The sequence below is a fragment of the Cherax quadricarinatus genome, chromosome 54, assembly GCF_038502225.1.
Source record: "Cherax quadricarinatus isolate ZL_2023a chromosome 54, ASM3850222v1, whole genome shotgun sequence".
Lineage (NCBI taxonomy): Eukaryota > Metazoa > Arthropoda > Malacostraca > Decapoda > Parastacidae > Cherax > Cherax quadricarinatus.
The window spans coordinates 1,017,978-1,162,156 of NC_091345.1; the positions used below are offsets into that span (position 1 = coordinate 1,017,978).

General features: G+C 40.7%; 1 protein-coding gene across 1 annotated transcript; it reads left to right on the top strand.

Annotated features, from left to right (window-relative positions):
• Positions 1–4,299: 4,299 nt before the first annotated feature.
• Positions 4,300–88,468, top strand: yata (N-terminal kinase-like protein yata). The gene is made up of 17 exons (XM_070096532.1): positions 4,300–4,524; positions 6,269–6,409; positions 11,326–11,448; positions 18,481–18,698; positions 30,267–30,357; positions 35,099–35,280; positions 36,427–36,559; positions 46,957–47,178; positions 49,574–49,666; positions 51,298–51,491; positions 57,406–57,539; positions 61,654–61,799; positions 62,075–62,242; positions 68,183–68,323; positions 75,080–75,208; positions 83,814–83,919; positions 87,767–88,468. Exons 1-17 carry the CDS (start codon positions 4,411–4,413, stop codon positions 87,901–87,903), a joined length of 2,472 nt encoding a protein of 823 aa, XP_069952633.1. The 5' UTR covers positions 4,300–4,410; the 3' UTR covers positions 87,904–88,468.
• The last annotated feature ends 55,711 nt before the right edge of the window (positions 88,469–144,179 follow it).

A 144,179-nucleotide genomic window follows, 5' to 3' on the forward strand; every position in this document is an offset into this window, starting at 1 on the left:
CCAAGTAGTGGAACCTCAAGGCCTAGACACCTGTATCTGCTTACATATTCTAGAAGAGACCCATCATGCAATTGGATCTGACGAACTGTGCCTCTCTATCGAGGAGGGCGCCTATTGAGTATCTTTGTTCTATCAGTAGAAATTATCAACCCCAGGTCCTGACATGAGGCTAGTACATGATTAAGAATGTTTTGGGTGTTGGAGAATCCGGTGGTGTGAATCATTATATCATCAGCAAAACTAATCATATAATGATGGGGCTGACTAGGCATAGCATTAAGTAATGCATTAATTAGAATATTGAACAGTGTGGGACTGAGCACACCTCCCTGTGGGGTTCCTAATTCAAAGTCTTTAGTTACACTTCTATGTCCCTGGAACAACACAGACGATTTTCTGTTGGACAGGTAGCCTTTAATCCAGCGGAGAAGCCATCCTACAACATCCATTCTGGCAAGTTCACTAATGATTACATGTCGGTTGGCTACATCAAAAGCGGATTTAAAGTCAAGGAAGGTAGTGTATGAGCTGTCAGTGTGCAGGGTGAGAAAGGTGGCTATGCAATGATGCACGCTCCTTCCATGCATGAAACCATGTAACCGGGGAGACAAAAATTGTTTGATTCTGTACATGAGACGATTAAGAATCATTCTCTCAAATGTTTTACACAAACAGCTAGTAAGAGATATTGGGCGAAATGCATTTTGTTGATTGGGCTTAGGAACTGGAATGATGAGGCTGTTGGTCCAAGATTGAGGGAGCTCCCCAGCTACATAGCTCATGTTATATAATTCAAGTAATGGATTACCTGGTACTCGACACAGCAATCTGAGTATGTTGTAAGTAATACCATCCTCACCAGGCGACGTGGAGTTGCCCTTAGTGCTGCATCAAGTTCATAATTAGTGAATGGAATGTTGCAGTCATCTTCCTTGCTGAGCATAAAGCAAACAAGTCTCTCCCTTGCATCATATTTGTCATTTAATTTTTCCTGTGTGGTACTGGGAAGATTGTCATAGCTAGATGTAGCAGCCCAAGCACTGACTAACTCATTCGCCCTGTGTAAGGGATGAGGGTGCGCGATCTGCCCAGTTCTGTTACCCTTAATTCTATTTATGTCCCTCCATGCCCCGCTAAGTAGGGTGTGAGCATTAAGACCGTTGACAAATTTTTCCCAGTCTGTTTGCCGCAGCTCTGTCATACGCTCTCTGGCAGCAGCAAGGGCAGTTTGGAAGAGCCTCAGCATTCCAGGGGTACGATGTTTTCTATAGGCTAGGCCTAGTCTGCGCGCAGTACGTTTCAGTGTACGAAGTTTAGAATCATTGTAATAAGTATGGTTTTTGAAGGAGGTATGATTATTATGGAAGTTTGTTGGGTTTAGAGTACCAAGAGGTTTCAGTGGCGGCTCTAAGTAGTTCTGAATACTGTTCACAAGGTCATTGTTAAAGGTCTCTACAGAGGAACACTCATAGGAATTATACCAGTCAGTCACATGTGCAACAAAGTCATCATGCTGATCAGTGGGAACATTAAAACGTTTCCGTTTGAATATCCCACCAAGAAGGATAGTATTACCAATATCTAGTGAGGTAAGCCTAGGGAAATGATCAGACGCTATATCTGTTACAATGGAAGACTCACAGATGGCAGAAGTAATGTTGAAGCCCAGACACAGGTCAAGGACGCCTCCATAGATATGTGTGGGTTCAAGGTCAACTACAATTTGCACATTACCTGGAGTTTACCTGGAGAGAGTTCCGGGGGTCAACGCCCCCGCGGCCCGGTCTGTGATCAGGCCTCCTGGTGGATCAGAGCCTGATCAACCAGGCTGTTGCTGCTGGCTGCACGCAAACCAACGTACGAGCCGCAAACCAACGTACGAGCATTATCATGACTGTTTAAGAGTGACAACAGTTGACTGCCATTACGATTACCAAACTGTGAGTTTCCAATGCTTTTGTGTCTCGCATTGTAATCGCCAATAATGAGAGTAGGTTCAGAATGAGCACAAGTTGGGAGCTCCAAGTAATTAAACTTATCAGCAGGAGCGTACAAGTTAAATATGTTGAGAGCAGAGTTCCCTATATAAATCCTAACACCGTGATATTGTAGCCCCTCTGTTTTCTTATGTGCAAGAAGTTGATGGGGAAGTGATTTTTTAATATATAGAACACAAGAGTTAGTAGATTTGAGGTTATATGCAACAAATGATGGTAATTTAGGGGGTTGGGATTTTTCAGGGACTCTGCACTCTTGTAGACACACAACATCAATGGGTTCAGTGGTTACTTTATGATGAAGGTTAGGAAGTCTTTTTCTAAGTGATGCAATATTCCAGCATAATATAGAAAGTTTATACGAGTTTTGATCCATTATAAAAGTCCTGGGATTTTGTTGAGTTTCTCAGCATAATGAAAAAATTGTTCATATAAATAGCAGACCTTATCAATGTCAACAGTGTTGCCCTGGTCCATGAGTTTTCTAAGTGCACTTCCAGTTGTAAGGCCTCGTGGGAGTCTTTGTATAATCAGAGCACGACGCTGTTCATGTATGAATGTATGATAGGTGACACCACCACTCACATTCCCTCCTCCACTAACATTACACGCAACACTACAACTGTCATCACCAACACCACTACCAACATTGTGTTCATTACATTTATCAACAGTATTGTATTCAACATTAATGTCAAAGTGGTTAACCTCATCACAGTGCTCTGTTAGTGTCAGGTAAAGACCCACAAGATATTGCTAATGTTTTAACACTGGAACTGGAGTCCTGCAGCAAATGGTTAGTAGACAACAAACTATCATTACACCTAGGGAAAACTGAAGCCATTCTCTTTGGCACGAAACATAAACTGAGAAGGGTAAATAATTTTAATGTTCAATGTAATGGGGAGCCCATCACTTTGGTTTCATCAGTAAAATATTTGGGAATCCCCTTTGACCCATGCATGTCAGGAGAATTGATAGGGAACAGTGTAGTAAAGAAAGCGAATGCCAGACTGAAGTTCCTGTATAGACAAGCACAGAGTCTACCTACTGAGGCTCGCAGGACCCTATGTCTAGCCCTTATACAATGCCATATGGATTACGCTTGCTCTTCTTGGTACTCTGCCTTGACAAAAAAACTGAAAGATAGACTGCAAATCGCCCAGAACAAAATCGTAAGATTCATCCTGGGGCTGGGACCAAGAGAACATGTAGGCCAGGATGAATTACAGCAGTTGGATTTGCTGAATGTTGAAGACAGAGTAAAACAACTGAAGCTAAATCATGTTTATAAAATTGCTCACAAACAATGTCCAGAATATCTTGCTGTCAATTTTGTCAAGGTTGGGAACCAAAGCAATCAGGTAAACTCCAGGTAAACTCCAGTACTAGGGGGAGAGAGCACAACTTTGTAGTACCCACAGTCAGTGGCCAGGCTTCAAACACCTTTTATTGTACAGCAATAAAGGAATGGAACAGACTGCCCGCACATGTCAAAGCCAGTCATAGCATGAACCAGTTCAAGAAGAGTGCCAAAAGGTGTCTGATGAATGTAGCTACAGAAAGGGAGGGGAATGATTTTCTATTTTTTTTAGCTAACTTACGTGTAAATTTTACCTTCTTCCTAGTAATGACCCTCGTATTGTAGATAGTCTTAATGACCTTGGTGTAGTAGATAGTCTTTTTAGTATGATAATAAGATGTTATCTTCATTGTAGAATAATAAGAAAATATTATAACCTTTATATTATAATAAGGTAAAAGGACCCCAATGGAAATAAGTCACTCTGTCTGACTTTTTTGGGTTATCCTAGGTTCTCTACACATATGCTGCTATGTATGATAATTCTATGTAACTGTATTTGTGTATACCTGAATAAACTTACTTAATCACACTCTTCACCACCACTTACATTACGCTCATCACTATTACTGCCATTATAGACACCATTGCCCTCATCACACTCTTCACCACCACTTATATTACGGTCATCACTATTACTAACATCATAGACACCATTGCCTTCATTATGATGCTCACTACAGTTATCAACACAATATAAGATATAGAGGAAAGGAAAGAAAAAGATGTGTACAATAACTTGTGAACATTGTTAGATGTCAACCATTGTGACAATCTTATGAAGACTCGCTTTACAACAACAAGATATATTGATATGTAAAATAAAACATTGTTTTTCATCTTTATTTACAAATATGTCAATGGCAGTTATTTTTAAAGGATATCATTGAAGACCATTTGCAATACATTGCAGTTTAGAAGTAAAGTGAGTGATAATTATAGGAGGATGGCTAGTAGCTGAACTTACAAACTTTGCGGTGTGTTGGCACAGCTGCTTCACTCTGCTGTCAACTTCAAAGTTTAACTTCACTGACTTCACATACACACAATATGTGGTCACTGTTTTCCCGCGACCCAGCCAGTTCACTTCCTTATGAGATTGGTGAAGAAGTGAGGTGTGAAGACAATCGCACGGTATGGAAGCTGCACCGAGGCAAGAAAAGGGTAAGTTAATATACGTTTAAATTTATATATATATCTTATTTTTACTTTTAATTTCTCATGTTAAACCATTTATCCATAACACAGATTATTGGTGAAGAATGTCATCACACACACTATACTCATAATGCGGGGAAAAATTTATCCATTGATAAATTTTCACAGGTAAAATTTGTCGTGAATCTCAGTGGAAATAATCAACATTAACATTTTATGTTAAATATACACATTAACTTTTGTTTGTTAAATATACATAATATATATGTATACCTGTAACATGTACCCGCTAGACCAGTTAAGATACCTGTTTTTAACCTTTAAATATAAATAATTATCACAAGGACCCCAATGGAAATAAGTCACTTTGACTGACTTTTTTGTGTTATCCCAGGTTCTCTACACATATACTGCTATGTATGATAATCTGTATAACTGTATTTGTGTATTCGTGAATAAGCTTACCAGCATTTCCCAGCTGGGGTTTCCCAGAACCCTAGGGTTCTGCGAGAGGTCACTACGGGTTCCGACAGAAATCGTCTCCTTTCAGTTGAAAATGAATTCTGTTTATCTAAAGTTTGACACTGAATTATGTATTTGTGTACCAAAAGACTACAACAGGTTTCACATTAGTGAAGCAAATTTCATTATCTAAATTGCTTTAAAAATAACATTTCCTTGTCCCATATATTTGTTCATATGACACTTGCCTTGATTTATCTTATGTCTTTTCAATACTGTTAATAAATGATTAAATTGTAGTAGTTATTATCTGCTTTCACTCTGTTTTATATATGATATTTGTTATGTTTATTTTTTTGTTTATAGATATGTGTAGGTTGCCATTGGCGCTGCTGTTCAGGGACTGTAGTTCGTGTACGTGACGGTGAATGTTTTTCTTCTCTGGGTTACCATTCCTTTTTAGTTAATGGCTGATGAATAAAAATCTGCCATGTTTTATGTACAGGCTGCATCACTGTACAGCATTTTGCTTTATGGCATTTTGCCAGTGCAGCGGTTTTCAGTTATACAAATTCTTCACATATTCAGACTTCTTGCAATAAAAATATTCGCCACTCATTTCAAGCTAAGGACGAAAATATTTTAAGGTAAGTAATGTGTGTACTGCATATGTATTTTTTAGGCCTAGCTCTATTCCTCACTTAATATATGATAGTGTAAACATGTTATTAAGCTTTTAAATGTATTTGAAAGTGAGAAAAGGCTGTTTCATTTTACAGCAATTTTTGCTTTACAGCTCTAACCTGGACCTAACCTGCTGTGTAAGTGGGACCTGCCTGTTTACCTGGAGTTTACCTGGAGAGAGTTTCGGGGGTCAACGCCCCCGCGGCCCGGTCTGTGACCAGGCCTCCTGGTGGATCAGCGCCTGATCAACCAGGCTGTTGCTGCTGGCTGCACGCAAACCAACGTACGAGCCACAGCCCGGCTGATCAGGAACTGACTTTAGGTGCTTGTCCAGTGCCAGCTTGAAGACTGCCAGGGGTCTGTTGGTAATCCCCCTTATGTGTGCTGGGAGGCAGTTGAACAGTCTCGGGCCCCTGACACTTATTGTATGGTCTCTTAACGTGTACCAGTAATTTTTTTATAACATTTTTAGTTTGGTTCAAATTTATTGTAGTAGGTCAGTTAAGAAAACTTTTTTGTAATTTGCTTGATCTAATTATTTCAGATATTTTGTAATTTGCATGGTCTTAGTATCTCAGTTATATTCATTTTTGTCTTTCTGCAGCAAAATGGAGAAGAGGTCAGTTTATTCGTATGTGACGTAAGAGATGGAAACACATCCTATTTGGATGTAGCCAAGGCGGCTATCAAGAAGCTTAAAACTCTGCGCCATCCCTGCATCCTCACCTACATTGATAGTTTGGAGGTAAGTTTTTTTTATTTTAATGAATAAGTGACTGTAAGAAGTTTCCTCTCAGTGATGGTAACATCCTAAGCCCCCTTCTTCAGCTCATCTATATCAGTGATCTACCAAATGTTGCTATAAACCTTTACTAATGACATCACCTTACTTTTATTTGACATTGACCCTCTGATATTAAATAACTGTGTTAATGGTAAACTAAAAAGAGCTACAACTGAATGATGAGAAACAAACTACATCATTTTAGGAATAAACTTTCATGTCAAAGTGGACAGAAATGAAAAGGGAAATTTCTTATGCCTGGTCACAGACCGGGCCGTGGGGGCGTTGACCCCTGGAACTCTCTCCAGGTAAACTCTCTCCAGGTAAACTCTTGTAGAATTGAAATTTAATGTTCATATAATGTAAATACAAAATATATAATACAGTAGGTATGCGTTCCAAATTTTGTTGCTATGCCCTCCATAATTTGCTGATAAGCCTGAACTCTTCACTCATTTATCTATTATCTTACTTAATATAAAATCTGTGACTAGAATCTACAACAGCAGCCTACTCTGTTCCAATTATCAGTTGCTAAAATGAAGCTGTTAGGACCTGTAGATGACCCTCAAGGCCATTATTGAGGTCTCTAGATTTTGCAAAATCTAAACTCCATTCATATATCATTCTGTTCACTGAACATCTTAAAGTCCCTGAACTGTAACACTGACCCAACTTTAAGACCTTGTGAGCTGTAACAGAACATCCACCAGACTAGAAAGAAATCCCTCATTGATATTCATTGTTTGGTTGAATCTCTATAGAAATTATGCAAATACAAGAACCAAATACAGTGGACCCTCAACCAATGATGGCATCGTATAACTTTAAATCTGACTAGCGATACATTTTAACGCAAAAATTTTGCCTCGACTAGCGCTAAAAAATTCAACCAACGTGATTCGTTCAATTTGAGACGCGTCCACATGTGGCCTGCGCAGTGTTTATAAGCCAGCCACCACGGTCGCATCCAAACATACAATCGGAACACTTCATATTATCACAGCGTTATTAGTGATTGCACCTGCAAAATAAGTCACCATGGGCCCCAAGAAAGCTTCTAATGCCATCCCTGTGATAAAAAGGGTGAGAATTAGTATGGAAATTAAGAAAGATTTTGAAGGGTTTGGGGCTAACCCTGAGATGCCTATGCCAGTTGTGGAATCCATTGTGCCTACTTCAAAGATTAAGGAAATGTGTGCAAAGTGGGTTGAACTGCAAACATTTATGGATGAAAAATCACTCTAACACAGCTATTGCAAGCTGTGCTGGTGACTATTACAATGACAATGTTGTGGCTCATTTTAGACAAATCGTAAAGGAACGGGAGGTACAGAGCTCTATGGACAGATATGTTGTGCGACAGAGGTCCAGTGACTCTCAAGCTGGTCCTAGTGGCATTAAAAGAAGGGAAGTAACCCTGGAAAAGGACTTGACACCTCAAGTCCTAATGGAATGGGATTCCCCTTCTAAACACTAACACCATCCACACACACACTCCCCTCCTCCCATCCCATCAATCATCACCAGATCTTCAATAAAGGTAAGTGTCATGTAATTGTACATGTCTTCTTCAGTTTGTGTGTATTAAAATTAATATTTCATGTGGTAAAATTTTTTTTTTCAATACTTTGGGGTGTCAGGAACTGATTAATTTGATTTCCATTATTCCTTATGGGGAGAATTAACTCGACTAACGATAATTTTGGCTAACGATGAGCACTCAAAAACTGATTAATATCGTTGGTTGAGGGTCCGCTGAATCAGGAATTGCTCATGAAACAAAGCAAAAAGTTGTGTACTGTATTAATTAAGGAATTCAAATAAAATTGTCCAGTGCGGATATCATACAATTCAGATTTCGACCACTTTTTTGGGCGAAATTTTACCCCAGGTTTCTTACTTCCCCTTGGAAATCGTTCGTATCAGACACGTCCGTCCGCATTCATCCGAAGCATTGGTGGTAGAGGGTGGTAGTGACTGTGGTAGAGGGTGGTAGTGACTGTGGTAGAGGGTGGTAGTGACTGTGGTAGAGGGTGGTAGTGACTGTGGTAGAGGGTGGTAGTGACTGTGGTAGAGGGTGGTAGTGACTGTGGTAGAGGGTGGTAGTGATGGTGGTAGAGGGTGGTAGTGATAGTGTTAGAGGGTGGTAGTAATGGCAAAAAATCGAAAATGCTAAGAAGTTGTTGTTGGTGTGGATCAAAGAAAAACAGTTAAGAGATAGTGTTGTGGAGGTAATAATTTGCGAAAAGGCAAGGCAGTTGCATGCGGATTTTTGTAAAGAATATGCCAACAAGAGTCTTCAATAAAGGTAAAGGTGATTTAAATGTTCATTTATCCATTAAAATTAGTGCTTTATATTTATTTCTCATTGTTTTCTGTATGTAAAACTATAGTTATTCTCTCTAAAATGTATTTTTTATTAATATTTTTGGGTGTCTGGAATGGATTAATTGGATTTACATTATTTCGGATTTCGACCGAATTTCTGGAACGGATTAAGAAGGAAAACCGGGGTTCCACTGTACCCAGTTGTTTAAGCATTTGAGAAAACGTTAAAATATGCAGTGTCTGTTTTTTAACTGTACAATAAAACATGTTTTAGATTACATATTATTACATACACCTTTTAGATTTGTTTTGGTATTATTCACACTTTTAATTATTTTTTTCTAGCTTGAATTATATTACATAAATCAGTATTACATTCATTAATGCTGTATCTTTATCTTCACTGTTATTCATGGCTTTTGCTAATGATTCCAATAATTGTACTTATATTAATTTGTTATTAATATGTTTTTCTACTATTCCATATTGTATTGCTAATGATTCTGATGATTGTTTATATATTAACTTGCTAATATATTTTTCTTCTGTTGCATATTGTAGTTTGTCATACACTATTTATAATTACTGTCACAAAAGTTATGCATGCTTTATACCATTACTTTTGCCTATTTTAAATTTTCCAAAATTAGCCACATATCTGCCTAGGTCTTCAAATCATAAGCTAAACATTTTGCATATTTTTTTATTATTTGAGCTTAGTTCTAGTTAAGTTTGCCTGAAGTGTTGTGTATAACTTCTGGATTTTTTCATCTGTACACAGAAATCTTTTAAGATATTCATTGTAATATCTATGTACAGGTAATTTAACATTTCAACCCTTTCAGGATCGTTGCCGTAATGTTATGTCTTGAACTCAGGGTTTGTGACATATTACATCCTGAGCTCAGCTCACTCAGATAAGCTGTGAGTGGTAAATTTTGGCCTAGACATGAGAGACTGGGTCTGTGCAGTGAGTGTGAACCATATAAAAACAATCCTGCCCCATGTGGTACATGATTGGAAAAACATAACTGTCTGTGTGTGTGGTTTAAAATAATGACCTTGTGGTGCATTTCTGGAATTTTTTGTTGTTTTATTGGCAGTTTCTTGATATCATTTAATAGAATAGAAGACATTTTACTCAAATAGAGGTGATTTAAATTGGTTTCTGGGCTGAAGTAGCTTGAAATTGAGCTCAAAGTAGCAGAAATATTTGATTTTTGTCAATATTCCAGAGGATGGGTAAGGCCTCCCTACAATTCCCAGTCTGTTTTATAGGTTTTTATTAGGTCTGATTCATTTATTGGAACACTGTGAACCATGAACAGTCTTTCCTGGTTATATATTATTGTCCAAGAAATAGAGTAAATTGTCTATATTTTGTTTAGGAAATTAAAATGGAAACCAAGTGTAATAAAGAAGAGGGCTGGAGATGTGACTAATGAACAGAGGGAATGTTGTTTTAATGCCAGGAAAGTCTAAATTGTTTATGATGGATTATTTTGAAATTGGCATTTTTTAAATTTTTTGTATGAAATTGGCCAAATTAGCGAATTCTGATCACTATATTGGGTAGTTGACACAATTGAATGGGTGGCTTCTTGTGCTCATTTGATATGATGGAAGGCATACCACGAAATAGCTAAGAATTTGGTCGACTGGAACAATGGAATTGGTTTAAAATTGGACTCAATGTTGGCAAAATCACTGGTGTTTACATTGCGGGAGACTGCTAGCTTTGTATCAGCACAATTCCATAAGTTTCCCATCAGATTTTGTATTTTTGGTATCATTATCTTCAGAAAAAGATTCTCTACCATTTCATGACAAAACCTAATTTTTTTTTTTTTTGGTGGGGGGGGGGGGATTTTTGGACACTGAGAAGAAGTTTCTGATTGGTAGTCTATATCCTGAAGGAGGGGGGGGGGTTAATGAACAAGACTGAAGGGGCCGTGTTTGAATATGGTAAGCTAGTGCTTAAACTAGCAGGCCAGTGATCAAACTAGCAGGCCAATGATCAAACTAGCAGGCCAGTGCCTAAACTAGCAGGCCAGTGCCCAAACTAGCAGGCCAGTGCCCAAACTAGCAGGCCAGTGCCCAAACTAGCAGGCCAGTGCTCAAACTAGCAAGCCAGTGCTTAAACTAGCAGGCCAGTGCTAAAACTAGCAAGCCAGTGCCCAAACTAGCAGGCCAGTGATCAAACTAGTAGGCCACTTCTCAAATTAGTAGGCCAGTGATCAAATTAGCATGGCAGTCCTCAAACTAGCAGGCCAGTACTCTCACACTAACCTGCTAGTTTTGAGACATACTTGACATGGGTTCAGACTTTACATGTACTACTCAATTATTTACAACAGTGTTATTACAATTTTTGTAAATAAAGATAAACTATTGTTATTTATTATTTTTTATTAATTTTAATATTAAATGGTAAAATCTTGTGGCAAGGAATATGAAGTGTGGTATTTAATGTTTCTGGAGTTTATAAATTACACATTAATAATTTTTTTGATATCAGTTAACATTTGTTTAATGTTTTTGTTTAGAGCGATAAGTTGGTGTACTTGGTAACGGAGCCCATAACTCCACTCTTGACGTGGCTGAGTGACGACTCTCTGACTGCTGCACATCGCACTACTGCTGTGTCATGGGGGCTGCTTCAAGTCACTGTGAGTCAGCACTTCTCTATTTTCTTCAGTTCTACTTGATAATTTTTAACTCTTGAAAGAATTGTCATTGCAAAGTAACAATGTATATGCAGTACAGTATATGAGGCATTGTATGGCAGAAAGGAATAAGTGCCACTATGGCCAATATTCGGGTTAGTGAAGGAATAGTCATTAACCCTTGAACTGTCCAAATGTAGATCTACGTTCATGTACATAGCGCTCCAACCTTTATTTTCTCCATTTGAAAGCATGTAAAAAAAGTAGATCTACATTTGGAGCACTATGCATGTCAGCGTAGATCTACATTTGGATAGTTTAAGGGTTAATGTGTAGTCTGAGGGAATGTGTAGATAGTGCCTTGTGTTGAGAAATGGTTTACCAGCTAACGTTAAAGATTAAATATAGGGAGTACTTAGCTGATAAGACAGCTATCGTCCACACAGCCGCCCCTGCAGACGAGGTCTCGAGAAGCTGTCTCATTCACTTCTTAACGGGCTGAAATAAAGTATATTAGGTATGATTGTAAATTACCCCTAGGGGGTGTTATGTCAGCATTTCATTCACTGATTGCTGACATACTTACTTGTGTGGACTCAAAAGTCCGCACCTCACTGCTGACTATAGGTTGATAACAAGCTCCTTGTGACACAAGAACTGCGCAGTCCCCTGTACTACAAGAAATCTGAAACCCACCTTGCTATTGTAGCATGAGCTACGGTGTTCTTCACACCCTCGACAGGTATCGGTGACTTGATAGAAGCTGAAGTCTTCCATAGTCTAGGAATACATACACTGGTACACTGTTCCACAAGGTTTGTCTTTATTGTTCACAATCTTATCACTAAAGAAGCTGATCACACTTCTCTGTAAGTGTTTATCGTGTTTTGTAAGACACTTTGTTCACACTAATGCACGGATCAGTGTTCTTTGTTGGTTATCCTGGCGTCAGTGTGACTCCCAGTAGGGTGAAAAGTAATCTCACCTCACAGCATCCTACGCCGCTGCAGTGCCCCCAGAACATAAAGAAAAAGCTGACCTAATACTTTTTGCTTCCTTGCCAAACTTCCTCCATGAAGCAAAGCAGAATGCTTGATTCCTGGTGTCTTAAGCATAGACAACAATGTATACTATCTTTACCATGGTAATAAAGTGAGAGCAGGATTTTCCTTAATTATCCTGCTAAGGTAAGAGATGGACTGTCTCTTATTAAACTACACTTTGCAACACTGGACTCTTGCAAGGAGCGGTGGTCGCTTGACCACGTCGTATACTCGTACTGCATCTGGGATCAATTACTTGCTGCAGCAGTAAACAAGATGTTTGCCCCCTTCTGAGAGGGCTGGGCCCCTCAGGGCTGAAAGGGGCTGAAGGGGACTGATACCCCCCTCCTGGAGAAAATTTCTCCACACCTTGTGTGCCTGCAAGTTAGGATCAGAACTCCATAGCAAAGTATGGTAACTTAAACTTTATTGCTTTGATCTCCCCCAGGACTATTATTCTTCATTATTTAACCCTTTGACTGTCTCGACCCCAAATCCTAAAGTGTGTCTCTGTGTCACAAAATTTTTGAAAAAAAAAAAAAATTCCTTTGAAATCATAGAGAATCTTTTCCCGATGTTAATGTCACCGAAAGTACGAAATTTGTTGGAAAACTTATGGAATTACGCTCTCGCGAAGTTAGCATTCTCGGTGATGTTTACGCATCGGTGATTTTGCCCACTTTGAGCCCTATTTTCGGCCAATTCTATTGTTCCAGTCGACTAAACTCATAGCTATTTCTTTAGAACTCTATCTGGTCTATAGACTGATTACAAGAAACTGCCCATTTACCAATTTCAACTACCCAATAAAGTGGTCAGAAATTGGTAATTTGGCCAATTTCACACAAATTAAAAAAGATGCCAGTTTCAAAATGGAGTCCAGAATGAACAGTGCAGACATTCCTGGCACTAAAATAATATTTTCTTTGTTCATCATCATGCCTCCAGGCCCCTCTTATATTACTCTTGCTTTCTATTTTGAATTTTTATTCATACAAAAAGTAGAAGATCTACTGTATACAGGCTACTGCATTATTGTAATAATTGTATAAAAAATGTCAATCCATTCATGACTGAGTATTAGAATGGCTAACTGGACACTTATTGGGCAATGACATCATTTGTTTACTCTTGAACATGGGCAAAAATCGAAATTTGAGCTCAGTTTCAAGGTTCTTTTCGTTGCGAAACCAATAAAAATCGTCAATATTTCTGTAATATTTCTTCCATTCTATCAAATAAGACCAAGGAAATGAGAATACAACCATAAATACCTTATGAAAATATACACCTCAAAATCAGTGTTAATCCAAAAACACGGTCGGAGTTTTTTTTTCTCATGCACAGCGTGCTGCACGATTTTTTTTATACTGCGCACACTGACCACATGGACCCATTCTCTCGCATGTGGGCCTACCAACTTTCTCCTGCTTGATTTGAAGCCGCTAGAATTTTGGCATATTAATACGTCAAAAACACTGGCTCGTAAGACATATATATACAACCGAAACAGTCAAAGGGTTAAATGTGATGTGGTATTTGCTACCATCAACATGAAAACACCTGTTAAAATGAGCTGTGTTTCCTTATGAAATTGTGCCTAACGTATAGGGACTTGCCACACCCCTACCAAAAAAAACATATGCTAAAAGTTAAATACATTTGAGAAAGAAATGTTGAAAAAAATCCTATAGTATTATATAATGATGTAAAATGTTTTTAAGGGGTAAGACTCCTGGAACTGTAAGAGTGCTACTCCCAGAGGTGTGGTGGGCTGGTACAGCTCAGCTCGGTGTATCCTTTGGTGGTTCTATCAACCCTCAAATAAAAATATTTTTCAGAATTGCTCTGAATCCTAGATCATACATTCACTATACAACTTTCTTGTTAAATAACTTTTTTTTCACACTTTTATCAATCACCAACAAATTTAACAAACTGTAAAGATATGGCTAAATTAGGTATATGACTGCTGAAGACAGTGTAATATGTAATCACAAGATAATGGGTTACCAGGCTTCAGGTACCACCTTCATGCTTATTTTTTAAACTAAGGCACAGAGGATCATTTGGTTTTCCTGAGCAATTAGGTCATTGATACAGTTTCTCATTAATATATTGTTAAAAATGCAATTTCTCTGGATGGGTGGTGAATGGGATTCTGCAATGTATTTGAAGGACTATTTAATTGTCAAATATTTTTTAAAATTTTGTTTATTTTTGTTAACCTGTACGTATAACTAGTGTTTTAAGGCTTTTTTTTTTATAGTTAAGATGTTGAGTTTTGCTGTTACTGCCCACAACACCTTTAATTTTAATCGTATTTTTTTTTTCATTTTTAATCTCCATGAGGAAGTGGAGAAGAATCTTTCCTCTGTAAGCCATACATTTGTAAGTGGCGACTAAAATGCCGGGGGCAAGGGGTTAGTAACCCCTTCTCTTATATAAATTACTAAATTTAAAAAGAGAAACTTTCGTTTTTCTTTTTTGGCCACCCTGCCTTTGTGGGATACGGCCAGTTTGTTGAAAAAAAAAAAAATGAGTTTTGCTATTACTGCCCACAGCACCTTTAATTTTAATTGTATTTTGTTTTTTCATTTTTCATAATTTTGATATACTATATGTATGTACATTGATCTCTATGAGGAAGTGGAGAAGAATCTTTCCTCTGTAAACCATGCGTTTGTAAGAGGCGACTAAAATGCCGGGAACAAGGGGCTAGTAACCCCTTCTCCTATATGCATTACTAAATTTAAAAAGAGAAACTTTTGTTATTCTTTTTAGGTTACCCTGTCTTGGTGGGATACGGCTGGTATGTTGAAAGAAAAGATTTTTTCAACACGTCGGCCATCTCCAACCGAGGCAGGGTGATCCAAAAAAAGAATGAAGCACTTTCATCATCATTCATATGTAATCACTGTCTTTTCAGAGGTGCTCAGGTACGACAATTTAGATGTTACTCCAAACAGCCAATATCCCAGACCCCTCCTTTAAAGTGCAGGCTCACTTTGAGGTCACTGGTAAATTTGATCATGAGACTAAAGCTGTATTGCAGTGGCTGGAGAGGCAAAAGCTTTTTAGCAACTGATTCCCTAGTTAACTTGACAAGTGCTCAGATTTTTATAGTTTCACTGTTAGTGGTGTAATTATTTTTTCAGAATGTTTTAGAAGTACAGCCTCTCCTCACTTAGCGATGTACTCATTTACCGATGACTTGGACTTATGACGGGCTCTTTGACCAGTATGCATACTTAAATGCTAATGTATATTAGAGCTGAGTTCCTCTATTCTGTTTATTACAATATACAGTACACTATAAACATTTAAAAATATACCAGAAATATTATAAATGGTGCAGAGGTGATTTTAAAACAATATCAAAGATGGTTGACACAAACCCACTACCATTATAGTATGCTCCTCACTTAGCGATGAATTTGTTTACTGACGTGGTCTTACGAACGAAACTCCATTAAGTGAGGAGAGGCTGTACTGCCTTTAGTTTGGCACTCTAAGCAGGCAGTGTGATATAAAGAAGACATTCTCTTGCACTGTATCTAGGTATTCGCCCTACTTTTAAAAATTCATGTCCAACTAGCAGGTTTCCTAGTCTCTTCACTGGTATTCTCTCTCACTCTGACAGCACCTAGATTTTTGTTCAAGTGGGCCCACATTATTATTTTTTTTTTTTTAATTTTTTTTAGAGGGGCTGTACTTCAAACACACACCAAAATGTGGTTTTTTTTTTTTCAACATGTCAGTTCAGGGTGACTCAAAAAAAGTAAGAAACACTTTAACCATCACTCACACAAAATCACTGACTTTGCATAGGTGCCCAGACATGATTATATAGATGTCACTCCAAACAGCCAGTATCCCAACCCCCTCCTTTAAAGTGCAGGCATTATACTTACCATTTCTAGGACTCAAGTCTGGCTAACCGGTTTACCTGAATCCCTTCACACAGTATTACCCTGCTCACACTCCAACGGCTCATCAGGTCCCAAAAACCATTCGTCTCCATTCACTCCTATCTAACATGCTCACAGATGCCTGCTGCATGTCCAGACCCCTTGCACACTAAACCTCTTTTACCCCCTCCCTCTATCCTTTCCTAGGACTACCCCTACCATGTCTTTTTTTCCCCCACAGACTTATATGCTCTCCAGGTCATTCTTTCCTTGTTCCATTCTCTCTAAATGTCCAAACCATATCAATAACCCCTCTTCAGCCCTCAGAATAATACTTTTTGTAACTCCACACCACCTAATTTCCACACTACGAATTCTAGAGCTGCATAATATTTACACCACACATTACCCTTAGACATGACATCTCCACTGCCTCCAGTCTCCTCCTCGCTGCAGCATTCACAATCCATGCTTCACAGCCATATAAGAGTGTTGGTACCACTATACTCTCATACATTCCCTTCTTTGCCTGTATGGATAACATTTTTTGTCTCCACTGACACCTCAGTGCACCACTCCCCTTTTTTCCTTCATCAGTTTAACCTCATCCTTCATAAACCCATCTGCTGACAAATCTACTGCAAACTATGTGAACACATTTTCTTCTTCCATACTCCCTCCCTCCAATGTAATATCCAATTTTTCTTTACCTAACTCGTTTGATACCCTCATCACCATACTCTTTTTTTTTTTTTTGCCAACACGTCGGTCGTCTCCCACCGAGGCAGGGTGACCCGAAAAGAAAGAAAATCCCCAAAAAGAAAATACTTTCATCATCATTCAACACTTTCACCTCACTCATGCATAATCACTGTCTTTGCAGAGGCGCTCAGGTACGACAGTTTAGAGGTCCCTCCAAACTGCCAGTATCCCAAACCCCTCTTTATCTATGTTCACTTTAAGCTTTCATTACACACCCTCCCAAACTCATCCACTAACCTTTGCAGCTTCTCTTTAGAATCTCCCAAAAGCACACTATCATCAGCAAACAGTAACTGTCAACTCCCATTTTGTATTTGATTCCCCATAATTTAATTCACCCCTCTCCCCAACACCCTGGCATTTACTTCTTTTACAACTCCATCTATAAATATGTTAAACAACCATGGTGACATTACACATCCCTGTCTAAGGCCTACTTTTACTGGAAAGTAATCTCCCACGTACCCTAACCTGAACCTCACTATCCTCATACAAATTCTTTACAGCATTTAGTAACTTACTACCTATTCCATACATTTGCAACATCTGCCACATTGCTCCCCTATCCACTCTTATCATATTCTTTCAACAAACTGGCCACATCCCACCTAGGCAGGGTGGCCTAAAAAGAAAAATGAAAGTTTCTCTTTTTAACTTTAGTAATGTATGTGGCCAGACAGGTGGCCGACAGACATTTCACTGATGGGCATTTGGCCAAATGGACATTTCACCGATGGACACATGGCAGAGTGGACATTTCACTGAACAGACATTTGGCCAAAAGGACATTTTACTGAATGGACATTTCTCCGATAGACATTTCATTAACCGAAATGACATTTGATCGAAAAACTAGAGAACAGACAATTGTCAAATTTGTTCATATCCCTTGTAGCCCTGAGCTTTCCTGCAGTGCTCCTTTTTCTTGGTCTTTGACCAGACTCCATAACTACTACTACTACCACCTCTCTAGTTCCTACTACCTCTCTTGTCCTGTCCCTGTGTGCTGGCCTATGTGTACTGCCTCCTTCTCTCCTCCTGATATTTTAGTCAAATATGAAGTGAAAATCATGTCTAATGTTAATATGATTAGTAAATGAATAAACCTTGACATAAAATCTTTAGTGACTTGTGATCAGCACATTGACCTGGATTCAAAATTAGCCTTGCTGTATAGTCTGCAGATTGGTAAAATTAGTTCAAAGGTTGCAAGCATCACTGGAGTGTTTGTTTATGACACCTGCTATAGATCATTCAGTTGCTCTCTTATAATTTTTAATTGCATATTATAATGTATATTAATTTATATTTATCCACAGAAAGGTCTGAGCTTCTTAAACAATGATGGGAATTTGATTCACTATAATGTTTGCGCCAGCAGTGTATTTGTTACACGTGCTGGAGAGTGGAAGCTAGGTGGGGTAGAATATTCCAGCAGCGACTCCTCGATGTTCCCTGTCAAAATTATTCCCAAACTGGAGGTGTACAACCCACCGGAAAAGATTGAGCCTTCGAAAATGTGCACTACAACTAAATGGTAAGGGCTTGCTCAGGTTCTTAGGTATGATGATCTTTTCCCTGACTCAGCTTCCATGAGCTTGAAAAGCAGAGACTCCTTTCCAGAGTCCCATCCCAAATCTACTTCACATTGTTTTCATTTGTTCATAATGTAATCTTGTTTAACCTCTTAAATTTTGGTTATGTATGGCTTGTACTTGTATTCTCCAGTTTTTCTGGTGGTTCATAATATAGAAGTGCAGCTTATGAATTTGCTTAGGTACATGAAGTGGTAGATCATGGTAATGAATATGATATTGTGTATATGATCTTCCGTAAGGCTTTTGATAGAGTTCCACATCAGAGCTATTGAGGAAACTTAAGGCACACTGAATAGGAGGAGGAATTTTTTCCTGTGTAGCTGCATGGTTGACAAATAGGCAGCTGAGAATTTGCATAAATGGGGAGAAATCAAAGTGGGGGAATGTCACAAGCAGTGTTCCACAGGGGTCAGTGTTGGGTCCTTTGTTGTTCACAGTTTACATAAATGACATAGATGAGGGAATAGCAACATAAGCAGATTTGCAGATGACACCAAACTAGGCCGTCTAATTCATTCTAATGAGGACAGAGGACTCCAGGAAGATATGAATAGACTGATGCAGTGGTTAGAAAGGTGGCAAATGCAGTTTAATATAGACAAATGCAAAGTTCTAAATGTTGGACAGGAAAATAACCATGCCACATATAAACTAAATAATGTAAATCTTAACCCTTTCACTGAAGAATTGAGACACTTATGCAACACATGGGAATCTTTATTGAAGAAATGTTTCACCACACAGTGGCTTCATCAGTCCAATACAAAGTAGAAATGGGTAAGGAGAGTAGAAGTATGAGGTAATCAGTCCCTCAACCTGGATTCGATGTGTTCAGTCCATCACTCTTGTGATGGACTGAACACATCGAATCCAGGTTGAGGGACTGATTACCTCATACTTCTACTCTCCTTACCCATTTCTACTTTGTATTGGACTGATGAAGCCACTGTGTGGCGAAACGTTTCTTCAATAAAGATTCCCATGTGTTGCATAAGTGTCTCAATTCTTCAACTTGTCGGTTTTCAAAACCATTCATCACAAACCCTTTCACTGTTGAGATCCCTGCTCACAAACTTGCTTTCAGTGTCAAAAAATTAAAAAAAAAAAAATTTTTTTCTTATGAAATGATAGAGAATCTTTTTTTGATTGTAATGGCACCAAAAGTATGAAACTTTATGGAAAACTTACAGAATTACACTCTCGCAAAGTTAGCGATCTTAGCGATATTTACCCGCTTTGAGCCCTACTTTTTTTACCAATTCCATTGTTCTAGTTGACCAAACTCATAGCTATTTTGCTAGAACTCCTTTTGGTCTATTGACTGAGTACAAGAAACCACCCATTTACCAATTTCAACTTCCCAAAAAATTGATCAGAAATTGGTAATTTGGCCAATTTTATACACAAGGAAGGCCATTTTCAAAATAGGGTCCATAATTAACAATACAAACATTCTGAGCACTAAAATAACCTTTTCTCTGTTCATTAGTCACATCTCCAGGCCCCTCTTATATATTGCTTGCTTTCCATTTTGAATTTTTATTGACACAAAATTAGATATTATTTATACCATGTACTGATATAAATAATATCAGCACATTTATGAAAGCATATTAGACCCACCAGTTGACGTATATTGGAGGTGTGATGTAATTTGTTTACTCTTCAACATTGACAAAAATCAAACATATCCGCTACTTTGAGCTCAATTTCAAGGTACTTTTAGTCTGTAAATCATTCAAAATCATCTGTAATATATCTTCCATTCTATCAAACGAGACCAAGAAAACAAGAATACAACCATAAATACCATACGAAAATACACTGCAAAGTCACTGTTTTAAACGAAAAACAGTTTTTTTTTTTTTCTCATGCACTGCGTTCTGCAGGACTTTTTTTGTCTACTGCTGATACTGACCATTCAAACCCATTGTCTTATGTAGGCCTACCAGCTTTCTCCCGCAAGATTGGAAGCCACTAGAATTTTGGCATACTATTATGGGACCGACATTGGCTTGCAGGTTGTAATATTACGGGACCGACAGTGAAAGGGTTAATATTACTGATTGCGAAAAGGATTTAGGAGTTCTGGTGAACAGTAATCTGAAACCAAGACATTAGTGCATAAGTGTTTGCAATAAAGCGAACAGAATCCTTGGCTTCATATTAAGGAGCATAAATAATAGGAGTCCTCAGGTTGCACTCTGAAGGAGGGGTGTTAATGTTGCAGTTCTATAACTGTAGTGTAAGCTCGCCTCTGGCAAGACAGTGATGGAGTGAATGATGGTGAAAGTTTTCCTTTTTCGGGCCGCCCTACCTTGGTGGGAAACAGCTAATGTGTTCATAATAATAATAAAACTATGACTTCAATATTTTTTTTTCTTTAGCACACTGGCCATCTCCCACCAAGAAAAACTTTCACCATCATTCACACTATCACCATCTTTGTATAGGCATGCAGATACAACAGTTTAGATGTCATTCTAAACAGCAAATATCCCAAACCCCTCCTTTAGAGTGCAGGCACTGTTCTTCCCAACTCCAGGACTCAATTCCTGCTAACCGGTTTTAATGTAGTTATTCAAGCTTATTCCTTTTTGTTATGATTACTAATACACCTACCATCCGATGACCTGCTCGACTTACGACCACTCGACTTACGACCGTGTTTTTTATGCCAAATTTCTGGGAAATAAACAACTATTTGTGTTGTACACAGTGTTTATCCTAAACCTTACAGTATAAAATACAGTACTAACAACATAAAAAGTAAAGTAAAACATGAAACACCAAAATAAAACAATAAAATAAAGTCATTACAAATATGTTTTGTTGATATTCAGTAGTAAAGTTCGACTTACGACCATTTCAACTTACGACCGGTTTCTTGGAACCAAACTCGGTCGTAAGTCGGATGGTAGGTGTATTTTTTTACAAATGAATGTTGTTTTCAGTAATGCTTCCCAAAGATATTGATGACCATTCTGAATCACTTGCTAGAAAAGTGAATATAAAGTTCTGGGCCTAAACCTGGACGATAAATAAAAATACAATACTCTTCTTGTCCCTCTTAATGCCACCCAGAAGACACATTTTAGGGTAAAGTTTTAGATTCAGATCCACTACTGGCCTTGAAATTAAGACTTTTTTATATAATTTCACTTGTTTCTATGGAATATAATGTATCTATTTTTTAACACTCCGGCCATTTCTCACCGAGGCAGGGTGGCCCAAAAAGAAAGAAAAAACCCAAAAGGAAAGAAAAAACTCATCATTCAACACTTTCACCATCACTCATACATAATCACTGTCTTTGCAGAGGCGCTCAGATACAGCTTACATGTCCCTCCAAACTGCCAATATCTCATACCCCTCCTTTATCCCCTTAACTGTCCAAGCATAGATCTACGTTTTCTCGCCCAGCACTCTGAATATTTTGACCCTCGGATCACCAGGTATTGGTATGTCAAATAAAACATGAATGGATACACAAATAACCCGCACATAAAAGAGAGTAGCTTACGACGACGTTTCGGTCCGACTTGGACAATTGACAAAGTCACACTGTGTGACTTTGTCAATGGTCCAAGTCGGACCGAAATGTCACCGTAAGCTTCTCTCTTTTATGTGCGGGTTATCTGTGTATCGTTCCAGTCACGGTATTGTGCCTTTTTGTTATTAACCTGAATGGATATCTGCTTTGCAGCCGCCCTACCTCTATCATATATATCAGATGCACCTGGGTATTTGTAGCTGACCAGTAGTTGCACCTGGTTATCCGTTGTCTTGATTGAAGCAGACGTGTTCTTTGAAGAGTGTTGTACTTACTACACTCTGTTAAGATCGCAACATTCATTGTTACACACTGTTCATCAAGTATTGTTTATTATTCACAATCTTATCTCTAAAGAAGCTGATCACACTACTCTGTAAGTGTTTTGATGTATTCTTTGAGATTCTTTTATGTACACATATGCACAGATCAGCGTTCTTTGTTCATTATCCCATTGTCTGTGTCCCTTGGCAAGGTTAAAATCAATCTAAGCTAAAATGCCTCTCGCCCCCAGCACATAAAGGAAAAACTGACATAGCATATTTCCCTTCCTTGCCAAACTTCCACCATGAAGCAATACAAAATGCTTGATTCTTGCTGTCTGGGCATAGACAACAATGTATACTATCTTTAACATGGTAATAAAGTGGGTGCAGGATTTTCCTTAATTGTCCTGCTAAGGTAAGAGATTGATTGTCTCTCATTAAACTACACTATTTGCAACACTGATCTCTTGCAAAAAAGTCACATGACCTATGGCACACGCTCATACTGCATCTGGAATCAATTAAAGTGTTGATGTAGAGATGCAGAAGCAAGATGCCATCAGCCCCTCTGGAGGGCTGAGTCCCTCAGAGGGCTGAAGGGGCTGGAAAGGGCTGAAGGGGGCTGATACCCCCCTCCTGGAGAAAATTTCTCCACATCACTATGTGCCTGAAAAAAAGTGTTGTGGTACCTTGACTTACGAGTGCCCCAACTTAAGAGTTTTCCGATTTACGAGGCATTGCTTGGTTGATTTTTTCCCTTGAGTTGCAAGCCAAAATCTGGGTTACAAGCGAAGAATTTTTTTTTTAACAAGTCGGCCGTCTCCCACCGAGGCAGGGTGACCCAAAAAGAAAGAAAATCCCCAAAAAGAAAATACTTTCATCATCATTCAACACTTTCACCTCACTCACACATAATCACTGTTTTTGCAGAGGTGCTCAGAACACAACAGTTTAGAAGCATATATAAAGATACACAACATATCCCTCCAAACTGCTAATATTCCAAAACCCCTCCTTTAGAGTGCGGGCATTGTACTTCCCATTTCCACTTCACAGAAAAAAATATTTACTGAAAATGACATTTGGCAAGATCCCCGGCCTAAATGGCACAACGAAAGGTGGTTGTGGGACTTGGTACATATAAAATAATCCTAGTGTGATGTTCTCACTGGAGGTAATCGTGCAATTATCTTTAGTTATTCTACAAAAAAGTAAGGTTGCTAGATTTTGACATTTGCAGAATATCTTGCCCTTTACTCCCACACAAATCCCAGAATATTTGAAATAGTATTTCCAATATTCCACATGCTAATTGTAGAACAATCATTTTTTTATGATTCCTGTCAATATTATTGCATTTACTTCAATTATAAATAGTGGTCTTCATCAAATCGGTCAATAACTTGCTTCTGAGATATTCACATACCACTGCACCTGTGATCTAGTGCAGTTAGCCTCTCAAAAACTCCATTTTCTCTTACCCAGGACCAAAGAACACGTTATAGGAAGGAGCAGTAATGATTTTATATACTTGGACTGGTCCTGGACACTCGCCATATTATGGCCTATTTTATTCATTGTAGAGTATATATCATGTTTCTGTGTTACTAATAGTGTTTGTTATGTCATATTAGATAAATTCTGATAGATAAATAAGCCATAGACTTGACATTAGTGTTATATTGAAGTATTTTCTCCTGCCCCTGGGGTGTTTTCTTGGGGGCTGGAGCGAATTAATGGCATTTCATTTAATTTCAGTGAGAAAAATTGATTTGATGTACAGTGGTCCCTCGATAATCGTCCGGCTCGATAGTCATCCTTTTCGGAAATCGTCGTGTTATTTTCATCCAAACATTGGCTCATAAATGGTCGGTTGACTCGCTAATCATCGTTCGTCCTGGACGCGTACTCACGGCTCTGAGCTGCGTTGGCCTCCCTTCCCAGCCAGTATGCCATTGTTTACCAGCGAGCGACGGTCCCCTCACTTGTTCATATGAAATATTTCATAATATTCCATTCATTTTAGTGCTTGCAAGTGCTAAATAAGCTACCTTGGCTCCAAAGAAAGCTCCTAGTGCCAAGCCTTTGGTAAATAAGGTGAGAAATATGATTGAATTTAAGAAAAAATCATTGAACAATATGAATGCGTTATAGGTAAGGCTTGGGAGTGAGTGACTACCAGGACTTTGAACTCTGCTTGGAGAAAATTGTGGCCAGATTGTGTCCACAAGAGGGAATTTGAAGGGTTTGTGGCTGACCCTGATGAGCCTATGTCAGTTGTGAACTCTATTGTGGCATTACGGAGTTCCATGGGGTTGGATGTGAGTTTGAAGGATGTGGAAGAGTTGGTGGAGGACCACAAGGAAGAGCTAACCACTGAGCTGCTGCAGGAGTTTCAGCAGGAACAGCAACAGATCGCAGCTCAGAATCTTGCTGCAGAGGAGGAGGAAGAGAGATGGAACAAGGTGCCTTCTTCAGAAATTAAGGAGATTTTTGAAATGTGGGGTAGGATGGAAAGATTTATGGAGAAACATCACCCTGAGAAGGATGTTGCAAGCCATATCAGCAACTTGTACAGTGACAGAGTCTTGGCCAATTTTAGGGAAGTTTTAAAGAGACGCCAGAAACAGAGCTCTCTAGACACTTTTTTTTGCGAGACAGGGCTCCAGTGACTCTCAAGCTGGTCCTAGTGGCATTAAGAAACAGAGAAGTAACCCCAGAAAAGGATTTGGTACCTGGGTGTTGATGGAAGGGGATTCCCCTTCCAAACAGTAACTAATCCAATCTCTCTCCTCCTCCAGTCTTCCATACACTAAGAACAATCGCCAATAAAGGTAAGTTTTATGCTGTTAATGTTTCATTCATCGTGTCCTATTGTATTGTTTATGTACTACATCTAAATTTCATGTAAAATTTTTTTTTGTTTTAATACTTCTGGGTGTCAGGAACGGATTAATTGTATTTACATTATTTCTTACTGGGAAAATTGATTCGAAAATCGTCTTTCGATAAGCGTCGCACTTCCAGGAACGGATTAACGAAGATAAACGAGGGACCACTGTATACGTATGTACAAGCAAATTTAGTTACGAGCTTGGTCACGGAATGAATCAAACTCGTAAGTCAAGGTACCACTGTATATATAATGGAAATTGCATTAAAACAAAGGTGACATTATTCAGGTACAGTAGGGGCCCACTTTACAGCATTTTGCTTTATGGCGTTCCGCTAATAGGGACATTTCAAATTATGGCCAAAGCTCACTATACGGCTCCCCCCACCTGACTTTCTAATAAGGTCACTGTGCCCCACTTGGTTTGTTTACTTTCTCTGTGAGCTCAGTGTCTCTCCACTATGTCTGGAAACTTTCCAAAATTTCAAGTGTTTTAAAGTTATTTCATATTTTATATACTGTATATGTACTCTGATAATTATACTTATGTGTGCCTGTACCTAAGTAAACTTACATACTATGCTGGCAGGCAGGTACACATTAAAATCAGTAAGATTGTCTTAAGTGTTGAAACTCCATATTAGCCCTTTCAGGGTTGGTGCTGTACTGGTACGTCTTGCGCACCAGGGTTGGTGTCGTACTAGTACGCATAAATTCTAGTGCCTTCAAATCAAGTAGGAAAAGGCTGGTAGGCCTAGATGTGAAACATTGGGTCTGCGTGGTCAGTGTGCACAGTATAAAGAAAAAATTGTGCAGCACAAAGTGCATAATGAGAAAAAAAAACTGACCGTGTTTTTGGTTTAAAACAGTGCCTTGGCAGTCTATTTTCGTATGATATTTATGGTTGTATTCTCGTTTTCCTGGTCTTATTTAATAGATATAATTTTGATTGGTTTCACAATGGCAAGTACCTTGAAATTGAGCACAAGGTAGCAAAAATGTTCGATTTTTACCGATGTTCAAGAGTAAACAAATCACACCATGCGTCCAATACACGTCAACTGGTAGTCTAATATTCTTACACAAGTGAGCTGATATTATTTATACCGTTTGTACAATGATTCCATAATATACATAACAGTAAATCTTCTATTTTTTGTGAGAAAAATTAAAAATGAAAAGAAAAAGTAATGTAAGAGGGGCCTGGAGACGTGACTAATAAACAGATAAAATGTTATTTTAGTGCCAGGAATGTCTGTCTTGTTTATTCTGGACCTTATTTTGAAATTGGCATCTTTTGGAATTTGTGTGAAATGGGCCAAATTGCCAATTTCTGACCACTTTATTGGGTAGTTGAAATTGGTAAATGGGTGGTTTCTTGTACTCAATCGATAGAACAAATGGAATTTTAGTGACTAAGCTATGATTTTAGTAGATTGAAACATTGGAATTGGCCAAAAATAGGGCTCGAAGTGGGCATAAATATTGTCAATACTGATAACATCACGAGAGCATAATTCCATAAGTTTTCCATCAAATTTCATGAGAAAAATTTCATAAGAAAAATAATAATTTTTTTTATTTTTCAAATATTTTTTGACCCTGAGTGGGAGTTAAGGATCAAGGGTCTCGACCCTGAAAGGGTTAATAATGATGATAATAACAATAATCACTGAGGCACATTAAATGTTGTATATTACATTAATATACACTTTTTTTTTTTTTTTTTTTTCAACAAGTCGGCCGTCTCCCACCGAGGCAGGGTGACCCAAAAAAGAAAGAAAATCCCCAAAAAGAAAATACTTTCATCATCATTCAACACTTTCACCACACTCGCACATTATCACTGTTTTTGCAGAGGTGCTCAGAATACAACAGTCTAGAAGCATAAACATATAAAGATACACAACATATCCCTCCAAACTGCCAATATCCCAAACCCCTCCTTTAAAGTGCAGGCATTGTACTTCCCATTTCCAGGACTCAAGTCCGACTATATGAAAATAACCGGTTTCCCTGAATCCCTTCACTAAATATTACCCTGCTCACACTCCAACAGATCGTCAGGTCCCAAGTACCATTCGTCTCCATTCACTCCTATCTAACACGCTCACGCACGCTTGCTGGAAGTCCAAGCCCCTTACCCACAAAACCTCCTTTACCCCCTCTCTCCAACCCTTTCGAGGACGACCCCTACCCCGCCTTCCTTCCCCTATAGATTTATATGCTTTCCATGTCATTCTACTGTGATCCATTCTCTCTAAATGACCAAACCACCTCAACAACCCCTCTTCTGCCCTCTGACTAATACTTTTATTAACTCCACACCTTCTCCTAATTTCCACACTCCGAATTTTCTGCATAATATTTACACCACACATTGCCCTTAAACAGGACATCTCCGCTGCCTCCAACCGTCTCCTCGCTGCTGCATTTACCACCCAAGCTTCACACCCATATAAGAGTGTTGGTACTACTATACTTTCATACATTCCCTTCTTTGCCTCCATAGATAACGTTTTTTGACTCCACATATACCTCAACGCACCACTCACCTTTTTTCCCTCATCAATTCTATGATTAACCTCATCCTTCATAAATCCATCCGCCGACACGTCAACTCCCAAGTATCTGAAAACATTCACTTCTTCCATACTCCTCCTCCCCAATTTGATATCCAATTTTTCTTTATCTAAATCATTTGACACCCTCATCACCTTACTCTTTTCTATGTTCACTTTCAACTTTCTACCTTTACACACATTCCCAAACTCATCCACTAACCTTTGCAATTTTTCTTTAGAATCTCCCATAAGCACAGTATCATCAGCAAAAAGTAACTGTGTCAATTCCCATTTTGAATTTGATTCCCCATAATTTAATCCCACCCCTCTCCCAAACACCCTAGCATTTACTTCCTTTACAACCCCATCTATAAATATATTAAACAACCATGGTGACATTACACATCCCTGTCTAAGACCTACTTTTACCGGGAAGTAGTCTCCCTCTCTTCTACACACCCTAACCTGAGCCTCACTATCCTCATAAAAACTCTTTACAGCATTTAATAACTTACCACCTATTCCATATACTTGCAACATCTGCCACATTGCTCCTCTATCCACTCTATCATATGCCTTTTCTAAATCCATAAATGCAATAAAAACTTCCCTATCTTTATCTAAATACTGTTCACATATATGCTTCAATGTAAACACCTGATCTACACATCCCCTACCCACTCTAAAACCTCCTTGCTCATCCGCAATCCTACATTCTGTCTTACCTCTAATTCTTTCAATTATAACCCTACCGTACACTTTTCCTGGTATACTCAGTAAGCTTATTCCTCTATAATTTTTACAGTCTCTTTTGTCCCCTTTCCCTTTATATAAAGGGACTATACATGCTCTCTGCCAATCCCTAGGTACCTTCCCCTCTTTCATACATTTATTAAACAAAAGTACCAACCACTCCAACACTATATCCCCCCCTGCTTTTAACATTTCTGTCATGATCCCATCAGTTCCAGCTGCTTTACCCCCTTTCACATTTTCATTAATCCACCTATGATATTTTTTTCAAAGTTCTATAATAAACATGCTACATATCATATAAACATGATAAATACACCCACAGTAGAATAAATTAACATAAATATGAGATGTGGTAGCCAGGCAACATGTAAGGGTGACGACAAGAATAATGTTTTCTTTAGTCTAACATCAGAGAAAATGTGTACGCTATAATATTACTGGGGGTAACTAGAAAATTATTCCTTTTGCATGCCTTCTCCTAGAGCATCATTTCTTCTGAAAAATGGTGTTACATGAGAATGAGAATGTTGCTCTTTATTTATTCTACTGTATCAACATGGTGACACCTTGTACACAATGTAAAGTGTTTGTATTATGGTATAATACAAACATGTGAACCAAAACCATACGTGTTCGCTTGGTTTGTTTACATAACTCCACATCTGTCCTAGCTCAAGTACTCATTCTCTCTCTCTCTCTCATTTATTTGTTTCATTTCATTTACTCACCTCTGACCCTACATTAAGACTACAAATATTTTAAGGTAAGTAATGAGTGAACTGTATATGCATTTTATCACTCTAGGACACTTTAAATGTCGTAGTATATTACGTGTGGGTGGGATGTCCTGGTGTGGTAGGTATGGTAGCCTGGCTTGGTGCCATACCTACCACACCTGATTTCTTAAATTAAATACTACTCGTCTCGCCCTACATTAAGACTACAATTATTTTAAGATAAGTAATGAGTGTACTATATGTGTATTTTGCTCGTTTATTGTTTTAATGCCTAGTTATATTGCTAACTTAATGTACGTTTGTGTGAACTTATCTAGTATTTATATGCATTTTAAGTGGAAAAAGAGGGTGTTCCACTTTACAGTAATTTCCTCTTTACAGTAGTAGCCTGGAACCTAACCTGCCATATAAGTGGGGCCCTACTGTAAATAAAATTAAGGATAATGTTTGTTTTAAGAAAATTGTATTGAAGTATGTTGATATTACATATTTTAAAGAGCATTGGAGTATCATTTGATACATGGAAATACAAAGTTGGAAAAAAATATTGATTCAATCATAACACTGTTATAACAGAGAAGACAAGGAGCTATACAATGCTTTCACACATTTTCTACAACTACAAGTGTAAGATAAATAGAAAATCAGTATGAGCAGTTGTCACCAACCTATCTGGCTGATGGACTGTCTGGAATGTTTGTCTCTGGTGCATAATTTTATCCATTTTGTTATCCACAGGGCAGCAGATATGTGGGGCCTTGGCTGTCTAGTCTGGGAGGTTTTTAATGGTTATCTTGACACATCTCTATCTCTCAGAAACACTTCAAAGGTTAGTAAATAATTGTAATCTACTCTTAAGAAATAATATGATTTCACACAATTATTCAACCTTCCCCATTTTTGTATACAGTAGTATATTCTTTTGCATGCAATCTAGGCATTTTTTATATAGGAATTTGCTGCTAAATTTAGCATTTTGTTGTAAAGCCTCATAACTCTTTGACTGTTTACGTTGTATATATACATCTTACACACCACTGTTTCTAACGTATTTATACGCATAAATTCTAGCGGCTTCAAATCAAGCAGGAGAAAGCTAGTAGGCCCACATGTGAGAGAATGGGTCTGTGTGGTCAGTGTGCACCATATAAAAAAATCCTGCAGCACGCAGTGCATAACGAGAAAAAAACTGACCGTTTTTTTGGATTAAAACGCCGACTTTGAGGTGTATTTTTGTATAGTATTTATTGTTGTAGTCTCATTTTCATGGTCTCAGGTGATAAAATGGAAAACATATTACAGAAATAGAGATGATTTTCATTACTTTCACAATGAAAATGACCTTAAAATTGAGCTCAAAGTAGTGGAAATGTTTGATTTTTACCAATGTTCAGGAGTAAGCAGATTACACCACACATCCAATACACATCTACTGGGGAGTCTAATATTCTTTCACTAGTGCACTGATATTATTTATACCATTTTTACAATAATGCATTAGTCTGCATAACAGTAAATTTTGTAATTTTTTGTATGAATAAAAAATCAAAATAGAAAGCAATAGTAATATAAGAGGGACCTAGAGACATGACTAATGAACAGAGGATATGTTATATTAGTGCCAAGAATGTCTATATTGTTTATTCTGGACCCTATTTTGAAATTTGCATCTTTTTTAATTTGTGTGAAATTGGCCAAATTGCCAATTTCTGACCACTTTATTGGGTAGTTCAAATTGGTAAATGGGCGGTTTTTTGTACTCAACTGATAGAAAAAAGGAGTTCTAAAGAAATAGCTATGAGTTTGGTAAACTGGAACAATGGAATTGGCCAAAAACAGGGCTCAAAGTTGGCGAAATTGCTGATGCGTATATGCCGCTGAGACCGCTAACTTCGCGGGAGCGTTATTCCATGAGTTTTCGACCAAATTTCGTACTTTTGGTGACATTACCATCGGAAAAAGATTCTCTATCATTTCATAAGAAAAAATAATTTTTTTTTTTCCAAAACTTTTGCGATATAGAATGACAGTTTCAGAAAGGGGCTTGTGACAGTCAAAGGGTTAATCTAAACTCACTTGTAATGATATTCCTTAAGCATGTTTAAAAAATGCAACCAAACAAACAAAAAAAAAAAAAAACTGGCCCGACTTATTACATACTGTAAATCTTTAAAAGGATAAGTTAAAGGCTGTGCTCTGTACAGCCAGGTGACCACAAGCAGTAGTTTAGAGTCATTGGTCTCCATCTCACTGTGTGAACTACAGGTTCATACATCTTAGTCATGTCCACAAGACAGCTTCCCTACTTATCTATTTAATGTTTTCCAAGGCTTACAGCAGTAGGCAGCTTACTTATAATGATCACCACTTAAGATATTACTCCTCTTTCCTCCTGCACCCACCCTCCTATGACCACAAACTTCTGCCCCACATTCTAATACTACATTTTTAAAACTATTCCAACCCTCTTCATCCCCCCCCCACTACTCATACTTGCACCAGCCCACCTTTCTGCCAATAGTTGCTTATATCTCACCAGAACTTCCTCCTCCCTTAGTTTATACACTTTCACCTCCCTCTTGCTTGTTGTTGCCATTTTCCTCTTTTTCCTATCTTCCTCTTACTCCAACTGTAGCTACAACTAAATAATGATCCGATATATCAGTTGCCCCTCTATAAATGTGTACATCCTGGAGCCTACCCATCAACCTTTTATCCACCAATACATAATCTAACAAACTACTTTCATTACGTGCTATATCATACCTTGTATATTTATTTATCCTCTTCTTCATAAAATATGTATTACTTATTACCAAACCTCTTTCTACACATAGCTCAATTAAAGGCTCCACATTTTCATTTACCCCTGGAACCCCAAATTTACCTACTGCTCCCTCCACAACAATTTTGTCCACTTTAACATTGAAATCCCCAACCACCATTACTCTCACACTTGGTTCAAAACTCCCCATGCATTCACTCAACATTTCCCAAAATCTCTCTCTCTCCTCTACATTTCTCTCTTCTCCAGGTGCATATACGCTTACTATAACCCACTTTTCACATACAACCTTTATTTTACTTCACATAATCCTTGAATTAATACATTTATAGTCCCTCTTTTCCTGCCATAACTTATCCTTCAACATTATTGCTACTCTTCCTTTAGCTCTAACTCTATTTGAAACCCCTGACCTAATCCCATTTATTCCTCTCCACTGAAACTCTCCCACCCCATTCAGCTTTGTTTCACTTAAAGCCAGGACATCCAGCTTCTTCTCATTCATAACATCCACAATCATCTCTTTCTTATTATTTGCACAACATCCACACACATTCAGACTTCCCACTTTGACAGTTTTCTTCTTCTTATTCTTTTTAGTAATTATTACAGGAAAAGGGGTTACTAGCCCATTGTTCCCGGCATTTTAGTTGACTTTTACAACACACATGGCTTACGGAGGAAAGATTCTTATTCCACTTCCCCATGGATATAAAATTAAAAGTAATAAGACCAAGAACTATTAAGATAAAATCAAAGAAAAGCTCAGATGAGTGTGTATAAGTAAACATGCACATGTACATATTATTCTGGAATAAATATGATAGGTAGACATTATTTATTGATGTAATAGTATATTGGCAGTTTGGAGGGATATGTTGTGTATCTTTATACGTATATGCTTCTAAACTGTTGTATTCTGAGCACCTCTGCAAAAACAGTGATAATGTGTGAGTGTGGTGAAAGTGTTGAATGATGATGAAAGTATTTTCTTTTTGGGGATTTTCTTTCTTTTTTGGGTCACCCTGCCTCGGTGGGAGACGGCCGACTTGTTGAAAAAAAAAAAAAAAGTAATAGTATAATTATACTAACAAATTTTGAAGCACTGCTTCAAAATGGGGTCTAGACCAGCTGATGATGCCTTACCATCAGCTGTGTAATGTACTGCAGGGTAAAAGAGCCATTACAGAATTACAGCTGTGTAATGTACTGCAGGGTAAAAGAGCCATTACAGAATTTATGCACACTCTAGTACAACCATCGACTTCAGTACCAGAACCTTTACCATTCACTTCTGCCAGCAACCAACAACCATCCACCTCGGCCCAGTAAGGCCACACCATCCATATCTACTCTCCACAATCATCCACACACACCATTACCCACAATTTAAAATAAGAAATACTATTATTTCTATTGCATTTGTAGTCTTTAGCAGTAATATATCACGACAATGCACTACAATTACATATTCACTTTTATTTTGTGAGATCTGGAGGTCTAAAAAAAGTTGTTCGGCTTTTTGGGGCCTCCCAGGAATGTAACCCTATTTTTCTCATAGTTCAGTTTGTCTAACACGGTTTTGACTAACATGGCATTTTCAGGAATGTAACTACCATGTTAAACAACAGTCTACTGTACACGTTTACACACCTCTTTGGGTTTTTTCTATTTTCTTACTAGTTCTTGTTTATTTCTTCTTATCTCCATGGGGAAGTGGAACAGAGATCTTCCTCTGTAAGCATGTGTGTCGTAATAGGTGACTAACGTGCCGGGAGCAAGGTGCTGTTAACCCCCTTCTCCTGTATATATTACTTAAGTTGGAAAGAGAAACTTGTGTTTTTCTTTTTGGGCCACCCTGCCTTGGTGGGAGGTGGCCAGTTTGTTGAAAGAAGATTATTATTAATTATTATTAATTATTTGTATTAATTATCATTATTATTAATTATTATTAATTATTATTAATTATTATTATTATTACCATCAAGTTTAATCAATTCTTAAGCTTCCACGAGAAAGAGACAAAATGTGAACAGATTGACGAACACACAATTAATTGTTCAAGACTCTGTACACTGTGTACCTCAGGCCCATACTGGAGTCTGCAGCACCAGTATGGAACCCACACCTGGTCAAGCACGTCAAGAAATTAGAGAAAGTGCAAAGGTTTGCAACAAAGCTAGTTCCAGAGCTAAGGGGAATGTCCTACGAAGAAAGGTTAAGGCAAATCAGCCTGATGACACTGGAGGACAGGAGGGTTAGTGGAGACATGATAACGACATACAAAATACTGCAAGGGATTGACAGGGTGGACAGAGACAGGATGTTCCAGAGATGGGACATAGAAACAAGGGGCCACAGTTGGAATTTGAAGACTCAGATGAGTCAAAGAGATGTTAGGAAGATTTCTTTAGTCATAGAGTTGTCAGGAAGTGGAATAGTCCAGCAAGTGATGTAGTGGAGGCAGGAACCATACATAGCTTTAAGACAAGGTATGATAAAGCTCATGGAGCAGGGAGACAGAGGACCTAGTAGCAATCAGTGAAGAAGTGGGGCAAGTAGCTGAGTCTCAACCCCTGCAACCACAAATAGGTGAGTACAAATTAACATGTCTCATGCTAGGTCAAGAAGGCATGATTTAATAGTTTACCACAGCTCATCTTTCACAAAAACTGCATTAAGATACTAAATTATACTCATTAGCCACAGGTCTGTTGTAGTCTATGTAACATAATTACTTAATACTACTAAGATTTCTCTGTTTACTTGATGTTTTTTCATTCAGATTCCCAAGTCATTAGTAGCCACATACACTCGACTAGTTGGTGCCAATCCTGCTTCCCGACCAAACCCAAAAGACGTAGTCAGAAACCTTCGCCAGCCGGGGCAATTTTTCGACAATGATCTTATAGAGACGTTGCTCTTCTTGGAAGAAATACAAATTAAGGATGCTAATGAGAAGCACAGGTATGTATGTTGTAATAGTTTGTGTTCATGTGTTGTTTATATGTGGTTACAGTAGCCTCCACATGACTTCTAATTGAAGATTGGTTTTGTTTCTAGATGCAGGTATATACAGGCGGGCCCAGCTTTATAATGCTTTGCTTTACAGTGTTTTTCTAATACAGTGGGTTTCAATTATACCCGTTCTTCATTTATTCAGATTTCCTGCCAAACACATTACATGTTCCAGAATTGTTTCTCTTTACTTAGGACATAAGTTATAGGACATTCTGGCAGGATGACACTACCAGTGGTACCAGAATTGAAAAGATGTTGCACAAATGTTGCACATTGGCTACTATCAAGGTTTTTGATATTTCCTTGACTGCTTGTGGCCACATCCATCTCAGCCACTAAACTCAGGGTCAACATCACTTTCCTCGTTAAAGGGGAGTGCTAATAAGACATGACATCAGTGAACCCCTGGTGTTTGCCATGCTCTTTGCTCTAGCTGGCACTCAATTGAACTGGTGCTCCCACAAGGTACTAAGTGGTCCTAGATTTTTTAATACTGCGCACACCGAGTGTTAAGACCCATTCTGTACTGACCAGGTATCTCAGGCCAGTCATTCCATATTTGAAGGCAAGAAAAATAAAACTTTGATCTATGTTTGGAGTATTAGTGGTAAGAACGTAGATCTGTGTTTGGACAGTTAACTGGTTAAAAAACAAAATATATAAAGTGTAAAACCAGATTAAGTGTTACCTGAAATGCTGTGTATCCTATTGGCCTTCAAGTTATTGTTTATGTACATTAATTTTGAAACAAAGACCTGAACTTGTACTTTAAATAAATGAAATTCCAGAGATATGAAAGGATGCTTGGTGGATTGACCAGTTAATGTTTTGCTTACAAACCATACAACGGGCGGGGGTAGAACCCACGATCAGAGAGTCATAAAACTCCAGACCAATGTGCTAGACACTGGGCCAGCTGGCTACAATAAGGTTTGTCCAACTAGGTATATTGTAGCCAGCTGGCCCAGTGGCTAGCACATCAGTCTGGAGTTTTATGACTCTCTGATCGTGGGTTCTATCCCCGCCCATGGTATGCTTTGTTTGCAATTGTGTCTTACGATTTCATGAGTAATGTTTTGCTTCATCCTATAGATTCTTCTCTGAGCTGACACCCAAGCTTGATAACATCCCGGATTATGTGGCCAAGAACAAGGTTCTGCCGGCATTATTAACTGCCCACGAGTTTTCCAATGTTGGCTCTGTTGTATTAAGTCCTCTATTTAAGGTAAGGTTTGCATGTAATACAGTACTTGGTATGTGGTTCATCCCTCACAAGGATGCTTTCCTTGTGAGGGAAGAAAAGTGAGATTGAGGTTGACTAGACCAAAAATTAGTGAAAATTGTGATGCATTAACACTACTGTAAAGAACTTGAAGAATGGACTAGACTCAAACCCATCATAAGCCAGTCCCAAACCTTTAAGACCATTTCTCAGAATACTAGACCTGTGCAGTCTAGTTGTCAGAGCACTGATCTGCTAGTTTTAAGACTGGCTTGCAATAAGTCAGGGCCCACCTGTTATCTAGTTAACCAAAGATATCTGATCTGTGAAACAGCATATTATCTTTCTTAAGAACCCCCGGCCCCCCCCCCCCCCACACGCATGCACACGCGCACGCACACATGTACACAAGCAAGCAAGCAAGCAAGCAAGAGAAGGAGAAAGAGAAAGAAAGAAAGAAAAAAAAAGCAGCAACAGCAGCAGCACAGGAAGGAGGGGAGAAGCCAAACTTCAAAAGAAGGGCATGAGGCAAATCCTTTTATGAGGTGCAGTGGGGAAGAGAACTGGAGAGAAAGACAGTAAATGAAATGATGGACCATGTGGACATAAAATGCAGGGAGGTGGAGGAGAAGTTCATATTGAAGACCAATAGAAACAATTTATAGAGTGAGCCCATGGTTTACCCAGATGTGTAGAGAGGCCAAAGATAAATGCTCTAGAGCATAGAAGAAAGGCTCAGTGACAATTTGAGAATGACATATCAAAAGCTGAATGCAAACCAAAGCTGTTATATAGCCACATCAACAGTAATGGACCAGGTAATCAGGCTGAAGGAGGGAGCTCACAAGCAACAACCAGTGCAGTGGGCAGTGCAGCAGATACAGGATATTACGTCATTGATGACTGATCGTAGTGATGCCAGGGCGATTAAGGGTTTTTCCAAAGCATCATAAATAAAATTATTGATTTATCGTAGTTTATCACATAATGTCATTGATTTTCCCTATATAGGCCTATTTGCACTCTGTAATCATTTTATTTTTTTATTTTTTATTGTCACACTGGCCGATTCCCACCAAGGCAGGGTGGCCCGAAAAAGAAAAACTTTCACCATCATTCACTCCATCACTGTCTTGCCAGAAGGGTGCTTTACACTACAGTTTTTAAACTGCAACATTAACACCCCTCCTTCAGAGTGCAGGCACTGTACTTCCCATCTCCAGGACTCAAGTCCGGCCTGCCGGTTTCCCTGAACCCCTTCATAAATGTTACTTTGCTCACACTCCAACAGCACGTCAAGTATTAAAAACCATTTGTCTCCATTCACTCCTATCAAACACGCTCACACATGCCTGTTGGAAGTCCAAGTCCCTCGCACACAAAACCTCCTTTACCCCCTCCCTCCAACCTTTCCTAGGCCGACCCCTACCCCACCTTCCTTCCACTGCAGACTGATACACTCTTGAAGTCATTCTGTTTCGCTCCATTCTCTCTACATGTCCGAACCACCTCAACAGCCCTTCCTCAGCCCTCTGGACAACAGTTTTGGTAATCCCGCACCTCCTCCTAACTTCCAAACTACGAATTCTCTGCATTATATTCACACCACACATTGCCCTCAGACATGACATCTCCACTGCCTCCAGCCTTCTCCTCGCTGCAACATTCATCACCCATGCTTCACACCCATATAAGAGCGTTGGTAAAACTATACTCTCATACATTCCCCTCTTTGCCTCCAAAGACTCCTAAGTGCACCACTCACCCTTTTCCCCTCATCAATTCTATGATTCACCTCATCTTTCATAGACCCATCCGCTGACACGTCCACTCCCAAATATCTGAATACATTCACCTCCTCCATACTCTCTCCCTCCAATCTGATATCCAGTCTTTCATCACCTAATCTTTTTGTTATCCTCAAAACCTTACTCTTTCCTGTATTCACTTTTAATTTTCTTCTTTTGCATACCCTACCAAATTCATCCACCAATCTCTGCAACTTCTCTTCAGAATCTCCCAAGAGCAAAGTGTCATCAGCAAAGAGCAACTGTGACAACTCCCACTTTGTGTGTGATTCTTTATCTTTTAACTCCACGCCTCTTGCCAAGACCCTCGCATTTACTTCTCTTACAACCCCATCTATAAATATATTAAACAACCACGGTGACATCACACATCCTTGTCTAAGGCCTACTTTTATTGGGAAATAATTTCCCTCTTTCCTACATACTCTAACTTGAGCCTCACTATCCTTGTAAAAACTCTTCACTGCTTTCAGTAACCTACCTCCTATACCATACACCTGCAACATCTGCCACATTGCCCCCCCTATCCACCCTGTCATACGCCTTTTCCAAATCCATAAATGCCACAAAGACCTCTTTAGCCTTATCTAAATACTGTTCACTTATATGTTTCACTGTAAACAACTGGTCCACACACCCCCTACCTTTCCTAAAGCCTCCTTGTTCATCTGCTATCCTATTCTCCGTCTTACTCTTAATTCTTTCAATAATAACTCTACCATACACTTTACCAGGTATACTCAACAGACTTATCCCCCTATAATTTTTGCACTCTCTTTTGTCCCCTTTGCCTTTATACAAAGGAACTCTGCATGCTCTCTGCCAATCCCTAGGTACCTTACCCTCATCCATACATTTATTAAATAATTGCACCAACCACTCCAAAACTATATCCCCACCTGCTTTTAACATTTCTATCTTTATCCCATCAATCTCGGCTGCCTTACCCCCTTTCATTTTACCTACTGCCTCACGAACTTCCCCCACACTCACAACTGGCTCTTCCTCACTCCTACAAGATGTTATTCCTCCTTGCCGTATACACGAAATCACAGCTTCCCTATCTTCATCAACATTTAACAATTCCTCAAAATATTCCCTCCTTCTTCCCAATACCTCTAACTCTCCATTTAATAACTCTCCTCTCCTATTTTTAACTGACAAATCCATTTGTTCTCTAGGCTTCCTTAACTTGTTAATCTCACTCCAAAACTTTTTCTTATTTTCAACAAAATTTGTTGATAACATCTCACCCACTCTCTCATTCTTAACCTCTCTCTTTTTCTCCATATACTCTTCCCTCCTTGCATCACTTCTACTTGGTAAAAACTTCTCATATGCTAACTTTTTCTCCCTTACTACTCTCTTTACATCATCATTCCACCAATTGCCCCTCTTCCCTCCTGAACCCACTTTCCTGTAACCACAAACTTCTGCTGAATACTAACATTACATTTTTAAACCTACCCCATACCTCTTCAACCCCATTGCCTATGCTCTCATTAGCCCATCTATCCTCCAATAGCTGTTTATATCTTATCCTAACTGCCTCCTCTTTTAGTTTATAAACCTTCACCTCTCTCTTCCCTGATGCTTCTATTCTCCTTGTATCCCATCTACCTTTTACTCTCAGTGTAGCTACAACTAGAAAGTGATCTGATATATCTGTGGCCCCTCTATAAACATGTACATCCTGAAGTCTACTCAACAGTCTTTTATCTACCAATACATAATCCAACAAACTACTGTCATTTTGCCCTGCATCATATCTTGTATACTTATTTATCCTCTTTTTCTTAAAATATGTATTACCTATAACTAAACTCCTTTCTATACAAAGTTCAATCAAAGGGCTCCCATTATCATTTACACCTGGCACCCCAAACTTACCTACCACACCCTCTCTAAAAGTTTCTCCTACTTTAGCATTCAGGTCCCCTACCACAATTACTCTCTCACTTGGTTCAAAGGCTCCTATACATTCACTTAACATCTCCCAAAATCTCTCTCTCTTCTCTACATTCCTCTCTACTCCAGGTGCATACACGCTTATTATGACCCACTTATCACATCCAACCTTTACTTTAATCCACATAATTCTTGAATTTACACATTCATATTCTCTTTTCTCGTTCCATTACTGATCCTTCAACATTACTGCTACCCCTTCCTTTGCTCTAACTCTCTCAGATACTCCAGATTTAATCCCATTTATTTCCCCTCACCGAAACTCCCCTACCCCCTTCAGCTTTGTTTCGCTTAGGGCCAGGACATCCAACTTCTTTTCATTCATAACATCAGCAGTCATCTGTTTCTTGTCATCTGCACTACATCCACGCACATTCAAGCATCCCAGTTTTATAACGTTTTTCTTCTCTTTTTTAGTAAATGTCTATAGGAGAAGGGGTTACTATCCCATTGCTCCCGGCATTTTAGTCGCCTCATACGACACGCATGGCTTATGGAGGAAAGATTCTTTTCCACTTCCCCATGGACAATAGAAGAAATAAAGAAGAACAAGAGCTATTTAGAAAAAGGAGAAAAACCTAGATGTATGTATATATATATGCATGTGCATGTCTGTGAAGTGTGACCAAAGTGTAAGTAGGAGTAGCAAGATATCCCTGTTATCTAGCATGTTTATGAGACAGAAAAAGAAACCAGCAATCCTACCATCATGCAAAACAGTTACAGGTTTCTGTTTCACAGTCATCTGTAATCATATAATAAGCTATTTAGAAACAAAGGATTTTTCTCATGTTGCTGCAGCACTACCAAGTATGGGCCAACAGGCCTGCTGCAGTGTTCCTCCTTTCCTTAACCCTTTCAGGGTCCGTCCCGTAGATCTGTGGCTTCACGTTCAGGGTCCAAACCGTAGATCTACGCCAAAATTGTAGTGGCGTCAAATTTAGCGCGAAAATGCTCATAGGCCTACATGTGAGAGAACGAGTCTGCGTGGTGGGTGTGTGCCATAAAAAATCTAGGCGCCCGCATAGCATTGTGGGAACACCGGCTCAATTACCTTTGTTCACCATGCCTCGTCGCAAGGCAGCTCTCAGCTCTCGGCTCTGATAGTTCTGACACTGATGGAAGTGGAAATGAAGACGAATTCTTTGGCTTTGATCAGTTAGTGACCGAAAGGAATGACCAGGATAACGATAATAGTGCAGAAAACCCTGACGATCCTCAACCTTCTACCTCTGGTGTGGGCACTCCTCAGTCACGGTCAGTTGTACCTCAACGCAAGAGAAAACTATTATTTTCGCGTGGCCAGGCCTCTGACTTCAGTAATGATGATGATAGTGACGTGGATTGTGATTTTATTGCTCTTGACGGTCATTTGAGTAGTGATAGTGAGGAAACATATTCACCAGTGAAGCGTCGGTATGTACGCCGCCGCATGCGCTCGGGTAGTGTACCCTATGCAGTGCCCAGGGGACGGAGTACATCCCGTGGCCCTACACCAGGAATAGACATTGAAAGTGAGGATGATGTGGCTACACTTGGCATGGATAGACCACAGGCATCAGTAGATGGTGGTAGTGGTGATGGTAGTGCCACAGCCATGCGTGACTCACCAGCCCAGGCTGGGACCCATGCTGCTGACTCCGCAGTTCAAGGACAAAGCGGAGCGTCTGCCACCAGCCCACCACAACCACAACTACCCGCACAACCAGCCTGTGATGTCCAGTATCCACCAGCAAACCATATCTGGGATTGGCAGCAAAATCCCAATTTTGTTCCCAAGCCCCACAACTTTGATGACTCTCAAAGTGGAATTCTACCTACTTGTTCCCTTGGACACACAGCCAATGAACTGGAATTTTTTGAAATATTCTTTGACCAGCCCTTGATGGAAATTATTGTCAGGGAAAGTAACAAGTATTTTGAGTACACCATGGCAAATACGATGATATCACCACAGTCAAGACTACACCGGTGGAAAGAGACGACTGTTGCAGAAATGTATTTGCTTTTTGCAACAATAATGCTTATGCCTCATGTCTATAAGCATAATATAAAAGCATACTGGTCCACAGATCGGCTAATTTCTACCCCAGTCTTCAGTGAAATCATTCCAATGAACAGGTGTATCTTACTGTTAAAATGTTGCACTTCTCTGACAAAACCAGGCCTGACAGAAGTGACAGGTTATACAAGATTAGAAATGTTTTTATGTATCTCAAACAAAAGTTCAGCATGTACTTTTATCCATTCAAGAATCTTGTAATTGATGAGTCTTTGATTTTGTTCAAAGGTAGGCTGTCATTCAAGCAGTATATACCGAGCAAGAGGAAACACTTTGGTATAAAACTGTTTGTACTCTGTGACTGTGACAGTGGCCTGGTATTGGATATTGTTGTATACATGGGAAGTAAAACATTGAAAGATACCAAGATGTTATTGGGTATCTCAGGTGACGTAGTGAGAAGCATGATGGCACCTTATCTTGGTAAGGGGCATACATTATATACCGATAACTGGTACACAAGCCCTTTACTCAGTGATTTCTTGCGAGTGAACAAGACAGATGTGTGTGGCACAGTGCGTTCTAATCGTAAACATATGCCCAGGTTCAACGCAGGTGCTCGTGGTGATGACGTGCAGGTGTTTACTGCCAATGACATCATGGCATTACGGTGGCATGACAAACGAGATGTCACATTGTTGACAACCATTCACCGTAACGAAATGCAAGACAGTGGCAAAGTTGATCGAGTGACTAATGAACGTATTCGAAAACCAGTGACAGTGATTGATTATACACAAAACATGCGCTTGGTTGACAAATGTGACATGCAGATTGGCTTTGTTGATTGTGTTCGTAAGAGTTACAAGTGGTACATGAAACTTTTCTTCCATCTCATGGACATTTCAATGCTCAATGCATATAATATGTACCAAATGAAGACTGGCAACAGACCACCGTATGGTGAATTTTGTTTGTCTGTTGTCAGACAACTCATAATGAAGTACCAGGTAACAACACCTGCTATACAACAAGGTCCTCGAACTCCTCAGAATATACCCAGGCGTTTGAGGAGGGAAGGTGATCATTTCATAATACAGCTTCCCTCAACTAAGAAGAAATTTGCTCAGTAGAAATGCATTGTCTGTGCACAAACAAAACGCTGGCAACAAAGACGCAAAGACACTTGGTTTATGTGTGAGGAATGTAAGTTACCTCTGTGCATGGTGCCTTGTTTCAAGGACTTCCACAAGCTCCAGCAGTTCTAAAACCATGTCCAGTGATTGTAAATATGTAAATATATGATAGAACATTAGTATTATACAAGATTTGTGCATGTTTATTGTAATAAACAAAAGTGGTAAACAATAATGTGATAATAACTTTAGTGTGGTTATTGTGTTCAATACAATGAGTTTATATATATACATTATATACAGTATTGGTCTCTCAGGCCCCAAATGTTAGTAGGAAAAGAAAAAAATTAGAAAAGAAAAGAATAAACTACAAAAAACATTAAATAAAGTAATGCTCGTATATGGAAATCGTCGATGTTGCCGCCACCAGGTCTTTTTGGGTAAACTTCTCGGCACTGTATCTCGGTAAGTACTGATCAGAATTTTTATTTTGTCTTATTACCTTCACAAAAATATACTCTTTAATTCTGTAAGAAAAAAATAATTTTTTTTTTTTTTTTTTCAAAGTTTCTTGGACACTGGAGCACCGCTTCAGATTTTGGCCTTGGACCCTGAAGAATGCATACAAATGTCAGATAACAAGTTTACACTAACATATATTAAGCTAACAATAGCACTAAGTATTAAAAAACAATAAAAAGTAAAATATATACACAGTACACTAATTACTTACCTTAAAATATGTGTAGTCTTAATGTAGGGTGAGAGGTGAGTAGTATTTATTTGAAGGAAATCGGGTGTAGGTAGCTAGGAATCCCAGGGGCTCCCAGGGACTCATAGTGATAAAATGCACATGCAGTACACATATTACCTACCTTAAAATATGTGTAGGTTTAATGTGGGGTGAGAAGTGAGTAGTATTTATTTGTAAGAAGTCAGGTGTAGGTAGCCAATAGGTGTAGGCAGCCAGGAAGCCCACTTGCTCCTATTCCTAACATAATACTGCCTCTCTCCTCTTATCGTTGTACTCGTTTACCGACAACTCGTTCTTACAACCAGCTCTCTGACCAGTATGCATACCTAAATAATGTATATTAGAGCTGATTTCCTCTATTCTGTTTATTACAGTATACAGTACACTACTGTATAAACATTAAAAAATATACAAGTAATGTTATAAATGGCATAAAGGCGACATTAAAACATCAAAGATGGTTGACAAAGGTCAGTTACCATTATAGTATGCTCCTCACTTAGCGATGAATTCATTTACTGACATGGTCTTAGGAACTTAGCGACAAATTCATTTACTGACATGGTCTTAGGAATGGAACTCCATTAAGTGAGGAGAGGCTGTATGTGATATTTAAAGCGACTCAGAGCAATATTATTACCATCAGTATTCATACCTGGTTCACTGAGTTTAATCATTTGTAGCAACTACCTGTAGATGCTATCATAAACAAAGAGAGAAATGATGAGAAGTCATGCCGAGATTTGTACACAAAGCCGAATGTGTTAAGGGGAGTGACTGGGCCAAAGGCGGATTGAGAAACATTTTTTCTGGTGGTGGACTAGAGAAAATATAATTTTTTCCCGCCACCCAGCTGCCACACCTCACATTTATGTGAAATTTTTTGTACTGTGGGTGTATGTATCATGTTTATATGCTGTGTAACATGTTTCTTATAAAATTTTGAAGAAAATATCATAGATGAATTAATAAAAATGTCTGTTAATATAATATAAAACATTCAGTGTACCCAAGAGTGATTATTATTATATCATATTAGTATTATTATTATTGCTATGGCATCAAGACTAGAGGGACACTCTCAGTGATTTTAATGTGTATCTGCATGCCGGCACTGTGTAAGTTTATTTAGATACAGGTACACATGAGTATAATTATCAGCAACGAGGAGACGGTTGGAGGCAGTGGAGATGTCCTGTCTAAGGGCAATGTGTGGTGTAAATATTATGCTAGAAGTCCAAGCCCCCTTGCACACAAAACCTCCTTTACCCCCTCCCTCCAACCTTTCCTAGGCCGACCCCTACCCCGCCTTCCTTCCACTACAGACTGATACACTCTTGAAGTCATTCTGTTTCGCTCCATTCTCTCTACATGTCCGAACCACCTCAACAACCCTTCCTCAGCCCACTGGACAACAGTTTTGGTAATCCCGCACCTCCTCCTAACTTCCAAACTACGAATTCTCTGCATTATATTCACACCACACATTGCTCTCAGACATGACATCTCCACTGCCTCCAGCCTTCTCCTCGCTGCAACATTCATCACCCATGCTTCACACCCATATAAGAGCGTTGGTAAAACTATACTCTCATACATTCCCCTCTTCGCCTCCAAGGACAAAGTTCTTTGTCTCCACAGACTCCTAAGTGCACCACTCACTCTTTTCCCCTCATCAATTCTATGATTCACCTCATCTTTCATAGACCCATCCGCTGACACGTCCACTCCCAAATATCTGAATACATTCACCTCCTCCATACTCTCTTCCTCCAATCTGATATCCAATCTTTCATCACCTAATCTTTTTGTTATCCTCATAACCTTACTCTTTCCTGTATTCACTTTTAATTTTCTTCTTTTGCACACCCTACCAAATTCATCCACCAATCTCTGCAACTTCTCTTCAGAATCTCCCAAGAGCACAGTGTCATCAGCAAAGAGCAACTGTGACAACTCCCACTTTATGTGTGATTCTTTATCTTTTAACTCCACACCTCTTGCCAAGACCCTCCTTTTACATTTAGTAATATATACAGGAGAAGAGGTTACTAACCTCTTGCTCCCGCCATTTTAGTTGCCTCCTACAACACTCATGGCTTACGGAGGAAGAATTCTGTTCCACTTCCCCATGGAGGTAAGAGAAAATAAACAAGAACAAGAACTAGTAAGAAAATATTAGAAAACCCAGAGGGGTGTGTATATATATGCTTGTACATGTATGTGTAGTGTGACCTAAGTGTAAGTAGAAGTAGCAAAACATACCTGAAATCTTGCATGTTTATGAGACAGACAAAAGACACCAGCAGTCCTACCATCATGTAAAACAATTACAGGCTTCCGTTGTACACTCACTTGGCAGGACGGTAGTACCTCCCTGGGTGGTTGCTGTTTACCAACCTACTACCTATTGTACTTATGATTATAGTTAAGTATACAAGAAGTACTAGCTAATAGTCTTTCTAGTTCTTATGTAACATGTAAGCCATACAATTAGTTGCCCTAAATGCATGATTAGTGGCGTTCTTTTATACCTACCATTGTATTAATTCATGTAAACTACATTATTTGTATGGCATAAAGAAATAAATATTATTATTGTGTTTTTCTAATTTCTTCTGCTGTCCCTCAGCTGAACCACTGCTTCCCACATACTGTTTTACGTCCTCTGTTAAACAATTTCAGTAGTTTCACTCTTATTAATTTTAATATTTTCTTCCTTGTAATAATAGATTGGTACATTGCTTGGTGAAGCAGAATATCAGCAGAATATTCTTCCATGTGTCGTGAAGCTGTTTTCATCAAGTGACCGTGCCACGCGACTCAAACTCTTACAGCAGATTGAATTCCTTATAGAACACATGAATCTCTCCACTGTTAATGAACAAGTGTTTCCTCAGCTGGCGACGGGGTTTCTAGACACCAATCCAACCATCCGAGAGCACACAGTGAAGGTTAGTCTGTGAAGTTTGCCAGTGAGAGACCCAAGCATGTAGGCTCTTAACATAAGTCATGATGTTTGCAAAGTTTGCCAGTGAGAGACCCAAGCATGGAAGTTCAAGCACCTAGTAGTGACCAGTGAAGTGGCAGGGCCAGGAGCTGTGACTTGACCCCTGCAACTGCAACTAGGTGAGTACAAATCATGATGTTTGTGAAGTTTGCCAGTTAGAGACCCAAGCATTGAGGCTCTTAATACAACATATTATGTGGCATCATTGGTAATTTAACAGTTAAATCTAAATTATCTAGGTTTCTCTAGTTCCATAATAAAAGTTTTTCGTTGAATTAACTTGAGAATGATAACTTTGTTGATAAATTATAAATGTGGCCCAGTTTATTTATGAAGGTGCTACCATGACGGATATTAGGAATCTTCTCTTGTATTAAGAGGATGGTCTCAGGTGCTCAGGATACATTATACAAAGGCAGTATTGTCAGTATTTACTTTTTTGTTGTTCAGCAGAGCTATGACATAATCTCTAGTTAAGTGTACAATAATTTTGTGTTCAAATTGTTAAAAAAGGTATATTGGTTTTGTTGTATATTTAAGCTGCTCAGTTTTTTACTACATAGAGCCTACAACATTAAACAAGTTGTGCAATGGAGTCAGCTGTATATTGCACTTGGGCCTGTGAAGAAGCCTTTTTTTTTTTCTAACCAAAAAGAAAAAATGCTAATCCAGCCTACTAAGTATTTAACTCAGAATCTAGGGTAGGTTAGGTTATGTTAGGTGGGTTAATTTTTAGAATGGCAAAATAAAACTAAACTCTTCCCATACACACATACCAGGAAAAGTGTATGGTAGGGTTATAATTGAAAGAATTAGAGGTAAGACAGGATGTAGGATTGCAGATGAGCAAGGAGGATTCAGAGTGGGTAGGGGATGTGTGGATCAAGTGTTTACATTGAAGCATATATGTGAACAGTATTTAGATAAAGGTAGGGAGGTTTTTATTGCATTTATGGATTTAGAAAAGGCATATGATAGAGTGGATAGAGGAGCAATGTGGCAGATGTTGCAAGTACAGTGGACCCCTGGTTAACGATATTTTTTCACTCCAGAAGTATGTTCAGGTGCCAGTACTGACCGAATTTGTTCCCTTAAGAAATATTGTGAAGTAGATTAGTCTATTTCAGACCCCCAAACATACACGTTCAAACGCACTTACATAAATACACTTACATAATTGGTCACATTCGGAGGTAATCGTTATGCGGGGGTCCACTGTATATGGAATAGGTGGTAAGTTACTAAATGCTGTAAAGGGTTTTTATGAGGATAGTGAGGCTCAGGCTAGGGTGTGTAGAAGAGAGGGAGACTACTTCCCAGTAAAAGTAGGTCTTAGTCAGGGATGTGTAATGTCACCATGGTTGTTTAATATATTTATAGATGGGGTTGTAAAAGAAGTAAATGCTAGGGTGTTTGGGAGAGGGGTGGGATTAAATTATGGGGAATCAAATACAAAATGGGAATTGACACAGTTGCTTTTTGCTGATGATACTGTGCTTATGGGAGATTTTAAAGAAAGGCTAGTGGATGAATTTGGGAGTGTGTGTAAAGGTAGAAAGTTGAAAGTGAACATAGAAAAGAGTAAGGTGATGAGGGTATCAATTGATTTAGATAAAGAAAAATTAGATATCAAATTGGGGAGGAGTATGGAAGAAGTGAATGTTTTCAGATACGTACTGTACTTGGGAGTTGACGTATCGGCGGATGGATTTATTAAGGATGAGGTTAATTATAGAATTGATGAGGGGAAAAAAGGCAAGTGGTGCATTGAGGTATATGTGGAGACAAAAAACGTTATCTATGGAGGCAAAGAAGGGAATGCATGAAAGTATAGTAGTACCAGCACTCTTATATGAGTGTGAAGCTTGGGTTGTGAATAAATGTTGTGGTCCCCCTAGACTCTGACAGGGGTTCCTAGACCCCAGTTGGGGCTCCCTAAACCCTGACAGGGGCTCCCTGGACCCCAACCAGCCCAGGTGAAATTACAGGATGTTATCCAATTTATTTGTATATTTTTGTGGAACGTACTTATCATATGTGGTTGTTACCTTGATGCACCTAAGAAATAAGGATCTATTATGTGACAGGCCATCATCCTGTAAGGATTTCAACCTCTCAACAAAAATATTACTACTAGATCAACTCCCAACTTTTTGCCTAAAATTTGGTCTTGTTCCCTTGATGTGCTCTTGAATACACAGTTACACAACACATTTATGATTGGATGCTGTATAAAAAGTCCTGCAACCAAATAAATGTTGCTATTTTTTTTGTATTGTATACCCCATTAATTTGCAAAACCAAGTCCAGATGAGTGTGAATGTTGTTTTTCTTTTCAGTCCATATTGTTCCTGGCACCTAAGCTGAATTATAATAATCTCAACGTGGAAGTCTTGAAGCATTTTGCTCGTCTTCAGTCCAAGGATGATCAAGTAAGTGCCTTTGTGTTTTACAGGTACAGAAGAATTTCCATGTTCAACACACAATAAATTCATTGGTATTCAGGTTCAATGAACCATTGAAGGAAGAAAGAAATTGCCAGTATAAGGTTCTCTTGTATATTTTCATTTAGTGACCCCTTCTACCTTCCACTTTCCTCTTCCTGCTTACCATCAATTTCTGTGCTCTCTGCTGCCCAGGTTCTGAACCCCAGTTACTCAAAGGAAGTACCTCATTTGCTAGTTACTTTTTGTGGAGAATGTTTTACTTTTGTTCCATCAGGTTGGAGGAAGAGTCTAATTATGTTGAATATAGTGTTCTTTGATTTATGCACTGTGATAGGGACCCATGACAGCTATACTGTGATAGGGGCCATGACAGCTGTACTGTGTTAGGGGCCCAGGACAGCTGTACTACTGTCACACGCAAGCCTCTAATTCCTCACAATAAAAATCTTCAGTACGTTTTGCAACTGCACCAATCAACATGACACGTGTACTATATCACTTATGCTGAATTACTGAAGGAAATGGGATATTGCAAATTTCAGATTCACAAAGAAGCAAGGAAAAAGCCTGCATGTTGTTCATAGACTATGACAGTGAGAACAACTGTTTGTGTACTGCTGACACAAGTAAACATTAAAGTCATGATGAGAAAGAACGAGGAAGTTAGTGATATTGAGTTGTATACATGAAATGCCAGAGAAAGCTTTATTACAAGTCTTATAATTTTGTGATCTCTTGCAACGCACCAGCAGTTATTTTAGCTCGTGGTTAATTTCTGCATTGAGTGTTCTGTCTATGTAAGTCATTTTTCAAGGGCAATGGGTTTGTGGCAGCCCAAGGTGCCTAGCTTCTCCCTCTGAGCCCCGTGGGGGCAGGGAATGGGGCTAGGCCTGGGGACAGCTGGTCCCAGATGATGAGGAGGTACTTGCACTTCCTCCCGTTGCAGACATTGGTCTGGGACACTCCCATGCCAGGGAGCCAAGGCTGGGCCACCTCTTGGTAAAAGCCTGGGCCAGGCGATTATACCAGCAAATCTACATAAACAATTCAAAGGCAGTGTATTGACACTAAGAGAGGGCTCAACCTACTAAGTATACCAGGTAATGGTGATGGTAAAATTATTATTGAAATGGTTAGGGGAAAGACACAGTAGGATTGCTGGGAATATGGAGGAAGGGTAGGGGATGTGTAGACCCAATGTTTACATTAACCCATAAACTGTCCAAATGTAGATCTACGTCCACGTGCGGGGGTCTCCGAACGTAGATCTACTTTTTTTTTACATGCTTTCAAATGGGGAAAATCAAGGTCGGAGTGCTACGCACGTGAATGTAGATCTACGTTTGGACAGTTTAAGGGTTAAAACATGTAAGTGAGCAGTACTTAAATAAGGATAAGGAACTGTTTGTTGCGTTTATGGATTTAGAAAAAGCATATAAAAGGATGAGTAGGGGAGCAGCCATATGGTAGCTGTTGCAGTTGTATGGAATAGGAAGTAGGTTATTAAAAGCAATTCAGAGTATTTATGGAGAGTGAGGCTGAGGTTAGGGTATGTAGGAGGAAGGGAAACTATTCCTGAGTAATGAAATTGAAATTACTGTTGTTTTAATTTTCAGGGAGGAATCCGAACCAACACCACTGTCTGCCTGGGCAAGATTACAAATTACCTCCATCCAGATGTGCGACAAAAGTGCCTCACTTCTGCATTCACTCGAGCCATGAGGGACCCGTTTCCCCCAGCACGCACTGCTGGGGTGATGGCTATAGCAGCCACTCAACAGTATTACCCACTACAGGAAGTTGCTGCAAGGTAACCTTTATTCTCTCTCACTAAACATTTACATTAACCCAGCCTTCCAACCAGTTGTGTTGCCAGTGTTAGTCTCACAGTAAACGTTTGCATTAACCCAGTGTTCCAACCAGTTGTGTTGCCAGTGTTTATTCTCACAGTAAACATTTGCATTAACCCATTCTTTCAACCAGTTCAAAGAAATCAGATCAACTCAAAGTAAGATTTTTTTATTTCCTTGTGTAGTATACAAAATGTAGTTTACGTGTAATAAAGTACAGTGGACCCCCGGTTAACGATATTTTTTCATTCCAGAAGTATGTTCAGGTGCCAGTACTGACCGAATTTGTTCCCATAAGGAATATTGTGAAGTAGAGTAGTCCATTTCAGACCCCCAAACATACACGTACAAACGCACTTACATAAATACACTTACATACACTTACATTCTGACGATCTGTTGGAGTGTGAGCAGGGTAATATTTAGTGAAGGGATTCAGGGAAACCGGTTATTTTCATATAGTCGGACTAGTGTCTTGGAAATGGGAAGTACAATGCCTGCACTTTAAAGGAGGGGTTTGGGATATTGGCAGTTTTGGAGGGATATGTTGTGTATCTTTATGTGTACATGTATATGCTTCTAAACTGTTGTATTCTGAGCACCTCTGCAAAAGCAGTGATAATGTGTGAGTGTGGTGAAAGTGTTGAATGATGATGAAAGTATTTTCTTTTTTGGGGATTTTCTTTCTTTTTTGGGTCACCCTGCCTCGGTGGGAGGCGGCCGACTTGTTGAAGAAAAAAAAAAAAAAAAAAAAAACTTACATAATTGGTCGTATTGGGAGGTGATCGTTAAGCGGAGGTCCACTGTATTGTTAAGCACAGAGAAAGTCACTAGCATGCTTTGGTGGCCTTGTGGCTGAAGCTCTTGCTTCACACAACGAGGATCTGGGTTCGATTCCTAACCAGGGTAGAAACATTGGGCATATTTCTTTGCACCTGTTGTCTATGTTCACCCATCAGTAAAATGGGTACCTGGGTGTTAGTCGACTGGTGTGGGTCACATCCTGGGACACTGACCTAATTTGCCTGAATTGCTCAGCATAACAGGTGGCTTTCTATATAGTAGTATGTCATTGATGTCAGCTAGGCCTGTATACATTGTACATGTTTTTTTTTTCAACAAGTCGGCCGTCTCCTACCAAGGCAGGGTGACCCAAAAAGAATGAAAATCCCCAAAAAGAAAATGGTTTCATCATCATTCAACACTTTCACCTCACTCACACATAATCACTGTTTTTGCAGAGGTGCTCAGAACACAACAGTTTAGCAGCATATACGTATAAAGATACACAACATATCCCTCCAAACTGCTAATATCCCAAACCCCTCCTTTAGAGTGCAGGCATTGTACTTCCCATTTCCAGGACTCAAGTCCGGCTATATAAAAATAACCGGTTTTCCTGAATCCCTTCACTAAATATTACCCTGCTCACACTCCAACAGATCGTCAGGTCCCAAATACCATTCGTCTCCATTCACTCCTATCGAACACGCTCATGCGCGCCTGCTGGAAGTCCAAGCCCCTCGCCCACAAAATCTCTCTTACCCCTTCCTTCCAACCTTTTCGAGGACTACCCCTACACCGCCTTCCTTCTCCTACAGATTTAAATGCTGTCCATGTCATTCTACTTTGATCCATTCTCTCTAAATGACCAAACCACCTCAACAACCCCTCTTCAGCCCTCTGACTAATACTTTTATTAACTCCACACCTTCTCCTAATTTCCACACTCCGAATTTTCTGCATAATATTTACACCACACATTGCCCTTAGACAGGACATCTCCACTGCCTCCAACCGCCTCCTCGCTGCTGCATTCACAACCCAAGCTTCACACCCATGTAAGAGTGTTGGTACTACTATACTTTCATACATTCCCTTCTTTTTCTCCATAGATAACGTTTTTTGACTCCACATATACTTCAACGCACCACTCACCTTTTTTCCTCATCAGTTCTATGATTAACCTCATCCTTCATAAATCCATCCGCCGACATGTCAACTCCCAAGTATCTGAAAACATTCACTTCTTCCACACTCCTCCTCCCCAATTTGATATCCAATTTTTCTTTATCTAACTCATTTGATACCCTCATCACCTTACTCTTTTCTATGTTCACTCTCAACTTTCTACCTTTACACACATGTACTTGTAGTAAATAAAGATATTATTATATGCTTAAGCATTTTGGGCAGACTAACCCTAATACTTACAGTTGTGTTGCCAATGTTTATTTCACAGTAAACATTTACATTAACCCAGCATTGCAACCAGTTTTGTTAAGATATTGTTTGGATTTTTAACCCCAGAGGGTTAGCCACCCAAGATAACCCAAGAAAGTCAGTGTGTCATCTAGGACTGTGTGTCTGATTTCCATTGGGGTCCTTCAGTCTTCTCTCCTAGGATGTGACCCACACCATTCCATTAACACCCAGGTACCTACTTACTTGCTAGGTGAACTGGGACAAGTGTAAGGAAACTTGCCCAATGTTTCCACCTGGCCAGGGATTGAACCATGGACACTCAGTGTGTAAGGAGAGAGCACTGCCTACTAGGCCTTGGGACACAAGTGTTTACTCTCTCATTCAGTATTTACATTAACCCAGCCTTCCAATCATTTGTGTTGCCATTGTTTTTTCCTCACACTAAACATTTACATTAACCCAGTGTTTCAGCAAGAGTTGTGTTGCTGGTGTTTATGTACGTTTATACTACATGTAGATTATTCCAACGTGATAGTACTACAGATTGTACAAACATGGTGGCACTACAGATTGTTCATGCATTCTGTGGTAACAAGGAAATTAGTTCTTTGCCCTTTTTACTGTCCTGTGGCTTAGTTGGTAGCACACTAAGCTCACACAATGAGTGTCTAGGGATCAATCCCTGGTAATGGTCAAATCATTGAGTATGTTTCCTTACACCTGCTGCCCCTGTTCAATTAACAGTAAGTAGGTACCTGGATGTTAGTTGACTGGTGTGGGTCGCATCCTGGGGGTGTTAGTATTCCTAATAATAATAATATCTTCATTTCTACAAGTACATGTACAAGGTATACAGACCTAGACTTCTGCGCCAGCCTTCGTCGGGTGCGGAGGTCTCTCTCTCGCCTGTGTATCAGTGACAAATTTCCACTGTTCTCTCTGGGACGCTTGTGTTCATCTATTTTGCCCACTGGGCACTCTACAGGAGGGGCACCTGTTCATCAGCTTACTTTAGCCAGCTCCATTTTTTTTTCCGCTCTGTGGAAAATTCTTTAACGGTCTTTGATGGGAAGCCGGTTACTGAACTCAGGTGGGAGTGTGGGTGTCCCTCTCTGCTGGGGCTTGGCAAGGGGGTCTACCGGGTCTAATTGGAAACTTCAAGTTTCTAGATATATTTACAAAGGAACTTTTGTTCCTTTTCTCTTATCGCCCAATCTTGGGCAACAATTTTTCCTTGTACCATCGATAAACCGGGCTTGATACGGTGTATGCTATCAGTGGCCCTGATAAACCCAACTAAGAAAGAAAAAAGGTATACAGACCTTGCTGACATCAATGACATACTACTACATAGAAAGCCGCTTGTTATGTGGAGCATATCTTAGTCTGGAAAATTGATTTGTGTGTAAAAAAAACTATGTCATTGAGGCCAGGGTCCCTTGCATAGATCTACATCATGAGCTCAGCTCACCTTGTGGGTGATTTAAAATAGTGACTGAGATGTTTTCTCAGATGTTTTTTTTGGCTGTTTCTTGGTATCATTTGATATGATGAAAGATATATTACAAAAATAGAGATAATTTAGGTTAGTTTCAGTACTGGATGTTGTTTGAAATTGCACTCAAAGTGCTGAAAATATTTTATTTTTACTAATATTCCTGAGGACAGGTAAGGCACTTTTACAATCCCCCAGTCTGTTTTATGGGATTTTAATAGGTCTAATTCAATTATTGGGATGCCGTAAACCATAACAAATCATTCCCGGTTATATTCTATTATTTGAGAAATAAAATAAATCTTCTGAACTGAGAAAACAAAGGAAAAAGAATACTAACCAATATCCACTTAAAACACTGTGACAGGCCTGCAGTTGAGTATACTGACAGTACATAAATATGTTAGGTGCAATGTGACATGTGGCAATGTTTCACTCTATTTTTGTGTGAATAAGAATTTAAAACAGAAAGCAAGTGTAATATAGGAGAGGCCTGGGGCCAGGGCTGATGAACAGAGGATATGTTTTAGGGCCATAAATGTCCACATTGTATATTATGGACTCTGCTTTTAAATTGATATTTTTTAATTTTGTGTGAAATTGGCCAAATTACCAAGCTCTGATTACAGCAGGGGTGGGGAATGTCCGGCCCGTGGGCGTTATACGGCATGCGTAATCATTTGGTCTGGCCCCGCCAAGGCAATTGCAGGCGGGACTTGAAATTCAATAAATCTAGGAGCTTTTCTCATAGCAACATAAATTTACATTAATACTTCTTCATACTGATTTACACTGTACGTATAATGAAAAAATACTAAACCTATTATCCAAATAAGTATGCAGAATTATGAAGATGCCTTTTAGCTTACCATTGCAAAGAGTTGACTGTGCTTCAGACTGACCGATACAAACCTGGAAAAGCAGTTGCGAGTAGCAACATCAATACCAGCTAACATCACGTGCCTCACCAAAGAGAAGCAGTTCTAGCCATCATATTAGGCATAAGTTAATTAAATATTTGACTAAATATAGCAGGCTAATTTTTAAGTTGATAATTTTGTATGGCCTGCGAATGATGTTATAAATATCCAAATGGCCGTTGGCAGAAAAAAGGTTCCCCATAGGTAGTTGAAATAGTTGAATGGGCAGTTTCTTGTGCTCATTTGATTGAATGGAAAGCATACTAGTGAAATAGCAAATAATTTGGTCAAATGGAACAATGGAATGGCTTAAAATAGGACTCAAAGTGAGTGAAATCGCCAGTGTGTAAATTGCACCGAGACCACAAAGTTTGTGCTTGTGTAATTCCGTATTTTTTCCATCAAATTTTTTATTTTTGGTGTCATTACCTTTGGAAAAAGATTCTCTACCATTTCAGATATTTTTTTTTACTTCTAATTTTTGGATTTTGAGAGCAAGTTTCCTTTTAGGGGTCTAGACAATGAAAAGGCTAACAGGTTCATAACATGTGTACTTGGGTCTAGACAAAGACAGGCTGGTTGATTGGTGGTAGAGGGAGGGTAAAAGGAAGGAAGATTGTAATTGAATTTTGAATTTAATTTGTTCTCAGTTGTTTTCTGACCAGTTGTTTATTTTTTGTATACGAGTGTACGGTGTCCATCTGTGTACTCAAACTTTCTTTGGTAAAAATAAGTAATGTTGATTTTTTCGTATTTTTTCTGTTAATTGTGTAGGTATTATGATTGAATTTTGGTTTGTATTATTTCACAGTTGTTTATGGACCTAAGTCATTTTTTTATCTGACCACTTGGTGCATGGGTGATAATCTAGTATCTTTATCAGAAACATTCATTATGAAATATGGAATTTAAAAAGGTCTTGGAATGTATCCCTTTATTGTACATTTTATTGAGTTGATTGTACCGTACGTGCCATGGGGCCAGAAATGCATCTATAGCAGAGAGCAAGGGACACCGATATAGTGTGCATCCTAAGTCAAAGTCAAAGCCAAATTTTATTCCCACATGATGCAATAATTATACAGATATTGGTGATACTAGATTACATGCAGAAAGCCCATGTTTGTGCAGAGCATTTCTGGCTTAAGACTTCAATGCTACTAGCTGAAGACTGCAATGGTGAACTTATTTTATTTGTGGTAACAATGATTTCCTACTTAACTGGAAGAGCAATATGTTATATATCTTCCACAGGATCCTGCCAAGTCTTTGCCAGCTAACATTAGACCCAGACAAAGCTGTACGAGACTGTGTTTTCCGGGTCTTAAAAGGATTTCTCAGCAAATTAGAAAAAGTTTCAGAGGATCCAACACTCAGAGAGCAAATAGGTAAGATTAACCTTTTTCTTTTTGTACTGAATCTTATGTTTTTTAAATGGTAATTGTGTTCTGTTTCACTGCTACCTCAACTTTTGCCATTCGTTAAACTGGAAATATTGTACAGATTAACCTCCTACCTGTCTTTTTTATTTCTAGGTGGTTTCTCACTTTGCATCATTCGGTATTTTAAACACTAATCTAGCCATATAAATTAGTTTATTTATATGCACTTTTGTAACTGTTTTACATGATGGTAGGATTGCTGGTGCCTTTTTTTTCTGTCTCATACACATGCAAGATTTCAGGTACATCTTGCTACTTCTACTTACACTTAGGTCACACTACACATACATGTACAAGCATATATATACACACCCCTCTGGGTTTTCTACTATTTTCTTTCTAGTTCTTGTTCTTGTTTATTTCCTCTTACTTCCATGGGGAAGTGGAACAGAATTCTTCCTCTGTAAGCCATGCGTGTTGTAAGAGGATACTAAAATGCCGGGAGCAAGGGGCTAGTAACCCCTTCTCCTTTATATATTACTAAATGTAAATGGAGAAACTTTCGTTTTTCCTTTTGGGCCACCCCGCCTCAGTGGGATACGGCCGGTGTGTTGAAGGAAAAGAAATATGCACTTTTTAGAGGGGCAGCAAATATATCGGAAAAACCCAGAGGGGTGTGTATATATGTGCTTGTACATGTATGTGTAGTGTGACCTAAGTGTAAGTAGAAGTAGCAAGACACACCTGAAATCTTGCATGTTCATGAGACAGAAAAAAGGACACCAGCAATCCTACCATCATGTAAAATAATTACAGGCTTTCGTTTTGCACTCACCGTCCTGCCAAGTGAGTGTAAAACGAAAGCCTGTAATTGTTTTACATGATGGTAGGATTGCTGGTGTCTTTTGTCAGTCTCATAAATATGCAAGATTTCAGGTACGTCTTGCTACTTCTACTTACACTTGGTCACACTACACATGTACAAGCATATATATATACATACCCCTCTGGGTTTTCTTCTATTTTCTTTCTAGTTCTTGTGTTTGTCTGTTTCCTCTTATCTCCATGGGGAAGTGGAACAGAATTCTTCCTCCGTAAGCCATGCGTGTCGTAAGAGGCGACTAAAATGCCGTGAGCAAGGGGCTAGTAACCCCTTCTGTATATATTACTAAATTTGAAAGGAGAAACTTTTGTTTTTCCTTTTGGGCCACCCCGCCTCGGTGGGATATGGCTGGTACGTTAAGAGAAAGAGAAGATTTAGAAAAAGGTTGGGAAGTTTTCATTGCATTTATGGATTTAGAAAAGGCATTTGATAGAGTGGATAGGGGAGCAATGTGGCAGATGTTGCAAGTTTATGGAATAGGTGGTAAGTTACTAAATGCTATAAAGAGTTATGAAGATAGTGAGGCTCAGGTTAGTGTGTGTAGAAGAGAGGGAGACTACTTCCCAGTAAAAGTAGGTCTTAGACAGGGATGTGTAATGTCACCATGGTTGCTTAATATATTTATAAATGGGGTTGTAAAAGAAGTAAATGCTAGGGTGTTGGGGAGAAGGGTGGGATTAAATTATGGGGAATCAAATACAAAATGGGAGTTGACACAATTACTTCTTTCTGATGATACTGTGTTCTTGGAAGTTCCAAAGGTTAGTGGATGAGTTTTGGAGAGTGTATAAAGGTAGAAAGTTGAAAGTGAACATATAAAAAAGTAAGGTGATGAGGGTATCAAACGATTTCAATAAAGAAAAAATGATACCACATTGAAGAGAGGGAGTGAGGAAGAAGTGAATGTTTTCAGATATTTGGGAGTTGATTTGTCAGTGGATGGATTTATGAAAGATGAGGTTAACCATAGAATTGATGACAGAAAAAAGGCGAGTGATGCATTGAGGTATCTGTGGAGACAAAAAAAAACGTTGTCCATGGAGGCAAAGAAAGGAATGTACGAAAGTATAGTGGTACCAACACTCATTTGGGTGTGAAGCTTGGGTTGTAAATGCTGCGGCAAGGAAGCAATTGGAGGCAGTGCAGATGTCGTGTCTAAGGGCACTGTGTGGTGTAAATATTATGCAGAGAATTTGGAGTGTGGAAATTGGGAGGAGGTGTGGAGTTAATAAAAGTATTAGTCAGAGGGCTGAAGAGGGGTTGTTGAGGTGGTTTGGTCATTTAGAGAGAATGGATCAAAGTAGAATGACTTGGAGAGCGTATAAATCTGTAAGGGAAGGAACGTGGTGTAGGGGTCGTCCTCAAAAAGGTTGGAGGGAGGGGGTAAAGGAGGTTTTGTGGGTGAGGGGCTTGGACTTCCAGCAAGCATTCATGAGCATGTTAGATAAGAGTGAATGGAGACGAATTGTTGTAGGACCTAACAAGCTGTTGGAGTGTGAGCTGGGTAATATTTTGTGAAGGGATTCGTGGAAACTGGTTAGCCGGACGTGAGTCCTGGAAATGGGAAGTACAATGCCTGCACTTTAAATAGGGGTTTGGGATATTGGCAGTATGGAGGGACTTGTAAACTGTTGTATCTGAGCATCTCTGCAAAGACAGTGATTGTTTGAGTGATGGTGAATGATGATGAAAGTATTTTTCTTTCTTTTTGGGTCACCCTGCCTCGGTGGGAAACGGCCAATGTGTTAAAAAAAAATATTCACTTAAACATTCAAGATTGGAGGGAGAGAGTATGGAGGAGGTGAATGTATTCAGATACTTGGGAGTGGACGTGTCAGCAGATGGGTCTATGAAAGATGAGGTGAATCGTAGAATTGATGAGGGGAAAAGGGTGAGTGGTGCACTTAGGAGTCTGTGGAGACAAAGAACTTTGTCCTTGGAGGCAAAGAGGGGAATGTATGAGAGTATAGTTTTACCAACGCTCTTATATGGGTGTGAAGCATGGGTGATGAATGTTGCAGCAAGGAGAAGACTGGAGGCAGTGGAGATGTCATGTCTGAGGGCAATGTGTGGTGTGAATATAATGCAGAGAATTCGTAGTTTGGAAGTTAGGAGGAGGTGCGGGATTACCAAAACTGTTGTCCAGAGGGCTGAGGAAGGGTTGTTGAGGTGGTTCGGACATGTAGAGAGAATGGGGCGAAACAGAGTATCTTCAAGAGTGTATCAGTCTGTAGTGGAAGGAAGGCGGGGTAGGGGTCGGCCTAGGAAAGGTTGGAGGGAGGGGGTAAAGGAGGTTTTGTGTGCGAGGGGCTTGGACTTCCAGCAGGCATGCGTGAGTGTGTTTGATAGGAGTGAATGGAGACAAATGGTTTTTAATACTTGACGTGCTGTTGGAGTGTGAGCAAAGTAACATTTATGAAGGGATTCAGGGAAACTGGCAGGCCGGACTTGAGTCCTGGAGATGGGAAGTACAGTGTCTGCACTCTGAAGGAGGGGTGTTAATGTTGCAGTTTAAAAACTGTAGTGTAAAGCACCCTTCTGGCAAGACAGTGATGGAGTGAATGATGGTGAAAGTTTTTCTTTTTCGGGCCACCCTGCCTTGGTGGGAATCGGCCCGTGTGATAATAAAAAATAATAAAAAACATTCAAGCTTTCAGGTATGTCATTGTACTTCAACTTACACATAGGTCACACTTAAACATGCATATATAAGCATATATATACACACCCCTCTGGGTTTTCTTCTATTGTCTTACTAGTTCTCGTTCTTATTTATTTCCTCTTATCTCCATTGGGAAGTGGAACGGAACAGAATTCTTCCTCTGTAAGCTATGCATATCGTAAGAGGCGACTAATATGCTGATATGCTGGGGGCCAAGGGGCTAGTAGCCCCTTCTCCTGTATACATTACTAAAGTTAAATAGAAACTTTTGTTTTTCTTTTTGGGCCACCCTGCTTTGGTTGGATATGGCCACTATGTTGAAAGAATAAGATATGCACTTAATTTTTATATTCAGATTATTCATTAATAGATTCTTAATGCAGTAGTTCTCTTGGTATTAACTTTCATATTGTAATGTGGATGGTTTCTTGAAGTATGACTAATGTTCACCAACATAATTGCACTACACACTACTAGCTTGTCTAGTATTCCAAATATCTCTGTGAAAATAGAGAAGTCTACACCATTCCTAAACTTGATAATTAGTTTCCAAACATATTTTGTTCTCCCATCAGAGGCTGAAGTGAAGAGTTTCAGTTCAGGCAGCTCACAGCCAGCATCTTGGGCAGGATGGGCTGTAGGTGCTATCACGTCTAAATTCTACAAGAGTTCTCTAAGTGCAAACTCTCTGCCGCAGCAACAGCAGAAGCAACAGCCGAAAGTATGATACTTTTTCATTTTAAAATTATTACAATAGTTATGCTAGTTAAAGATTCTCATTACTGTGGTTTTCAGGTGTAAACAACTACCCCAGTAATATAGATTTCAGTAATATCCTAATCATTCATTAGCCATTTATTTATTTTCTTTAATTTGCTTTTTAGATTCATTTGATATATTTGTATTTCTAAAAATAGCAATAAATATCTGTAACACTATTTCAGTCACATGAACTGTTATGTACAAGTCACTGAGAAGATGCATGTTTTCCTCCAGCTGTCCACATCATCCAGCACTGAGACACCCTCTACCAAGTCCAGCAGCCTGGCTACCACTCCTTCCCAAGATCTTAGCAGAGCCTCCAGCAGAACTGCAACTAAAGCATCTAATGATGATGATGAGTCTGATTACGAAGACTGGGAGACGTCGAAATGGAAGTCTGGGGTAATTTCAGTGATGTAATAGATTGTCTCATAGTTTTTATGCCTATTTGTGTATCTTTATACGTATATGCTTCTAAACTGTTGTATTCTGAGCACCTCTGCAAAAACAGTGATAATGTGTGAGTGTGGTGAAAGTGTTGAATGATGAAAGTATTTTCTTTTTGGGGATTTTCTTTCTTTTTTGGGTCACCCTGCCTCGGTGGGAGACAGCCAACTTGTTGAAAAAAAAAATATATATTTTCAAATTTATGGCTAAGAATAGTAACTTCAGAGTACTATCAATGATGGCTCGTAGCTAAATTAGTGGAGGTGCTGCTTCAGAAAATTTTTAGCCATTGTTTTAATAGTGTAAAACAAAACAAAAGCATATATACTTCTTGTTGTTGCTTATTCCTGGCTGACATATTTGAATATTGGGTGTTGAACAGCCTCTTTTCTTAACTGTAACTTTCTCATGGAGAGACAACTGTGAAAACTTAAGCTGTTGAAATTCACTTACAGTCACAGAACTTATTTCTTGGGGATGCACTTTATCACATTCAAGAATATGGTACGTGGTTTTTAAGCACAAGTGCCGCTGAGTCAGAAAGAAACACCACACTTGCACAAACAGGGTCGGCACTGCGTCAGTGACGCTGCTGTCTCTACTTAGCGTGTAGCATCTTATCTCGGACATGTGTGCATGCGCACAACAGCCAAACACTGAGTCGCTGGAACTGTGAAGCGCACAGTTCCATACAAGGATTTTTGTAATTTTTTCATGTACTAGGGGATGGCTACTGACATTAAGCTTAAGGATTATATAATGTACAAGTATAAAGAAAGAGTTAAAGATAAAATGACTTATTATATTGAATGTTATCAATAACATCGAGTGAAAATAGGGGAGGCTGCAGTTCCGCAGGGCCTGTACACAAGCCGCTCAAAAGTCGAACAGTTATGTAAGTGTATTTATGTAAGTGCTTTTGTAAGTGTATTTTTGGGAATCTGAAACAGATTAATCTAATTTACGTTATTCCCTATAAGAACAGATTTGTTTGGTATCAGCACTAGAACAGCCTTCTGGAACAAATTAAGTTCATATCCCTAGGTACCACTGTACTGTCTCGGAATCCATAAGGGATGTGTTCAACAAGATGGTTGTGGATGGTGAATTTGTGGATATGGACAGCACTGTATAGCCCTTGTGGCTTAGCACCTTTTTTTTTATTATAATAATAATGTGGATATGGAACTTACCTTTAACTTTGGTGCTCTTTTAATCAGCCTTAGTACAAATAGGTCTGTTAACAGATGTATAATATATACCTGAGGAGATTTTATTGCATACACAAGTTGCAGAGTAGTGAGACAAGCTTGAGGATAAAGTAAACTAATTATGGTTTTTGTTGCACATGAAGTGGCTCTTCAGACGTGAGTGCCAGGTAAAACAACATAAGACTAAACAGTATGAAATAATAAATATTTTTCTGTGTTGAAAAAATGCTAAAGCAGCATGAAAATATAATGATAATTGCTCCATTGGTACATATTGCTGCTTCCAAGAGATTTTGCACTTGGAAAGGAGTTCTTTTTAGCAAAGAGTTTGGTTCTTAATTCCTGTTAAGTTAATTTGATAGTCACAGAACCTGTGAAATAATGAGACAGCTCAGCAGATTGCATTCATCTAGACCTTTAAGATGGTTTTTGACAGAGTTCCTCACAAGAGATCAATATGGAAACAAAACATAAAAGGCACAAAAGGCAAACTGTTACTTTCATTAAGTAATTTTCTGTTTGAAAGGAAAATGGTTAAAATAATGAATTAGCAAGTCTCCATTACTGGTAGTAGGTTGGTAGACAGCAACTACCCAGGGAGGTACTACCATCCTTTGGTAGTAGGTTGGTAGACAACCACCCAGGGAGGTACTACCATCTTGTGGTAGTAGGTTGGTAGACAGCAACTACCCAGGGAGGTACTACCATCCTTTGGTAGTAGGTTGGTAGACAACCACCCAGGGAGGTACTACCATCTTGTGGTAGTAGGTTGGTAGACAGCAACCACCCAGGGAGGTACTACCATCCTGTGGTAGTAGGTTGGTAGACAACAACTACCCAGGGAGGTACTACCATCCTGTCATAGTAGGTTGGTAGACAATAACCACCCAGGGAGGTACTACCATCCTGTGGTAGTAGGTTGGTAGACAACAACCACCCAGGGAGGTACTACCATCCTGTGGTAGTAGGTTGGTAGACAACAACCACCCAGGGAGGTACTACCATCCTGTCATAGTAGGTTGGTAGACAACCACCCAGGGAGGTACTACCATCGTGTGGTAGTAGGTTGGTAGACAACAACCACCCAGGGAGGTACTACCATCCTGTGGTAGTAGGTTGGTAGACAACAACCACCCAGGGAGGTACTACCATCCTGTGGTTGTAGGTTGGTAGACAACAACCACCCAGGGAGGTACTACCATCCTGTGGTAGTAGGTTGGTAGACAACAACCACCCAGGGAGGTACTACCATCCTGTGGTAGTAGGTTGGTAGACAACAACCACCCAGGGAGGTACTACCATCCTGTGGCAGTAAGTTGGTAGACAACAATCACCCAGGGAGGTACTACCATCCTGTGGTTGTAGGTTGGTAGACAACAACCACCCAGGGAGGTACTACCATCCTGTGGTAGTAGGTTGGTAGACAACAACCACCCAGGGAGGTACTACCATCCTGTGGTAGTAGGTTGGATGACAACAACCACCCAGGGAGGTACTACCATCCTGTGGTAGTAGGTTGGTAGACAACCACCCAGGGAGGTACTACCATCCTGTGGTAGTAGGTTGGTAGACAGCAACCACCCAGGGAGGTACTACCATCCTGTGGTAGTAGGTTGGTAGACAACAACCACCCAGGGAGGTACTACCATCCTGTGGTAGTAGGTTGGTAAACAGCAACCACCCAGGGAGGTACCACCATCCTGTGGTAGTAGGTTGGTAGACAACAACCACCCAGGGAGGTACTACCATCCTGTGGTAGTAGGTTGGTAGACAACAACCACCCAGGGAGGTACTACCATCCTGTGGTAGTAGGTTGGTAGACAGGAACCACCCAGGGAGGTACTAAAATCCTGTGGTAGTAGGTTGGTAGACAACCACCCAGGGAGGTACTACCATCCTGTGGTAGTAGGTTGGTAGACAGCAACCACCCAGGGAGGTACTACCATCCTGTGGTAGTAGGTTGGTAGACAGCAACCACCCAGGGAGGTACTACCATCCCGTGGTAGTAGGTTGGTAGACAACAACCACCCAGGGAGGTACTACCATCCTGTGGTAGTAGGTTGGTAGACAACAACCACCCAGGGAGGTACTACCATCCTGTGGTAGTAGGTTGGTAGACAACAACCACCCAGGGAGGTACTACCATCCTGTGGTAGTAGGTTGGTAGACAACAACCACCCAGGGAGGTACTACCATCCTGTGGTAGTAGGTTGGTAGACAGCAACCACCCAGGGAGGTACTACCATCCTGTGGTAGTAGGTTGGTAGACAACAACCACCCAGGGAGGTACTACCATCCTGTGGTAGTAGGTTGGTAGACAGCAACCACCCAGGGAGGTACTACCATCCTGTGGTAGTAGGTTCGTAGACAACAACCACCCAGGGAGGTACTACCATCCTGTGGTAGTAGGTTGGTAGACAGGAACCACCCAGGGAGGTACTACCATCCTGTGGTAGTAGGTTGGTAGGCAGGAACCACCCAGAGAGGTACTACTGTCCTGTGGTAGTAGATGGGTAGACAGCAACCACCAAGGGAGGTACTACCGTCCTGTGGTAGTAGGTTCGTAGACAGCAACCACCCAGGGAGGTACTACTGTCCTGTGGTAGTAGGTTGGTATACAGGAACCACCCAGGGAGGTACTACCGTCCTGCCAAATGAATGTAAAATGAAAGCCTGTAAATCTTTTAAATGATGATAGGATTACTGGTGTCTCTTTTTCTCTCTCATAAACATGCGAGATTTCAGGTATGTCTTGTTACTTCTACTTACACTTTGGTCACACTACACATACATTTTTTTTCAACGAACCGGCTGTATCCCACCAAGGCAGGGTGGCCCAAAAAGAAAAACGGAAGTTTCTCTTTTTAAATTTAGAAATTTATCCGGGAGAAGGGGTTACTAGCCCCTTGCTCCCGGCATTTTAGTCATCTCTTACAACACGCATGGCTTACGGAGGAAGAATTCTGTTCCACTTCCCCATGGAGATAAGAGGAAATAAACAAGATCAAGAACTAGAAAGAAAATAGAAGAAAACGCAGAGGGGTGTGTATATATATATGCTTGTACATGTATGTGTAGTGTGACCTAAGTGTAAGTAGAAGTAGCAAGACGTACCTGAAATCTTGCATGTTTATGAGACAGAAAAAAGACACCAGCAATCCTACCATCATGTAAAACAATTACAGGCTTTCGTTTTACACTCGCTTGGCAGGACGGTAGTACAGTGGACCCCCGGTTCGCGATAGTAGTCCGTTCCTGAGAGCTCATCGTAAACCAAAAATATTGGAAAGCGAATCAATTTTCCCCATAAGAAATAATGGAAATCAAATTAATCCGTGCAAGACACCCAAAAGTATGAAAAAAAAGCTTTTACCACATGAAATATTAAGTTTAATGCAATAGAATAGTAATTACAATAACAACAATAACAATAAATAACAATAAATAACAAAAGAATAATTGACACTTACCTTTAATGAAGATCTGGTGATGATTGATGGGATGGGAGGAGGGGAGAGTGGATGGTGTTAGCATTTAGAAGGGGAATCCCCTTCCATTAGGACTTGAGGTAGCAAGTCCTTTTCTGGGGTTACTTCCCTTCTTCTTTTAATGCCACTAGGATCAGGTTGAGAGTCACTGGACTTCTGTCGCACAACATAACTGGCAGCCTCACCATGTCTAATCACACTATATATACCACTACTATTCTTAAATCTTTCAAACCAACCTTTGCTGGCCTTAAATTCACTCACATCACCACTAGTGGCAGGCAATTTTTTTACCAAATCGTCATGCAACTGCCTAGCCTTTTCACAAATGATTGCTTGAGAGATGCTATCTCCTGCTATCTGTTTTTCATTTATCCACACCAATAACAGTCTCTCAACATTTTCTAACACTTGCGGTCGCTGTTTCGCACCTTTTGCAAGAACAGCTTCCTTGATTGCCGTTTTCTTGCTCACTTTAATAGAGATGGTTGATTGGGGTTTACTATACAACCTGACCAGCTCCGACACATGCACTCCACTTTCGTACTTTGCAATTATCTCTTTCTTCATTTCAACGGTCATTAGCACCCTTGGTCTCGAAGGGTTGGCACTGGGAGCTTTCTTGGGGCCCATGGTGACTTATTTTGCAAAAACAGGCACCAAAAACAGTGATAATATGGATAATATGGAATGTACCGAATGTATCCTTAGATGCGCGCACACTGGCTGGCTTGTAAACACTGGCACACATGGGGCAGCTCAGGCCACACATGGACACGTCTCGTACGAACCACATCGCATACCGGGTTTTGTATCGGGAAGCGAGGCAAATTTTCTGTGATATAATGCATCGGTTACCGGATTTATCGGATACCGATAGCATCGCGAACCGGGGTTCCACTGTACCTCCCTGGGCGGCTGCTGTCTACCAACCTACTACCTAGGAAGTAATGAAATTCTCTGATAAAATTATGCTGCAGATCAACATACTTTAAGCTGTATTCCTTCTTAAAATTTGAGCATTGAAATCACAATTTTTGTCAGTCAAATGTGCAATCTCCCAACAGTAAGAGACACATGGTAGGACAAGCTTTAATTAGGACTTACGACTCTGCTAGAGCTTTAGCAACATGAAACTTTGGCCCATAAAAGTGCATGTTGCATTGTGTAATTTTTCTTTTAACCTTGTTTTTCAGAATGACTCTCCAGAGGTGAAGAAGAACAGTGCTGTTGATAAGTGTGTTACAGTCTCTCACACTTTGGCTGCTGCTGAGGATGACATAGTTGGTGCAGATGGATGGGAGGAGGAGGAAGCTTGGGGAAGTTTAGAAGATGGGGTGAGGAGAACAACATTATCATTTCAAGCTTTGCATGCAAGCTTTTTATTTTGTGTATTGTTTTCCTTTTTTGGATGGTTTGCTTAAAAATTTGGTCTACCTTGGCTTCCTTCAAATACATCAAACAAGTGTCTGCCTTCCTTCATACACACTGAACAAATACACCTGTCATTTACAAATACTTATAAAGTTGCCACATATGAACTAACTCTATGGACTTTAATATTCAGATTTAATGCCACTCTGTGAGCAGTTACATAGATCACTATTATTTGCATGTTCCAATAGTTTTCTATGTATCTTTGTTGTATAGCTTTTACCACAGATCTTATGAGTGCTATGTTTGTTACTATTGCTGTTGAGTGATCCCTCAGCTCAAAGCACTTTTCAAATTACAAACCTTTTTTCACATATCAAATCAATCAAATCAAATTAAATTTTATTTCTTTGTTAAGGTTACAATATGTGTTTACATTTCATAACTTGATTGATACAAAGAAAGCCACTATTATGCCGAGGCATTTCGGGCAGACTTAACCTAATACTTAAAGACTTCTTAAGTCTAGAAAGGTGAAGAGTGATAAATTACAAATGTTGGTTAGAGTTTAGCATAGTGTGTGTATGGGTGTTATTGAGTGAGAGACGAGATAATTTTTGAGTATACTCCTAAATTGATTAGTGGGCAGGGGACCTCTTTCTGTTTCAGGCAAAGAGTTCCAGATCTTTGGGCCCTTTATGTGCATTGCATTTTTGGATTTCTAGACACACAGAGGGCAAATTTCTAGGTCTCCACCTAGACTGCACTCTCAAATTCCAAATGCACATACAGCAAATATCCAAGAAAGTCTCCAAAACAGTAGGCATCCTCTCAAAGATATGGTACTATGAACCCCGATCAGCTCTTCTTGCACTATACCACTCGCTCATCTATCCTTACCTCACCTATGATATTTGTGCATGGGGCTAAACCACTGCAAATCACCTTAACCCTTTCAGGGTCCGTGCCGTAGTTCTACTGCTTTGAGTTAATGGTCCAAACCGTAGATCTACGCCATGAGCTCAGCTCACTCTGATAAGCTGTGAGCGGCATATTTGGGCCTAGATATGAGAGAATACATCTATGTGGTATGTGTGCATGACATAAAACAAATCCTGCAGCACACAGTGCATAATGAGAGAAAAAACTAAAACCGTAATTTTTGATTAAAACAACGAATTTGTAGTGTTTTTTCGTATGTTTTTTATAGTTGTATTTGTGATTTCCTGGTCTCATTTGATAGAATGGAAGATATATTACAGAAATAGAGATGATTTTGATTGATTTTAGTGCTGGAAATGGCTTGAAACTGAGCTCAAAGTAGCAGAATTGTTAAATTTTTGCTGGTGTTCAAGAGTAAACAAATGACCTCACACATCAAATACATGCCAGCTGGTGGGTCTAATATACATTCACAAATGTGGTGATATTATTTATAGTTATTGCAATATTGCATAACAGTAAATATTCTATTTTTTGGTTTGGATAAAAATTCATTATGTGAATAAAAAATCAAAATGGAATTCATTTGTAAAGTCTGAAAACATAACTAATGAACAGAGGAAATGTTAGTTTAGTGCCAGGAATGCCTGCATTGTTTATTCTGGACCCTATTTTAAAACTGGAATATTTTGAACTCTGTTTTAAATTGGCCAAATTACCAATTTCCAATCACTTTATTTTGTAGTTGGAACAGTTGACTTGGAGATTTCTTGTGCTCAGTCGATAGAATAGAAGTAGTACTAGTGAAACAGCTAAGAATTTGGTCGACTGGAATAATGTAATTGGCCTAAAATGGAAGTCAAAGTCGACAAAATTGCTGATGCGTAAATATTGCTGACACATCAAAATTCGCAAGAGCATAATTTGGTCAATTTTCAATCAAATTTTGTACTTTTTGTTTTATTACCTTCAGAAAAAGATTCTTTACCATTTCATAAGAAAAAAATAACAAAATTTTTTTTTTTTAAATTCTTGGACCCTGGTGCACACCTTGAAATTTGGCCTCTGGACCCTGAAAGGGTTAAGCTTTTAATATCCCTACAAAAAACAGCAGTGCAATTGATAACAAACTCCTGTAATCGACAGCATACTCCTCCGCTTTTCGAGAGTCTTAACTTATTATACAAAACATCCACACTTATTATTGTACCTACTACATGCACAGAACACAACACTCAAATATAAACCCTCCTCTCAAACTTCTACTTGCTAACTACAACAGAACACACAACCATAATACAAGACACAAATCACTTTTCGATATCCCTTGTGTCTCTCTCTCCCTCTGCAGAAATGCTATGCACGTAAAGGGCCCGAAGATCTGGAATTTATTACCAGAACACACTAAAGGACCCCTGCCTGCAAATCAATTTAAGGCCATACTTAGAGATCTCCTCATCACCCAAAATTAACCAGACAAGCCGTACTTAATACCAACCATTTACTCAAAAGCAACACAAAGAAGTACCAATGATGTCTGTTTCAATACTGAATATTGTGCTTTAGATTGCTCAACCATGGACTCATTACTTCAAAATCAGGATATTCAAGTTTCATTGTCTTGAATACTAAATTGTAATACTTCAGATTGTAAATTGTTTAAATTGTTCTATTGTAAAACTGTAATGCTTCAAAATTGTAATATTCATATTTTAAATACGTACTCAATTGTACTTCATATTGTAAATTGTTTGAGTTGTTTTATTGTAATACTGTAGTTTTTATAAAATAATTCAAAAGTGTAATTATTCACTACTAAACTTCTCTACTAGACCTAATGAAGCCATATAGCATTACCTATTAATACCGGTCCGCATCTCTTTATCCAAAATTCTGAAATTTGAAAAGTTCCAAAAATCGAAGCTTTTTCATGGAGTGTGGAGGATCAGTCATCTCTGTGCTGGGTTACGGTTACGCCACCATGTGGCAGCGTTGAGTATCATTCTGAAATTCGAAAAGGTCTAAAATTCGAAGTAACACAGGTCCCAAGAGTTTCGGATAAAGGAATGTGCACCTGTACTCAATTCTCTTGTACTTACTGTAACTCACCTAATGACCATTTAATCTGTTATAGCCTAATTAATATTACGTTAATTTTAAGTTTGCTCGAAATGCTCTGCATACAAGGGGCTTTTGGCATGTGCACTCAGCTATGTATTATATTCCTTTGTACAACTATGTATCATGTCAAAATAAATTATTATTATTATTATAGTGTGAAACTGACATGAGGGATGTCAAAAAGTACATATATTGTGCCTTGTGTTATGCCTGTTTGTTCTGTTGAAGCTCTCTATAAGTTTGAGTGGAGGGTTCTGAATATACTATAGTAGACACAATAATAGGTGTGCATATTTTATATATTAAGTACAGTGGAACCCCGATATTCGTCCAGTTCGGTTATCAGTTTTCGACCACTTTTCGGCGAAATTTTCCCCATTTTTGTACATTCGCTCGGAAATCGTCCATACCAGATGCGTCCATCTGCCCGTGGGACGCGACTGCTCATGCGTTCGTGATTCAGTCTGGCTTTGTTACTTGTTCAGCGAGGAAGAGAGAGGGGAGAATGTGCCTTCTTCAGCAATTAATGATATTTGTGCAAAGTGGAGTGAGGGGCAAAGTTTTGTGGAGAAATATCATCCTAACAAAGCTGTTGCAAGCCGTGTCAGCAACATGTTCATTGACAATGTCATGTCCCATTTTAGGCAAATCTTAAATGTTAAATGTTCATTTATCCATTTCATTAGTCATTTATATTTATTTCTCATTTTTTCTGTATGTAAAACTATAGTTATTCTCTCTAAAATGTATTTTTTGTTAATATTTTTGGGTGTCTGGAATGGATTAATTGGATCTACATTATTTCTTAGGGGAAATACCACTTCAGTTTTCATACAAATCGGTTTTTGGCTGACCTTCTGGAATGGATTAACCCTTTGAGGGCTTCGGCCGTACTAGTACGGCTTACGACCCAGGGTTTTTGACGTACTAGTACGTCTAAATTCTAGCGCCCTCAAATCTAGTGGGAGAAAGCTTGTAGGCATACATATGAAAGAATGGGTCTATGTGGTTAGTGTGTACAGTATAAAAAAAATCCTGCAGCACACAGTGCGTAATGAGAAAAAAAAAAACTTTGACAGTGTTTTTGGAATAAAACAGCAACTTTGCACTGTATTTTTGTATGGTATTTATTGTTGTATTCTAGTTTTCTTGGTTTCATTTTATAGAATGGAAGACACATTACAGAAATTGAGATGATTTTGACTGGTTTTACAATGAAAAGTACCTTGAAATTGAACTCCAAGTAGCAGAAATGTTCGATTTTTACCAAAGTTCAAAAGTAAACAAATCATGCCAAGCGTCCAATACACGTCAACTGGTGAGTCTAATATTCTTTCACAAGTGCGCTGATATTATTTATACCATTTCTACACTAATGCAGCAGTCTGCATAACAGTAAATCTTCTATTTTTTTGTAAGAATAAAAATTGAAAGTGGAAAGCCAAAGAAATATAAGAGGGGCCTGGGGATGTGACTAACGAACAGTGGAAATGTTGTTTTAGTGCCAGGACTGTCTTTCTTGTTTATTCTGGGCCCTATTTGGAAATTGGAATTATTTGAAATTTGTGTGAAATTGGCAAAATTGCTAAATTCTGACCACTGTATTGGATAGTTGAAATCAGTAAATGGGTGGTTTCTTGTACTCATTCAATAGAAAAAATGGAGTTCTAGAGAAATAGTTATGATTTTTGTCGACTAGTACACTGGAATTGGCCAAAAATAGAGCTCAAAGTGGGCAAAATCGCCGATTCGTAAACATCGTTGAGACCGCTAACTTTGCAAGAGCATAATTCCGTAAGTTTTCCATCAAATTTCATACTTTTGGCGTCATTATGATCGGGAAAAGATTCTCTATCTTTTCATAAGAAATTTTTTTTTTTTTTTTTAAATTTGGCCGACCCTGAGAACAAGTCTCGGAGAGGGCCTGTCGACCCTCAAAGGGTTAAAGACGAAAACTGGGGTTCCACTGTAGGCTTGAGCTTTTGAAGAGTGGTGAAGTGTGTTGTCTGGCACAGGAGTTTGTGATCATTTGCACCACAGCTTTTTGTTGGGCTATTAAAGGTTTGAGATGATTGGCCGTGGTAGATTCCCAAGCACAAATGCCATAGGTGAAGTAAGGGTGTATTAGAGAGTGATATAAAGTGAGGAGTGCCCTTTGGGGGTACATAGTATCGTATCTTGGAAAGGATACCTACTGTTTTGGAAACTCTTAGCTATATGCTGGATGTGGGTCTGAAATTTTAGATTACAGTCTAGGTGGAGACCTAGAAATTTACCCTCAGTGTGCCTTGTAATGGGTAAACCATTTATCGATATGTTTAGCTGAATATTTAATGCTCTGTTTCCAAAAAGCTCGAAGTTGGTTTATCTGTATTGAGAGTAAGTTTGTTGGTTATGATCCAGTTTGATATTTTATGTAGTTTGCTGTTTACAGTGTCACCAGATATAGCCGGGTTTTGGTGGGAAAAGGTGTAAGTGGTGTCATCTGCGAATAGAACTGGTTTAAGGAGCCGTGATGTAAATAAGGAAGAGTAGAGGGCCTAGGACACTTCCCTGTGGCACTCCAACAACTACAGGCAGTGTTTTGGAGGTCATGCCATTTGTGTATACATACTGGTGTCTACCACTATGGAAAGATTTTAGGTAATTGTGCGTGTGTCCTCTGACCCTGTAATGCTCTAGTTTTAGGTGCAAAATATTGTGGCCTACTGTATCAAATGCTTTCCGTAGGTCTACGAAGAGCCCCAGAGGATATTCATTTTTTCAAGTGCTGTATATAGTAATTCGAGCATCAGAATTGTTGCATCATTCTTGATTTTTTTGGCCTAAACCCAAACTGGCAGGGGTTTAGTATGTTATTGGATAGGTAGGAGTAGATTTGTACATGTATTTATTATTTTTTTGAAGATTTTAGAGAGTAAAGGCAAGTTAGATATTGGTCTGCAGTTATTTAGTTCTGTAGAATTGCCTTCTTTGAGGATCAGGGTGACCCTTGTTGTCTTGAGTATGGATGAGAATGTTGAAGATTCAACAGATTTGTTAAATAGTGTTGCAGTAATGGGGGACAGCATATGAGCTGCTTTTTTATACATAATTGGTGGCAAGTTATTTAGGTCTCCTGCCTTGATTTTTATTGATTTAATTATTAGTGAGACTTAAGTAGGATTTGTTGGTGCTATATATGGAGTATGTGGGTAATTACCACTGATGTAGTCTTGTGGCAGAGTATTTGCATTTGGGATTTTGCTTTCTAGTTTTGATTCTACAGTAGAAAAGAAGACATTAAGATTGTTGGCTGTGTCTGTAGGCTGTATGTGTGCTTTGTCTGGTTTAGCTAAGTTAATCTCTCTGTTTCTAGACAGTTTTCTCAAGCCCAAAATCTCAGAGAGTTTTCCATGTCTTTTTCATATCACCTTTTATTTCATTAAAGCTGTTTACATAATACATTTGTTTGGACTTCTGTATTAAATTAGTAAGTATTGAGGTGTATCATTTTGTAGTCATTTCCTGTCACATCGTTGCAGTGACTGTCACATCCTCAGTATGATGTGGCTGTCACATCCTTTCAGTGACTGTCACATTCTCACTATAATGTGGCTGTCACATCCTCCTGGATAACATTAATTTGCAGCTTGGTATTGTTTGGTGTGTGTCAGGTTGGTGGTAGTCTTGAGGAGGAGATAGTTGAGCCAGCACTCAACATAGGTGCTAAACCCTTCTCCAACCAGCTTACCTTGCCACCAGAGGACACTGACGACTTCTTCATGTCTCTCATCAGTCACCAGGTACGTTGCTACACGTGCACATGGTCCCATTAGCACACTTAAGTTTGTGCATGTGTGATCGTAGGATTAACAGTTAGTGCATGTATGTACAGAGTAATGCCAGTAGTTGTACAAACATCAGTGCATGCGCAGAATAACATTGGTGTACGTGTGTACAGTAGACCTCCACCTACTGTGTTTTCACATGTTTGTAATTCATGTTTTGTATCTTTTTCCTCTTTTCACTGAAGGTTCCCCACCTTACATAGTGGTTCTAGCCTTTTCCACCTTGCACTCCAGCATGGCCAGCCATTGTAGCAGCAGAGCCGGGCCAGTTCCCTTCCCACACACCTCAGGCCTTTTTTGTTTCATGGTACTCCTAAGGATTCTTACAATAAAATTAATTTATTTCTGTCTCTCTCTGTCTCTCTCTGTCTCTCTCTGTCTCTCTCTGTCTCTCTCTGTCTCTCTCTGTCTCTCTCTGTCTCTCTCTGTCTCTCTCTGTCTCTCTCTGTCTCTCTCTCTCTCTCTCTGTCTGTCTGTCTGTCTCTCTCTCTCTCTCTCTCTCTCTCTCTCTCTCTCTCTCTCTCTCTCTCTCTCTCTCTTTCTCTCTCTTTCTCTCTTTCTCTCTCTCTCTCTCTCTCTCTCTCTCTCTCTATCTCTCTCTCTCTCTCTCTCTCTTTCTCTCTCTCTTTTGACAAGGTTTGACAAGGTTAAGGATCCCTAGCTTTATTGACAAGCTATTTACAGGTTAAGGATTCCTAACTTTATTGACAAGCTAAGAGCTGTTACCTACATCAGCTCATTTGAAAGCATTTTTATTGTTATGAGACATACAAGTAGGGAACAGGATGAAGTTGGAGCCATCTGTGGGCCAGCATTTTCATTTGATCAACTGACTTTATCTCGTGACATCATTATGCTGAACGAATGTGTTCCATACTCGAGTCATCCTGGGTATGTATGATCTCAGATGGAGTGATGTTCTGGAGAAGGGTACAGCCAGAGTGAAGTTGCTGCTTTCGCCCGCCTTGTGGCATAAAAGCTTGTTTCGCGCTGTCCTAAGTGGATCCAAGTGTGGTATTTTGACAATATTGGCCTTGTACATAACAGTAAGGCCACCCACATCCCTCCTATGTTGAAGGCTCTGCTGAAATGACAGATCCATCCAGGATGGGTCCAGGCGAGAGATGAGACGTCTTGCTCTGTTCTCTACTCTGTCAAGCAGTCGCAGATGAGAGGGGGGCAGGCAAACCAAGAAAGTGGAGCATACTCAAGGTGTGAGCGACTTTGTGCCTCGCAGTATCTTGCAACCCCTACTGTCAAGCAGATGCGAGATACGTGGCAAGTGCTGTAAGCTTCCTGGCTGCCTTGTTTGCAAGATTTACAACATGGTTCTTCATGGTTAGTTTGGAGTCAAATTTCACCCCAAGGATATCAACTTCTTCTCCAGGTGCCAACATCCTCCCATTCATCCTTACTGCTGCACCAGCATTACCATCATGGTGCCTAGAGACGATCATCATTTGCGTTTTCTCAGGTGCATATGTTACTTGCCATCTATTTCCCCAAGCTGATATAGCTCTCAGCTGGTGATTGATGTAGCTTAGAGCAGCTGGCATTTCTTCTCTTGGATAAGTGAATGTCAGTGTACAGTCGTCTGCATATGCATGTGATTCTGGGATGAGATGAAGAAGGTCGTTTAAGTAGACATTCCATAACAGTGGACCCAGCACACTTCCTTGTGGAACGCTTGCCCCAATAGGATGTCTTGCTGATTCCGTTCCATTGAGGACTACACTTAGAGATCTACCATGAAGGTAATCACTGAGGAGACATAGCGTAGAGCCTGCAATTCCCAGTGCTTGAAGTTTTGCTAAGAGGCCCTGGTGCCACACCCGGTCGAAAGCGCCAGCAATGTCCAGTGCTACCACACAGCTGACTTTGGATTCATCCAGTGACTGGTGCCACTTAGTGGAGAGGTTTAACAACAGATCAGCAGCAGAGTAACCTTTCCTGAAGCCATATTGACGATCACAAAGTAGTGAGTGGTAGTCAAAAAAATCTGTCATTTGTCTTGAGATTATTGTCTCAAGGATCTTACCAGTGATTGACAGGAGTGACACTGGTCTGTAGTTGCTGATTTCTGCTCTGCTCTTCTTTTTGTGAACAGGGACTACATTTGCCTCTTTCCATGGAGAGGGCCATTTGCACTGTACTAGGCAGTGCTCAAAAGATGCGAGTTAGAGGTGCTGCTAGCTGGTCTGCACATCTTCTCAACAATCTTGGGCTCAACTTGTCTGGGCCCACAGCCTTTTCTTGGTCAAGTGATTTAAGAAGGAAATGCACCTCCTCCTGCCTTATTGTCACCCCTGACAGTTTTGATACAGTTCTTGCAGCTAGCCAAGGAGGGTCCCTTGCTGGATCAGGAACTTGCATTTTGGTAGCAAAGTGTTCAGCAAAGAGGTCCGCTTTCTCTTGACTACTAGTAGAGGTGGTCCCATCCTGTCGATTTAGAGGTGGAATAAGTTCATCAGGCAGATAACCTTGTCTGTCCTTGACCAGGGACCACCAGGTTTTGGAGCCTACCCTACCTGATGCTAACTTTCTCTCTCTCTTTCTCTCTCTTTCTCTCTTTCTCTCTTTCTCTCTCTCTCTTTCTCTCTCTCTCTCTCTCTCTCTCTCTCTCTCTCTCTCTCTCTCTCTTTCTTTCTCTCTCTCTCTCTTTCTCTCTCTCTTTCTCTCTCTCTCTCTTTCTCTCTTTCTCTCTCTCTTTCTCTCTTTCTCTTTCTCTCTTTCTCTTTCTCTCTCTTTCTCTCTTTCTCTCTTTCTCTATCCTTCTCTCTCCTTCTCTCTCCTTCTCTCTCCTTCTCTCTCCTCTCTCTCCTTCACTCTCTCACTCTCTCTCCTCTCTCTCCTTCACTCTCTCACTCACTCTCTCTCTCTCTCTCTCTCTCTTTTTTTTACACAGGGTTTGACAAGGTTAAGGATCCCTAGCTTTATTGACAAGCTATTTACAGGTTAAATATTCCTAACTTTATTGGCAAGCTAAGAGCTGTTACCTACATCAGCTCATTTGAAAGCATTTTTATTGTTATGAGACATACAAATAGGGAACAGGATGAAGTTGGAGCCATCTGTGGGCCAGCATTTTCATTTGATCAACTGACTTTATCTCGTTGACATCATTATGCTGTACGAATGTGTTCCATACTCGAGTCATCCTGGGTATGTATGATCTCAGATGGAGTGATGTTCTGGAGAAGGGTACAGCCAAAGTGAAGTTGCTGCTTTCTGCCCGTCTTGTGGCATAAAAGCTTGTTTCACGCTGTCCTCGATGTGGATCCAAGTGTGGTATTTTGACAATATTGGCCTTGTACATAACAGTAAGGCCACCCACATCCCTCCTATGTTGAAGGCTCTGCTGAAATGACAGATCTATCCAGGATGGGTCCAGGCGAGAGATGAGACGTCTTGCTCTGTTCTCTACTCTGTCAAGCAGTCGCAGATGAGAGAGGGGGCAGGCAAACCAAGAAAGTGGAGCATACTCAAGGTGTGAGCGTACTTGTGCCTCGTACAGGATCTTGCAACCCCTACTGTCAAGCAGATGCGAGATACGGCGAAGTGCTGTAAGCTTCCTGGCTGCCTTGTTTGCAAGATTTACAACATGGTTCTTCATGGTTAGTTTGGAGTCAAATTTCACCCCAAGGATATCAACTTCTTCTCCAGGTGCCAACATCCTCCCATTCATCCTTACTACTGCACCAGCATTACCATCATGGTGCCTAGAGACGATCATCATTTGCGTTTTCTCAGGTGCAAATGTTACTTGCCATCTATTTCCCCAAGCTGATATAGCTCTCAGCTGGTGATTGATATAGCTTAGAGCAGCTGGCATTTCTTCTCTTGGATAAGTGAATGTCAGTGTACAGTTGTCTGCATACGCATGTGATTCTGGGATGAGATGAAGAAGGTCGTTGAAGTAGACATTCCATAACAATGGACCCAGCACGCTTCCTTGTGGAACACTTGCCCCAATAGGATGCCTTGCTGATTCCGTTCCATTGAGGACTATACTTAGAGATCTACCATGAAGGTAATCACTGAGGAGACATAGCGTAGAGCCTGCAATTCCCAGTGCTTGAAGTTTTGCTAAGAGGCCCTGGTGCCACACTCGGTTGAAAGCGCCAGCAATGTCCAGTGCTACCACACAGCTGACTTTGGATTCATCCAGTGACTGGTGCCACTTAGTGGAGAGGTTTAACAACAGATCAGCAGCAGAGTAACCTTTCCTGAAGCCATATTGACGATCACAAAGTAGCGAGTGGTAGTCAAAAAAATCTGTCATTTGTCTTGAGATTATTGTCTCAAGGATCCTACCAGTGATTGACAGGAGTGACACTGGTCTGTAGTTGCTGATTTCTGCTCTGCTCTTCTTTTTGTGAACAGGGACTACATTTGCCTCTTTCCATAGAGAGGGCCATTTACACTGTACTAGGCAGTGCTGAAAGATGCGAGTTAGAGGTGCTGCTAGCTGGTCTGCACATCTTCTCAACAATCTTGGGCTCAACTTGTCTGGGCCCACAGCCTTTTCTTGGTCAAGTGATTTAAGAAGGAAATGCACCTCCTCCTGCCTTATTGTCACCACTGACAGTTTTGACACAGTTCTTGCAGCTAGCCAAGGAGGGTCCCTTGCTGGATCAGGAACTTGCATTTTGGTAGCAAAGTGTTCAGCAAAGAGGTCCGCCTTCTCTTGACTACTAGTAGAGGTGGTCCCATCCTGTCGATTTAGAGGTGGAATAAGTTCATCAGGCAGATAACCTTGTCTGTCTCTTTTTTTTTTTTTTTTTTTTTTTTTTTTTACACTGGGTTTGACAAGGTTAAGGATCCCTAGCTTTATTGACAGCTATATTACAGGTTAAGGATTCCTAACTTTATTGGCAAGCTAAGAGCTGTTACCTACATCTCTTTCTCTCTCTCTCTCTCTCTCTCTCTCTCTCTCTCTCTCTCTCTCTCTCTCTCTCTCTCTCTCTCTCTCTCTCTCTCTCTCTCTCTCTCTCTCTCTCTCTGTCTCTCTCTGTCTCTCTCTCTCTGTCTCTCTGTCTGTCTCTGTCTCTCTCTCTCTCTCTCTCTCTTTCTTTCTTTCTTTCTTTCTTTCTTTCTTTCTTTCTTTCTTTCTTTCTTTTCCAGTGTTTTCATTTCTGATCATTGTCTGTATTGAGTCTGGATATCATCATGGCATGGGATTATTTCTCCAGATCAACAATAAATGCAGGCTGGAGAAAATTATAGCCTATTTTGGTTAATAATTTCACAAGCTTTCCCCTCAGGTGACCCCCCTCAAGAGAGATTTCTTAATGCTGATGACATGCTTTCAATCTAAGGAATTAGACCAATGCTCTAATTCCTTGAAACAAGCCTGAATGTCTTCCATTCTTCCTCAGGTGCTGTATGATACTCCTGTGTCATACAGCACCTGTGTCATACAACATCCCTTAGTTGAAAGTCAAGTTCAGAAAAATGTTGACCTGGCAAGGAGATTGCGAGGTGAAGGCTTTGAAGATATGCAGCAAGTGGAGCTCAATTATAATAAAAATAATAATCTTTATTTCTACAACTACATGTACAACTTATACAGACCTATCTGACATCAGTGACATACTACTGTATTGAAAGCCCCTTGTTTTGAAGAGCATTTCAAGCAAATTAGGTCAGTTTTGTCCCAGGATGTGACTCACACCATTCTACTAGCTCCCAGGTACCTGTTTTACTGATAGGTGAACAGGGACAGGCACAGCAGGTGTCTTAAGGAAACAAGTTCTGATCTTTTCACCCATATCAGGGATCAAACCATGGACCTCAGCATGTGAACTGAGTGCACTAGCAATTGAAGTTTGGGGCAGATAGAAGGGAATCAGACATTGGATGAGGAAGAAGAGCCTGCAGGGAAATGGTTAACACAACAACAGTTAGGTGAGCAGTTCTACATTGCTGCTAAATTTGCTGACTTTTTCTTGGAAGAGTACCCTGACACATCTAGAAGCACTGCTCTGAAGCAGTTGCTGGAACAGTCAGTGATGCCATACCACTGGCTAATACACAGAAGAGATGCATGACAATGCTTGAGGGCTCCTATAAATAACAGTTCTGTGTTGACTTAAGAACATGAACTCCAGCCACCCACTTCAACCCACAGCCATTCACTTCAGATCATAAACCCCATCAGCCATTCACTTCTGTCTATGAACCCCAATTATCCACTTCATTTGTAGCCCAGTTTGGCTACACCACACTTCTCCACTGACATCAGTCCACGTAAGGAGCAGCCAGAAAATAAGGTAATTGTCATCACATTGTTTGATTTTATTAGGTTTTGCTAGGTTAAGTCACCTAAAGTCAGTAATAAAAAAAAAAGCCACTGTGCCAACTTAAACTTAATGTATGTTCACAATATGCACTCATACTACTGTGCCTACTATAAATGCAGCCTCTCCTCACTTAACAACAGAGTTGCATTCCTTAGAGTAGGTCAGTTAGTGAATTGGTGGTTAAGTGAGGAGCATACTGTACTGGTGGTGGATTTGTGTCAGTTGCCTTAGATATTTTTTTAATGCCACCTTTGTGCCATTTATAACATTTTTACTTTATTTTTAAATGTTTATATGGTGGTGTACTGTATAAACATTTATACAGTACACTACTGTATTTCTCTGAAACTTTTCCTTGATAGCTGCAATGGAACACTAACCCCACCTGTACCATGGTTTCGTTGCAGTCATGTTATTACGATTTCATGAGCCATTACTGTCTTGGCAGAGGTGCACCAATACTGCAGCTCGGATGCCCTTCCAAACTGCATATATGCCCACCCCTCCTTCAGAGTGCAGGCACTGTACTTCCCACCTCCATAACATCTGAATTCCTTTTAAAACCATTGTACAATACTTATTTTATCAGTTCATGTGAATTGTGTATTTAAAATAAGTTTTCTTTTTTTGGAGGTGGCATATAATGTAACCCAGTTTTCCCTATAAGTTGTTCACTCCACCCATTGCTCTTTCACACATATAGCTCCATTTTAAATCCGAGTGGGGATCTTTTTAAATCCGAGTGGGGATCTGTAACAAGTGGCGTTCCACAGGGATCAGTCTTGGGCCCGTTGTTGTTTATAATATATATCAATGATCTTGATGAGGGAATTACTAGTGATATGAGCAAATTCGCCAATGACACAAAGATAGGTAGGAAAATTGATTCAAACGTAGATGTTATGGAACTTCAGGAGGATTTAAACAAACTCTATTCTTGGTCAGAAAAGTGGCAGATGCAGTTCAATGTAGATAAATGCAAGGTTCTGAAGCTTGGGAGTGCCCATAACCCTAGTACTTATAAGTTAAATGATGTAGAACTTAGCCATACAGATTGCGAAAAGGACTTGGGGGTTATGGTGAGCAGCAACCTTAAACCAAGACAGCAATGCCTAAGCGTACATAATAAGGCAAATAGATTACTGGGATTTATATCAAGAAGTGTAAGCAACAGAAGTCCAGAGGTCATACTGCGGCTTTATACATCATTAGTAAGGCCTCACCTAGATTATGCAGCTCAGTTCTGGTCTCTGTATTACAAAATGGACATAAATTCGTTAGAAAACATTCAGCGTAGGATAACTAAATTAATACATAGCATTAGAAATCTTCCTTATGAAGAAAGATTGAAGACTCTTAAGTTACATTCACTTGTTAGACAAAGAATGAGGGGAGACCTGATTGAAGTGTATAAGTGGAAGATAGGTATTAATAAAGGGGATATTAATAAGGTCTTGAGGATGTCTCTCCAAGAGAGAACCCGCAGTAATGGATTTAAATTAGATAAGTTTAGATTTAGAAAGGACATAGGAAAGTATTGGTTTGGAAATAGGGTAGTTGATGAGTGGAACAGTCTACCTAGTTGGGTTATTGAGGCTGGGACTTTGGGTAGTTTCAAATCTAGGTTGGATAAGTACATGAGTGGGAGGGGTTGGATTTGAGTGGGACTTTCACATCAGAGCTTATTTCTTGGGTGGCATTGAAAATTGGGTTGGGCAAATGTTTTGTTAGTGGGATGAATTGTAAAGGACCTGCCTAGTCTGGGCCAGCAGGCCTCCTGCAGTGTTCCTCCTTTCTTATGTTCTTATGTTTTTCAGGAGCATAACTCTCATGAAGGTTGTTGTCTAACAAAGTAAAGCCATTACTTGTACAGACTTTAGTACGTGTGCAAGCAGAGTAACATTACTGCACCTCTGTACGTGATTAAGCCATTACTTGTATAAACATCAGAGCATGTGTGTGCATAGTAAAGCCATTACTTGTACAAAATATCTCTACCTAATGTTGCAACCAGAACTTCAAACCACTATATTTATGTATCTCCTCGCCTCTACTTATTATTGCTAGAACCTCTAGCCACTACTGTGAAAGAATATGATATGTATGAAGTTCCTATTAACAAAAATTCTGTGCTGCATTTGTGTTGACACTTTAAATGTGTGAAAAATTATGTTGATATATCATTTATATTGCAAAATTGTTTAAAATTCTCTAAGGATCTAGTAGAAGAGCTAATGTATAACAAATATCTTGTTTAGGGTGTGAGTCGAGGTGTGGTGTCGAGATCATCTTCTCATGTTGTCTCTCCCAGCAAGACTTCACCTACCAGTGGCTGGGATGAATGGGGAGACCAGGACACTCCAGGTAAACTGAAGCTTTTCTTTATTTGTTCCTAAGTGGATATTGTTTTTCATTTGGTGAGTTTACAGTGGACCCTCCCTTTTCGTTGGGCTCTGTTTTTACTGATTTCCATTATCGCCAGGTTTTTCCATAAAATTATTGGCTCTGTTTTCGTTGCTTTCCTCCGTTCTTGTCGGTAGTACAGTAAAAATATTGGCTCTGTTTTTGTTGCTTTCCTCCATTCTCGTTGGTGGTACAGTACTTGTCTGTGTGCCGTGCACACAACCATTGACACACGCATTCTGAGGAGGCAGTGTGGCTTTGTTTATGGGTGAGTGAACATTGTCGCACATGCTCATAGGAATTATTTCATATTAATTCATTGTTTCTGGCACTTGTTTATTCTGTGTGGCTGCTAAATAAGCCACCATGGGCCCAAACAAAGCTGCTAGTGCCAGTCCTTTGGTAAAGAAGGTGAGAAACACAAAATTAAAGAAAGAAATCATTGAAAAATGTGAATGTGGCTTACGTGTGATTGACATCGCGAGGATATACGGCAAGCCTTCATCAACCATCAGTTCCATCGTAGCAAAGAAAAACAAAATCAAGGAAGCTGATGTTGTGAAAGGGGTAAAAGTGATAACAAAACAGAGATCACAAACACTGGGAGATGTCGAAAAATTGTTGTTGGTTTGGATCAACGAGAAACAGTTAACGGGAGATAGTATTGTGCAGTCGATGATTTGGGAAAAGGCAAAGCAGTTGCATGCTGATCTCGTAAAGAAAATGCCTGGCCCATGGCTGGGCTCGGAGAGTAGATAAACTCTCGAAACTCTTCTTCAAAGGTTTAATGAGTGCTGATGTTAGTGAATTTAAGGGCAGCAACGGCTGTTTCAAAAAATTCGAGAAGCGTAGTGGCATACACAGTGTGGTAAGGCATGGTGAGGCTGCTAGTTCTGACACAAAAGCGGCTGAGAACTTTGTACAGGAGTTTAAGGGGTACATAGACACGGAAGAATTCCAACCCTAACAAGTGTTCAGTTGTGACAAAAGAGGCCTCTTTTGGAAGAAAATGCCAAAGAGGACCTTCATCACACAGGAGGAAACGGCACTCCCAGGACACAAGCCTATGAAAGACAGGCTAACTCTCATGTTTTGTAGTAATGCTAGTGGGGATTGCAAAGTGAAGCCTTTACTGGTTTATCGCTCTGAAAATCACTCTGAAAATCTCTCAAACCAACCTTTGCTGGCCTTAAAATCACAAGCATCACCACTCGTTGCAGGCATTTTCTTTACGAGATCGTCATTCAACTGCCTTGCCTTTTCACACATTATCGACTGCGTAATACTATCTCCTGCTAACTGTTTTTGGGTAATCCACACCAACAATAACCTTTCCACTTCTTCGAGAGTTTGCGATCTCTCTTTTTGTCAGCATATCTACCCCTTTTGCAACAACAGCACGCTTTATTTCCTTTCCCATCGCCATGATCGAAGTGATGGTTGAATGGGGTTTGCCATACATCCTGGCAAACTCTGTAACACGCACTCCACTCTCATATTTTTCAATGATTTCTCTCTTGAATTCGATCGTGTTCCTCACTTTCTTTACCAAAGGGCTGGCACTAGCTTTCCTTGGGCGCATGGTGACTTATTTTGCAGTTGCAAGCACAAAAAACAATGGATTATGAAATGTATGAACTCGTGGGGTGATGGTCACGCGCTGGTAAGCAGTGGCACACTGAGTGTGAATGGTGTGGGAGACTGGCTTTGTGTGTGCGCTGACAGGCGAATGTGTACCGGACGGTCGCCGAATCACGAGTCCAATCACGAACTGCGAAGCTAAATTTTGGCAAAAAAACTTGCCAAAAGTCGGATTTACGAAAGTCATGGCCAACGAAACGTGGGGTCCACTGTACTGTACTGTACAGTTACTGTACCAAAAAAACATAACTTCTTACAAAAAGAAGATAAATGCAGTTCCAGACACTACAACTATGCCAGGTGTGAGAAGCTTGAGGGAGAGGTTACATCATTGAATACAACACTTTGAAGAACATCAGAAGCAGTTGAGGGACTTGGAAGTTGATGTCCTAGGGAAGAGAAACACTCTGCTAGATGGCTATTTTTTAATGTTTCTTCCATTGCCATCTGCTTGAATAGCAATTGTTTTTGTTGTAGCAGTCTCTCCTTGATTTTATGCACTGACCTGGTTTCTTGTTCTGTTATGAATGCATGCTGCTCTAGTCCTTCAATAAGTCTGTCACACATTTTCACCACTGTCGGCATCTTTTCCACTGTGTTAAAATGTCATCATGATCATCACTATTATCGTCAAGATTACCTTGATTCAAAACCATTTTACCTATTTCACCATCAGTCACTGAATGAACAACAGGAGCATCAGTGTCGATGTCAAAAACTTCTTTGATATCCACTTCTTCCAGGTTGCTGATAAACTCTGAAGGTATACTGTTGCATATGTAAGGAAATCTATCATCTTTTTCTCACTTGACATTCATTATTTTTTAAACTCATCACTTTGTCCATCATCATCACTCATCATAGTTGCAGACCAGAGGTTGTGCCAGGCATGTGCAAGGGTGTCTTTAGTTACATGATTCATGGAATTGTCAGCTGCATATCGAAGCTCTCCACACCCACACCTCTTTTCACAGCTGCCAGCATGCTGTTCAGGAAATTGTCTTTATATTTTGTCTTCATTGATCTAAGGATGCCTTGGCCACATGACTGAATTAATGAAGTCTCATTTGGGGGAAAATACATGCCATAAACATTATTTTTTGATGAGAAGTTCAGGTGGAGGATGAGTGGAACAGTTGTCAAGGAATACCAAAATCTTTCACTTGGCATCCAGTCTGGCTTCCCTGCGCTGGGCACAAGTTACTGGTACAAAATATTTGCGAAACTAATCAGGAAAGCTGTTCCTGGAGAAACCCCGTGCCCTTTTGCTAGCATAATAATGGACTCGTAAGGTATTCACACCCTTAAAACAGCGAAGGCGCAGCCTTTTCCCAACCATCAATTCTTGATGGACTGAACACATCGACTCCAGGCTGAGGGACTGATTACCTCATTCTCCTCCTCTCCTTACGCCTTCCTCTTTGTATTGGACTGATGAAGCCACTGATGAAACCTTCTGTTCCTATTCCAACCCTCTTCAACCCCCCCCCCCCCCCAACTACTCATACTTGTACTAGCCCATCTTTCTGCCAATAGTTGCTTATATCTCACCCTAACTTCCTCCTCCCTAAGTTTATACACTTTCACCTCTCTTACGTGTTGTTGTCATTTTCTTTTTGTACCGGAGTTAGTAATTATTCAAATTACAACTGGGATTCTGGCTATCCTGCCTGTGATGCTGTTGGTTGTAGGAAACATTGGTCACACCAGACTCTCACATGGTCATCTTATTGGGAAGCACTCAGTGTTTCTCTTGTGAAATTGTCATCTTGTTGACTTTGCAACATCTTTTGATTGTACTGTTTATCAGAATGCACAATAACTTTGCTTTTTACCTCTGATTCAATATACATACTTTTTTTTCCTCCTCTCTGACAGTCTTAACGTTTAATGTAGAATCTCTATGTTTTAATTGAAAGTGATTTTCTGCACTGTCATGATGTCCCCTCTTTACCCTTGTGCTCATTTCCAGTATTTGTTTGCACATCATTCCATCTTACCATCCACCTCATCTGCTATTCACTGCTGAATGATTTGCATAGTTTAGTGCTTTTCTGCAATATAATAATTTGTAACATGAGAAACTATAACTTCATATATTTCAGTGTTTGGTTGACTATCCTCAAAAAAATATTATAATTAGTCATCTGAGTGTCTTTTCTTTCAGTGCTTAGTAACCTTGGTACCAAAGGAGATGAGCAGCGTAGACAACGGGAAGAAAAGAAGCAACAGAGACAGAGAGAGATTGAAGCTAAACGAGCAGCTCGTGCTGGACCCATGAAACTGGGTGCAAAGAAAATCTGAAATACATCTCTAGGAAATAGTCAGAGTTGCTTACTAATATTGTTCAAGAACAGGTCTAGATGATGTATTGCAACTGAGATGAAAGATCTTAATTTTAGAATTTTTATTTACTTGTAAATACATTTTTTTTTACATCAATGCTTTGATAATATCCTTAAAACTTTCATAGTGATATGTAAAAGATACTGTATTTTTATAGCACTCCTATTATTGTATTCTGGTAACCTAACTATTTCTAGTATTGAGAAATGAAATGTGTATGTAGAATATTCTTGAAAACCTTTATGCTATACATTTCTCCTTTGAGGACCTTAATAAAATACCCGAAGCTTTCATATAGAAAATTTTTTGTTTTGCTTTACTGTCACCGAGCAGAAGAAAATGTGCTGTTAAACAACGGCAGACATGGTGGCGCAGCAGAAGAAACACAGGACTATAAATTATAAATGCAGTACATACACCTGGATTTACAGCTGGAGCACTAAGGAACTAATCAACTTTGCAACAAGTCATCCCCACTGCAAATGTGTATAACATAGTCATCCTTTGTGTTATTGTTTTCTATCCTCTTCAAGGGGGGCTCCTTGGCGTGGTGAGGAGGCTCTTGGTCTGAGGAATTAGACCTGTCGGTCTACTTCCTCAGACCGAACCTAATTACCCCCCAATCCCCCGTTCCCTATCCCATCCTCCCCTTTTTCCTTTCCTCCTCCTCCTCCCCACCCCTCCCTTTTGCCCTTCCTTTTTGGCCTTTGGTTTTTTTTTTTTTTCTCCACAGGCACGCTAGTTCCTAGGCAGGGGAAAGGGTACCGGGGTCCATCCCATTCCGTTGAGGTTCTTGGCGGTGGCGTAGTTTGCCGTGGAATCTGGATTGCCTGGGGATGTCCTGATCCCTCTCTGGTATCCCAGAGGGTGGCTTTGGGTGTCTCTCAGGCGACGGGTGTATCTCTGGAAGCCACCTTTCGGATTCCGGGGGTGGTGGCCGAAGGAGGTATGCTTTGTGGCGGATTTCCGGCCGCCCTCTCTTTTGTCCACCGAGGTAGCTCGGCAGATGTGAGGTTGCTATCCCGGATTGCCGGTTTACTGGCATGATGGGTAGGGTATGGCACGGGTTCCATGCTGCATCTGCGCTACTTGCGGTGCTGAGGTCCTCTTGGGCGCAGAGGGAGATTTCTGGCCCTTTCATTCCTCCTAGGAACTATCCCTCCCCGGTCCCCCCTTTTTTTTATTCTTTTTTTTATTTTTATTTTATTTTCTTCTTTCTTTTTTTTTCTTAAAAGCAAAAAGAAAGAAGTAACCTAACCATGGCAGCCCTAGTCCATGAACCTGCTACCCCCGGGCCCCTTCTTGATACCGCACCCCGTTCTGACCCCGCCTCGTCTTTGGACCACTCTTCGGACACTCCTCATGCCTCTGTACCTCTTGTCGGTGCTGTTTCCTCACCCGCTTCAGGTACTGAGGCCTCGACTGACTCCTTCGATTTATCTGACCTTCGCTCTCCTCTGACTATGCTTCCGGCCTCTCCCTCCACGGTGCGGCAATTTTCGAATCGCCGGCCCGTTCCACGTTGGACCAACTCTGGTCCCATGCCTAAACGACAACGACAATTACCTGCTGATGATACTTCTCCACCTTCTCGTTCTTCTCAGAAAAGATCGACACGTCCTTCACTACCTTTCCACGCTCAGTTTCAGACTGCACAATGGACTAAATTCTTCACTTTAAGACCGACTTCCTCTACTGCCTATCTTTCTGACCAGAGTATTGGCAAGGCACTCCTACTCCATGTTGGTAAAGATATTTCTTTTCATGCTCTTAAGAGCGGTACGCGCATCGTCACCGTACAGAATGCTACCCAGGCTCATGAGCTTTCTCGTCTTTCCCATATCGATACTGTTCCTGTAACTATTGAAAAGCATCATTCCCTCAATTCTTGTAGTGGTACCGTCATTCTGCCCCATACCATAGTTCAACAAAATTTCCAGACATGTGGCACTGACATTCATGAACAGCTGGAACTCCAAGATCTCCCAATCCTCAAGGTAGACACTTACGTTCTTCCTGCCCGCGGGCGGAGACGATACCCTAGCAATGTGGCTCGTTTAACTTTTGACAGCCGTGAACTCCCATCCTCAGTTTATGTAGCAGGACATCGGTTACAAGTTCGAAAGGTGATCCCTACACCGCAACAGTGTAGAAATTGCTGGCGATTTGGCCATCCAGCGAAATATTGCAGATCTATCGCCGAATGCCTAGTCTGTGGTGCCGATGACCATTCTAATACGTCTTGCAATCGACCTCCCTCTTGCCTTAATTGTCATGAGGCTCACCCTTCGTACTCTCGCCGTTGTCAAGTCTACTTAAACGAGCGGGAAATCCGTTACCTCAAAGAGGCAGAAGGTCTCCCTTATGCCATGGCAGTTTCTCATCTCCGCCTCCAAAGGAGACTACCTCGTGTTTCTTATTCCCGTGTTTAAAAACGTCCCCCCACTTCTGGTATCCCATCTTCTGCACCCACCTCTGTGGTTACCTCTCCCATAGTCACTCCTGTAGCTAATTCTTTTGCTGTCCTCGGCTCAGACGTCCCTACTTCAACGTCTCAGTCTGATCTTGCTTCTTCGTGTTCTCTCTCACAAGCCTCAGTAGCGACGAGATCTCGTATGACACCTCCTCCCAATCGTCCCTCTACTTCTCAAAAGTCAAAAAAAGGTCCGTTAACACCTCCTACCCATCTTCCACCTCCTCATTTTCCCTTCCCTGTCTCTGTACCTGGTTCTCCCCCTCTCACTGGCTCGGTTACAAGTGTAGAGGTTCACCCTCCTCCTCGTACTGTACCTTCCTCCCCTGTTCCCTCCCAAGTTTCTTCCTCTTCTGCCACCTCCCAGGTTTCTGCCTCTTCTGTCCCCTTCCACGCTTCTCCAGTTCCCTCCACCCTTTCGCCCCCCCCCCTACCTTGGTACAGTCCATTACAGTTCCAATCTTTACTCATCCTCCCCCTACCATTTCCAATATTGTCTCCCATACGACGTCTCTGAATTCTGAAACACTTGACGCAATCTCTGAATATATTGCAGAGACCAAACCATCAATGGACACTGATCCACCCTCCGCTCCTTCTCTCTCCTCTACTCCATCTGCGCAACTCCTTTCTTCACAGCGCACCGTTCCTTCGCTGCTTGAACGTTTTCCACTGCCTCCGCATGTGGACTTTTTTAACCCCTCTAGTCCGTAGGAACCCTTACCTGCGGATTTCAGGTATCTTTATCATTGCCAATCATGGCCTAGTTACAATGGAATATACGCGGCCTCAGGGGTAATCGGGGTGAGCTTCAGATGTTACTCTCCCAGTTTTCCCCTGTTGGTGTTTGCTTACAGGAACCAAAATTACACTCTGCTGTTATCTCTCCCATCTCAGGCTATAATTTATTGTATTCTTCAGATCCTTTTCCTGATGGGACCTTTAATGAAAGTGCCCTTCTTCTATGCACTGATATTCCGTACCATCAGCTATTTGTTCGTACTTCGCTGCATTACACAGCAGCCCGTATTCACTTGCATAGGTGGTATACGCTCTGTTCTTTATATCTCTCTCCTTCTCAGGCATTATCTATTCCGGATATTGCCTTTCTTGTTTCGTCATTACCACCACCGATTCTGTTACTTGGTGATTTTAATGCCCACCATTTCCTCTGGGGGGGGGGGGTGTCTCACTGTGATTCCCGTGGCATTCAGTTAGAGGCTTTTCTTGCCACCCACCCCCTCCATGTTTTAAATACAGGTACTCCCACCCATTTTGATCCTCGGACTCACACTCTCTCTTGCATCGATCTCTCAGTCTGCTCTTCCTCCGCCGCATTAGACTTCACTTGGTCTGTTCTTCCGGACTTACATGACAGCGATCATTTCCCAATCATTCTTACTTCCCCTTCATATTCACCACCTCTTTGCATCCCACGCTGGCAATTTGATCAGGCAAATTGGAACCTTTACTCACACCTAACTGTTTTTAGAGAGGTTCCTTCTTCGTCCTCCATCGATGAGCTTTTACACCTCTTCTCGTCCTCCGTTTTAACCGCAGCTTCTCATTCTATACCCCAAACTTCGGGCAGGCATTCTCAGAAATGCGTGCCTTGGTGGTCTCCTGCTTGTGCTCGTGCAGTACGTTTGAAACGCGCTGCATGGGGCAGGTACCGGTACAATAGAACCACAGAGAGACTTCTTGATTTTAAGCAGAAGCGTGCGATCGCTCGCCGTGTCATCCGTGACGCTAAACGCACTTGCTGGCGAGATTGTCTCCACCATCACCTCTGCTTCCTCTATGAGTGCAGTCTGGAAAAAAGTACGAAAACTGAGTGGTAAATATTCTCCTGACCCGGCTCCTGTTCTGTGGGTTGTCAGTGTTGATATAGCAAACCCACTAGATGTTGCCAATGAAATTGGCAATCATCTGGTCTGTATTTCTCAGGGACTCCATCTATGCCCCTCATTTCTTTCCTCAAAGTCTGCCAGAGAGTTAGCACCCTTGGACTTTTCTTCTCTCAGAGAAGAACAGTATAATGTGCCTTTTACACTTCAAGAACTGGAGGCAACACACTCAGCTTGCCGATCATCGGCAGCTGGGCCCGACGACATTCATATTCGTATGCTACAACATTTACATCAGTCAGCCCTTGCAGTCCTATTACGCCTTTACAATCTTATTTGGTCACAAGGAGTTCTTCCACAGCTGTGGAAATCCGCCATTGTTCTCCCTTTCCGCAAACCAGGCACTACGGGACATGAAACCTCCCACTATCGTCCCATTGCTCTTACCAGTGCAGTTTGCAAAGTGATGGAACACCTAGTAAATAGACGTTTAGTGTGGTATTTAGAGACACACAACAGTCTCTCCACTCGTCAATATGGCTTTCGTAAGGGACGTTCTACCATAGACCCCTTACTACTCTTGGATACGTATGTTCGTAATGCCTTTGCGAATAACCACTCAGTTATTGCCATATTTTTTGACCTTGAGAAGGCATATGACACAACTTGGAGGTATAATATTTTAGCCCAAGCCCACTCCTTAGGCCTTCGAGGCAATCTACCATCCTTCCTTAAGAACTTTTTAACTGACAGGCATTTCCGTGTTCGGGTTAATAATGTGCTCTCCCCGGACTTTATCCAAGCTGAAGGTGTCCCCCAGGGATGTGTTCTGAGCACAACACTTTTTCTCCTTGCTATTAATGATCTGGCCTCTAGTCTTCCATCAAATATTTGGTCATCACTCTATGTTGATGACTTCGCTATTGCCTGTGCAGGCGCTGACTGTCACCTTATTACAGTTTCTCTCCAGCATGCAGTCGACCGTGTTTCCAATTGGGCCACCACACGTGGGTTTAAATTTTCCAGCACTAAAACCCACCAAATTACTTTCACTAGACGCTCTATCATCTCCGATCATCCTTTGTACCTCTATGGCTCCCGTATCCCTGAACGTGATACAGTCAAGTTTCTGGGCTTCCTCTTTGATCGTAGGTTATCCTGGAAACCTCACATTACCTCTCTGAAGGCAACTTGTCACAGCCGGCTGAACCTTCTTAAAACCCTTGCTCATCTTTCATGGGGAGCTGATCGTCGAACCCTCCTTCGCCTACATTCCACCCTTATCTTATCGAAACTTGATTATGGTGGCCAGATCTATTCAGCGGCATCTCCTGCTACTCTCTCTAGCCTTAACCCCATTCATCACCAAGGATTACGTTTATGCCTTGGTGCTTTTCGCTCTTCCCCTGTCGAGAGCCTCTATGCAGAAGCGAACGTTCCATCCTTATCCGATCGCCGTGATGCCCATTGCCTTCGCTACTATGTACGCTCTCATGATCTCCGCAATCCTTCCATTTATAGAATGGTCACTGATATTAGTAGACATTCTTTATTTGTTCGCCGCCCCTGTTTACTCCGTCCCTTCTCTCTTCGCCTTCATTCGCTCTTGTCTTCTCTTCAATTGCCACCTTTCTATGTACATGTAGCATCTCACTTTTCCCTACCCCCCTGGGAAGTTCCAGCTGTTCGAGTCTGTTCTTTCTCTCTCCCTTGCTCGAAAGCCCAACTGTCTACAGTCGCTTCCCGCTCTCTTTTTCTTGACCACTTTTACTCTCATTCTCATGCCATTCCTGTGTACACAGATGGCTCTAAGTCTTCTGACGGCGTAGGATTCACAGCAGTGTTTCCGGACAGCGTCGTACAAGGGCATTTACTATCTTTGGCTAGTATTTTTACTGCTGAATTGTATGCCATCCTTACAGCACTTATCCGTATTGCATCTATGCCTGTGTCATCATTTGTGGTTGTCTCAGACTCCCTTAGTGCTTTACAGGCTATACAGAAATTTGATGCACCTCACCCCTTAGTCCTCCGTATCCAACTTTGGCTACGCCGCATCTTTACCAAGCATAAAGATATTGTTTTTTGTTGGGTCCCTGGTCATGTTGACGTACAGGGCAATGAACAGGCAGACACTGCTGCGCGGTCAGCAGTACATGACCTACCAGTTTCATGTAGAGGTATTCCATTTACGGACTATTTTGCTGCAATATCTTCCCAACTTCACACCCGTTGGCAACAACGTTGGTCTACTATGCTCGGCAACAAACTTCAATCTATTAAACCGAGTATAGGTTACTGGCCGTCTTCTTATCACCAGTGTCGAGGCTGGGAGACTACTCTCTCCCGTCTTCGCATTGGCCATACTCGTCTTACTCACGGATATCTCATGGAGAGGCGCCCTGCTCCTCTCTGTGAGAATTGCCAAGTTCCATTATCAGTCAGCCACATTCTGTTGGACTGCCCACTTTATCAACGAGCACGCAGATTTTACCTCCGTCGTCGTCTTCGCTCCGCTGCTCTCTCTTTACCTTCCCTTCTCACTGATGGACCCACCTTTCATCCAGACTCTCTCATTGACTTTTTGACAACTGACTTACTTCACAAATTCTGATACCTTCAGCCCTTTCTACTTCAATCTCTTGCTACCCTCTACCCCCGTACTATCCCCTGCCCCGCTGTTTTCTGTAACCTGATCATCCCTCCTCCCTTCTGCCATCTAATACCCTCGCTTCCTTCCCTACCCTGCAGCGCTGTATAGCCCTTGTGGCTTAGCGCTTCTTTTTGATTATAATAATAATTGTTTTCTATACAAACCAGTCATTTGTAAAATAAAAAGTCTGACTCTACTTGTTTGTAAGTTAGAGACCTAGTGTATGCTTTTCAACAGTTGCAGGTATTATGGTAACTAGCAAATGCATAATATAAAAAAAATATACAAGGCATGGACACTTAAAATGCTATGATGAAATAAAAATGTACTGTATGTATGTGGTGGTTAATAATAGCTGGCAGTCAGTACATATATGTGAGAGTAAGACTTCACCATGTGTGCTGAAGAATTGTGTACTAGTAATAGGAATGCCAAGGCTCTTAAAATATTTTTTTCACTCTGCATTCAAATAATGATCTAGAGGTAAAAAAAAAATTTCAAGTATAATGGTGAAGGCTTCAGCATGGCATGTACTATGTATATATATATGTATTTATGTGTAATACTGAATAATTTAATATTGCTCTGTTTTAATTGTGTAATATTGCTTTTTTTGTTGTCTTATGGAATATGTTGAATATTGTGGATACATTATTTTATATTTATACCTTTTTAGCGCAGATAATATGAACCTAATATATCCATGTTACCAGTGATTAAAACAAAAGTGTGGAAGAACTTTTGTATTAAAACATGCTCAGTAATATTTAATTTAATTATAACATTCATAATCACCCTGCCTCGGTGGGAGACTGCCGACGTGTTGAAAAAAAAAAAACAAAAATTCATAACCTATTACATTCTTTAGCCTCCAGTCTTTTGCTGCTATCTGTCAATTTTACTGGTTAGCCAGACTTGAGTCCTGGAAATGGGAAGTACAATGCCTGCACTTTACAGGAAGGTTTTGGAATATTGGCAGTTTTGAGGTACGTACTTCTAAACTGTCGTATCTGAGCGCTTCTGCAAAGACTGATTATGTATGAGTGATGGTGAAAGTGTTGATTGATGATGAAAGTTTTTTCTTTCTTTTTGGGTCACCCTGTCTCAGTGGGAAATGGCTGACATGTTAAAAAAAAAAAATCATAATCTAGGTTTCATATAAATGTTTGTTTTCTAACCTAATCTTTTTTCTTAATGATCCTGTTTGATCTTGTTACCTGGCCTCATCAAGGGGTTTCCCATAGAATGGCAAAAAGGTTTTTGATCCTAGGAATTTAATCTCTTGTCGTCTTCCTTGGATCAAATCTAAATGCCCCCACCCCTTCCCTCTATTCAGCCTCTTTGGACAAATTTTCCCTTTGTGAATTTCAGGTCCTAGGCAGGAAGGGAAGGGATTATTATCAGTCCCATTCCATCATGGACCCTGGTAGTGGTGCTGCCATGATTTGTAAATTGGCTTACCTTGAGCCATGCAGGGAGGCCTTGGGTGTCCTTGGATAATGGAAGTGTTACTGGGAGCTGCTTTTCAGATTTAGGGCAGGCAGTCAAAGGGGTAGGACTCCAAGCATTATGGTCACTCACCTCTGGTGACTGGTTGAGCCTGGCTTGGTCAATTCTGTAGAATTTCTGACAAAATATTAGGTAAGTGGACACAGATGCAACTAATGTGACATTTTATTGTGGCAGTGTTTCACACTCTAGAAATTTTGTCAAGCTGTTACAAACATTACAAGGACACAGAGGATATATATATATACATACAGTGGACCCCCACCTTACGATGGCATCACCATAGGTTAAAATCACCATACGATACATTTTAACGCAAAAATTTTGCCTCACCTCACGCTAAAAAACTCACCTCACGCGATTCGTCCGAGACGCGTCCCATATGTGGCCTGAGCGTGCCTCAGCTGCCCCATGGGTGCCAGTGTTTACAAGCCAGCCAGTGCGGTTGCATCCACGCATACAATCGGAACATTTCATATCATAGCGTTTTTAGTGATTGTACCTGCAAAATAAGTCACCATGGGTCCCAAGAAAGCTTCTAGTGCCAACCGTGCGGTAAAAAAGGTGAAAATTACTGTGGAAATGAAGAAAGAGATAATTGCTAAGTACGAAAGTGGAGTGCGTGTCTCGGAGCTGGCCAGGTTGTATACCAAACCCCAATCAACCATCGCTACTATCGTGGCAATCAAGGAAGCTGTTCTTGCAAAAGGTGCAACTTTGTTTACGAATAAGAGATCGCAAGTACTCGAAGATGTTGAGAGACTGTTATTGGTGTGGATGAACAAAAAACAGTTAGCAGGAGATAGTATCTCTCAAGTGATCATATGTGAATAGGCTAGGAAGTTGCATGAGGATTTAATTAGAAAAATGCCTGCAACTAGTGGTGATGTGAGTGAATTTAAGGCCAGCAAAGGTTGGTTTGAGAGATTTAAGAATCGTAGTGGCATACATAATGTGATAAGGCATGGTGAGGCTGCCAGTTTGGACCAAAAAGTGGCTGAAAAATATGTGAAGGAATTCAAGGAGTACATAGACAGTGAAGGACTAAAACCTGAACAAGTGTTTGTGACAAAACAGGCCTGTTTTGGAAGAAAATGCCAAACAGGACCTACATTACTCATGAGGAAAAGGCACTCCCAGGACATAAGCCTATGAAAGACAGGCTTACTCTCTTGATGTGTGCTAATGCTAGTGGTGATTGCAAAGTGAAGCCTTTATTGGTGCATCACTCTGAAATTCTCAGTGTGTTCAGGCAAAACAATGTCCTCAAGGCTAATTTGTGTGTGATGTGGAGGGCAAACGGTAAGGCATGGGTCACTAGATAAGAGATAAGATAAGATAAGATTTCGTTTGGATTTTTAACCCCGGAGGGTTAGCCACCCAGGATAACCCAAGAAAGTCAGTGCGTCATCGAGGACTGTCTAACTTATTTCCATTGGGGTCCTTAATCTTGTCCCCCAGGATGCGACCCACACCAGTCGACTAACACCCAGGTACCTATTTGCTGCTAGGTGAACAGGACAACAGGTGTAAGGAAACGTGTCGAAATGTTTCCACCCGCCGGGAATCGAACCCGGGCCCTCCGTGTGTGAAGCGGGAGCTTTAGCCACCAGGCCACCGGGCCACCCCGGACCTTTTCTATGACTGGTTACACCATGCATTTGCCCCCACTGTGAAAAATTACCTCCTGGAAAATAAATTGGACCTTAACCCTTTCAGGGTCCAAGGCCCAAATCTGGAGTCACGCACCAGTGTCCAAGAATTTTCAAAAAAAAAAATTTTTATTTTTTCTTATGAAATCGTAGAGAATCTTTTTGTGAAGGTAATAAAACAAAAAGTACGAAATTTGGTGGAAAATTGACGAAATTATGCTCTCGCGAATTTTGATGTGTCAGCGATATTTACGAATCGGCGATTTTGCCGACTTTGACTCCCATTTTAGGCCAATTACATTATTCCAATCAACCAAATTCTTAGCTATTTCACTAGTATTACTTCTATTCTATCGATTGAGCACAAGAAATCGCCAAGTCAACTGTTTCAACTACAAAATAAAGTGATCGGAAATTGTTAATTTGGCCAATTTAACACAAAGTTCAAAATATTCCAATTTCAAAATAAGGTCCAGAATGAACAATGTAGGCATTCCTGGCACTAAACTAACATTTCCTCTGTTCATTAGTTATGTTTTGAGGCTTTACAAATAAATTCCATTTTGATTTTTTATTCACATAATGAATTTTTATTCACACCAAAAAATAGAAGATTTACTGTTATGCAATACTGTAATAATTGTATAAATATCATCACCATATTTGTGAATGTATATTAGACCCACCAGCTGACGTGTATTAGACTTGTGAGGTCGTTTGTTTACTCTTGAATATCGGCAAAAATTTAACATTTCCGCTACTTTGAGATCAATTTCAAGCCATTTCCAATGCTAAAACCAATCAAAATCATCTCTATTTCTGTAATATGTCTTCCATTCTATCAAATGAGACCAAGAAATCGCAAATACAACTATAAAAAACATACGAAAAAACACTGCAAAGTTGCTGTTTTAATCGAAAAATCATGATTTCATTTTTTTTCTCTCATTATACACAGTGTGCTGCAGGATCTGTTTTATGTGGTGCACACATACCATATAGATGTATTCTCTCATATCTAGGCCCAAATGTACCACTCACAGTTTATCAGAGTGAGCTGAGCTCATGGCGTAGATCTACGGTTTGGACCCTGAACGTAAAGCCGTAGATCTACGGGACGGACCCTGAAAGGGTTAAGTGCCTCTTGGTATTAGACAATGCTCCTGGTCATCCTTCAGACTTGGCAGAGCGATTTTCTGGGGACATGAGCTTCATTAAGGTCAAGTTTTTGCCTCCTAATACCACTCCTCTCCTGCAGCCCATGGACCAGCAGGTCATTTCAAACTAAAAAAAAAACTACACAAAAGCTATGTTTCAAAAGTGCTTTTTAGTGACCACAGACACTCGGTTGACTCTAAGAGAGTTTTGGAAAGATCACTTTAGCTTCCTCAATTGTGTAAACCTTATAGGTAAGGCTTGGGAGGGAGTGACTAAGAGGACCTTGAACTCTGCTTGGAAGAAACTGTGGCCAGAATGTGTAGACAAAAGGGATTTTGAAGGATTTGAGGCTAACCCTGAGAAGTGTATGCCACTTGTGGAATCAATTGTGGCATTGGGGAAGTCCTTGGGGTTGGAGGTTAGTGGGGAGGATGTGGAAGAGTTGGTGGAGGAGGACAGCGAAGAACTAACCACTGATGAGCTGCAAGATCATCTTCAACAGCAAGAGGCCAGACCTGAGGAAACTGCTTCGGAGGAGGGGAGAGAGAAATTGAAGTTGCCTACTTCAGAGATTAAGGAAATGTGTGCAAAGTGGCTTGAAGTGCAAACCTTTATGGATGAAACTCACCCTCACACAGCTATTGTAAGCCTTGCTGGTGACTATTACAATGACAATGTTGTGAACCACTTTAGACAAATCATAAAGGAATGGGAGGTACAGGCCTCTATGGACAGATATGTTGTGCAACAGAGGTCCAGTGACTCTCAAGCTGGTCCTAGTGGCATTAAAAGAAGGAGGGAAGTAACCCCAGAAAAGGATGTGCTACCTAAAGTCCTAATGGAAGGGGATTCCCCTTCTAAACATTAACAACTTCCACACACTTCTCTCTTCCCATCCCATCAATCATCACCAGATCGTCAATAAAGGTAAGTGTCAGTTTGTGTGTATTAAAATAAATATTTCATGTGGTTAAAAAATTTTTTTTTTTCATACTTTGGGGTGTCAGGAATGGATTAATTTGATTTCCATTATTTCTTATGGGGAAAATAAATTCACCTTACAATAATTTCAGCATACAATGAGCTTTCAGGAATGGATTAATATCATAAGGTGGGGGTCCACTGTATACTTCTTTCAACGTACCAGCCATATCCCACTGAGGTGGGGTGGCCCAAAAGGAAAAACAAAAGTTTCTCCTTTTAAATTTAGTAATATATACAGGAGAAAGGGTTACTAGTCCCTTGCTCCCGGTATTTTAGTCACCTTTTACGACGCACATGGCTTACGGAGGAAGAATTCTGTTCCAATTCCCCATGGAGATGTATATATATGTATATATATATACAGTGGACCCTCGACCAATGATGGCATCGTATAATGTTAAATCTGACTAGCGATACATTTTAACGCAAAAATTTTGCCTCGACTAGCACTAAAAAACTCGACCAACGCGATTCGTTCCATTCAAGACGCGTCCACGTGTGGCCTGAATGCACCTCACTTGTCCCTTGGGTGCCAGTGTTTACAAGCCAGTCACCGCAGTCGCATCCAAACATACAATTGGAGCATTTCATATTATCACAGCATTTTTAGTGATTTGCACCTGCAAAATAAGTCACCATGGGCCTTAAGAAAGCTTCTAGTGCCAACCCTGTGATAAAAAGGGTGAGAATTAGTATGGAAATTGAGAAAGATTTTGAAGGGTTTGGGGCTAACCCTGAGACACCTATGCCAGTTGTGGAATCCATTGTGAGCACTTTAAAGATTAAGGAAATGTGTGCAAAGTGGGTTGAACTGCAAACCTTTATGGATGAAAATCACCCTAACACAGCTATTGCAAGCCATGCTTGTGACTATTATGGCCCATTTTAGATAAATCTTAAAGGAACGGGAGGTACAGAGCTCTATGGACAGATATGTTGTGCGACAAAAGTCCAGTGACTCTCAAGCTGGCCCTAGTGGCATTAAAAGAAGAAGGGAAGTAACCCCAGAAAAGGACTTAACACCTCAAGTCCTAATGGAAGGGGATTCCCTTTCTAAACACTAACACCATCCACACTCTCCCCTCCTCCTATCCCATCAATCATCACCAGATCTTCAATAAAGGTAAGTGTCATGTAATTGTACATGTCTTCTTCAGTTTGTGTGTATTAAAATTAATATTTCATGTGGTAAAATTTTTTTTTTCAATACTTCGGGGTGTCAGGAACAGATTAATTTGATTTCCATTATTTCTTATGGGGAAAATTAACTCGACTAACGATAATTTCGACTAACAATGAGCTCTCAGGAACGGATTAATATCGTTGGTCGAGGGTCCACTGGTATATATATATACTTTTTTTTTTTAACAAGTCGGCCGTCTCCCACCGAGGCAGGGTGACCCAAAAAGAAAGAAAATCCCCAAAAAGAAAAAACTTTCAGAATCATTCAACACTTTCACCTCACACATAATCACTGTTTTTGCAGAGGTGCTCAGAACACAACAACTTAGAAGCATATACCTATAAAGATACACAACATATCCCTCCAGACTGCTAATATCCTGAACCCCTCCTTTAGAGTGCATGCACTGTATTTCCCATTTCCAGGACTCAAGTCCAGCTATATAAAAATAACCGGTTTCTCTGAATCCCTTCACTAAATATTACCCTGCTCACACTCCAACAGATCGTCAGGTCCCAAATACCATTCGTCTCCATTCACTCCTATCTAACACGCTTACGCACGCTTGCTGGAAGTCCAAGCCCCTCGCCCACAAAACCTCCTTTACCCCCTCCCTCCAACCTTTTTGAGGACGACCCCTACCCCGCCTTCCTTCCACTGCAGATTTATACGCTCTCCATGTCATTCTACTTTGATCCATTCTCTCTAAATGACCAAACCACCTCAACAAACCCTCTTCAGCCCTCTGACTAATACTTTTATTAACTCCACACCTCCTAATTTCCACACTCCGAATTTTCTGCATAATATTTACACCACACTTTGCCCTTAGACAGGACATCTCCGCCTCCAACCGCCTCCTCGCTGCTGCATTCACAACCCAAGCTTCACACCCATATAAGAGTGTTGGCACTACTATACTTTCATACATTGCCTTCTTTGCCTCCATAAATAACGTTTTTTGTCTCCACATATACCTCAATGCACCACTCACCTTTTTTTCCTCATCAGTTCTATGATTAACCTCATCCTTCATAAATCCATCCGCCGACACGTCAACTTCCAAGTTATCTGAAAACATTCACTTCTTCCATACTCCTCCTCCCCAATTTGATATCCAATTTTTCTTTATCTAAATCATTTGATACCCTCATCACCTTACTGTTTTTCTATGTTCACTTTCAACTTTCTACCTTTACACACACTCCCAAACTCATCCACTAACCTTTGCAATTTTTCTTTAGAATTTCCCATGAGCACTGTATCATCAGCAAAAAGCAACTGTGTCAATTCCCGTTTTGTATTTGATTCCCCATAATTTAATCCCACCCCTCTCCCAAACACCTTAGCATTTACTTCTTTTACAACCCCATCTGTAAATATATTAAACAACCAAGGTGACATTACACATCCCTGTCTAAGACCTACTTTTACTGGGAAGTAGTCTCCCTCTCTTCTACACACCCTAACCTGAGCCTCACTATCCTCATAAAAACTCTTTACAGTATATACGTATAAAAAATACACAATATATCTCTCCAAACTGCCAATATCCCAAACCCCTCCTTGAGAGTGCAGGCATTGTACTTCCCATTTCCAGGACTCGAGTCCGGTTATATAAAATAATCGGTTTCCCTAAATCTCTTCACTAAATATTACCCTGCTCACACCAAAAGCTCGTCAGGTCCCAAATACCATTTGTCTCCATTCACTCCTATCTAACACGCTCACGCACGATTGGTAGACAGCAACCACCCAGAGAGGTACTACCGTCCTGCCAAGTGAGTGTAAAACGAAAGCCTGTAATTGTTTTACATGATGGTAGGATTGCTGGTGTCTTTTGTCTGTCTCATAAATATGCAAAGCTACAGGTACATCTTGCTACTTCTACTTACACTTAGGTCACACTAAACATACATGTACACGTTTATTTATACACACTCATCCAAGTTTTCTTTGATTTTATCTTAGTTCTTGTTCTTAGTACTTTTCCTTTTATATCCATGGGGAAGTGGAATAAGAATCTTTCCTCCGTAAGCCATGCGTGTTGTAAAAGTCAACTAAAATGCCAGGAACAATGGGCTAGTAACCCCTTTTCCTGTAATAATTACTAAAAAGAATAAGTATATATATATATATATATATATATATATATATATATATATATATATATATATATATATATATATATATATATTTATAGATGGGGTTGTAAGAGAAGTAAATGCGAGGGTCTTGACAAGAGGCGTGGAGTTAAAAGATAAAGAATCACACACAAAGTGGGAGTTGTCACAGCTGCTCTTTGCTGATGACACTGTGCTCTTGGGAGATTCTGAAGAGAAGTTGCAGAGATTGGTGGATGAATTTGGTAGGGTGTGCAAAAGAAGAAAATTAAAGGTGAATACAGGAAAGAGTAAGGTTATGAGGATAACAAAAAGATTAGGTGATGAAAGATTGAATATCAGATTGGAGGGAGAGAGTATGGAGGAGGTGAATGTATTCAGATATTTGGGAGTGGACGTGTCAGCGGATGGGTCTATGAAAGATGAGGTGAATCATAGAATTGATGAGGGAAAAAGAGTGAGTGGTGCACTTAGGAGTCTGTGGAGACAAAGAACTTTGTCCTTGGAGGCAAAGAGGGGAATGTATGAGAGTATAGTTTTACCAACGCTCTTATATGGGTGTGAAGCATGGGTGATGAATGTTGCAGTGAGGAGAAGGCTGGAGGCAGTGGAGATGTCATGTCTGAGGGCAATGTGTGGTGTGAATATAATGCAGAGAATTCGTAGTTTGGAAGTTAGGAGGAGGTGCGGGATTACCAAAACTGTTGTCCAGAGGGCTGAGGAAGGGTTGTTGAGGTGGTTCGGACATGTAGAGAGAATGGAGCGAAACAGAATGACTTCAAGAGTGTATCAGTCTGTAGTGGAAGGAAGGCGGGGTAGGGGTCGGCCTAGGAAAGGTTGGAGAGAGGGGGTAAAGGAGGTTTTGTGTGCGAGGGGCTTGGACTTCCAGCAGGTATGCATGAGCGTGTTTGATAGGAGTGAATGGAGACAAATGGTTTTTAATACTTGACGTGCTGTTGGAGTGTGAGCAAAGTAACATTTATGAAGGGGTTCAGGGAAACCGGCAGGCCGGACTTGAGTCCTGGAGATGGGAAGTACAGTGCCTGCACTCTGAAGGAGGGGTGTTAATGTTGCAGTTTAAAAACTGTAGTGTAAAGCACCCTTCTGGCAAGACAGTGATGGAGTGAATGATGGTGAAAGTTTTTCTTTTTCGGGCAACCCTGCCTTGGTGGGAATCGGCCAGTGTGATAATAATATATATATATATATATATATATATATATATATATATATATATATATATATATATATATATATATATGGTATATGGGAGTACCCATAACCCTAGTACTTATAAGTTAAATGATGTAGAACTTAGCCATACAGATTGCGAAAAGGACTTGGGGGTTATGGTGAGCAGCAACCTTAAACCAAGACAGCAATGCCTAAGCGTACGTAATAAGGCAAATAGATTACTGGGATTTATATCAAGAAGTGTAAGCAACAGAAGTCCAGAGGTCATACTGCAGCTTTATACATCATTAGTAAGGCCTCACCTAGATTATGCAGCTCAGTTCTGGTCTCCGTATTACAAAATGGACATAAATTCGTTAGAAAACATTCAGCGTAGGATGACTAAATTAATACATAGCATTAGAAATCTTCCTTATGAAGAAAGATTGAAGACTCTTAAGTTACATTCACTTGTTAGACGAAGAATGAGGGGAGACCTGATCGAAGTGTATAAGTGGAAGATAGGTATTAATAAAGGGGATATTAATAAGGTCTTGAGGATGTCTCTCCAAGAGAGAACCCGCAGTAATGGATTTAAATTAGATAAGTTTAGATTTAGAAAGGACATAGGAAAGTATTGGTTTGGAAATATGGTCGTTGATGAGTGGAACAGTCTACCTAGTTGGGTTATTGAGGCTGGGACTTTGGGTAGTTTCAAATCTAGGTTGGATAAGTACATGAGTGGGAGGGGTTGGATTTGAGTGGGACTTTCACATCAGAGCTTATTTCTTGGGTGGCATTGAAAATTGGGTTGGGCAAATGTTTTGTTAGTGGGATGAATTGTAAAGGACTTGCCTAGTCTGGGCCAGCAGGCCTCCTGCAGTGTTCCTCCTTTCTTATGTTCTTATGTATATATATATATATATATATATATATATATATATATATGTAATATATGTATAATATATATGTATATATATGTGTGTGGGTGTGTGTGTGTGTGTGTGTGTGTGTGTGTGTGTGTGTGTGTGTGTGTGTGTGTGTGTGTGTATTCACCTAGTGGTTGCAGTGGTCGAGTCATAGCTCCTGGCCCCATCCCCTCACTGGCTGCTACTGGGTCACTCTCCCTGCACTATGAGCTTTATCATATCTCTGCTTAAAGCTGTGAATGAATCCTGCCTCCACTACATTGGTTCCCAAACTATTTCACTTCCTGACTACCTTGTGACTGAAGAAGTACTTCCTAACATCCCTGTGATTCATCTGAGTCTTCAACTTACTGTGTCCCATCTCTGGAACATTCTGTCTGTCCACCTTGTCAATTCCTCTCAGTATTTTATATGTCGTTATCATGTCCCACCATCTGTCCTGTCTTCCAGTGTTGTCAGGTCGATTTCCCTTAACCTTTCCTCATAGGACATATCCCTTAGCTCTGGGACTAGTCTTGTTGCAAACCTTTGCACTTTCTCTAGTTTCTTTACGTGCTTGGCTAGGTGTGGGTTCCAAACTGGTGCCGCATACTCCAATATGGGCCTAACGTACACAGTATACAGGGTCCTGAACGCTTCCTTATTAAGATGGCAGAATGATATTCTTAGGTTTGCTAGGCGCCCATATGCTGCAGCAGTTATTTGGTTGATGTGCACCTCAGGAGATGTGCTTACCTGGAGAGAGTTCCGGGGGTCAACGCCCCCACGGCTTGGTGTTATATTCACCCCAAGATCTTTATCCTTGAGTGAGGTTTGTAGTCTCTGGACCCCTAGACTGTACTCTGTGGTTTTCTTTGCCCTTCCCCAATCTTCATGACTTTACACTTGGTGGGGTTGAACTCCAGGAGCCAATTGCTGGACCAGGCCTGCAGCCTGTCCAGATCCCTTTATAGTTCTGCCTGGTCCTCGTCCGATTGAATTCTTCTCATCAACTTCACACCATCTGCAAACAGGGACACTTCTGAGTCTATTCCTTTCGTCAGCACCGGTTCTAGGACTGCCCCCTGTGGAACCCCACATGACTTGCTGCTGTCTTCCTAGCAGGTATTTCCTGATCCATTGTAGTGCCTTTCTTGTTATCCCTGCCTGGTCCTCCAGTTTTTGCACTAATCTCTTGTGTGGAACTGTGTCAAATGCCTTCTTGCAGTCCAAGAAAATGCAATCTACCCACTCCCTCTCTCTCTCTTGTCTTACTGCTGCCACCCTGTCATAGAACACCAGTAGGTTTGTGACAGGATTTCACATCCCTGAAACCGTGTTGGCTGTTGTTAATAACTACCAGTGTTTCTAGCCTCTTGACTTATCTTGCATCTGTAACAGATATGAAAATGCATCCACCTTCACACTTCCACTACCCACACTGTCCCCACACATGCTCCTACGTAACAGGCCACCACTCTTACCCTTGCTTTTCCCATCATGGCAGCTGCCTATGTCTCTCCACTCACCTTCTCCCACCCCTTGCATCGTCATCATCATCATTTCCTTGTTTGTGGAGAACTGATTAGATAAGTACACTTTCCTGCATGAAACAAACAAATAGCAATCAGTACTTATCTGTTAACAGCAGGATATCCAGCAGCCTCTCCCAGGACATCCCTTCGGGGTGCCGTTCCAGTCCCAGGACGTCCCTTCGGGGTGCCGTTCCAGTCCCTGGACATCCCTTCGGGGTGTCGTTCCAGTCCCTGGACATCCCTTCGGGGTGTCGCTCCAGTCCCTGGACATCCCTTCGGGGTGCCGTTCCAGTCCCTGGACATCCCTTCGGGGTGCCGTTCCAGTCCCTGGACATCCCTTCGGGGTGCCGTTCCAGTCCCTGGACATCCCTTCGGGGTGTCGTTCCAGTCCCTGGACATCCCTTCGGGGTGCCGTTCCAGTCCCTGGACATCCCTTCGGGGTGCCGTTCCAGTCCCTGGACATCCCTTCGGGGTGGCATTCCAGATTCCACAGTGGCTGCTGATTAACAATTTTGTAAGAAAATGCTTTGCCCCAAAGGAGTGTATATCCCAGCATTTCACTATAGCTTGAGTTAGTGAGTGAAATGATAGAAGAGAGAGTGATGGACACCTCGATGAACATGGATAAAAAAAAGTCATGAAATATCTGCACAGTAAATTTTACATCTGATATAATGACGAGTGGGCATGTGAGTGGGAGGTTGAGAGGTTAGGAAAGTGAGTGAGCAAGAGAGTGAGTGCATGAGAGTTGGTGGTGGAATGTGAAGGTGAGTGAGGGCAACATATCCCGATGTATCGGGAAAAAAAAATTTCATGAAAGATTTGCACAGTAAATTTTGCAGCTGATGTAATGGCAATACTGTTAAAACTCTGTTAAAGTAATTTATCTTTAAATGGGCCATTACGCAACACGAAAAATATTAGTAACTGCGGAAACAAAATATGAATGTTTTTCTAGTTAAATAAACGAGAAAATTACGTTTGTTTATATGGTCTGGTGCAGGACAAAGTCCGTCGGGCACGCCTCCCCCTTCCTCTGTGGAAATTGATTTAACCTGATATAATTCGATATAATAAAATAATAAGCCTAGAGGCCCATTCTAGGCAAGTCCTTCTAATAAAGGTCATGCCAGCTTCACGGCTACGACAACTACTTCTACAACTAACCCATCTCTTTGGGAAGGACCTACTTCCACTGGGGAATCCCGCCTACCAGTGTCTATGCCCTCGTCTGCTACACCTGACGTTACTATGTAAGCGCCAGGCTCCTTGCTTCTGCTTCAGAATCTCCACGACTACGGTGCTCTTCGCACCTACTCCTAGGTTGAGGGACTGATTACCTCATCTTTTGTATATAGTCCTACTGTCTTCTAGTTATGTCCTAGAATTTGTATTGATAAAGCCACTGGATGGCGAAACGCCTACAATAAAGATACCCAGATGTTGCACATGTGTCTTAATTTCATCTTGTCGGTATTATATACCATTCTTGCACATTTAGAGCTTTATCAGTACATGATAATTTAATAAAGCTCTCAGTGAGCGAAACTTTGTGATAAAGCTCTCTGAACGATACATTGTGACAAAGCTCTCTGAACGAAGCTTTATCTTAATAAACCATACCCCCGGCCGGGATTGAACCCGCGGTCATAGAGTCTCAAAACTCCAGCCCGTCGCGTTAGCCACGGGCTGGATTGCAAATAAACCATACCCCCGGCCGGGGGTATGGTTTATTTGCAATCGTGTCATTACGATTTCTTAAGTCATTTTATCTTAATAAATTTGGTGCTGTCTATATGTGTTCTACTCGGCCTTCCCCTCATGGAAGGTTCCTTGATGTTGGTGAGGGGCTCTTGATTTAGGGAATTGAATCTGTGCTCCAGTTCCCCGAATTAAGCCTGAATGCCTTCCACATCCCCCCCTGGGCGCTGTATAATCCTATGGGTTTAGCGCTTCCCCCTTGATTATAATAATAATAATCTACTCGGCCTTGTAAATGTGTGCGTACTCCCCTATTTGTGTTTGCAGGGGTCGAGTCACAGCTCCTGGCCCCGCCTCTTTGCTAGTCGCTACTAGGTCCACTCTGATCCTGCTCCATGAGCCTTCTTGTACCTCTTCTTAAAACTGGATGGATCCTGCCTCCACTACATCACTCTCCAGATTGTTGCACTTCTTCTCAGTATTTTATGCGTCTTTATCATGTGTTCCCTATCCCTCTTATCCTCCACTGTAGTAGTCAGGTTGAGTTTCCTTAACCTCTCATCGTAGGACATGCCCTTTGGCACCTGGACTACTCTTGTTGCAAACCTATGCACTTTCTCTAATTTCTTAACTTGCTTGACCAGGTGTGGGTTCCACATTGGTGCTGCATACTCCAGTATGGGTCTGACGTGCATAGTGTACAGAGTCTTGAATGTCGAAATTCTAGTCTTTGGTTTGCCAGGCGCCCATATGCTGCAACAGTTATTTGGTTGACGTGCACCTCAGGAGATGTGCTCGGTATAATGCTTGCCCCAAGATCCTTTTCCATGAATGAGTTTTACAGCTTTTGACTCCCTAGCCTGTACTCTGTCTGCGGTCTTCTTTGTCCTTCACGACTTTGCACTTGGTGGGGTTAAACTCCAGGAGCCATTTGTCGGACCAGGCTTGCAGCCTGTTCAAATTTCCTTGTAGACTTACCTGATCCTCGTCTGCTTGTATTCTCCTCATTTGTTTCATATCGTCTGCGAACAGGGACACTGACTCTATCCCTTCCATCTTAACATTTACATATACAAAAAAACAGTACCAGCCGAAAGATTGACCCTTGTGGAACCCCGCTCGTCACATTGCTTCTCTCCTATCAGGTATTCTGTATAGTCCTTGTGGCTTAGCGCTTCTTTTTGATTATAATAATAATAATCCTATCAGGTATTCCCTGATCCATTGCAATGCTTTCCCAGCTATTTTTACCTGCTCCTCTAGCTTTTGTAAGTCTCTTGTGTAGTACTGTGTTGCAAGCCTTCTTACGGTCCAATAAGATGTAGTCTACCTATCCCTCTCTCTCTTTATCTCCTGTCTTTCTTCTGTTACCGTGTCATAGAAGTCCAATATGTTTGTGATACAGTATTTTCCATCCCTGAAGCCGTGCTGGATGTCATGTATGAGCCCGTTCCTTTCTAGATGATCCACTACTCTTCTCCTGATAATCTTCTCCATGACTTTACGTGCTGTAATTGTCAGCGACACTGGTCTCTAGTTTAATGGCGCTTGTGTGTGTGTCTGGAAGTGAATAACATAGTCATACATATCCTCCCACCTCCCTGGGTGCTGTGGCTGTGGAGTGAAGAGGAAGTGAGGTGGGGGACTCCTCCAGGACGTCAATATTTTGGCTCAGGGTTGGTGGTACCTCCCAGGTGTGTGGGAGGAGAGGTCGAGGAAGCAGTAGCAGCAGCAGCAGCTGGCCTCTCTACTGAACACGAGGCCGGAGAGAAAACCCTGGCGTCACACTTCCGCGTGCTGACAGTCCATTCTTGCATTATGTCAGTTGAAGATCAGGCGCAGTTCCTGACAGGAGGCCAATAAAACCTGTCAAAACATACAGCTGACAAGAGGTGAGAATGTAAAAAAAAAAAAAATGGAAAATTAATAGCCGTGTATACTGCACGTGATGCATGACGCGATGCTTGACACAACAGCCGGATAAAACAAGATTCAAAAAAGAGGGAAAGATCGAAGCATAGGAAGGAAAAGGAAAAAATGCAATAAAAGAGATCAATTACTGGAACGAAGGATAGACGTGGGTGGAGACACACTTAAAAATATTGAAAATTAAGGCACAAGTGGTATGCAAATACTTGCAATTTATCATTAAAAACTCTTATTATCTAATACAATAGCATATGACATTTTATATTGCCGTGACAGAGACAAAAAGAACAGTTGTGGGAACGAGAAAGTGCAACAAGCAGGGAATTTCAGCAAAAGAGTTACTACCGTGATCAACGCCGCCGCGGGGCCCATTAAATGACCAGTCCTCGGGGCCCACTCCATGACCAGGCCTCGGAGCCCACTCCATGACCAGGGCTCGGGGCCCTCTCCATGACCGGGCCTCGGGGCCCACTCCATGACCAGGCCTCGGGGAGGATCAGGGCTTGACAAAACGTATTCAAAGCATTTTAACAAAGTGGAGAAAGTGCAGAGGTATGCAACCAAGGAAGTTTCAGAGCCAAGGGGTTGAATTATGAGGAGAGGCCAAGAGAACTAAACTTCATAACATAAGAGGAAAGAGGAACCAGTGGAGATACGATACAACACGATCCTATAAGGGATCGTAGTAACAAAAACAAAAGCGCAGAGAAATTATGAAATAAACAGGGAAATAATGTTTGAGAAGCGAGAAACAGGTATTCGAGAGCAAAGTTGGAAGTTGTAGACACAGATAAGACATAGACATGTCAGGAAGTAATTCATTAGCCACAATGTGGTCAGGAACTGGAATGATATGGACGTAGAAAGTTTTAAGAGAGGCACGCCAGTTTTACGAGGCTACGAGGGAGTGAATGTGGCAAGTAGCAAGTTAAGATTCAGCACTGCAAGACGAACCACTTTAAGGTTCAGCACTGTAAGAGGAACCACTTTAAGCCTCAACACTGCAAGACGAACCACTTTAAGGTTCAACACTGCAAGACAAACCACTTTAAGGTTCAGCACTGCAAGACGAACCACTTTAAGGTTCGACACTGCAAGACGAACCACTTTAAGGTTCAGCACTGCAAGACGAACCACTTTAAGGTTCAACACTGCAAGACGAACCACTTTAAGGTTCAACACTGCATGACAAACCACTTTAAGGTTCAACACTGCAAGACGAACCACTTTAAGGTTCAGCACTGCAAGACGAACCACTTTAAGGTTCAACACTACAAGACGAACCACTTTAAGGTTCAACACTGCAAGACGAACCACTTTAAGGTTCAACACTGCAAGACGAAGCACTTTAAGGTTCAACACTGCAAGACGAACCACTTTAAGGTTCAACACTGCAAGACGAACCACTTTAAGGTTCAACACTGCAAGACGAACCACTTTAAGGTTCAACACTGCAAGACGAACCACTTTAAGGTTCAACACTGCAAGACGAACCACTTAAGGTACAGAACAAGAAGGTATAGGACAGTAAAGTACAGAACAAGAAGGTACAAAACAGAAGGGTACAGACCAGGAAGGTACAGAACAAGAAGGTACCTAACAGGAAGATACAGAACCAGAAAGAACAGAATAAGAAGGTACAGAATAAGAAGGTAGAGTAGATGAAGACTACTGAGATTAATGACTACGGTGGTGGAAGACAACAGACGTGGAAGGCAACAGAGGTGGAAGAAAACAGAGGTCGAAGACAACAGACGTGGAAGGCAACAGAGGTGGAAGACAACAGAGGTGGAAGAAAACAGAGGTGGAAGACGACAGACGTGGAAGGCAACAGAGGTGGAAGACAACAGAGGTGGAAGACAACAGAGGTGAAAGACAACAGAGGTGGAAGACAACAGAGGTGGAAGACAACAGAGGTGGAAGACAACAGAGGTGGAAGACAACAGAGGTGGGAGATAACAGAGGTGGAAGACAACAGAGGTGGGAGACAACAGAGGTGGAAGACAACAGAGGTGGAAGACAACAAAGGTGGAAGGCAACAGAGGTGGGAGATAACAGAGGTTGAAGGCAACAGAGGTGGGAGACAACAGAGGTGGAAGACAACAGAGGTGGAAGACAACACAGGTAGAAGACAACTTAGCAGATATCTGGAATATTTGTCTTCCGTTATATACAGAGCTGAAAGAGACGAACGCAGAAAACACAGAGCTGGAATTTGTAGGACTGTATGATCATGTATGATACTGTGTTTGTTAGTGCAACGATACCCTGGAACTGTATGATCATGTATGATACTGTATTTGTCAGTGCAACGATACCCTGGAACTGCATGATCGTGTATGATACTGTATTTGCCAGTGCAACGATACCCTGGAACTGCATGATCATGTATGATACTGTGTTTGCCAGTGCAACGATACCCTGGAACTATATGATGTTGTATGATACTGTATTTGTCAGTGCAACGATACCCTGGAACTGTATGATCATGAACTTCCGTATTAGGAGAAAACTTAAAAGCAGGAACAGCAGTAAGCCACAGCAGCAACAGCCACAGCAGCAACAGCCACAATCACAGCAGCAGTCACAACAGCAGCAGGAGCAGCAGGCTCCTATTCTTCAAGATTCTCCTTTGTATGGACTGATGAAGCCACTGTGTGGCGAAACGTTTCCTCAATAAAGATACCCAAGAGTTGCACATGTGTCTAATTTATCATCAAGAAAGCAGGAGCCGCAACAGGAGCATCAACCCGCATCAGCAGAACAGCAGGTGACAGTGGAACAGTCTGCAAAAGCTGACTAACTTTCTAAAGACAGTCATTATGTCACTGTTGAGATAGACTCGTCAATGGATTCATCACATATATTTATATCTCTTAATTCAGAAGATTTTTCTATTTACGTCATCTATCATAGGCTAGTTTAGGTTAGGTCAGTCTGAGTTACGACATACCACAATGATACTAAATCAAATATAAAACAAAAGGAATAAAAAAATAAAGCCCTGGAAAATAGTCACAGAATCACTGTTTAAGGATCTTGAACAGTCATGTTTTTCACTGTCTTAGTAACTGTTTTAACATGTGTTCTCTGTTTTCTGGTCAAATGTCACAGGTTTACATTACCTCTAATGATTAACAACGTTTACTGGTGCGATAGTATGTTATAAGTGGTTAAATTAAGCATAAGGACAGACTCCTTGAGTCAGTACCTGGCCATCTGGCCTGTGATTCCTACGTCGTTCTGCGTGCGGCTAGCAGTAACAGCCTGGTTGATCAGGCTCTGATCCAGGGTCATAGGGGCCGCCTTGACTCTGAGAATACCCTCCGGTTATACTCCAGGTATTACAGATAACAGTCTAATTGAACCAAACCTAATCTAACCTAAATAACATATATTGAGATATTTGCTCAAAATTTATCTGAAAAATCGATGTTTACTCTAAAAGAATCTGTTATTGGTTTAGATTAGGTCAGATTTGTCAAGACACTGGACAAGTGTTTTCTGACGGGAGTCTTGGTCATACGATGACCCAGAGCTGGAGCTTATGGTCATCTGACCGAGGCCTTCCGCTGGCTTGTGAAGAAAATGCTCTCGAGGCGACCCTTTGTTGAGCCAGGCTGGCGCTACGTACTCTTCCCTCCTCGTACAATCAGTGGCGCTGACTCTCATTTGCTCACGGACAATTTAGCTCACGTTATGGTTGACAAGACTTGCTGTCAGCCCATTTTAGTTAGATGACACACAATTATAGGTTTTCTGAATCTTTAAGACACCGAGTTCTGTATCATCGGGTTTGGCTTTCCGTGTTAGTTAGCCAAGTCGGAATTCTGATCTTGGGCCACAAAGACATCATGATGTTCAAAATGGTATGAAATACAGACAAGTTGATAAGTAAGACATATGTGCAACAGCTGGGTAATTTTATTTCTGAAACGTTTCGCTGATCCACCAGGAGGCCTGGTCACAGACCGGGCCGCGGGGGCGTTGACCCCCGGAACTCTCTCCAGGTAAACTCCAGGTTGTTAAATTAGACACATGTGCAACTCTTGGGTATCTTTATCGAGGAAACGTTTCGCCACACAATGGCTTCATCAGTCCATACAAAGGATAAACTTGAAGAACAGGAGGAGAATGAGGTAATCAGTCCCTCAGCCTTGAGTCGATGTGGTCAGTCCATCAGCTCAGAACACTGCAGTGGACAGGGTCAGGTAATAAGGTTAACCACATCGATGTCATAACACACAGACAAGCTACCCAACATAGGTAAGACGTGTACATAAATGGTTCAGAGAACAGACAAGTTGATAAATTCGACACATGTGCATCACTTTGGTATCTTCATTGAGGAAACGTTGCGCCACACAGTGGCTTCATCAGTCCTATACAAAGAAGAATGGTGAAGATCAGAAGGAGTTTGAGGTAATCGGTCCCTCATCCTGGAGTCGATGTGACCGGTTTATCAACCTTAAAAAGTCTGATGGAATGATTCCAACGACTCTAGGCTAAAGGACAGATTACCTCATTCTCTTCCTCATCTTCCACCATTCTTCTATGTGTTGGACTGAAGAAGCCACTAGCTGGCGAATGTTGCACAAGTGTCTCATTCTTCAACTTGTCGGCCTTCTAAACTATTTACATCACAATCTCCGATATTAACTCCAATAATATGGATTATTTCTTGCAAGACAATCTGTTACAATGTTTGTAGTGGAAATGAAGACCGGTAATGTTTTTCTTTTTTGGTAAGGAGTGACTAGGGAGGAATGGCGGGGAAAACAGCACGGCAAGGAAGGAGAGGCAAGAAAATAGTTGCAGATGAGCAGTGGCAGGTATGGAATGGCAGGTAAGGAGTGGCAGGTAAGGAGTGGCAGGTAAGGAGTGGCAGGTAAGGAGTGGCATCAAGGAACTATCACTGGTCTACGAACTTGCTACTCAAACATCACACACAAAAGCGTCTTTGTGGCGGAGGCCGTAGAACACTTCCTGGTACTCCCGGTACTCTCGACTCTCTCAGTACTCTCGACACTCCCAGTACTCTCGACACTCTCAGTACTCTCGACATTCTCAGTACTCTCGACACTCTCAGTACTCTCGACGCTCTCAGTACTCTCGACGCTCTCAGTACTCTCGACACTCTCAGTATTCTCGACACTCTCAGTACTCTCGACACTCTCAGTACTCTCGACACTCTCAGTACTCTCGACACTCTCAGTACTCTCAGTACTCTCGGCACTCTAAGTACTCTCGACACTCAGTACTCTCGACACTCTCAGTACTCTCGACGCTCACTGCGCGTCAGCTTGGATGAGCTATTCACTGCATGCCAACGTGGATGAGCTATTCTCTGCATGTCAACTTGGATGACCTATTCACTGCATGTCAGCGTGGATGAGCTATTCACTGCATGTCAAAGTGGATGAGCTATTCACTGCATGTCAGCGTGGATGAGCTGCTAACTGCATGTCAACGTGGATGAGTTGTTCACTGCATGTCAAGGTGGATGAACTGCTCACTGCATGTCAGCGTGGATGAGCTATACACTGCATGTCAACGTGGACGAGCTATTCACTGCATGTTAGCGTGGATGAACAACTCACTGCATGTCAACGTGGATGAACAACTCACTGCATGTCAACGTGGATGAACAACTCACTGCATGTCAACGTGGATGAGCTATTCACTGCATGTCAGCGTGGATGAGCTGCTAACTGCATGTCAACGTGGATGAGTTGTTCACTGCATGTCAAGGTGGATGAACTGCTCACTGCATGTCAGCGTGGATGAGCTATACACTGCATGTCAACGTGGACGAGCTATTCACTGCATGTTAGCGTGGATGAACAACTCACTGCATGTCAACGTGGATGAACAACTCACTGCATGTCAACGTGGATGAACAACTCACTGCATGTCAACGTGGATGAGCTATTCACTGCATGTCAACGTGGATGAGCTATTCACTGCATGTCAGCGTGGATGAGCTGCTAACTGCATGTCAACGTGGATGAGTTGTTCACTGCATGTCAAGGTGGATGAACTGCTCACTGCATGTCAGCGTGGATGAGCTATACACTGCATGTCAACGTGGACGAGCTATTCACTGCATGTTAGCGTGGATGAACAACTCACTGCATGTCAACGTGGATGAACAACTCACTGCATGTCAACGTGGATGAACAACTCACTGCATGTCAACGTGGATGAGCTATTCACTGCAAGTCAACGTGGATGAGCTATTCACTTCATGTCAACGTGGATGAGCTGCTCACTGCTTGTCAGCTTGGATGAGCTATTTACTGCATGTCAGCTTGGATTAGCAACTCACTTCATGTCAGCGTGGATGAGGTACTCACTTCACGTCAGCCTGGAAGAGCTGCTCACTTTGTGTCAGTGTTGATGAGCTGGTCACTGCATGTCAGCGTGGATGAGCTGCTAACTGCATGTCAGCGTGGATGAGCTATACACTGCATGTCAGCGTGAATGAGCAACTCACTGCATGTCAGCGTGAATGAGCAACTCACTGCATGTCAGCGTGAATGAGCAACTCACTGCATGTCAGCGTGGATGAGGTACTTACTGCATGTCAAACTTGATTTAAAGCAGAAAAATTATGCCTATCATAGCTACTAGTGGAGAAACTTGCATGCAGGTCACAGGTATATCACAGGTCTTCTGATTAATAGTAAATTAAAGAAAATAAGGGCAAGTGTGTTTAGAGACAGAACAATTACAGTTGGTCCTGCATATATGCACTCTGGGAGACTATAAGATTCCCTTGCGAAATTACATCCTCCTGTTCTTAGCATCTACAATTCCTGGGAATGCAATGTTACCATGGCAGAATGCCAACTTACAGTGGAATATCATCTTAGTTTGGGATTCTAATGTGAGAGTGGCAAGGACGGGGTATCTTGTGGATAGCTGCTGTACAGGGAAGCATGATATTACTGTCACCAGTCTTCTGGATATCTCCATGAACATAGCATGTGATAATACCGTGTGGAGAGTGTACCTCAAAGTTTTTTATTGTTCTATTCTATTTGATTCGCCGGTATGGTATCCCGGCCCGGGTCTCTTCCATTTTGGTGACCCGGCATTTTTTATTGTTTTTCCCGTCGAGTGTAGAAGTGCAGTGTTAGCCGAGCACTGTAAGTTAAAGTAATTGTACTAGCACTATATTATGGTTGTTAGTGGTCATGTCATGTACTAGCACTATATTATGGTTTACCTGGAGTTTACCTGGAGAGAGTTTCGGGGGTCAACGCCCCCGCGGCCCGGTCTGTGACCAGGCCTCCTGGTGGATCAGCGCCTGATCAACCAGGCTGTTGCTGCTGGCTGCACGCAAACCAACGTACGAGCCACAGCCCGGCTGATCAGGAACTGACTTTAGGTGCTTGTCCAGTGCCAGCTTGAAGACTGCCAGGGGTCTGTTGGTAATCCCCCTTATGTGTGCTGGGAGGCAGTTGAACAGTCTCGGGCCCCTGACACTTATTGTATGGTCTCTTAACGTGCTAGTGACACCCCTGCTTTTCATTGGGGGGATGGTGCATCGTCTGCCAAGTCTTTTGCTTTCGTAGTGAGTGATTTTCGTGTGCAAGTTCGGTACTAGTCCCTCTAGGATTTTCCAGGTGTATATAATCATGTATCTCTCCCTCCTGCGTTCCAGGGAATACAGGTTTAGAAACCTCAAGCGCTCCCAGTAATTGAGGTGTTTTATCTCCGTTATGCGCGCCGTGAAAGTTCTCTGTACATTTTCTAGGTCGGCAATTTCACCTGTTAGTGGTCATGTCAGCGGTACAGTACGAAGCTGTAAATCAGCGTAAGACTTACCAAATGAGTGAGTATCATTCAGGTGAGTCAGCGGAAAACATTATGGGATCAGCTTCAGTGTTTGGGTAAGTAAATAAGTTTATTCAGGTACAGGTACACATAAATACACTACCACACACACAAAACATTCACCACCACACACACAAAACATTCACCACAACACACACAAAACATTCACCACCACACACGCAAAACATTCACCACCACACACGCAAAACATTCACCACCACACACACAAAACATTCACCACCACACACACAAAACATTCACCACCACACACACAAAACATTCACCACCATACACACAACACACAAAACATTCACCACCACACACACAAAACATTCACCACCACACACACAAAACATTCACCACCACACACACAAAACATTCACCACCACACACACAAAACATTCACCACCACACACACAAAACATTCACCACAACACACACAAAACATTCACCACCATACACACAAAACATTCACCACCACACACACAAAACATTCACCACCACACACACAAAACATTCACCACCACACACACAAAACATTCACCACCACACACACAAAACATTCACCACCATACCCACAAAACATTCACCACAACACACACAAAACATTCACCACAACACACACAAAACATTCACCACCACACCCACAAAACATTCACCACAACACACACAAAACATTCACCACAACACACACAAAACATTCACCACCACACACAAAACATTCACCACCACACACACACACAAAGCATTCACCACCACACACACAAAACATTCACCACCACACACACACAACATTCACCACAACACACACAAAACATTCACCACCACACACACAAAACATTCACCACCACACACACGAAACATTCACCACCACACACACAAAACATTCACCACCACACACACAAAACATTCACCACCACACACACAAAACATTCACCACAACACACACAAAACATTCACCACCACACACACAAAACATTCACCACCACACACACAAAACATTCACCACACACACACACAAAACATTCACCACACACACACACAAAACATTCACCACAACACACACAAAATATTCACCACCACACACACAAAACATTCACCACACACACACACACACACACAAAACATTCACCACCACACACACACTCAAAACATTCACCACCACACACACAAAACATTCACCACCACACACACGAAACATTCACCACCACACACACAAAACATTCACCACACACACACACACACACACAAAACATTCACCACCACACACACACTCAAAACATTCACCACCACACACACGAAACATTCACCACACACACACACACACACAAAACATTCACCACCACACACACACTCAAAACATTCACCACCACACACACGAAACATTCACCACCACACACACACTCAAAACATTCACCACCACACACACAAAACATTCACCACCACACACACACTCAAAACATTCACCACCACACACACAAAACATTCACCACCACACACACACTCAAAACATTCACCACCACACACACGAAACATTCACCACCACACACACACTCAAAACATTCACCACCACACACACAAAACATTCACCACCACACACACACTCAAAACATTCACCACCACACACACAAAACATTCACCACCACACACACACTCAAAACATTCACCACCACACACACGAAACATTCACCACCACACACACACTCAAAACATTCACCACCACACACACAAAACATTCACCACCACACACACACTCAAAACATTCACCACCACACACACACACACAAAACATTCACCACAACACACACAAAACATTCACCACCACACACACGAAACATTCACCACCACACACACACTCAAAACATTCACCACCACACACACAAAACATTCACCACCACACACACAAAACATTCACCACAACACACACAAAACATTCACCACAACACACACGAAACATTCACCACCACACACACACTCAAAACATTCACCACCACACACACAAAACATTCACCACCACACACACACTCAAAACATTCACCACCACACACACACACAAAACATTCACCACAACACACACAAAACATTCACCACCACACACACACACGAAACATTCACCACCACACACACAAAACATTCACCACAACACACACAAAACATTCACCACCACACACACACACGAAACATTCACCACCACACACACACACAAAACATTCACCACAACACACACAAAACATTCACCACCACACACACACACGAAACATTCACCACCACACACACAAAACATTCACCATACACACACACACACACACACAAAACATTCACCACCACACACACGAAACATTCACCACCACACACACAAAACATTCACCACAACACACACAAAACATTCACCACAACACACACAAAACATTCACCACCACACACACAAAACATTCACCACCACACACACAAAACATTCACCACCACACACACAAAACATTCACCACAACACACACAAAACATTCACCACCACACACACAAAACATTCACCACCACACACACAAAACATTCACCACCACACACACAAAACATTCACCACCACACACACAAAACATTCACCACCACACACACAAAACATTCACCACCACACACACAAAACATTCACCACCACACACACAAAACATTCACCACCACACACACAAAACATTCACCACCACACACACAAAACATTCACCACCACACACGCAAAACATTCACCACCACACACACAAAACATTCACCACCACACACACAAAACATTCACCACCACACACACAAAACATTCACCACCACACACACAAAACATTCACCACAACACACACAAAACATTTACCACCACACACACAAAACATTCACCACCACACACACACACAAAACATTCACCACCACACACACAAAACATTCACCACCACACACACACACACAAAACATTCACCACCACACACACAAAACATTCACCACCACACACACAAAACATTCACCACCACACACACACACAAAACATTCACCACCACACACACAAAACATTCACCACCACACACACACACAAAACATTCACCACCACACACACACACACAAAACATTCACCACCACACACACAAAACATTCACCACCACACACACACACAAAACATTCACCACCACACACACAAAACATTCACCACCACACACACAAAACATTCACCACCACACACACACACAAAACATTCACCACCACACACACAAAACATTCACCACCACACACACAAAACATTCACCACCACACACACAAAACATTCACCACCACACACACAAAACATTCACCACCACACACACACACAAAACATTCACCACCACACACACAAAACATTCACCACCACACACACACACAAAACATTCACCACCACACACACAAAACATTCACCACCACACACAAAAAATTCTCAGTGAAGAAAATTAAAGGTTCCTCCTCAGGAGACTCGATCTCTAGATAAAAAAAATTGTCGTTCACTTCTTCAACTTGGCCAGGACGACTATTTTTATTTGTATCTGCGACACTATGTTGTATGTTGTTATGTGTGGATGTTCGCTTACGTTTCACCATGAATGTTGCTATACACTATGTTGTGTGCTGTTATATGTGGATGTTCGATTATGTTTCACCATGAATGTTGCTATGCACTATGTTGTGTGCTGTTATATGTGGATGTTCGATTATGTTTCACCATGAATGTTGCTATACACTATGTTGTGTGCTGTTATATGTGGATGTTCGATTATGTTTCACCATGAATGTTGCTATACACTATGTTGCTTTGTGATGTTTGGTTAGCAGCGTATATTACAACATGATCGTTGCTGGAACAGTTCACTACTAATCCACAGTTTTGAGAGAAATTTTTAGAAGTCTTTTCGCCCCACTCTAAACAATTATGTCAACTTGACAATAGTTTAAAACGAGTAGAATTATCGTGAAAATTTTCTGCTCCAAAGTGCGACTTAGTTGTGAAATTAAACATGGATATGGAAGTAACGTGACCAGTGTCGTCAGTGTGATGGGTTCTCTAGTGAGGAACTGTAGGAGACAGCGGCTAGATATTACAAAATTTGAGGCCTTCATCTTTAACCTTGTTTAACATGCAATGCCGGAAATGGCACCGCTGAAAATTTCTAGTAAATTATCCAGTCATATTTTATTACATATCAAAGAAATATTTTAACATAAGAATTAACTGTCTGAAGCATTGTTCTTCAAAGCCAAGGTCACGATGGATATAATCCCACTCCATAAAGGTGGCAGCAAAGCATTAGCTAAGAACTATAGACCAATAGCTCTGACGTCTAACATCATAAAAATCTTTGAAAGAGTGCAAAGAAGCACGACTGCAAACCACTTGGATTCCCAAAAACTGCACAATCCAGGGCAACATGGGTTCAGAGCAGGTGGCTCCTGCCTCTCACAGCTACTGGATCACTATGATATGGTCTTGGATGGACTGGAAGAAAAACGGAATGCTGATGTAATATACACAGAATTTGCAAAAGCCTCTGACAAGTGCAAACATGGCGTAGTAACGCACAGAATACATGCTAAAGGAATAACTGACAAAGTGGGGAGATGGATTTTCAATTTTCTAACCAATCGAACACAAAGAGTATTGGTCAACAGAGTTAAAAAGAAAGCTGCCATAGTGAAAAGCTCTGTTCCACAAGGCACAGTACTCGCCCCAATCCTGTTCCTCATCCTCATATCAGACATAGACAGAGATGTAATCCACAGCACCGTGCCATCCTCTGCGGACGATACTAGGACCTGCATGAGACTGTCATCTACTGAGGACACGGTTAACTTCCAAGAAGATATAAACCAAGTTTTCCAGTGGGCAACGGAAAACAATATGATGTTCAATGAAGACAAATTCCAACTACTTCGTTATGGAAAATTGGAGGAGATAATAACTAGAACTGAGTATACTACAAACTCTGATCATACAATAGAGTGGAAAAATAATGTGAGGGACCTGGCAGTGGTAATGTCTGAGGATCTCACTTTCAAGGATCACAACAGTGCCAAGATCACAATTGCAAAGAAAATGATAGGATGGATAATGAGAACGTTCAAAACAAGAGATGCCAAGCCAGTAATGATCCTTTTCAAATCACTTGTTCTCTCTAGGCTGGAATACCGCTGTACATTAACATCTCCGTTCGAAGCAGGTGAAACTGCAGATCTAGAGAATGTACAGAGAACCTTTAGTGTACATATAAGTTCCATCAAACACCTCAACTACTGGGAACGCTTGGATGCACCTGACTTGTATTCGCTGGAACACAGGCGAGAGAGATATGTCCTAATCTATAGAAGAAATGGTCCCGAATCTGCACACAGAAATCACTCCCTTCGAAAGTAAAAGACTGGACAGGCGGCGCAAAATACCCCCAATGAAAAGTAGGGGCTCCATTGGTACACTAAGAAAAAACACCATAAGTGTCCAGAGCCCAAGACTGTTCAACAGCCGCACACCATGCAGAAGGGGAATTACCAATAGGCTGCTGGCTGCCTTCAATAGGGAGCTGGACAGATACTTAAAGTCGGTGCCGGATTAACCGGGCTGTGGTTCGTGCGTTGTACTACGTGTGACCAGCAGTAACAGCCTGGTTGATCAGGCCCTAATCCACCGAGAGGCCTGGTCGTGGACCGGGCCGTTGGGGCGTTGATCCCCGGAATACCCTCCAGGTAGACTCCAGGCAGGTAGACGACCAAGCGCACCTTCACCGATAATATACCTTACACTTTCACACTATTATTCACATCAAACCTTCACCTCGTAGTTCACTAATACCTTGTCTTCAATGTCTGTCCCTACAATATCATCTGAAGTGAAACACTGCTTGCATTTCATCTTCATGTTCATTATTATGAGTGAACATTGACAAAGTAGAAGAGGAGTGTTGTGCTTGAGCACTGACACCGACAACACTGCCTCTGCAGTATCTGCTGCAATCAGGGAGGGCAGAGTGCGAATGGTTGACACTCTGGAGTCCTAATTTACAAACCATTGGGAATAATAATAATTATTATTATTATTTGTGACCACTGTCAGCCTCAGAGTTTTCTCTGAGTTACCAGACACTGCCACATGGAGGCCAGAGGCTCGTCTTTAATGTGCACACACCCATTTTCTGTATTTTTTATTTTCCTCAGGTCTATGTGTCCAGGAGTCCATCTGTGTCCCCTCAGATATTCGCCTTTCCCAGGTTCATGACTCCAGGAATCCATCCATGGGCCAAAGGTTGTCTCCCTCACTTTCCTATGGTCATCCTCACCTTCCATGCTTCCAGCTTCTTGCCTTCCCCAGTTTCATAAATCCTGGTCACCGCGTACGATGCCTTTCCCAGAGCCGTGTCTCCAGGATTCCATTAGTGTCCCCGGAAATGGACTCCCTTCCCCACTTCCCCGAAGTGGTTATAGCCACCCTCAGTGACCTTGATGGATCCGAACTTGGCCTTGTCTAACTTGAAGAACCAGTGTTAGTAATACAAGATGTGAAGGAAAAATATATGTTCACAATTCAGCCGTAATGTTACTGAATTAGGAAAGTACATACAAACACTGTGTACTTTCTTAACTGTTTTAATTACCAGAGACAATTTTATGGTACCTCTATTCTATTTTTTTATTTTGCGATTATCCAATGAATAAAATTAAATTAATAATGTTTGATTTGTAACTATCATCTTTATTTATAGAAAAAATATTAAGGTGCAACATTAACATTATCACTAACATTGTCATTAACATTATCACTAACATTATCACTAACATTATCACTAACATTGTCACTAACATCATCACTAACATTATCACTAACATTATCACTAACATTATCATTAACATTATCACTAACATTATCATTAACATTATCACTAACATTATCACTAACGTTGTCACTAACATTATAACTAACATCATCACTAACATTCTCATTAACATTATCACTAACATGGTTGTCATGCTCTTTGCATCACAAAATGTAATTTTTTCCATTAACTTAATACCAGCGTGAAAATCAAGGACAGCCAGAGACCTAAAGAATTATTTCCTCTTACGAATATCCATTAACACATCTCATGTATAAAATACATCGATAGACACTTATTAACAAATTAATGAACTGACGATTACAAAAAAGGGGAAAAAAAGTTACTTACATTATTTTACATACAATTTTTTTCCTATGTAATCAGGTAATAGAAATTATAAAAAAATATTATGGTTTGTGAGCATTAAATGGTCATTTATGAAAAGTGGGAAGACAATTTAGTCACCTGAGAGAAACTCTTGCAACTGGAGGAAGATCGAGAGCTAAGCAGTTAAAGGGATTAGTTTGAGGATTGACCTGAGCTCAGAGTAACTAATGAAAAGATTAACCTTCCATTGTGTTGCTTCAACTATGTTGGTAGATGGAGAGACTCCCGAGAAGTCTTGGTAACACACAAGACGTGTGAGCAACACACAAGACGTGTGAGCAACACACAAGACGTGTGATCAACACACATAACGTTTGAGCAACACACAAGACGTGAGCAACACACAAGACGTGTGACCAACACACAAGACGTGTGAGCAACACACAAGACGTGTGACCAACACACAAGACGTGTGAGCAACACACAAGACGTGTGAGCAACACACAAGACATGTTAAACAACACATAAGACGTGTGAGCAACACATCGGATGCAGAGCGACCGTATTTAACGGAATATAATCATTGGACTAGAAAAAGATACCAGCCATTGATCAAGCATGAAGAAAGGGTGAGGCACGGAGAAACACAGGAACCCTCTGTATTGTACGTAGCAGAGTTAGATTGGGAGCAATATACAAGAAATTAGATTGAACTGTCAGAAAGAATGCGAGACAGACATGGTATGGCGCACCACCTCCGCCACACAATGGCTGCCGAGAGGGCCCATCAAATTCTTGAGAAAATATTTATCTTCCGGATGTGATGAAAAAAAATCCCCTTCTAACATTGAGTCAAATGAATTATTTTTTTATATTAAACATAAAAGTGAGTTCAAGTGTAAATAATCCACATTTTGCTACGGTTTCTAATTTACCCGCCACGTATTAAACGTGGTGTTTTGGAGGGCACCCAGGGTGTAGAGTGAAGGTGAAGGTGTGGTGGGTGGAGGACACCCAGGGTGTAGAGTGAAGGTGAAGGTGTGGTGGGTTGAGGACACCCAGGGTGTAGAGTGGAGGTGGAGGTGTGGTGGGTTGAAGACACCCTGGGTGTAGAGTGGAGGTGAAGGTGTGGTGGGTGGAGGACACCCAGGGTGTAGAGTGAAGGTGAAGGTGCGGTGGGTTGAGGACACCCTGGGTGTAGAGTGGAGGTGAAGGTGCGGTGGGTTGAGGACACCCAGGGTGTAGAGTGGAGGTGAAGGTGTGGTGGGTTGAGGACACCCAGGGTGTAGAGTGGAGGTGAAGGTGTGGTGGGTGGAGGACACCCAGGGTGTAGAGTGGAGGTGAAGGTGTGGTGGGTGGAGGACACCCAGGGTGTAGAGTGGAGGTGAAGGTGTGGTGGGTGGAGGACACCCAGGGTGTAGAGTGGAGGTGAAGGTGTGGTGGGTGGAGAACACCCAGGGTGTAGAGTGGAGGTGAAGGTGTGGTGGAGGAGGACACCCAGGGTGTAGAATGGAGGTGAAGGTGTGGTGGGAGGAGGACACCCAGGGTGTAGAGTGGACGTGAAGGTGTGGTGAGTGGAGGACACCCAGGGTGTAGAGTGGAGGTGAAGTTGTGGTGAGTAGAGGACACCCTGCCAAATGCAAAGTCATGAAGATCGGAGAAGGGCAAAGAAGACCGCAGACAGAGTATAGACTAGGTGGCCAAGGACTGCAAACCTCACTCAAGGAGAATGATCTTGGGGCGACCGAGCATGTCTCCGGAGGCACGCATCAACCAGATAACTGCTGCAGCATACGGGCGCCTGGCAAACCTGAGAATAGCGTTCCGATACCTTAGTAAGGAATCGTTCAAGACACTGTACACTGTGTACATCAGGCCCATACTGGAGTATGCAGCTCCAGCTTGGAACCCACACCTGGGCAAACTCATCAAGAAATTAGAGAAAGTGCAAAGGTTTGCAACAAGGCTAGTTCTGGAGCTCAGGGGAATGTCCTATGAAGAAAGGTTGAGGAAAATCGGACTGACGACATTGGAGGACAGAAGGGTCAGGAGAGATATGATAACGACATACAAAATACTGCGTGGAATAGATAAGGTAGACAGAGACAGGTTGTTCCAGAGAGGGGACACAGAAACAAGGGGTCGCAATTGGAAGTTGAAGACTCAGACGAGTCAGAGGGATGTTAGAAAGTATTTCTTCAGTCATAGAGTCGTCAGGAAGTGGAATAGCCTAACAAGTGATGTAGTGGAGGCAGGAATCATACATAACTTTAAGACGAGGTATGACAAAGCTCTGGAAGCAGAGAGAGACAGGACCTAGTAGCGATCAGTGAAGAGGCGGGGCCAGGAGCTGTGTCTCGAACCCTGCAACCACAATTAAGTGAGTACAATTAGGTGAGTACACACACACTCACACACACACACTCACACACACACACACACACACACACACACACACACACACACACATACACACACACACACACACACACACACACACACACACACACACACACACACACACTCACACACACACACACACACACACACACACACACACACACACACACACACACACACACACACACACACACACACACACACACACACACACACACACACACACACACTCACACACACACACACACACACACACACACACACACACACACACACACACACACACACACACACACACACACACACACACACACACACACACACTCACACACACACACACACACACACACACACACACACACACACACACACACACACACACACACACACACACACACACACACACACACACACACACACACACACACTCTACTTAGTGTTGGAGTTGTTTGAAATATTTAACTCTGAAACTCAAAACTCTCCTCGAATTTCTTTTCATTTCTATTATTTTTTTTACATTTTATACCGATTTATCATAAAATCAAGACGAAATTTACAAGTAAAACCTATTCGCTTAAAAATTCAAAATAAAATTTATATTTTTTCTTAAAAAAATCTCCGTGGATTCTTCTCTTTCTTGAAGGATTGAATTAAAAGCATTTCTGTAGTAATCCATAGTTCAGTATTTTTCTCCAGCGTAACAGCTGTTGTTGTCTTTAAAATCCAACGTAGCTGATGTTATTCATACGACTTGAGACAGACGTCTAAGATGTTGTGTATACATGAGAGGGACACAGAGTTGTGTTTACATGAGAGGGACACAGTGTTGTGTATACATGAGAGGGACACAGAGTTGTGTTTACATGAGAGGGACACAGTGTTGTGTATACATGAGAGGGACGCAGTGTTGTGTTTACATGAGAGGGACACAGTGTTGTGTTTACATGAGAGGGACAGAGTGTTGTGTTTACATGAGAGGGACACAGTGTTGTGGATAAATTAGACACATGTGCAAGTCTTGGGTATCTTTATTGAGGAAACGTTTCGCCACTCAGTGGCTTCATCAGTCCATACGTAGGAGAAACTTGAAGAAGAGGAGTAGAATGAGGTAATCAGTCCCTCAACCTTGAGTCGATGTGTTCAGTCCATCAATCTTAAATAGAATACGGCATATGAGCGGAGAAGGGGCTTATAAACCGTATGGCAGGAGAGGTGCAGCAGTCATAGGTGGTGTCACAATTGTTCAATGTGGAAGTAGGTCGTGTCCAAGAATTAGGCAAACCTGTCAGACACTGCAACTTCTTGGGATCTTAATACTTAGGAATTCTTCGCTTGCCTAATTCTTGGGCACGACCTACTTCCACATTGAACAAATGTGACACCACCTATGACTGCTGCACCTCTCCTGCCATACGGTTTATAAGCTGCTTCTCCGCTCATATGCCGTATTCTATTCAAGATTGATGGACTGAACACATCGACTCAAGGTTGAGGGACTGATTACCTCATTCTACTCCTCTTCTTCAAGTTTCTCCTACGTATGGACTGATGAAGCCACTGAGTGGCGAAACGTTTCCTCAATAAAGATACCCAAGACTTGCACATGTGTCTAATTTATCAACATGTCGGTTCTCTGAACCATTCATCTACACACAGTGTTGTGTTTACATGAGAGTCACACAGTGTTGCGTTTACCTGAGAGGGACACAGTGTTGTGTTTACATGAGAGGGACACTGTTGTGTTTACATGAGAGGGACACAATGTTGTGTTTACATGAGAGGGACACAGTGTTGTGCTTACATGAGAGTCACACAGTGTTGCGTTTACCTGAGAGGGACACAGTGTTGTGTTTACATGAGAAGGACACTATTGTGTTTACATGAGAGGGACACAATGTTGTGTTTACATGAGAGTCACACAGTGTTGCGTTTACCTGAGAGGGACACAGTGTTGTGTTTACATGAGAAGGACACTATTGTGTTTACATGAGAGGGACACAATGTTGTGTTTACATGAGAGGGACACAGTGTTGCGTTTACCTGAGAGGGACACAGTGTTGTGTTTACAAGAGAGGGACACAGTGTTGTGTATACATGAGAGGGGCACAATGTTGTGTTTACATGAGAGGGGCACAATGTTGTGTTTACATGAGAGGGGCACAGTGTTGTGTTTACATGAGAGGGGCACAATGTTGTGTTTACATGAGAGGGGCACAGTGTTGTGTTTACATGAGAGGGGCACAATGTTGTGTTTACATGAGAGGGACACAGTGTTGTGTTTACATGAGAGGGGCACAATGTTGTGTTTACATGAGAGGGGCACAGTGTTGTGTTTACGTGAGAGGGACAGAGTGTTGTGTTTACATGAGAGGGACACAGTGTTGTGTATAACTGAGAGGGACACAGTGTTGTGTTTACATGAGAGGGACACAGTGTTGTGTTTACATGAGAGGGACACAGTGTTGTGTTTACATGAGAGTCACACAGTGTTGCGTTTACCTGAGAGGGACACAGTGTTGTGTTTACATGAGAGGGACACTGTTGTGTTTACGTGAGAGGGACACAATGTTGTGTTTACATGAGAGGGACGCAGTGTTGTGTATACTTGAGAGGGACACAGTGTTGTGTTTACATGAGAGGGGCACAGTGTTGTGTATACATGAGAGGGACACAGTGTTGTGTTTACATGAGAGGAACCCAGTGTTGTGCTTATATGAGAGGGACACAATGTTATGTATACATGAGAGGGACACAGTGTTGTGTTTACATGAGAGGGAGACAGTGTTGCGTTTATATGAGAGGGACACAGTGTTGTTTTTAAAACACATGATAGGGACACAGTGTTGTGAATACATGAGAGGGCCACAGTGTTGTGTATACATGTTGTATATGTAAGACCTGGTTTATATGTAAGACCTGGTTTATATGTAAGACCTGGTTTATATGTAAGACCTGGTTTATATGTAAGACCTAGTTTATTTACACTAACCAGTTATTGCATCAGTAATGTTAGGTAGTCAGTGGTTTATAAGATACATCTTTATACGACAAAAAATGCGCACAAGATAATAGTTAACTTCATATGAAGTTCTATTTAATAATGTAAGTCTAGTTTTTAGGTAATCTTTAAGCATTAGGATTAATTTCTTCAAAATGCATTTGTATACTAGTGAAACAATCCACGGTACGGGTGGGGTTAGAACTCATGGCAAATGAGTCGTAAAACTCCAGACAAATAAGATACATCAACAATAAGATACATCAACTTACCATGGGTTCTAACCCCGCCCGTACCGTGGTTTGTTTACAATCGCGTTATTACGATGTTTTGAGTAAACTAGCGGTTTGATTATATATAAACTATATCTGTACAGCGAGTATAAAATGTTATAACATAACTCTCCTCTCAGGGGTTTATTAAAATGTTATAACATAACGCTTCTGTCATGGGTTTATTAAAATGTTATAACATAACTCTCCTCTCAGGGGTTTATTAAAATGTTATAACATAACGCTTCTGTCATGGGTTTATTAAAATGTTATAACATAACTCTCCTCTCAGGGGTTTATTAAAATGTTATAACATAACGCTTCTGTCATGGGTTTATTAAAATGTTATAACATAACTCTCCTCTCAGGGGTTTATTAAAATGTTATAACATAACGCTTCTGTCATGGGTTTATTAAAATGTTATAACATAACTCTCCTCTCAGGGGTTTATAAAAATGGCTCTTTTTTCGAGAGACAAAATGCAAAACTTACAGGACAGAAAGTAGATTTATCGGCAATAACTAGGCTTTATCAAGTCATTTGTACAACTGTGCAACCCACTTTGGTTCAGTTAGCAATTCCTTGTGATATAATAGGGAGAAAACCTTGAGTAGTCTGGCGTTTCCTCTGCCTCTGTTGGGTTTCTCTCTGATGTCTTTACTGGGCAAAGTTTTTATGGTTTGAATATTTACGCTCCCTATTGGTTATGTTTGAATTTCAGAAAGCAAGGAAACAATATCGTATTTCTAATGCTTCATCTCGATACTGCTTATACTTTGGTTCTTTCATTTTTAAGTACTAACACCTGATAATAATTTTCCTCAATGAGCTTTCCATTGAAATGTAAAGACCATTCTTCCATTTGCAACTTTTCAATGTTTTCCTCCTTCACTTTAGCAGCCACTTTGTTGACTTGTAAATTGCTGCTTGACTTGGTGTAGGAATGTCAATGACATCGAATCACAACTGTTTGGTTATCTTGACGGGTTTACTTGTTGATACTTTTATGGATGTCACCACATTGGTTGCAGCTTTACTTTTGTTGTGTTTTCAGGTTAGTGGAGTAGTACTTTCATCTTCATCTTCATACTCTCTGCCTTCATATTCACTACCACTATCACTCGATGCATGATTGTAAGATGTTGATGCTGAACTGATTCAGCAGGCAGTTTCCGTCTTTTTGAAGGATGAATAGTTTTTTCTTCACTTGCAACTTGACCATTGTCCATTTACTTTTGTGATATCAAAAAGTTCATTCAGGTCATCATATTTTCCCCTCCTGACACATTCGTCATAAGTTATCATCACCTTGTCAAGCTTTGCTCGTGTTACTTTATCTGACACATGTGGAAAATTCAATTTATTCCTCCATAACTTTGTAATCTCTTCGGAAATTTTTGCTATTCGCTCCTTTCTTCCTTTCATTTCTACTCCAAGAAAGTAGTGCTGTCCAATGAGGTATTCTCCATTTTTCTTCTAGTGAAAACTCTTTTAAAGGCACAATTCCTGCTCTCTTATGTGACGTCTGGAATCCCACCAAATTATTGGTCCAGATATCTTTGTTCTTTATAGTAGTATCACTTTTCTTGTGTTACGTTATAATTAATTCTAAATTTTTGAAACAGATATAATGGCAATAAGTTGATTTGTTTGCTCATAAAGCTTTTTATATATTCCAGGATTTGGATTGTTCTTCAAACTTCTATACCATTTCAGAAATTTCTTAACAGTTCTAGACAATGGAAAACTTTACAGTGACACGAATGTCAGATACTGAAAATAAAACCCACACTGTTAGGCTATCAAACCATACCACGGGCGGGATTGAACCCGCGGACAGAGAGTCTCAAAATTCCAGTGGCTAAAGGGACGGTCTGGAGTTTTGAGACTCTCTGACCGCGGGTTCAATCCCACCCGTGGTATGGTTTGTTTACAATCGTGTCATTACGATTTCGTAAGTCCTGTTAGGCTATACCTGTAAATATATTGTCAGACAAGCGGTGCTGACTTATACACTCCTCTGTCAAATACAATGAGAAAATGATAACAATAGTAGACGTCATTATATAGAGCTGCCGATCAGTGCTCTCTTGAGTTGCTACTTATGAGTAGTAACGCAGATATATGGCGATTCATAGTTTTTATTTAGGGGTGACCTTTTTGAAAATTGAGAGGATTTAGGGATTTTTTCATTGTTTTTAAACAAAAGTTCATCGATTTATGACACAGGAGATGTTTTATCTGGAACAAAGTAAAAAAGTTATAACTTTAATATATATATATATATATATATATATATATATATATATATATATATATATATATATATATATATATATATATATATATATATATATATATATATATATATATATATATATATATATATATATATATATATATATATATATATATATATATATATATATATATATATATATATATATATATATATATATATATATATATATATATATATATATATATATATATATATATATATATATATATATATATATATATATATATAAATATATATATATATAGATATATATATATATATATATATATATATATATATATATTAACGCGTTTGGGAATTATGAAATATTTGCATGTAAGGTAGGAAATAACAATGTTTGTAAAAATTCTACATTAATTTAAATGTATGTATGAGATAGAAAGTGAATGATGGAAATATAAATAAATTCTGCATCATATAAATTTTTCCAAGTGCAGATATACACTTTAAAATTATAAGTGTTATATTTTTTTTAATGATGGAAAAAATAATATTAGAATAAAAAGTGTTGTCGTTACAATACAATAATAATAATAATAATAATAATAATAATAATAATTATAATACCGTGTTAAGAAAGATTAAGGTCACCCAGGATTATTGGACACTGGACTCAAATAACTGTTTATGTAGTAAACAGATTACTATTTACTAATAATCCCAAAAAGGACTAAAGGACACCAATGGAAATAAGTCACTTTGTCTGGCTTTTTTGGGTTATCCCAGGTTCTCTACACATGTGATAATCTACACATATGATAATCTACACATGTGATAATCTACACATATGATAATCTACACATATGATAATCTACACATGTGATAATCTACACAAATAATAATCTACACGTGTGATAATCTACACATATGATAATCTACACATGTGATAATCTACACATATGATAATCTACACATATGATAATCTACACATGTGATAATCTACACATATGATAATCTACACATGTGATAATCTACACATGTGATAATCTACACATATAATAATCTACACATATGATAATCTACACATGTGATAATCTACACATATGATAATCTACACATGTGATAATCTACACATATGATAATCTACACATGTGATAATCTACACATATGATAATCTACACATGTGATAATCTACACATATGATAATCTACACATGTGATAATCTACACATATGATAATCTACACATATGATAATCTACACATATGATAATCTACACATGTGATAATCTACACATATGATAATCTACACATATGATAATCTACACATATGATAATCTACACATGTGATAATCTGTGTAAGTGTATTTGTGTATACCTGAATAAACTTACTCTGAGAATATGCAAATATTGTGAGGATTCTGCACACGAAAATAACTTTAAGTTCAAATACAGAATGTTCAAAGGAATGGAAGATAATTGTTCAATAATATGCCTTTGTAAGATATAAAGAAGAAACAAGACAAAATCTTGACTTAATATTTGATAAATGTAAATTAAAAGCAGAATATTAAACACAAAGATTTGAAAACGGCAACAAAATTATCGAGTTCGAGGAAGATTTACATGAAATGTTAAAATATTCCATTTTAGTTTGTGTTTAGGAAAGAAAAATGAAGATTATGCAAATTTTAATCCCATCAGCTTACTGAAATGTATCTAATTTAAATACCATATGAGAAAAGTAAAAAAAAAAAAAAGTAATATTGGAATATAAAGGAAAAAATAAGATCCATTGATGTACTGATGTGAACTCTGTAAAATTATACTGAATAAAATACTATTGTATTCCGGAAATTTATTGTAACTAATGTATTAGTGTTGTACATTTTTCTGAATTTCATTTTCGTACTAGTTTTAAGTAATATTCTTGTCTCTAATTCATAGATAATATAAAAAAATTTAAATATTTCAATATTCAATATTATGATCTTTAAGGTAAACTGCAGACAGTGTCACACTGCTCCATCATGGCTGATCTTAAAGCTTTCCAGTGAAAGTCTGCTTCAGGTGTGTCATGTTTGACTTGCTCTCATACAGCTGTCAGCTGATGCAGCGTCGACGAGTCAGTCACCAACATCAAACGGAAATCCGCTCCTTCAAGTGTGCCACGCGGGAGACCGGGGTTCGATTCCCCGCCGGGGAGGAAAATTTTGGTGGCCCCGTGGCCTGGCTGGCCAAGCTCTCACTTCACACACGGAGGGCCTGGGCTCGATTCCAGGTAGGATGGATACATTTCGGCACGTTTCCTTACACCTGTTGTCCTGTTCACCTAGCAGCAAATAGGTACCTGGGTGTTAGTCGAATGGTGTGAGTCGCATCCTGGGGGACAAGATTGAGGACCACAATGGAAATAAGTTAGACAGTCCTCAATGACGCACTGACTTTCTTGGGTTATCCTGGGTGGCTAACCCTCCGGGGTTAAAAATCCGAACAAAATCTTAGCTTATCTTTGCTGACGGTTAGAGTCAGGAAACATAACGTCAGCTCCAGGGTAATTATATTCTGCTGATGTTTCTTGATATTTTATTAAAGTTTCTAATGAATGTTGTTATGAAGAATTTAGAATCTCAGCTTTTGTCAAAATAGATGAAATTCTGCTTTTGTTAAATTGGTGAGAGACTGAGCATGATACCAAATTTCTGAGAATTTATGAGTAATTATGAGTAAAATATTAGTACACGATGAGGAGATATCTTATTGTTTAACTATTAAATAATTTTTTCTTCTTAAATTAATAGTACAAGAAACCGAAGTGTTTTTCTTTATAAATATCATCCTTCACTACCAGACTCTTATATATTTGTCTATTATATTCACTTGACAAGAAAGTGAAGTACGGTAGGATAGATGCACTTCTATTGAAGCTCAGTCCATGTTTACATTAAGCTGTCATTGTATCTCTCTCGAAAGAAAACGTCGAGAAATGTCGATTATCCATGAAATTAAATTTTTTTTGAGAGACACTGACTTTACTGGTTCTCACATCAGCATGACCACATCTCGTAATTTCTCTGTGCGTAAGTGTGATGTGACTCTTACTCTTCAAGTTCATCCAGAGCCTAGATAGTATTACCCATGAGAGCGCACGAACATCCACAGCAGTACACTGGTAACTTGAACATACGAACCAATGACCAACCTGAAGGTGTTTATTGTACTAGAGGGAAGATGGTGTGGGGGTCATTAATGAAACTCATTTATTGCTTTGATAACAGATGTTGCTAGGGATTTGTTCCTCCTGGGTGGGACAGGAAGACAAACATTACTAAGCAGCAATAGATTGATCCAGGATACATTGTCTAATGGGGCATCATTAATTTTTCTTCGTGTTAGTGAACTTGGCACTTTGGGGACGAGCTGCTTTGGGGATGTGTGGCAGCAACCTGGTAGAAGTTAATTTGACAGATGTAAAATTCAATGCTGAGTTGAAATCTTGGAGGCTTTCGGCTGTCTGTTTCCAGTAGAAGGCCTCCAAGAAACTAGACATCGTGCGCATGGATGACACCATTTGTGGTGTTGAGAGCCCAGTCTCTGATGCACACTTTTCAAGTGTCACTTGGCCGACAGCCTCCACGATGTTCGTGTCCAAAGAAATTCTCGAAACCTGCCACATCTTGTAACAATGTTAGGCTCACGGGGGTGATGGAGCGTAGGCTGGAGGAAGATTAGTGTCTGAGAAGGCAGGAGCGAGGAAAGTAATGGCGTAGTTCATTAAGATTGCAGGAAAATGATATCTGCACACTCGCCTACCAACCCACAGGGTACATTTCAGTTCAGCTAATTATGAAAATGGATTTTGCTTTCTTAGATTAACTCTGAGATGTGCTGAGTTGCACTTAATTCTCAAGCGGGTCTGAGTAGTGGAGCACTGGATGTTGGGCAGGAGAGTGCATGACAGTGTTGAGTGTAGAGTGGAGGTATGGGACGGAGGCGATGGGAGGAGCATTATACATTTAGTCTGTGGGCCTCACATACTGGAGCATGGCAAGTTTCACGCTCATATATCATAGCAATATGCACAATGTTCTCATTATTCACGAAGACGGCAATGCGCCATTTCTGTGTCTTAATATAGTTTGACTACCGCCCACAGTGTATGGGGTTCATAATAAATATATTAAACTGTAAACTATGGTGACTCCCACTCATAATAAAGATAAATTGTAAACTGGGTGACTCCCACTCCTTCCCACTACCCGGGAGGAAACACAAGTCACCACACATCCACTGTCTGTCCCCTCGTCAGCTTCAGCCTTTGAACTCCTTGACACACTCCAGTTTCACTGATTTCAAAGCAACAGTGAAATGCATAGAATTATCACTATCCCAGAGTCTGGTGGATGCTCACACTGAAGTTTGCTGAATCTGGTTCTTTTCATCCAAGTTTAGTGAAATATATAGAATATATCATCCTAGCTGGATGTCTCTCTTGGGCTGTGCAGCGACCGAAATGCGACTCGTTGCATTAGAAACTTTTGCCTCACTCTGCACCATTCCTTTCGCGAGCACTGAGGTACAAGGAGCTATGCAATACGTAGATACTTTACCCGGATCTCTCAGTGAACGAAATTCTAGACGTCTTGCTGTTTGTGAATTAATGTATGGAAATTAGGGAAAGTCTGATCGTTAACAAGGTTTCTTTCTGTCATGAAATTTCAGGACCAGAAGTGAACAACACCTTACAGGATACTCTAAGGTGCATGTCACCTGGTGCATGTCACCTGGTGCATGTTACCTGGTGCATGTCACCTGGTGCACGTCACCTGGTGCATGTCACCTGGTGCGTGTCACCTGGTGCACGTCACCTGGTGCATGTCACCTGGTGCATATCACCTTGTGCATGTTACCTGGTGCATGTCACCTGGTGCATGTCACCTGGTGCATGTCACCTGGTGCATGTCACCTGGTGCACGTCACCTGGTGCATGTCATCTGGTGCATGTCACCTGGTGCATGTCACCTGGTGCATGTCACCTGGTGCACGTCACCTGGTGCATGTCACCTGGTGCATGTCACCTGGTGCATGTCACCTGGTGCATGTCACCTGGTGCGTGTCACCTGGTGCATGTCACCTGGTGAGTGTCACCTCGTGCATGTCACCTGATGCATGTCACCTGGTGCATGTCACCTGGTGCATGTCACCTGGTGCATGTCACCTGGTGAGTGTCACCTGGTGCATGTCACCTGGTGAGTGTCACCTGGCGCATGTCACCTGGTGCATGTCACCTGGTGCATGTCACCTGGTGCATGTCACCTGGTGAGTGTCACCTGGTGCATGTCACCTGGTGAGTGTCACCCGGCGCATGTCACCTGGTGCATGTCACCTGGTGCATGTCACCTGGTGCATGTCACCTGGTGCATGTCATCTGGTGCATGTCACCTGGTGCATGTCACCTGGTGCATGTCACCTGGTGAGTGTCACCTGGTGCATGTCACCTGGTGAGTGTCACCTGGCGCATGTCACCTGGTGCATGTCACCTGGTGCATGTCATCTGGTGCATGTCACCTGGTGCATGTCACCTGGTGCATGTCACCTGGTGAGTGTCACCTGGTGCATGTCACCTGGTGCATGTCATCTGGTGCATGTCACCTGGTGCATGTCACCTGGTGCATGTCACCTGGTGCATGTCACCTGGTGCACGTCACCTGGTGCATGTCACCTGGTGCATGTCACCTGGTGCATGTCATCTGGTGCATGTCACCTGGTGCATGTCACCTGGTGCATGTCACCTGGTGAGTGTCACCTGCTAAATCATTATATCCACGCCTTATAAATAATTGTTCTGGTAACTGGACACATAATTTTTTTCTTAGTAACCGAAAATGTTCCCAGATATTTTTTTCTTCTCTCCCTCGTCAAACTAAAGTTTATTTCTTGAGAATGTCTTATCAAATCGGCTTCAGTTTTTCGATGCTAGTTCAGCAGTTTATGCTGATGCTCTGTGTGATATAGTCCATTCCCGAGTTGTATTTCCGTGCAGTAAGATGGGATAGTTTGTCCTGATCAACCTCACACTTTCAGACTGGTGCATCCTATTCTGAAATGGGTTGAGATTTGATAAATGGGTTAGAAAACCGACAAGTTGACGATTGAGACACTTATTCAACATATGGGAATCTTTATTGAAGAAACGTTTCACCACACAGTATCTTCATCAGTCCTATACAAAGCAGGAAGGTGTAAGGATAGGATGAGTTTGAGGGACTGATTACCTCAAACTCCCCCCTCTCCTTATCCCCCTCTCTGCTTTGTATTGGGCTGATGAAGCCACTGTGTTGAATAAGTGTCTCAATCTTCAGAGTTGCGATTGTTTATGGTGAATCTATGTAGCAAATTAATCATTAAATTGTTGAAAAGGTGAGGATTTTCTCTCATGAAATGTATTGGTTCTGCATCCTGTAAACAGCTTAAATAATTAATTGTTCAAGCATTTTACTGAAGGATGTTACCTTACTACAACATAATATACTGATACTGGTAAACAATTTAGAATCATTCGATTCCATGTAATAACTGTAGAATGCCTCTATAGATCCGTTTTAAACTTTCCTGAATGGAAGACTATCGTTGTTACAGGGTTGCACAAGTCCCAATTTTCCAAATACATATAATAAATTGTGATTTTTGATTTCCATTCAGTAACAAAACGCTGCCTAGTTTACGGTCCAATTCGGATGGAATGTCGTTCCTACGTGCGGGTTACTGTGTACTGTTCCGGTATTGTGTCTTCTTATTGTTTAAAGAATATTTGAAAATTAGCTGAAATTCTTAAAATATACATAGAATATTTGGATTTAGAGCGATAAATAGAGAATGGCTATTTAGATAGGCTTCAAACTTTCAGCGTTAGTGGGCTTTAATAATTCAGAGTTTGGTATTCACTTCGTGTGAATTTTAATTTCCCAGTTTAATAAATTGGTTTCCGTGAAATACCTAGAGAATGCCTCTTCTGGTAGACTTCAAACCCTAAACGCTGGATTATATTAGAGTTTCTTAGAACAACATTTTTAACCCGGTGGGTTAGCCATCCAGGATGCCACCCACACCAGTCAACTAACACCCAGGTACCTACTTACTGCTAGGTAAACAGGGACAGCAGGTGCGAGGAAACACGCCCAATATTTCTACCCTGCCGAGGACTGAGCCACGTATCCTGAGTGTGTGATGTGAGAACGTTGCCTACCCAGCCAAGGGCCACCTAACCGAGTTTGCTAAACGGACATTGTTAAGTCCTATGTTTTCCGTCTTCCACTAACTTCCTACAAGGATTTCACTGAACTTTCAGAACGCCTTATCCTCCTGGTTTCAAATTCTGAGCCCTGACGAATTAAAACAAAGGACATGTTCCCAGTTTTGGTCCTCATGCGATTGTATAAAAAATCTTCTTCCGATCGGTTTCAACCTTCCCAAGCTAGTGAATCCATCCAGAAGATGGTTGGTGTTGTTCCTGGAATTTAGAGGTTTTATTTTCGCAAATTTTAGCTTCGAAATGTAACGTTGTTATTGTTTTCATTATTAAATAACAGGAATTTTCCTCTTCTGAAAGGTATCAGTCGTTATGGCTGATGTTTCCCCTGAAATGGCTGAAACGTTTCAGGGTTTAGGCTGTGTGTGAGTAAATTTCTCAAGTATATTAAGGTAGTTACTAAGTTTGTAACTGTCGGATTCTCAGTAGTAACTGTGGAATGACTCTTCTGGGTCACAATGAAACTTGGACTGTTAAGGTGTTTTAATACTAAGGTGTTTTAATGTTAAGGTGTTTTAATACTAAGGTGTTTTAATGTTAAGGTGTTTTTAATGTTTAGGTGTTTTAATGTTAAGGTGTTTTTAATGTTTAGGTGTTTTAATGTTAAGGTGTTTTAGTGTCAATGTGTTTTAATGTTAAAACGTCATAGGGTTTATGTGCTTTAGTGTTTTAATGTTAATTGTATATTTTAATGTTAATATGTTATACTATTAATATATGTTAGTTTTAATATATTTTAGTGTTTTAGTTTTATAATGATCTCCTCATGTGAAATTTTGCCTTAATTTTTGTCTAAGTTCATTACCGTCTTGGTTGCCATGTTATATCAACGTCAATCTCAATATAAATGTTTAGGAAGAGAGCTAAAAAATAAACATTAAGTTGAGCCATAGAGATTATTGTATAGTAACATGTAACACTCGTGCTACTGTCTTATTGTCACGTGGCCCGCGGCTTGGTGGTAAAAGCTCTCGCTTCATACGGTGAGCGTCCGGGTTCGAGTCCCGGTGAGGGTTGAGACATTGAGCGTGTTTCCTTGCACCGGTTGTCTATGTTCACCCATCAGTAAAATAGGTACCTGGGTGTTAGTGGACTGATGTGGGTCGCATCCTGGGACAAAACTGACCTAATATCCCCGAAATGTTCAGCATAACAAGTGGCTTTCTATATAGTAGTATGTCACTGTATACCTTGTACATGTACTTGTAGTAAATAAAGAAATTATTATTATTATTATTATTATTATTATTATTATTATTATTATTATTATTATTATTATTATTATTATTATTATTATTATTATTATTATTATTATTATTATTATTCAATGTTTATGTAATTAATTTTCACGTGATTCACCTAATTTTATTTATTTTTTATATTTATTCATTTTCATACATTTAATGTACTCAATTTATTTTCTTCATAGCTAATTATCATTAAGGTTTTAACTGTTATGTAATAGATTATTAAAGAATTTAAAAGGCACAATACCGTGACTGGAGAATGAAACCTGTGACGACGTTCCAGTCCGTCTCGGGCCATTTACTGGTCACTAAGTCGGACCGAGAGGCCGTCATCAATTTGTCTATCATGTGCTGAGAGAAATGTTTGATTTTGGACAGTGTTGGTCTAAATTTGTCCAGAGAAAAATGAAAATACAAGTTTTTTTTTTTGCTATAATTTGTTTTATTTGATTCAGTACCGAAAACTTGATAATGCAACTTCTGGTCGGTTTCAAACTTCAAGTCCTGGTGTACTGTGGAACACTGATATCTGTGGCGCACCTACAGAATATCTGTTCACATTGGAATTAAATTTCAAAGCTGGAGTTCATAAATCGAAGGTTCGAATTAGAGTAGGGATATGCATGTCCCAATTTACAATTTAAATGTGAAGAAATTGGGATCTACGTAACTGGAGGGTGCTCCGGGGGTCAACGCCCCCGGGGCCCAATGCTTGACCAGGCCTCCCGGTGGATGAGGCCCTGATCAACCAGGCTGTTACAGCCCGGCTGATCGGGTATTAATTTTAGGTATATGTTTCCATGTGCTAACTAGTGACTGGCTTTTGATTTGAATCAGATATTCTACAGTAATATATAACTGAATTGCAAATGTCTGACACACTCTTCACTACCAGACTATCATGGCACTGGTGTCAGACGTGACTCTCGGAGCAGGGAGGGGGAGTGGACCTGGTAACGACCAGGGAAGATACGGGACGTGACTCTCGGAGCAGGGAGGGGGAGTGGACCTGGTAACGACCAGGGAAGATACGGGACGTGACTCTCGGAGCAGGGTCAAGCATTTCACTGGTGTGCAGGGGACTGCGGTCAAGCATTTCACTGGTGTGCAGGGGACTGCGGTCAAGCATTTCACTGGCGTGCAGGGGACTGCGGTCAAGCATTTCACTGGTGTGCAGGGGACTGCGGTCAAGCATTTCACTGGTGTGCAGGGGACTGCGGTCAAGCATTTCACTGGCGTGCAGGGGACTGCGGTCAAGCATTTCACTGGTGTGCAGGGGACTGCGGTCAAGCATTTCACTGGTGTGCAGGGGACTGCGGTCAAGCATTTCACTGGCGTGCAGGGGACTGCGGTCAAGCATTTCACTGGTGTGCAGGGGACTGCGGTCAAGCATTTCACTGGTGTGCAGGGGACTGCTGCCAAGCATTTCACTGGCGTGCAGGGGACTGCGGTCAAGCAATACATAAATACCTTCCTCGGAAGGGGTAGCACCGAAATATATCTCGTTACATAATCGTGTTTCCCAAAAGTCTGGTTATAAATTTCCCTCAGACAGGAATTACATTACAACTAGGCAGAAAATGAGAAGGAATTAAGCGATAGCATGGCAGGATACCGGTAGAAATTACATGATATTAGGGCAGGATGTCAGTAGGACTTACATGACAGTTGAGTAGAACGGGATAAATATTTCTAGACAGGTACGTATGATAGGGACTGCATGAGAGCAGGGTAGGCTGGGATAAAGAATTACATGACACAGAATGAGATGGGGATAAGGATTACAAGACAGCTGGAAGAGGCAGGCTTAAAGGATTTAGAATCACGGGGAAATAGCGGGTAAAAGATAACCCACACAAAAGGAAGGGAAAAAGAGGGAGAATGATGAAGAAAGCTGGTGTGTGTGTGTGT

Excerpts from the sequence above, each read along its gene's own strand:
- yata (XM_070096532.1), top strand. The coding sequence starts at position 4,411 with ATGTGGTCACTGTTTTCCCGCGACCCAGCCAGTTCACTTCCTTATGAG. Across the intron at positions 11,449-18,480 it reads GGGGGCTGCTTCAAGTCACT|AAAGGTCTGAGCTTCTTAAA; the intron begins GTGAGTCAGCAC and ends ATTTATCCACAG. Across the intron at positions 68,324-75,079 it reads GGGGAAGTTTAGAAGATGGG|GTTGGTGGTAGTCTTGAGGA; the intron begins GTGAGGAGAACA and ends GGTGTGTGTCAG.